The sequence below is a fragment of the Gossypium hirsutum genome, chromosome A11, assembly GCF_007990345.1.
Source record: "Gossypium hirsutum isolate 1008001.06 chromosome A11, Gossypium_hirsutum_v2.1, whole genome shotgun sequence".
Lineage (NCBI taxonomy): Eukaryota > Viridiplantae > Streptophyta > Magnoliopsida > Malvales > Malvaceae > Gossypium > Gossypium hirsutum.
Window position 1 is genome coordinate 2,464,030 of NC_053434.1, and position 141,437 is coordinate 2,605,466.

The 141,437-nt window shown below is 31.4% G+C and overlaps 15 protein-coding genes, 2 non-coding genes and 1 pseudogene across 35 annotated transcripts; 12 read left to right on the forward strand and 6 right to left on the reverse strand.

Moving 5' to 3' along the window:
• Positions 1-7,762: 7,762 nt before the first annotated feature.
• On the forward strand, positions 7,763-12,176 carry LOC107923012 (uncharacterized). 2 transcript variants are annotated; one of them, XM_016853210.2, is made up of 15 exons: positions 7,763-8,201; positions 8,287-8,363; positions 8,580-9,245; positions 9,396-9,462; positions 9,563-9,625; positions 9,744-9,807; positions 9,923-10,016; positions 10,090-10,173; positions 10,249-10,338; positions 10,474-10,501; positions 10,611-11,147; positions 11,220-11,281; positions 11,451-11,560; positions 11,642-11,729; positions 11,811-12,176. In XM_016853210.2, the coding sequence occupies exons 1-15, from the start codon at positions 7,841-7,843 to the stop codon at positions 12,039-12,041; spliced, it is 2,622 nt and encodes an 873-aa protein (XP_016708699.1). In that variant the 5' UTR covers positions 7,763-7,840; the 3' UTR covers positions 12,042-12,176. The 2 variants fall into 2 exon arrangements, with proteins under 2 accessions (XP_016708699.1, XP_016708700.1); XM_016853211.2 differs by having other exon boundaries at positions 7,764-8,201; positions 10,611-11,132.
• A 597-nt stretch (positions 12,177-12,773) lies between these two features.
• Positions 12,774-14,727, forward strand: LOC107924206 (bax inhibitor 1). The gene is made up of 6 exons (XM_016854548.2): positions 12,774-13,210; positions 13,411-13,554; positions 13,641-13,732; positions 14,009-14,195; positions 14,286-14,441; positions 14,549-14,727. Exons 1-6 carry the CDS (start codon positions 13,100-13,102, stop codon positions 14,597-14,599), a joined length of 741 nt encoding a protein of 246 aa, XP_016710037.1. The 5' UTR covers positions 12,774-13,099; the 3' UTR covers positions 14,600-14,727.
• Positions 14,728-14,870: 143 nt separating this feature from the next.
• On the reverse strand, positions 14,871-17,720 carry LOC107924205 (serine/arginine-rich splicing factor 11). 4 transcript variants are annotated; one of them, XM_016854544.2, is made up of 4 exons: positions 17,440-17,696; positions 16,984-17,079; positions 16,364-16,671; positions 14,871-16,026 (listed from the first exon to the last, which is right to left on the reverse strand). In XM_016854544.2, the coding sequence occupies exons 3-4, from the start codon at positions 16,639-16,641 to the stop codon at positions 15,093-15,095; spliced, it is 1,212 nt and encodes a 403-aa protein (XP_016710033.1). In that variant the 5' UTR covers positions 16,642-16,671; positions 16,984-17,079; positions 17,440-17,696; the 3' UTR covers positions 14,871-15,092. The 4 variants fall into 4 exon arrangements, with proteins under 4 accessions (XP_016710033.1, XP_016710035.1, XP_040936469.1 ...); XM_016854546.2 differs by having other exon boundaries at positions 16,364-16,739; positions 17,440-17,679; XM_041080535.1 differs by having other exon boundaries at positions 16,984-17,719.
• Positions 17,721-33,329: 15,609 nt separating this feature from the next.
• LOC107923406 (cationic amino acid transporter 7, chloroplastic) lies at positions 33,330-35,809 on the forward strand. The gene is made up of 5 exons (XM_041080536.1): positions 33,330-33,770; positions 33,855-34,077; positions 34,175-34,505; positions 34,591-34,819; positions 34,902-35,809. Exons 1-5 carry the CDS (start codon positions 33,383-33,385, stop codon positions 35,450-35,452), a joined length of 1,722 nt encoding a protein of 573 aa, XP_040936470.1. The 5' UTR covers positions 33,330-33,382; the 3' UTR covers positions 35,453-35,809.
• A 1,953-nt stretch (positions 35,810-37,762) lies between these two features.
• Positions 37,763-37,834, reverse strand: TRNAW-CCA (transfer RNA tryptophan (anticodon CCA)). Its single transcript has one exon. It is a non-coding gene; the product is annotated as a tRNA-Trp (tRNA).
• A 7,073-nt stretch (positions 37,835-44,907) lies between these two features.
• On the forward strand, positions 44,908-47,679 carry LOC107922853 (calcineurin B-like protein 1). Of its 2 annotated transcripts, none has more exons than XM_016853051.2 (9): positions 44,908-45,224; positions 45,448-45,623; positions 45,887-45,969; positions 46,071-46,130; positions 46,443-46,551; positions 46,640-46,692; positions 46,854-46,934; positions 47,176-47,288; positions 47,377-47,679. In XM_016853051.2, the coding sequence occupies exons 2-9, from the start codon at positions 45,545-45,547 to the stop codon at positions 47,438-47,440; spliced, it is 642 nt and encodes a 213-aa protein (XP_016708540.1). In that variant the 5' UTR covers positions 44,908-45,224; positions 45,448-45,544; the 3' UTR covers positions 47,441-47,679. The 2 variants fall into 2 exon arrangements, with proteins under 2 accessions (XP_016708540.1, XP_016708541.1); XM_016853052.2 differs by having other exon boundaries at positions 44,914-45,220.
• A 945-nt stretch (positions 47,680-48,624) lies between these two features.
• Positions 48,625-51,492, forward strand: LOC107924805 (casein kinase II subunit beta-2). Of its 7 annotated transcripts, none has more exons than XM_041080538.1 (5): positions 48,625-49,310; positions 50,000-50,218; positions 50,485-50,579; positions 50,673-50,835; positions 50,957-51,492. In XM_041080538.1, exons 1-5 carry the CDS (start codon positions 49,079-49,081, stop codon positions 51,085-51,087), a joined length of 840 nt encoding a protein of 279 aa, XP_040936472.1. In that variant the 5' UTR covers positions 48,625-49,078; the 3' UTR covers positions 51,088-51,492. The 7 variants fall into 7 exon arrangements, with proteins under 7 accessions (XP_040936472.1, XP_016710890.1, XP_016710891.1 ...); XM_016855401.2 differs by having other exon boundaries at positions 48,628-49,310; positions 49,994-50,218; positions 50,470-50,579; positions 50,673-50,838; XM_016855402.2 differs by having other exon boundaries at positions 48,630-49,310; positions 49,994-50,218; positions 50,470-50,579.
• Positions 51,493-54,688: 3,196 nt separating this feature from the next.
• Positions 54,689-56,880, forward strand: LOC107922747 (probable serine/threonine-protein kinase PBL19). Of its 2 annotated transcripts, XM_016852903.2 has the most exons (4): positions 54,691-55,268; positions 55,680-55,937; positions 56,046-56,168; positions 56,250-56,880. In XM_016852903.2, exons 1-4 carry the CDS (start codon positions 54,915-54,917, stop codon positions 56,676-56,678), a joined length of 1,164 nt encoding a protein of 387 aa, XP_016708392.2. In that variant the 5' UTR covers positions 54,691-54,914; the 3' UTR covers positions 56,679-56,880. The 2 variants fall into 2 exon arrangements, with proteins under 2 accessions (XP_016708391.2, XP_016708392.2); XM_016852902.2 differs by having other exon boundaries at positions 54,689-55,268; positions 56,046-56,880.
• LOC107922746 (beta-amylase 3, chloroplastic) lies at positions 56,620-58,979 on the reverse strand. Its single transcript, XM_016852901.2, has 4 exons — positions 58,286-58,979; positions 57,992-58,202; positions 57,751-57,861; positions 56,620-57,658 (listed from the first exon to the last, which is right to left on the reverse strand). The coding sequence occupies exons 1-4, from the start codon at positions 58,795-58,797 to the stop codon at positions 56,873-56,875; spliced, it is 1,620 nt and encodes a 539-aa protein (XP_016708390.2). The 5' UTR covers positions 58,798-58,979; the 3' UTR covers positions 56,620-56,872.
• A 6,418-nt stretch (positions 58,980-65,397) lies between these two features.
• On the forward strand, positions 65,398-66,361 carry LOC121209601 (uncharacterized). Its single transcript, XM_041080539.1, has 2 exons — positions 65,398-65,649; positions 65,979-66,361. Exons 1-2 carry the CDS (start codon positions 65,498-65,500, stop codon positions 66,205-66,207), a joined length of 381 nt encoding a protein of 126 aa, XP_040936473.1. The 5' UTR covers positions 65,398-65,497; the 3' UTR covers positions 66,208-66,361.
• Positions 66,362-75,728: 9,367 nt separating this feature from the next.
• LOC107924339 (BOI-related E3 ubiquitin-protein ligase 1-like) lies at positions 75,729-77,627 on the reverse strand (annotated as a pseudogene).
• Positions 77,628-101,967: 24,340 nt separating this feature from the next.
• LOC107924027 (lon protease homolog 2, peroxisomal) lies at positions 101,968-109,107 on the forward strand. Of its 6 annotated transcripts, none has more exons than XM_041080541.1 (18): positions 101,968-102,119; positions 102,239-102,352; positions 102,682-102,794; positions 102,882-102,990; positions 103,165-103,334; positions 103,463-103,596; positions 103,747-103,926; positions 104,007-104,090; positions 104,392-104,519; positions 104,796-104,997; positions 105,089-105,295; positions 105,969-106,099; positions 106,329-106,542; positions 106,971-107,273; positions 107,516-107,710; positions 107,883-108,128; positions 108,307-108,408; positions 108,657-109,107. In XM_041080541.1, the coding sequence occupies exons 2-18, from the start codon at positions 102,246-102,248 to the stop codon at positions 108,744-108,746; spliced, it is 2,715 nt and encodes a 904-aa protein (XP_040936475.1). In that variant the 5' UTR covers positions 101,968-102,119; positions 102,239-102,245; the 3' UTR covers positions 108,747-109,107. The 6 variants fall into 6 exon arrangements, with proteins under 6 accessions (XP_040936475.1, XP_040936476.1, XP_040936474.1 ...); XM_041080542.1 differs by having other exon boundaries at positions 101,969-102,119; positions 103,505-103,596; XM_041080540.1 differs by having other exon boundaries at positions 101,989-102,352.
• A 2,693-nt stretch (positions 109,108-111,800) lies between these two features.
• On the forward strand, positions 111,801-115,434 carry LOC107924635 (pyruvate kinase isozyme G, chloroplastic). Its single transcript, XM_016855163.2, has 12 exons — positions 111,801-112,219; positions 112,298-112,576; positions 112,755-112,920; positions 113,240-113,374; positions 113,478-113,588; positions 113,679-113,767; positions 113,861-113,923; positions 114,169-114,344; positions 114,458-114,560; positions 114,661-114,809; positions 114,923-115,031; positions 115,192-115,434. The coding sequence occupies exons 1-12, from the start codon at positions 112,001-112,003 to the stop codon at positions 115,303-115,305; spliced, it is 1,713 nt and encodes a 570-aa protein (XP_016710652.1). The 5' UTR covers positions 111,801-112,000; the 3' UTR covers positions 115,306-115,434.
• A 397-nt stretch (positions 115,435-115,831) lies between these two features.
• Positions 115,832-116,853, reverse strand: LOC107924637 (glycine cleavage system H protein, mitochondrial). Its single transcript, XM_016855164.2, has 4 exons — positions 116,533-116,853; positions 116,376-116,464; positions 116,126-116,296; positions 115,832-116,045 (listed from the first exon to the last, which is right to left on the reverse strand). The coding sequence occupies exons 1-4, from the start codon at positions 116,633-116,635 to the stop codon at positions 115,917-115,919; spliced, it is 492 nt and encodes a 163-aa protein (XP_016710653.1). The 5' UTR covers positions 116,636-116,853; the 3' UTR covers positions 115,832-115,916.
• A 915-nt stretch (positions 116,854-117,768) lies between these two features.
• Positions 117,769-120,094, reverse strand: LOC107924600 (pentatricopeptide repeat-containing protein At5g46580, chloroplastic). The gene has a single exon (XM_016855124.2). It carries the CDS (start codon positions 120,050-120,052, stop codon positions 117,893-117,895), a length of 2,160 nt encoding a protein of 719 aa, XP_016710613.2. The 5' UTR covers positions 120,053-120,094; the 3' UTR covers positions 117,769-117,892.
• A 10,240-nt stretch (positions 120,095-130,334) lies between these two features.
• LOC107923746 (NAC domain-containing protein 71) lies at positions 130,335-135,705 on the forward strand. 2 transcript variants are annotated; one of them, XM_016853912.2, is made up of 5 exons: positions 130,335-130,498; positions 133,620-133,781; positions 134,310-134,809; positions 134,905-135,119; positions 135,285-135,705. In XM_016853912.2, exons 2-4 carry the CDS (start codon positions 133,625-133,627, stop codon positions 135,076-135,078), a joined length of 831 nt encoding a protein of 276 aa, XP_016709401.1. In that variant the 5' UTR covers positions 130,335-130,498; positions 133,620-133,624; the 3' UTR covers positions 135,079-135,119; positions 135,285-135,705. The 2 variants fall into 2 exon arrangements, with proteins under 2 accessions (XP_016709401.1, XP_016709402.1); XM_016853913.2 differs by having other exon boundaries at positions 130,357-130,498; positions 133,617-133,781.
• Positions 135,284-135,355, forward strand: TRNAC-GCA (transfer RNA cysteine (anticodon GCA)). Its single transcript has one exon. It is a non-coding gene; the product is annotated as a tRNA-Cys (tRNA).
• Positions 135,706-136,600: 895 nt separating the features above from the next.
• LOC107924474 (AP-2 complex subunit mu) lies at positions 136,601-140,688 on the forward strand. Its single transcript, XM_016854934.2, has 13 exons — positions 136,601-136,919; positions 137,101-137,278; positions 137,404-137,494; positions 137,800-137,894; positions 138,054-138,143; positions 138,226-138,274; positions 138,347-138,485; positions 138,755-138,871; positions 139,074-139,164; positions 139,246-139,388; positions 139,618-139,732; positions 140,126-140,170; positions 140,248-140,688. Exons 1-13 carry the CDS (start codon positions 136,837-136,839, stop codon positions 140,326-140,328), a joined length of 1,317 nt encoding a protein of 438 aa, XP_016710423.1. The 5' UTR covers positions 136,601-136,836; the 3' UTR covers positions 140,329-140,688.
• Positions 140,689-141,437: the final 749 nt, after the last annotated feature.

Consider the following 141,437-nt stretch of genomic DNA (forward strand, 5'->3'; position numbering starts at 1 on the left):
TAAAGGTTTTCAATCAGTTACTCCGATGAGGATAACCGAATCTGTCACGGGACCTTGTTGGTACGGAGATGTTCCAGAGGTGTTTCAACATGGTCCAATGCTACATGAAGGGAGAAGATTCAGGTTGGGTAGTTGTAGGGTGGATTAAAGAGTCACTTGGGAGAGCTTTGTTGGAACAACCGACGATCTCCGGACGTCTTCAGAAAAGGGACCGAAACGATAGTGAGTTGGAGATCGTGTCCAATGATTCAGGCATTCGAATAATCGAGGCATAGATTCAGACTACTCTTTCGGAGTTTCTCGATTTGAAGCAAATGGAAGAGGCTGAAGCTCAGCTTATTTTTTGGAACGATATCGGTGAACATAATCTACAGTTCTCCCCACTATTCTATGTTCAGGTAATCTAACAGTCTGTCATTTAACAATCACTTTCAAATGGAGCTAACAATGTTTTAACAGATGACCAATTTCCAATGCGGAAGATACTCGATCGGAATCAGCTGCAGCATTCTTCTGGTAGACTTTTTCTTAAGAACTGAGTTCCTCAATACATGGGCGAGCATTCACAGTAACAGTGTCGACCACAACAATGAACGAAAGCTACCCTTATTTTACTTGCCGGGTGTCAATGGTACCACCGACTCCTCCCCTAATTTAATCAGCTCAAGTACTCTAAACAAAAACGAAAGCAAAACCATGGTGTTCAAGATCAATGCTGAAAGTGAGAATATGGAGATTGAATGGTGCCGAAAAATTGCATTAGCTGTTGAAAAGTCAATTAAGGGGGTGTTGAAAAGTCAAAAATGGGATGTGCAATTGGCACCGAAAGAAAAAGTGATAGGCAAGTTGTTTAAAGTTGAAAGGGATAATTGTAATTTTGGTCCCTAATTTTTTAGGCCATTTGCAAGTTGGTCCCTGAACCTCAACTATAAATAGGCCTAATCATTTTTCATTTCAACTATCCCAACCAATCTTTCTCTCTTAGTTTTCTCTCTTCTCCCATTTGAGAATTCTTAAGGAATTCTATTTGTTTGTAATATTTTGGAGATAGTAAAGTTATCATCTAGTGTTAGTGCCCCAGGACGTAGGTATAATTTACCGAACCTCGTTAAAACTCTTGTGTTCTTTCTTGTCCTACTTTTCTTTCAATATTTGAGGGTATAATAGTAGTATTTAATTGTGCTATTGAATTACTATAGAAGGGATATTCTGACTAAGGAAAGACTTGGTATTTAAGAGATCCTTGTGATCCACCTCTCTTCCCTGAGAATTGAACTTTGTGTGATTTTTTAGTATAATAATTTACACGCTTCCGACCCTATTGGAACAACAAGTGGTATCAGAGCCGAAGGTTAATCATAGTATGCTCTGTGGTTGCAGTTTAAACTGATCTTCCATATCAGAAAAGATTTCCTTAGGTATATTGAAAGATTATGGAGAAAACGGTCGGTGTAGGAGCTTCAACATCGTCCATGTGGACAAGACCGACAATTGTAAATGCAAGATTGGTCGTGGAGATCTTTGATGGCACGAGCCATCTTGGTATGTGGTAAAGTAAGGTTCTAGATGCCCTTTTTCAGCAGGGTCTAGACATTGCCATTGATGAAGAGAAACCAGATGATGTACAGGAGAAAGATTGGAAGGCGATCAATCGGTTGGCATGTGGCACAATTCGATCATGCCTTTCTTAAGAGCAGAGGTATGCTTTTTCAAAGGAGACTTCTGCAAATAAGTTGTGGGTGGCACTTGAAGAAAAACAGTCAAAATAAGCTCCACTTGAAGAAAAGACTGTTTCACTTCACTTACGTCCCAAGTACCACAATGAATGATCACATCACCAAATTTAATCAGTTAGTCACTGATTTGCTAAATATGGATGAGACATTCAAATATGAAGATTTGGCTTTGATGCTGTTGGGGTCACTTCCTGAGGAGTTTGAGTTCCTAGAAACTACTCTACTTCATGGCAGGAGTGATATATCTCTGAGCAAAGTCTGTGCGGCCTTATACAGTTATGAACAGAGAAAGAATGACAAACAGAAAAACTCAATCAGAGATACAGAAGCTTTAGTAGTCCGAGGTCGTTCATACACTCGGAAGAAAAACTCAGAAGAGGAGATCAAAGTCAAAGTCCAGACTTGGGAAAGATGAATGTGCCTTTTGTCATGAGAAAGGCCATTGGAAGAAAAATTGTCCAAAGCTGAAGAATAAGGGAAAAGCTGCTGTAGATGCTTGTGTTGTAAAGCCTGATACCAGTGACTCTGAACTATCACTGGTTGCATCATCATCGTCGTTCCATTCAGATGAGTGGATATTGGATTCGGGTTGTACCTATCATATGTCCCCTAACCGGGAGTGGTTCTCTGATTTAGTTGAGCTAAATGGAGGAGTTGTTTATATTGGCAATGACAATGCCTGTAAAACTGTTGGGATAGGTTCAATCCAATTAAAGAATCAAGATGGATCAACTAGAGTTCTGACTGATGTTCGGTACGTGCCCAGTTTGAAGAAAAATCTCATCTCATTGGGAGCCTTGGAATCCAATGGTTCAGTTGTTACTATGAGATATGGGGTTTTGAAAGTGACATCTGGCGCACTTGTGATATTGAATGGCATCAGGAAAAATAACTTGTATTACTACCAAGGTAGTACAGGTATTGGAGCAGTCGCTGCAGCTTCCGGTAACAAAGAATTGGACTCAATGCAGTTATGGCATATGAAGTTGAGACATGCTAGTGAAAAATCCTTACAAATTCTGGCAAAATAAGGATTGTTGAAAGGTGCAAAGGCTTGCAAATTAAAATTTTGCGAGCATTGTGTTCTGAGAAAGCAAAAGAGAGTGAAATTCAGCACTGCTATCCATAATACAAAAGGTATTTTGGAATATGTTCACTCAGATGTGTAGGGGCCTTCCAAAACACCTTCATTGGGAGGAAAACACTACTTTGTTACTTTTGTTGATGATTTTTCCAGAAGAGTTTGGGTGTATACCATGAGAACTAAGGATGAAGTGCTTAGAGTTTTTCTTAAATAGAAAACTATGATCGAAAACCAGACTGGCAAGAAAATCAAGCGGCTTAGGACGGACAATGGAGGGGAATATAAAAGTGATCCGTTCTTCGATGTGTGCCCAGAGTATGGTATTGTTCGACACTTCACAGTTAGAGATACACCACAGCAGAATGGAGTGGCAGAGCGTATGAATCGAACATTACTGGAGAAAGTTCGATGTATGTTGTCCAATGCTGGGTTAGGCAAGCAATTTTGAGCTGAGGCTGTGACATACGTTGGCCATCTTGTTAATCGTTTGCCATCATCTACATTAAAAAGAAAAACTCCTATGGAGGTATGGTCTGGAAAACTGGCTATAGATTATGATTCCTTACATGTGTTTGGATCCACTGCATATTACCATGTGAATGAGTCAAAGTTAGATTCAAGGGCAAATAAAGCTCTCTTTATGGGAATCACTTCTGGAGTGAAGGGATTTCGTTTTTGGTGCTTAGACACAAAGAAAATGATCCGTAGCAGAGATGTTACCTTTGATGAATCTACCACATTGAAAAAGGTGGCAGATGAAGATATTCAGACAAGCGATACTCCACAGCAGGTGGAGTGTACTCCAAAACAGGTGGAGTTTGAGCAAATGGGGATTTGCCCAGTTAATAAGTCTAATCTTCAGCCACAATGGAGGAATTAGAGGTTGAAGAGGCTCTCACCCAAGAACCGTTAAGTACACCAGAACCAGTTGCAGTTGCAATGCCACAGAGAGAAATTCGTAAACATGCTCTATTTACTGATATGGTGGCCTACGCCATTCCCGTTATTGATGATATTCCTATCACTTATCAAGAAACAATGCAAAGCTTAGAAAGTGATAAATGGAAAAGCGCTATGGATGAAGAAATGCAGTCTCTCCGGATGAATAATACTTGGGAGTTGGCGCAATTACCGAAAGGTAAAAGGGCAATCGGATGCAAGTGGGTATTCGCAAAGAAAGATGGATCTCCTAGCAAGAAAAATGTTCGCTACAAGGCAAGATTGGTAGCTAAAGGCTACACTCAGAATGAGGGAATTGACTACAATGATGTATTTTCCCCTGTTGTGAAGCATTCCTCCATCAGAATTTTGTTGGCCTTGGTAGCACAGTTAAATTTGGAGCTAGCTCAACTTGATGTTAAGACAGCTTTCTTGCATGGTGAGTTAGAAGAGGAGATCTATATGACTCAGCCCGAAGGATACACAGATGTTGGTGGTAGAAATTGGGTTTGTAAGCTGAACAAATCGCTATATGGATTGAAGCAATCCCTGAGGCAGTGGTACAAGCGATTTGATAACTTTATGAGAAGGCAGAAGTACACAAGAAGCAAATATGACAATTGTGTGTATTTGCAGAAGCTGCATGACGGATCTTTCATTTATCTACTCTTGTATGTTGATGATATGTTAATCGCTTCGAAGAGCCAAAAAGAGATAGATAAGTTGAAGGCTCAGTTGAATCAAGAGTTCGAGATGAAAGATCTAGGTGAGGCCAAGAAGATTCTCGGCATGGAGATAAGTAGAGATAGACAGAGAGGCAAGCTTTGTTTGAATCAGAAGCAATATCTGAAAAAGGTATTACAATGTTTTGGTGTAAATGAAAACACAAAACATGTAAGTACCCCACTTGCTTCTCATTTGAAACTTAGTGCTCAATTATCTCCGAAAACTGAAGAAGAAAGAGAATATATGGCAAAAGTTCCATATACTAATGCAGTTGGGAGTTTGATGTATGCAATGGTGTGTACGCGGCGTGACATTTTACAAGCTGTTGGATTTGTGAGCAGGTATATGCATGATCCTGGAAAAGGACATTGGCAAGCTGTGAAATGGATTCTACGGTATCTTCGAAAAATCGTAGACATTGGTTTAGTTTTTGAGAAGGATGAAACATTTGGTCAGTTTGTAGTTGGATATGTTGATTCCGACTTTGCTAGTGATTTAGATAAACGTCGTTCAACTACGGGGTATCTATTTACTCTTGCTAAAGCCCCAGTGAGTTGGAAGTCTACCTTACAGTCTACAGTAGCTGTGTCTACTACAGAGGCAGAATATATGGCAGTTACAGAAGCTGTTAAGGAGGCTATTTGGCTTAATGGATTGTTGAAAGACTTGAGAGTTGTTCAAAGTCATATTAGTTTTTTTTGTGACAGTCAGAGCGCTATTCATTTAGCGAAAAATCAAGTCTATCATTCAAGAACCAAGCATATCGACGTAAGATATCACTTTGTGCGGGAAGTCTTTGAAAAAGGAAAAATTCTACTTCAGAAGATTCCGACAGCAGATAATCCCGCAAATATGATGACCAAGGTGGTAACAACAATCAAGTTTAATCATTGTTTGAACTTGATTAACATCCTAAGAATTTGAGAACCTTCAGGTGTATGGCGCTCGAGAGCGCATTTGGAGGCACTACAAAAGATAGCTTTATCGAATATGGGGAGTTGAAGGAAGTGTGTGAAGATGTGATTATCCTAATCAAATCTTCAAGGTGGAGATTATTGAAAAGTCAATTAAGGGGGTGTTGAAAAGTCAAAAAATGGGAGGTGCAATTGGCACCGAAAGAAAAAGTGATAGGCAAGTTGTTTAAAGTTGAAAGGGATAATTGCAATTTTGGTCCCTAATTTTTTAGGCCATTTGCAAGTTGGTCCCTGAACCTCAACTATAAATAGGCCTAATCATTTTTCATTTCAACTATCCCAACCAATCTTTCTCTCTTAGTTTTCTCTCTTCTCCCATTTGAGAATTCTTAAGGAATTCTATTTGTTTGTAATATTTTGGAGATAGTAAAGTTATCATCTAGTGTTAGTGCCCAAAGACGTAGGTATAATTTACCGAACCTCGTTAAAACTCTTGTGTTCTTTCTTGTCCTATTTTTCTTTCAATATTTGAGGGTATAATAATAGTATTTAATTGTGCTATTAAATTACTATAGAAGGGATATTCTGACTAAGGAAAGATTTGGTATTTAAGAGATCCTTGTGATCCACCTCTCTTCCCTGGGAATTGAACTTTGTGTGATTTTTTAGTACAATAATTTACACGCTTCCGACCCTATTGGAACAACATTAGCTTGTGTTGAGGATGCGGAGAACGGCCTTGGAAGTGAAATGGGTGCTGAGTTTTGTTTGTTTGTGAATGAATCGTTTGAGTCATCAAGGTAGAAAGCTGCTGAAAACATGAGATGTTGAAGCCGAAGCTGAAGGCTAAAATGGAGTACAAATTGGGATGATTTAGGGACAAACGATGTTAGTTTTCGACTAGGAAATAAACCCGTTCACTTTTCCCATTGGTTTCGATCGATTTTGGGTGGTGTTGTCGTCGTAATTCCTTTACTAGAGGAGGAGCAGGGTGCATACACAGTGAATATCTTTGTCACGGTTCCTAATGAAAAGTTCTGAGAGAGATATCATGGGGATATGTGTGTATTCATGTCATAATTGTATTAAAAGTATTTTATATTTCGAATGCGAGTCTTGGGATATAATTTCTAGCTTTAATTTTAGAGAAACCTAAAAATTGTAGTATCCAGTGGTCATCTTCTTGTATGATTGTTGCAATAAAATTGGTATCAGATTACCTTCAAGAGAAGTGCTGCGAATAAGAGCTCAGGCCATTAGCATTATGAAAACCGCATCCCAGTCTTTCACGGAGGGCTAAGAGCAATGCCAACTGATCCAGTGCCGTGGATTTATGGAGTCACTGTTGCCAAAGCACGAGAATCCCCTCTAAGAGAACTTTGCGACTGCGGTCGTTATAAATGAATATAGGCCGTTTACGACCATAGGTCCATAAGTGAAATGTTGATGGGAAGTATCACCTAATTGACCTGCAACACGCATTACCAATGAGCAACAAGCCAGAAAAGCAACATCAATGGATACCCAATTTTGGCTGTCCCACTCCCATCCGTTCCAGTAAGAGGATAGTCGATCCTTGTTTCGGCCCGGGGCCTTTATTTTCCCACAGGCAAAAGGTTTCACATATAAAACAATCAATGATGCTATTGTATTAGAAGTTTCATATTTAAATTTATTCCATATACTCAAGAAATGAGTAAACTAGAATACATTAGATTAAAAAGTAAATAGTTATTTTGTGAAAAAAATTCATCCACTTTTACCCTTAAAAACTGGCCCCTATACCTCAGCATGAGGTGCACATAACATGCCACGTGTAGCTTTTAACAAAAATAACCGATTTGCTCTTTAATCTAACATAAAATATCTAATTTATCCATTTTTGAATAAATGGTGAAAACGTAATTTGGCTACTAATATTGGGGTTTTTATAGTACTTTTAACTCACCCTTAACTATGCTACTAGTTTTCCCAGAGGCATGATAACTATGAAAGTCATGGACAAAACCATGTATTTAGTTGAGTTTTGGCTCTAATCTTTACTTTTAATACTTATGATAAGTTGACATGTTATTACACATATAATAATATGCTTGTAGCATTAGATTTTGAAAATAGCGGAATTTAACCTAATAAACTTAACAGTTATTATTCGGTTGAAGGCTGAAATTTTAAAAATTGAAAAGTAAAAGGACTAAAAATGACCAAATTAAAGTATAAGGATTAAATTCATAACTTTTATAAAGTACAGGGACTAATATCAAAGTTTAACCATTACTAAAACAATAGCAGGAAAACTCGCACAAGTTAAATCTTAAAAATCCAGATCACGTGCCTGACTCCCGCCCTTTTCACTATCGTCTCAAAATTCCAGCAAATTAGTAAATTACCTCCATTTTTCAAACCTCAACATTACTCCTCTCCCCACATCCATAATCGAAATGAAAAGTAACTTGGATCAACTCACTGAGTCACTAAAACTCTCAGCCACCGAGTCTCAAAAGGCCTGGCATGTTTTTTCTCTTATAATCTTCATCGGCAAGCCCGCCCCTATCTCGGACCTCGCTTCCCAATGCACACTGTTTCCGGCTAGCCCCGATATCATATTCTCGCTCTGTTCCATCCCGAATTCTCCCATCACTCTCTCAGACGACAAGCATCGCGTCGCTATCTCTTCAATTGGCCTTTCTTTTTTCGCCGCTTATATAGCTCGAAATTTCACTGTCGCCGATGCTTTCACTTCGCTGCCGGTTCCGTTCCGCAATTTCCCGAAGATATGGCTTTGCAAGAGGGATCGATATGGTAATTTCCAAAACGAGCCATTTTTTCACTTTTTTTTGTTTAATTTCATGTTTTTTTTTGGTTGACCTTTAAGTTAAATTTTCAGCTTCTGATTTTTCTGAGGATGAGAACGAAAGGGAGTTGATTCCTTCGTTGAAGAGAATTCGAAATTATTGTACGAAGGTATTTTTTGAGCTTATTTTACACAATAGATCTGCCAATTAACTCCTTGACATTGCGAATTTGTAGTAGTTTTTAGATTGATTTGACTATACTTTTAGTTTTTGATGATAATTTTAGATCTTCGAGTTGGAAATGCCATCAAGCAAATCTATCTTTAGTAATTTATTCATTTCAGTGTTATAGTCTCCAAACGCTAATTGATGAAAAAAAATTCAGGTGCAGTACCATTTAACTGATGATATGAGCAGAATGAGTAGTGCTAGAGAAGAGGGCATTGAAAATGTAGAAAGCAAGGTAAATGTGGAAGACTATATGTTGGGAAATGTCAGCAAAGAATTGGTTGGTAGTAAACCTGAAGTAGAAACCAAAGCTGTTATCCTCAATGGTATAAACTTTCCCGAGTGTGCTGAGACGAGCAATATAGGAGTGGCGTTGGGTGGAAAATTTTATGTGGATTTTACCAAAAGAAGTTTTAGAACAGTAGACAATGAAGTGGATGTGGAGGACAATAAGAAAGAGGAGAAACTTGATTTAGTAAGAAGACAAGGAGTGAAAGATCTGTCTCCTCCATTTAACATTAGTCTTTCTGATAAACCACCTGAACGGGATTTGAAAAGCCTTGATGAGGGTAACTTCAATCATAAGATGCCATCTCCAGGTGAAGAACTCGAAATCGTACCAGCAGCATCTAGTGTTATGCCTCCAGTATTGCAAACCCCCAACAAGTCTTTAGGGGATACCAATGTTGTCAGTACTTACAAAAGAAAGAGGTATCGTGTAAAAGATAATTTGTCAGCTCGCACTGCGCAGAAATCAACTCAGAACCATAAGGATATATATGTTAATGAAAGAAGGGCAAACTCTACCTCTATTTCTCTTCAGGTAAGCTCACCTCAGCATTTGTAGCTTGCTATCTCTTGTATAATGTTCTATTACTTCCATTTTTGTAAGTGGAGTCTATTTAATAAGCCTGAGTTGGCTGCTGTGCTTTATTTTAATTGTAATATAAATATCGATGTATGCTTGCTTTAGGACCAGGCAAAGCCGAAAGTATTACCTGACTTTGAATCTTATAATGTAGAAGAGGAAGAAGGTTCAGGTACCATAGCTTCAATTTTTCTTGCTTGCATTTCACATCATAGTTCTGCTTATAACTAAGATGATTTATTAATTTGCTAAGGTGAAACTTTAATTGGCAGGTGGTTATGGCACTGTGTACAGGGCTCGAAGGAAGAATGACGGGGCTTTAGTTGCCATTAAATGTAAGAGGAAAATTGATATAACATGCAGTTGCATTGCTGTGCTGCAATGAGGACTCTTATTGGGTTACATGTATGGGTCATTCCCCTGTTGTTATATTATTTGTTTATCTCATCGCAGGTCCTCATGCCAATGCTCATAAGAACTACGTTAACAATGAGCAGAAAATGCTGGAGCGTTTTGGGTAAGAAGTTTGTTTCACTTTAAAGAAAACCTGTTTGTTTACAAAAGCAAAGCAGTTTATATTAAGCTCTTCTTCCCTCCACCAATCTTTCATATTTTCTTTTTGTCAATGCCAGGGGAAAGAACTTTATAATTCGATATGAAGGATGCATTAAGAGTGAGAATTCTGATTGCTTTGTTCTGCAGTATGTTGAGCATGATAGGCCTGAGGTAATTATTAGAATTTTGGAAGCCATATTTTGTTTGTTCTTCTGCTTGATGGTGTGTTTGTTTCATTGAGCAGGTGTTGAAAAGAGAAATAGATGTTTTTCAGTTAAAGTGGTATGCTTTTTGCTTGTTCAAAGCTCTTGCAAATCTTCATAAGCAGGTATGTGATTTTCTGGATGCGATGCATCTATTCTACAAAATTACAAGTTCTTAATAACTCTTTATACGCATGCAGGGAATAGTTCATAGAGATGTTAAACCAGGAAACTTTCTTTTCTCTCGTAAGACCAACAAAGGTTATCTTATTGATTTCAATCTTGGCATGGTAAGTAGCTAAGTGCCAACCTTACATGATCCTGTGGTTGGCCGTTTATATATCCCCCCCCCCCGCCCCCGGTGGCAATATTTTTGTGCTCTAATTTGAGGACTATTAGTTTTGTTTCTTCTCTTGTTTTGACAGGAAATGCATCAAAAGTACAGGAGTATGGGTTAGTTCCTTTTTTCTGGAGCTTGAAATTAAGAATCCTAGTACTTTTTACTGTAGGCAATGAAGAGGACCATCTATTTATGATTGATGTGGCATTATGCATTTCACAGACAAATCCAAGTCGGGATATGATGTAACGTTTCATCATAATATCGTTCCTGCCAAAGCCATTCATCTGACAAATAGCAGCAAGTTTTTAAATATCAAATCAAGAGAGGGAATCAATATAGAGGCAACCAAAGGCTCCATGTTAACTTTAGAGACTAAGAACATGAGGAAGACAACAATTCAAAGGAAGGCTCCTCATAATGACTTGAGTAGTTGGAATAAAATAAATAGTCAGGGTGTAGATGGTTCAGGCATTACCTCAACAAAGGATTTAAGTGCAAGGACTCCCTCAGCAGAAAGGCTCAGAGAGCCTTTGCCATGCCAAGGCAGGAAAGAGCTCATCAGTCTGGCACAGGAAGCAATACAGAGTCCAAAACCTGGAGTGTCACATGTTTCTGCTCACATGAGAAAGCGAGTTGCTGCTTCTCCAGGAAAATGGGATAGACAGGTTCTTCATCCTACTCCAATGCCTTTGAGCTCAACTAGCTTAGCTTTATCGGGGGTTGACTTTGCCAAGAACAAAGGCAAGCATCTTTTGGGTAAATTTTGGAACTTTGGTTTGAAAGAATCATTTTCCTTAGTAAAACTCATCAAATTTTATTCACTTGCAGGGGATGGGAAGCATAAGACAAAAGGTCCTTGTGCTGGAACAAAAGGCTTCCGAGCTCCAGAGGTAATGACCGATAAACTTCAATTCATATTTTGATTTTCAATAAAAAAAGAAAATACCTGGTGCTCTTATGCGTTGAATTCATTAGATAACCAAAACAACATGTCCAAAAGAAAAATATTAACAGTCTATGCCAGATTTCCTTGATAATTGGTATTGTTATTTTCTTCAGGTCTTATTCAGATCTCAACATCAAGGTCCAAAAATTGATATTTGGTCTGCTGGGGTCACTCTACTCTACCTAATGATAGGGAAATCACCCTTTATTAGTGATCCCGAACAGTAAGATTTCTTTAACCGAAACCGCTCGATCCAGTTTCTTGTTTGATGGCTTATGTTCCCGACATCTTTTGGCACTTTCAGGAATATAAATGATATTGCAAAGCTGAGAGGCAGTGAAGACCTTTGGGAAGTTGCCAAGTTACATAATCGTGAATCCTCATTTCCTGAGGTATAATAAATGCAAGTATAATAATGCATGATCTGCAACTATAACTTATTTAAAAGTAAATTGCTAATACTTTTGTTATAGGAGCTCTATGGTAAGCAGTCTTTAACATCTATGAACCTACGGCAGTGGTGCCGAATTAATACGAAGAGACGAGACTTCCTTACGGAGATACCGAGCTCGCTTTACGATCTTGTGGACAAGTGCTTAACAGTGAACCCAAGATTAAGGATTACAGCAGAGGATGCTCTTAAGCATGAATTTTTGGCTTCAATACATGAAAATCTGGAAAAGCAAAGGACACTAACTCTGTAACTCCATTTTTGAAGGTTTGAAATCTTTTCTGCACTTCTTAAATGCTCTAAATGCATGGACTTTCCTCTTACATGTTCAAGTTGTATAAAAAAATGCTCCTAATCTAATAGCTAAATGTAAGATTTATTATTACCATTTTGGTGATGCAAGGGTCTATGGTTTATCAGGGACTAAGAGGAAAACATCTTATATGCTTTAAAACCTATTCTTTTGAGTTAAAATTAAACTTGAGAATTTAAATTCTCAAGAAATTTACTTTCAAGTTAAACCCTCTAAGTTTCTGGAATGATATTTTGAGTTCTAGAAGGCTGTTAGCAATATATCCTTTATATTCCCTGAGAGAATAAAAAATTATGATGTTGGCAATGGAAGTAGTGTGTTGACATGGCGATATTCTATTGGTCTACGTGACGCATCGGCAGCCGAAACGAAGATTGATGCTTTTGGTTTTCAACCCATGACACCTCGAATTTTCCAGAGCACTTGCGCTTTTTCCTTTCGTCGGTTTCTCAAATATTGGATAAGTGCAAATTTCCAATATTTGCCGTATTTAATCATTCTTTTTAATGTTGAGAAATTATCTGGTACCTGGTCTTAAAATATTTAGGTTAATATAAATTTAAATTATTGAATTCAATATTCAATTGGGAATTAGACTTATTTTAATGCTTAAATTTAGATTTTAGCAAAATTTAATAATTTTAATATGTTCAAGTTGTCATGAAAATACATGTGATATATTTTTATAATTTTATATTTTAAATTCAAGACTAAAATGAGTTTATTTGTCAAATTTATATATAAAAATGAAAAAAATACAAGCATTCAGATGAACTTAATTATTAAATTCAGGATAAAAAATTACAATAACTCAATATTTTAAAATTGCTTTAAGCAACTTAATCCCTGTAAAAATAAAAATTCGTGAAATCAAGGCATCCTTCTCTATCGATAAATACCATTCCACCTCGTAACTAAAATAACCAAAACAAGAAAGAACTCCGACAGTTTTTCATTGGTTTTCTCTGTGAATTTTCTTGCTATTTCTCAGCAAACAAATGGATGCCTTCACTTCCTTCTTCGATTCCCAATCGAGGAACAACTGGAGTTACGATACTCTCAAGAATTTCCGTCAGATCTCTCCCATCGTTCAAGCTCATCTCAAGCAGGTAAATCTAATTTGCTACTTAAGATTTTGAACGTTGGATTGAATCTTTCTTGGCTTCTTCTGAGAGTTAAAACGTATTGCAGTTCTCATCTTTTATGTGATTATAAATGCTTGTTATGATTTTATCCATCTATTTAATTATTTTTCTGCTTATAAGAAAAATGATCTCGATTATCTGAGCATAGCGTTTCTAATTTGCAGGTTTATTTGACCTTATGTTATGCACTGATTGCCTCTGCTGTTGGAGCTTATCTCCATATTCTTTGGAACATTGGGGGTTACCTCACCACATTTGCATGCTTAGGAACCATTATTTGGCTCCTTTCCACCCCTCCTTGTGAAAAGGTAATAATCTTTCTTCATTTGTATAAGATGATGATATTTCTTTTTGCATGTACTCATCTTTTGCTTTGGTTTTATTAATTTTGCAGCAAAAGAGAGTTTCTCTTCTAATGGCATCGGCAGTGTTTGAAGGAGCTTCAATCGGTCCTCTAATTGACTTGGCTATTCAAATCGACCCCAGGTATATTTCCTATAAAAGCTAAATTGGTAATTTTGTGATATTAATGATACACCCATGCGGTGAAAATCCTTGGATTTTGTTTCAAGAATCATATTAATTTGTGTTACATTTGGAAGATAATACTATGCTTAATTTCTATTTTACTATTACTATTATCTGGACCTGTGAATCTCATTTGGGTGGGTGACTTTGTTTGTCTTTTCTTCCTTTGCAAATGATTAATAATAATACTAAAAAAATGGCTTGTACTAATGGTGTATTTATCCACAATGACAGTGTATTGGTAGCTTCATTTGTGGGAACAGCATTGGCCTTTGCATGTTTTTCAGGAGCTGCTATGTTAGCAAGGCGACGAGAGTACCTTTACCTTGGTGGCTTGCTCTCATCTGGTGTGTCCGTGCTTCTCTGGTTGCATTTTGCTTCCTCCATCTTTGGTGGTTCCACAGCCCTCTTTATGACTGAGGCAAGCAAATATTAGCCAGAAACTTTCTGTCTCGTTGTACTTGAAAAGCTGCTATTGACCTTCCCTCTTTGCCTTTGATTGTCCTCACAGATCTACTTGGGGCTTTTGGTGTTTGTGGGATATATGATAGTTGACACGCAGGACATAATCGAGAAAGCACACTTGGGTGACCTGGACTACGTGAAGCATGCCCTGACTCTTTTCACTGATTTTGTTGCTGTATTTGTCCGCATTCTGATAATTATGGTGAGTCAAGCTGGAATACCTGATAAAGCTATCTTTAATGGCTGACTTTATATTAATTTTTCATTTTGGTATACGCGAACTAACACTGAACATTCTTGTGTTTTCAGTTGAAAAATTCAGCTGAGAAGAGCGAGAAAAAGAAGAAAAGGAGAGACTAAATCACAAAGCATTAGCTGAGGAACTTTTTCCCATCTAACCTTGCCTTGGAGACATGAAAGTTTGTTGCTTTTTGTACTAAAGCATCATGTTAATATAATAAGTTAATAACCATGTTATTTTATTTCAACTTTTGCCATATGTTAACGTCGTTCGCCGTTTGCATATATGATGGGTTTTGCCCACCACACACATCTACCAACATTCAGTTCCATTCTATGAGGCACAGTTGCACCAATTTCTTCAATAGAACTCGTTGCTGGGAACCCATGGTGGCTCAAAAGGGTTTGTTTTTCTATTGCTCCAATGTTAATCCATTGACCGAATAGTACATAAAACCAAAATAAGAAAATGTTTTTAGTAAGTACCACATTACTGAGTACTACCAAAGAAACATAACCCAACAGGAAGACTAAACAATGTTCTACTAGGGACGAAAAGTTGCTTTAAAACGACATAAGCTAGCACATATATGCCTCTTGATCTTCCTCGTACCTAATATAGTGTTTTCTCCCAAGTTTCACCCACGGTTGGCTTACTCTGACATCCACTCCTGCCACCTGTAGGCTCACTAATCTTCTCATCACCGTTGTCTCTGTAACCATCTTTTCGGTCTTCCGCTGAAAGATGTCTACTCTTGTGACTCCTACCAATCTCCAAGGGTGATGCACCTCTCTTTTCTCTATGCTTTTTGCTATCAATAGACCTTCCATGGTGAGGGTTACTGTCATAACTTTTGGTTCTACTGTCACCCGGCTGGCATCTGAAACTATGGGAGTCCTTGTCGAAATAACTCTGATGCTTAGGTTTAGATGGAGATCTCCTTTTCATTTTCCAGTTTCTTTCCATATGCGATGAACCACTCCTTTCTCTATGTTTTCTGCTATCAATAAACCTACTATCGTGGGGGATATCGACATCAGTGGGTCTTTGGTACACTGTATGATAGTTTCTGCCAGTATCATCACCCGACTGGTATCTGAAACTCCCCGACCTTCCGAAACTAGAATCCTCATGGCAATATCTCTGAGACGTTGATTTTGATGGAGATCTTTCCCTTTTCCAGCTTCTTTCCAAGGGTGATGCACCTCTTCTTTCTCTATGCTTTCTGCTATCAATAGACCTTCCATAGTGAGGGTTAGTGTCAGCCTCAGGACTTCTCGATGCCCTACGATAAGCTCTGCCTCTACTATCACCTGGTTGGTATTTGAAACTCTGGGAATTTGGTCTCTGTTGGTCCTTGTAACGATTATATCGGATGTCAGAGTTGAAATAGCCAAGATCCCTCTTGCTGACATGATCTCTTGGGGAATACTTTCTATTTTCCTCGTAAACATCTGGTTCTGGATACCGGACGAGAGAGGTAGATCGGGATCTCGATGTTGAAAATTGCCCACATGGAGGCTGTGATTGACGCTCCCCTTCCTCACTGCCCGTAGACAAGATAAAAACACTCGATGAACCAAAAAAGGTGCACATATTGATGAATAAGAAACAGAAACACATCTCTAAACATTGTTAGCATGTATGAAATAGACAGCAGCAAGTTTGTTGAGTGAAATTCAACATCAGAATCATCAGTTTCACCATAGAGCTAAAGATACCGAAAACAGAGACATCAATACATTCCAGCTTGTATGTTAAAAAGACAGAAAATCTATGCACAGAAAGACACTCTAATCACCATAACATGCACTGATGATGAAGCAAATCTTTCCTATATGATGAGGAAAAAGGCTTAATACATTAAAGCCATCGGATCATACCTTTTGGAGTTAAACCCTTCTGGTTTCACATCTGATGTAAGAATGTTTTTCCCTTTAAGAATTTCATCAACTTCAGCAGCATCCACTGTGATTTTCTGAACAGTTGCTTTTATCTTTGCCTCCTGTTCATTAGCAAGCTGTTTGGCCCAAAGCTGTTGACTAGCTAGCGACTGTTCAAAACATTGTTCTTGCAATGCGATAGCATCGATCAAAGCCGAGAACGAAGGTTTGTGACCGGGTTGGTTAGTCGTATTCATTTCCTGAGAGGTAGACTCCATTGCATAGCCTTCTATCTTTGTGCTAAAGAGCTGATTTCTCCAAGTTTCAGACGAGTTAGTCCTACTATTGCAAGTAACTGATGATTACCATAGTTCTACTGCAGTAGGTTTCAATGGTTCATTAAGTCTTCCACTATGTTACCCAGACTTCAAATTTTTCTCAACGTATCCGACACATAGTCAAGAATTAATACAAGATATGATTTTTTTTAAAAAGGCATACACATTCCATTATCTCCACAATCGTGAATCACCCAAGTAAAATAAATATTAAAAGGCTTTAACAAATGTACTACAATTCTTCAAGTTATACACTTAAACTCTTGGAGGGAGCAAACTTACCTAAATATGAGCTGATCAATAAGGCAGTAACAAATGGTTAATCTATATAAGTTCTCCTTTCTTTAACAGTTGGGTAAACGCAGGCACTCTCTCCATCTGGGGAATAAAACATGAAGAACATCAATTAAACTAGATTGAAAATATATTTTTTAATTATTAATTGATATGAGTATGAAAATATGATTTTCTAAACATTTTTCAAATACATAAAATTTTAAAAATATAAAAATACTCAAGTATTCCACCTTAACACTCGAATCCAAGTAACATAGATTAAAACTGGTGTTTATTTTTTCTTTTCTAACAAAATCCTAACCAAATAACTCACATTTATAATCAAACCCTAAAAAAGCTGGGCTTAATAAATCATAAAACAAATAAAATACCAATAAAACATACACCACAGCAATCATTAAATAGGAAGCAAAACAAAAGCCGAAAAAGAAAAAGTGTTACTTTTGGGGGCCCTTCATTTGCTCATAAGAACATAACTGAAAATTTAAAGAAAAAGAAAGGCGAAACAAACAAAATGAAGGGAGAAACACGCTTCGAAGATCTAATAACGGAAGAGGTAGCGACGACGAGAGAAATACGACGAAGAAAGTAGCGTGATTAAGAAGCTAAGATTCGCTGGACTTCTCCACTTTCACGGAGAAAGAATAATTGGATTCATATTTTTTTTCCCGAAAAGTTGGGGGTTGTTTAGCGTATTTATTATAATAAAACTCCTGCTTGACTAGTTGTCGCTTTAATTTTTATTTTTATTTTTATAAACCGGTGAAGATTTATTCATTACCATTTTTAACAAAAGTATTATTTAATATTTTTATTATAAATTTGTAATAAATTCAAATTATTTTATAAAGATATTTAGAAGAAGTTTAAATTTTAATAGAACTAAATCGAAATTTTTAATAAAATTTAGCTTATATTACAACTTAACTAAATTATACTCATTTTCACACTTTAATATTTGTATTTTTTTTTCATTTTAATACTTAAATTACTCTTCTTTGATTTAAAAAATTAATTGTGATTAAAAAATAAACGTCACACTCAATAATGAATCTATTCATTTTGGTTTTTTTCTTTTATATCATAAATGATGTGACTTCACACTCAATAATGAATCTATTCATTTTTGTTTTTTCTTTTATATCATAAATGATATGACTTTTGACCGACAGCGCAATCATTAATTGTTCACCATTGTTGAATGTTGAACAACATTGACTTGACTAAATAAAAGTTTAAGTTCATTTGAATCTAAATAACTATTTACCTAAGTTGATTTTAGTCGCACTTCAAAATATTATAAAAATTTTTAAAATATCCTAAAAATTCAGTCTTCAAGCTTCCCTGCATATAGTGATAGCAAGAGCGCATCAAAATTTTCGGGACATGGAATTGAAAGGGATGAGAACTCTGCTAGACAAGGGATGCATTGACCTGCCAGTTATGAAACTAGCATTGTTCTAGACCATTATCCTCCATGAAACTATTCACATCACAGCAGAAATGTTCATTCTTAGACAACAATGGTGCTCGCTTTAGTCCGAGAAGCCTATTTGCCTTGCCTCCAGATGGTATCTCTCTCGTGCTGGTCTGGATTCTCTCCATTTTGCCAACGGAAGTTGTGACCGAGATTTGCTGCTTGATGTGCCATCAAAAGGTTCATTCATTCCTGCAGGCAGAACTGCTTCATCCTACTTTGAAGTTTTGGGCAACAGGCAAGGGCTTGTTGTAGCTCAGTAAACCACATCTTGTCCACTCTAACACTGGTTTTTATTTACCTGGACTATTCAGTCGACATCTTTTGCATGCTGAACACCAAAGTCTGAATGAGGTTTGATGGTTGCTCCTTTTTTACCCTTGACCAAAGTTTGACCGTGGCTGGACTGGCACTCGGGTGGGGCTGTGGTGTTTGGTTTTTAGCTTTGGAGGAGCTAAGAAGCTACTAGAGTGCTGCTTCTTTAGATTTTGCTTTTTTTTTTTTTCTAATCTTATGTAATCCTGTATATACTTAAATACATAGCTAAAAAGGATGCACAAGAGTTGGTAATAATAGAGATGCTAATAACCTGATTTTAGAGACCTACCAATCTTGTTAACAATATGTGGAAATATTATCCCTCAAGAACATGCACGATCTTTCTTTCTTTCAGAATTCAAAACATAATCAAACCCGATTCCAAATCACCATTCTGTGCCCTCTGAAAGGTGGAAATGGCAATTGACAGAAGTCGGGTTCGGAAACTTCTCAAAGTATGGGACAGTAGATTTGGAGAATCAATAAAGTAGGCTATGGAAGGCAAAAGACAAAAATCAGACAGGGTAACTAATCCACCTCCGCTCACACCAAAACTGCACTACTGCATGAGCAATGTAGCGGACAATGACCTACAAAGGTGGGTACCTACGGTTTTCATATGACTTATGAGCTAAACAAAAATGAAAAAATGGAGCGTACTAGACTATGCTTTGATGCAAATGCAAGCACTTTAGCTTTATGTATCCCTTCTTTACTGGGGAGACAAAGCACCTTTCACTTGTTTCCTACTTTGACAAATATCATCATAACTCAGCTCTACTTATCAGGTCCTGAATATCAATCCACAAGTTAAAGCTTCAATCCAAACCACCAATAATTTCTAGATATTGCTAAAACTTAATGGTCCATTTCCATAACCCAACCAACCTATTAAGACATAAACACATATGTGCCCAAGCATGCCTATGAAGAATGGGGAATTAATGCACAGACCCGCGCGTGTCCAAGCACATACGAGCTACACATGCAGAACAATCATAGCCGAAACTTGCAATCAAAGTCGGAAACCGGAGGTTCTTTATAATACATACCAAAAGGTTTTTCCATTCATTAACATTTACAACTATGCATTAATACCAAGGCATGGACTTGAACAACAAAATACTAGCCTAGAGCTTTACAGGTTCATATATATTCCAGCATACCTGCAATCTAAAGTACAAAAAACACTTCTTGATCTTTGAGGCTTTTCCTTCCATTCATTTCCGAGAAGAAAATATCAGAAACCCAAAATGTTCATCATCTAGCATACTAAAATGCACCCCCAAAAGAACTCGTTGGCCTTTACTCTTTCAGTTTATCACTTCCTAGAATTTACCCCATTTTCTCTCTGCAACCTCCAAAAGACTAAGACATACTAAACTCTCATCCTCCTCACAATCCTTTGCCAATTTCAACAGCACATCCAGAAGCTTAATTTTCCTAAAATCATCATTCAATCTGCTTGCATTTGTATCCGAATGGACCGTCCCGGTTTCATTAACATCCGCGCGTGTCCAAGCACATACGAGCTACACATGCAGAACAATCATAGCCGAAACTTGCAATCAAAGTCGGAAACCGGAGGTTCTTTATAATACATACCAAAAGGTTTTTCCATTCATTAACATTTACAACTATGCATTAATACCAAGGCATGGACTTGAACAACAAAATACTAGCCTAGAGCTTTACAGGTTCATATATATTCCAGCATACCTGCAATCTAAAGTACAAAAAACACTTCTTGATCTTTGAGGCTTTTCCTTCCATTCATTTCCGAGAAGAAAATATCAGAAACCCAAAATGTTCATCATCTAGCATACTAAAATGCACCCCCAAAAGAACTCGTTGGCCTTTACTCTTTCAGTTTATCACTTCCTAGAATTTACCCCATTTTCTCTCTGCAACCTCCAAAAGACTAAGACATACTAAACTCTCATCCTCCTCACAATCCTTTGCCAATTTCAACAGCACATCCAGAAGCTTAATTTTCCTAAAATCATCATTCAATCTGCTTGCATTTGTATCCGAATGGACCGTCCCGGTTTCATTAACATCCGCGCGTGTCCAAGCACATACGAGCTACACATGCAGAACAATCATAGCCGAAACTTGCAATCAAAGTCGGAAACCGGAGGTTCTTTATAATACATACCAAAAGGTTTTTCCATTCATTAACATTTACAACTATGCATTAATACCAAGGCATGGACTTGAACAACAAAATACTAGCCTAGAGCTTTACAGGTTCATATATATTCCAGCATACCTGCAATCTAAAGTACAAAAAACACTTCTTGATCTTTGAGGCTTTTCCTTCCATTCATTTCCGAGAAGAAAATATCAGAAACCCAAAATGTTCATCATCTAGCATACTAAAATGCACCCCCAAAAGAACTCGTTGGCCTTTACTCTTTCAGTTTATCACTTCCTAGAATTTACCCCATTTTCTCTCTGCAACCTCCAAAAGACTAAGACATACTAAACTCTCATCCTCCTCACAATCCTTTGCCAATTTCAACAGCACATCCAGAAGCTTAATTTTCCTAAAATCATCATTCAATCTGCTTGCATTTGTATCCGAATGGACCGTCCCGGTTTCATTAACATCCGCGCGTGTCCAAGCACATACGAGCTACACATGCAGAACAATCATAGCCGAAACTTGCAATCAAAGTCGGAAACCGGAGGTTCTTTATAATACATACCAAAAGGTTTTTCCATTCATTAACATTTACAACTATGCATTAATACCAAGGCATGGACTTGAACAACAAAATACTAGCCTAGAGCTTTACAGGTTCATATATATTCCAGCATACCTGCAATCTAAAGTACAAAAAACACTTCTTGATCTTTGAGGCTTTTCCTTCCATTCATTTCCGAGAAGAAAATATCAGAAACCCAAAATGTTCATCATCTAGCATACTAAAATGCACCCCCAAAAGAACTCGTTGGCCTTTACTCTTTCAGTTTATCACTTCCTAGAATTTACCCCATTTTCTCTCTGCAACCTCCAAAAGACTAAGACATACTAAACTCTCATCCTCCTCACAATCCTTTGCCAATTTCAACAGCACATCCAGAAGCTTAATTTTCCTAAAATCATCATTCAATCTGCTTGCATTTGTATCCGAATGGACCGTCCCGGTTTCATTAACATCCGGTTCTTCATCAGCTTTCTCACCATCCTCCGCTTTGCCGTAAGACAATGAAGGCAACTCTGTTTCAAAATCCAACGGCTGTGAAGGCAATACCCGTTTCTTCTTAGTGCAATCTGAATTCGAAGTGCTTTTAATCTTCCTCGCCGAATCAACTTCCTCCTCGGAAAACCCTAAATCTGCATCCTTTCCCAAATAAACTGCCCTCCTAGTGTCAGCACTAGCAGTTTTTCCGCCGTGATTGTCGATCATTTCATCATCATTGCAATCATAGAAAGCGGCAGAGGTGGAGGTGGATTTGTATCTAGGAGAGTGGAATATTTCCCGGCCGTCATGAAGCGCGGCACAAAGATCATCTGGCAGCTTGTCCAGGGGTGATTCCGGCGGAGACACCATTGTGATGCCGGTGGAAGCGTCGGGGATACCGAAGGGGAATTTCCAGTCCCCGCCGGAATCGTTGACATCAGAATCCGACTGCCCAAAAGAGTCATGTGATTCCATCAACGATCTTGATTTTGAATCTCGAAGTTCTAAAAGACCTTGGAAGTTGAAAACGCTTGATGTGCTGTCTGCTTTAATTACATTCGTTAAGCCATGTTTATTTTTAAAAAAATAAGTTTAATTATTTTATATTTTTTCAACCTTTTATATATTAATTTTTTTTTCCTTCCATGTATTCATCGGAACAAGTTTGATAATTAATTCTCCGCTTTCTATAAACCGATTAAAGGGTAGACTTAGTTATGAAATTTAAATTTACAAGGAGGATGAAACCTACCATTGATAAAATCTTTTTTTTTTAGATAAATATATACTAAATATAATGGGTTGGTATTATACAATAAGATAAACTTTTATTTTATATATTTAGTATGAGATTTTGTAAAGATAATGTTGTGGCTAATTTTATTGTTTAATGTGTGAGATTTTTTTCTCTTATTTATTTTAGATTTATTAAAAGATAAAATTTTATCTGTGAAGTTTATCGATGAGTATTTTATATAACTAATGAATAATTTTATATTTAAAATTATTTAATCTAATTCATTTGATATATTTAATATTTTACATATTAAATATCTTTTAAAATTTTGGTAAATTCGAAACAGAACAGTGCCATTATGTACTAGTTCTGATAGAAAAATGGTGTATCCACCAGTGCGGTACTGATTGTATTGGTTTTTAAACTTCACAAATAAGGTCAGAGGGGTATCAAGTGTCCTATAAGGGTATAGTAAGATATTAAAAAATAAATAATTTTAAAAAATAAGCACATGACAATTTTTTAATGCTGTTTGTGGAATAAAAAATATATTATAAATGTATCAAATATTAATCCTTTTACTAAGGGAAAATACTGATACACTGCAAGTGGAGTTTTTAAACTTCATAAACAGGGTCAAGGGTTGACAATTGTCCAAATACTAATATTTTATTATATCTTTATAAGACACTTGTCAACCTCTTAACACAATTTGGAGTTTAAAAACTCTACTAATAATGTGTCAAATATTATTCCATATCTAATATATTTTTTATCCAAGGCCTCGACTTTTGTTAATAGTGTTAAGACATCATTCGTTTTTACGCAATAACTACTAAATCAAGGCTAAAAGTAAAATTTTCATATTCAATTAAAATCAAATTAACCAATTAAGTTGAATAAATTTGGATAATCTATTCGCTACCAACATTAATTTGACCAGGGATGAATAAAGATTTTTTGAAATTTTTGTTATTGATTTAATTTAGTTCAAAAGCAAATAATTAAACAAATTAGTTGATTAACTGAAATTAATAATATATATTAAAATATTATATATAACTCCAATATATATTATTTACCTATAAGCCCTATATATATATATATAAAAGCTAAATGTACTTATGACTATTGATATAATGAGTCCAAGAAAAATTAGGAAATTCAAATTCTGTAATAAAAAAATTTTTGATTCAATCAATTGGTTAAGTTTGTGAGTCAATTAATTTGATGTTTCTTTTTAAATCGATATTTTAATTTATTTTCAGTCCAATTGGTTCGACTAATCAATCCAATCTAATTCTAACAATTATGAAAAAAAATAACACCTAGAAAAGCAAGATATGAGTGTTTTGTAAGTTGGATATGAATATATTGGGATGAATTACTTTTGGGTATGAACTAGAGTTGCCTATGGGCCAGGTTGAGTCTGGCTTGAAAATTAGGCCTAAATTTTTGTTTAAGTTCAGTTTAGATAAAAATATTAAAACTTGGGTCTAATCTGTATTAATTTTTTATAATTTTATTTTTATATAAAAATTAAAATATATAATGTCGAAACCATTTTTTTATTTTGAAAAACGGGAGTCGACATTTTAAAACTAAAGTTTGGAGTCGCCACCAATCTTTTTCGAGGTGTGATTGGATCACCTTGAGATTGATCATTTTAATAAAACATTTTAATTTATTAAAACAATAATTTTGGGTCTACGAAATTCGAGAAAAAGGGTTCGGGAGCCGGTTACGCACGAGGAAGGGTTAGCACCCTCGTAACGCCCAAAATTGGCACCAATTGACGAATTAATGTCTTAACATTGAAAATTTGAAGAAAAAAATGTTAAAACATGATCCCTTTAAAAATGTGCGAACAACTCGAGTTAGATTTTAAGATTCACTCGTTCCAAAGGAATAAAATACCACATCCAGTACGTTAGGATACGATATTCTAGGCCTCCAAAAAACTAAGATCACCTCATAATTTCCAAAACATGCAACGAAGTTTAAAAGGGTGTTCAGTTATTTGGTCAAACGGTAAATCGAAATCCAGCACGTTAGGGCACAATTTTCCACATTTCCAAACACGAAATATTACCTTGTTAAAAAAACTCTTGAATAAAATGCAATAATTAAATGAAATGCATTTATTTAAGACTATGATTCATTAATAAAACCATTACACCAATGAAATATAAATACAAATGCTAAATGATAATTTGCATTGCACGACATGCTAACCTCCAATGCAAATATAAATGCTTAAGGAAAAATGTAATAATAACATAATTAATATCTCACATAGTACTAAAATAATGTCAAAGATTACATAAAAGAATGATAAAATATGGAAATTTCAATCTAAAAAAGAAGAAGTAAATAACGGTTCAAAAAAACAAAAATATATATACGTAAAATAAAAGCTAAGAAACAAAACAAGACTTTATATAAAGGAAATCAAATATATAATAAAGTATATAAAATTAATGACATATATAAAAAAAAATTTTAAAAAATGATGAAATTACAATGGATAATATATATGTATATATAAATAAAATAAAACATCAAAAAACCTGAGTAAATAGTGAAGCAATTTAAAAATAAATTATGTGATAAATTTTACAAAGGAATAATATATACACATACATGATAATATAAGGTAAATATTTAAAATGAGCAAAAAACCATAAATAAATAATAAAACAATAACAAAAAACAAATTTTGAATTACAATTTAAAAAAAAAACTATGTAACATACATAAAAGATAATAGTTAATAAGTCGAATAATATATATATATAAAAAATGTGTAACAATTCAAAAATAAAATTCAAGACTTTAAAAGTAAATAATCATAAAAGAATGATACATACAAAAAAAAATATGAAAACAGTTGTAACTAACTTAATTTTTACAAGTATCTAAAGTTGATAATATATAAGCTTAACATAAATAATATGCATGAAAGAAAATTAATTGAAATAAATAATATATGGGGAAATTCAAAATAAATAATAATAAAACAAAAAAAGTAATAAATAAATAAATCAATACAGGTTAAGGACCAAAATAAGATGTGCACAAAAGAACAAGGATTAAAAATGCAAATGTTCCAAATCACAAACCGCACTGCAGAAACGCTGACTAAGTTGAAATATCGCGCAAACTTCAGGGAGAAATTGAAAGGAACATAACAGGTTAAGTTGAAGGTGACGCAAAATAAGAAGGACTGGCGCCGCAAATTACCTATTTAAGGGGAAAATATGCGTGGACTGGGTCAAACACTCGGATTGCCCTTCCTCCCCCCCAGAACCACCACCGCACAGTGGCCGAATGTGCACCGATGATGGTTGATTTTGCCAACAGAGGAAAGCCCCGACTATGCCGACGGAGGTTTGGTAAGTGCTCTCACTTCTTCTTCTTTTTATTACTCTTTGCACACCAAAATAAATAGAAACTCAATAAACATAATTAATCAAAAATCACCTTTCAAATTTTCTTTGCATTTGTTTCTTTGCAATTGATTTTTGTGTATATTTTTGTATTTCCCGTAACCCCAAAAAAATTTACATTCTTTGTGGCTTTATATAGCCATTTTACAACTGTTTTGTACATGTTTACAGGTATGGCGAACGTGGTACGTGTTTGGGTAGTGAACAGTGGTGGAGGACGTGGGCGGTGGAGTGGCGCACGACATGGGCGGCGGCTGAAGCACTTAGAGGGCTAGGGTTATCCCTCATTGCTTATTTTCTGATTTGTTGTGGGCTAAATTTTGGGCATGTTTAATTTGGGTTTGTTTAGTGTAATTGGTTTGTATTTTGGGCCGGGCAAAATTTGGACCCTACATATAATGCACCAAACACACTAAAAATATTAAAATAATTTAAAAAGTGTTTATACTTAAAAAAAATTAACATTAAGTGTAACTTAACAGACAAATGCCTCTAAAATAGTAGCAAAATTAACAATAAAACAAATTTTATAAGATATCTAAATATTAACAACAAAATAATGGGAAAATAACAACAAAAACAACAATATTTTTTTATTGAAAAATCAGGCGGAGCTTGAGGCAAAAAAATCTTAATCGAGGCCCGATCTATTTTCCAAACGGGTCTTATTTTTTTACCGAAATCTATTTTTTGAGCTTATATTTTTTACCCAATTCATTTTTGTTCTAAACTATGATAAATAAATGTCAATTCTTGACAGCTGCATTCACTTAAAACAATTGCTCCCCGGATTTGAATGGTTGGTTCCATAATTATCTTCAACCCTTTTTTCCTTGACATTAGTGGAAATTGAACCCTAATCCCCGTATGTATATATCCATTTGGTGGTGCTTGTTTTTTCTCAGTATAACTTAGATATTTCTTTAATGCATATTTCTAATCTACAATGATTTAGATATAAAAAAAAAAGAAATATCTATGAAACCATATAGTCTACTCTGGAGTTTTCTAAAAACAGAAAACCCTAAGCCCTATACAAGTTTGTTGGTTAAAATCATAGGTAGACTATGTCTGAAATTAGATTGCCTTAGATTGTGTGTTGGAAACCTGGAATGGTGCCCATGGAAAGGACGCATGCGATGCACGCACGTCAAAGGAGACTTGGGCCCACATCGGTGGAATTAGTTAAAGTGCCACTTCCGTGAGCCTATTAAGGAGAGTCCAGGTCCCTATATTAAATAAAGTTGACCTCTCCAAAAAAAATTAGTTTTATGTGTTATAAAACTAAAAAAAATTAAAACTTTGCTGTTCTTTATTTTTCATTTTTCTTTACTAATCATTAATTTTAAGTTTCTTCAAATTAATTTGATTTTTAATAAATATCAAATCATAATAATGTGAGTTTAAACTGATTTTTAAAGTATTAAATTTATTTATAAGAGTTCAACTAAGAGTATTGAAAACTCAATTCTTTTTACACCTTGTTATATAATTATAATTCGATTCAGGGATTCAACCCAAAATTCGATCAGAGGTTTGATTGAAATTTGACCCAGTAATAAGAGGCAACAGACATCCTAAAAGAGGGGGGCTTCATCTTTTGCTTCTCAATTTTTCTTTGGACCAAAGCAACATTTACCTCCATCTTGACCTCCGACTTTAACCTCCGTTGATACTATATATCAACACATCTTTTCCATCCTTTTATTCTCATTTTTTTTAATACAATATCTTATATTTGCCCAGCTTTTAATCTCGAATTTTTTCTTTCTACTTTTTATGGCTTAATATATAAACTATATTATTTTTAAATAAATTCAATATATTATAGAAAAGGTAATAAAAAATGGTTGAAAAGTAATATTAGGTGAAAAAAATATATGTGAAAAATAATTTAAATATTGAAACTTATATATAGTGTTTTGAGTTTGAATCCCATTAATTGTTTTTTTTTTAAGATTTCGTACAATTTGAAATGACAAAATATCTTCATAATAATATTAATTATTTTATAAAAAGAAGAATTTGAACCCAGTTGACGTGTGACACCAAATAAAAAAATCCTTTAAATATAATATAGATGTAAAGGAATAATAACAAAATTAGATTAGTTATAACTAAAATTTTAAATTAATATATATAAAGATTAAACATAACCATAAAAAAAATAACGCAAAGTATAAGCACTAATAACATATGATTTAATATTTTGAAGTCATATATTTATTGTTTTTTTTAACAATTTCATTATAGGTTCTGATTATATTTGCTCTTTTTAATGTAATGCTTAAAACTATCTATAGCCCCCTCATTAACCCATAAATGAGAGGATAATGTACTTCAGCGCACTCAAATTTAATACTCCTATATTAAAAACAATACATATATATCAATCGAGTTAAGACTCTATCAGTATTTATTGTTATACATAATATAAAGCAAAAATGACTGCAATTTATTAGGGGAATAAATAAAATTCAAGAGTGGGAATGGAAAGTTGAAAAACCAAAGGTTCTCACAGTCAAAGAACTAATTCCAGAATCCATAAAAAAGAATAAAATATTTGCCCATGATTATGAAGAATGAAGTCCACATACCTACATTAACGGATTTTTCTCCTTTTGCGACAACAAGGATTTTTATCCTTGTTAACCAAAAAGCCATTTTTCTTGCAATGCTATAGTATATAAAATATGACTTTTTTTATATATATATAAATAACTTAAAAATATTAATTAATTACGAAAATAATCTAAAGGAAAAATTATATAGAAAAAGAATTTATTTATTACAATACTGATTGGTGTCGTCTGATCAACCGGCGACACAAAATGTTTAATTTTTTTTTGTGCCACCTGATTATATAAAACGTTCAAGGACTTAATGTAACAATTATCCTTTTTAGATTGGCAGGAAAAATGGGTGCTAGTACGAGCGCATCAAATTAAATGGTTTTCAACTTTTAGTCTATTTGTATGTTAGGTCTATTCTATTTTGAAATTAAATTTAAATAATCCTTAAAAATATAAGAATAACAAAAATAGACCATTTTTATTTTTTTATTTTCTTAAAAACAATAAAATTAAAAAACTATATAAAATTCTTATTTAAATTTAAATATTGAATTTAGATAAACTTTAAATAAGAATTTTATATAAACTTTTTTTCTACGCAATTTTTGTAATTAATTAGTATTTTTAGATTTTTTTATAAAAAAAACCTATAAAATATTAATTGTTTTAATAATAGAGCAATCTCGTTTTAGACCAAGCTTTTAAATCCCAAACGAAAAGTTAAAAAAAAAAAAGCACCATCAAATTTTAAAATTAACTATGCCAATTAGAAAAAAAATGTGTTTAAATTTAAATTCTTTTAATTATTACAATAATAATGATACAAATTAAATTAAAACTTAAAAAGAAAAGCACACTTTTGATTTGTTTGTAAAATGGGTTTATCCAGGTTGATTTATGCTATCCCCATTATTGAAAAATTATCCATTAATTAAATTTGGATATCCCCATTATTGAAAAATTATTCATTAATTAAATTTGGATATAATTCTTTATAATTATGTATGTTGTAACTATTATAATTAGTGATTCTATTGATATAATCGGAACACTCCTAATTAATTTCTTATTAAGAAGTTGAGAATTGATAAAGTTACGTTAATTGAAATAATTAACGAGGATTTTATATCATCAATCAAACATGTTTAGAATTTTTTTTATATAATTACTGTACCCTAAAAATTACATATATATATATATTTACAATTACATCCAAATCTGAATGATAAAAGTGAATAAAAGACTTAAATAGACATAATCCAATACGTTTCCTACTAGCATCGTTTGTTCAACTTTAAACTTAATATAATTTATGAGTGCACTTTGAATAAATTCCACTCCCCCTAATGCTCTACTTATTTTAGTTGTCTGAATATGCTTAATTACTGTTTTAAAGGGGCTTCTTTTAAAAAAAATCCACTATGTCCATATCTTAAGTATTTCATTACTTTGTGTGGTATATATTTTATATACAAAAGAAGAAGAAGAAGCAGCTAAATGCTTAAGTTTAAAGCTAATTCTAAATGTTTCACTGTAATTGGTCTTCAAGAAGGATAGAGATGATTTTGTTTAAGGATAAGACTTTATTTTATGTCGTCATTAAATGTATATATTTGTCATAAAATCAAGATTAATCAAGCAAGTTGCAGAGACATGATCTTGTTATGTCTGAAATTGAAGTCAACCAATGTGTTCATTATGTTCTCAATTCAGATCAAAATAAAGGATACAGTTGCAAAAAAAAAAAAAAAAATCTTATCTTTCTTCAAATCTTAACCACGAACTCTTAGATATATATACATAGTGAAGTCAACTTTTCTTTTCACTTTTTTTTTTGGAGCAAAGTGTTCATTAATGGAACCGGAATAAAATTATTAAGGGCAAATATAAAGTAGAGAAAATTGGGAGATGGGGCTCAGTTTATCAAATTTTGACATTTATAAGGACTTAAAAAAATGAGAGGGTTAGAGCTCAATTTATCCCAAATTGGGTGGAGGGGACATCTTTGGTTTTTTTTTTTATATAACTCTAACCCTGCTCAGTTTTATAGTTAGAGATTAATTTTATTTGGATCGTGATGCTATTCAAATAAAATCGGAAATGGACAGCCATTGAAGCCTGGGGCTTGGCCCTAGAGTTTTTAAAAATTTAATTAGGTCCTTAAAATTTTTAAAAATTCTCATTAGACCTTTAAAAATTAAAAAAAAATTTAATTAGGACTCCCAAAATTTAATGTCAATATCCACTCCAAAATGATGACTTCAAAACCAAATTCTCCTTGCACTTTCGACTAAGAATAATCAAGAAAATAAATTCCTCCACTAGGGTTTCTGATATTGGAGATTGAGGTATGAAAAGTTTCAATTTTAATTACATGTCTTTTGGTGAAGCAAATAGGGTTTAATTTGTGATTTGTGAAGCAAATTCATGACATGAAGGTCAAATAGGGTTTAATTGGTTCCTAAATGCATATTTCAATGAAAACCCATATACCCACCTTACTAATAATTTCACTTTTGAATCCTAATTAGTATTTACACATAAACCACTAAATATCCTACCTAAACTGTGGACACTCTGGACACTTCCAAACGGGGTTCTCCCATGGCCTTTTTCGTTTTGCTTCCACAAGTATCCAAAATCCATGTAGCTATTGACATATAAATAGTCCAACAATATTACAAGCAAATATATGTGTGTGTGTGTCTCATCGTGACACGTCGAGGAACATGAAGTTTCTTCACCAATGTGTGATCTAATGATGTTTTTATGCAATTGAGTCTTATCTAAAGGCCCTATTTAATTTGTATAGGAAGGATAAAATGGGGTATATGCTGATTTAGCCTCCAAGCTATGAATTTTACCAAAAGGGAAGATTGGATAAATGATATATTCTGAGATGATTAAAGTAATTATAATTAAGTACTTAATTAATTATTGGATTTGTACCATTGATTTGATTCTGTAGCCAATATGTCAAAACCATGCACTTTACCAAAAGGAGATAGCTATAGAGAATCATCAAAACTTACAATTTTTTTTATGAAAAAGAATGGTAAATTAGATCCAAAGTCACTAAATTAATAATAAACTTACGTTTTAGTCACTCAATTTTAAAAAGTTATAAAATGGTCACTAGACTATTCGAAAGTTTTTATTTATTAAGTTACTAAGTTATTACGTTTTTTTTTCCAAAGTTTGGCTAGTAAGTTTCAAGTGATAATTTGACGATCGGTATGATGGACTAGTATCCATCAATGAGTAAAAGATCCAAGTTGATCTAATAATTAGTGTCAAGATTGGAGAAGAAAGTTTTTAGATTTTGACTTATAAATTTACGATGTTTAAAGCTATTTGATGAAAAAAACTAAACCGTAGAAGAGAAAGGTTAGGAGAACTTTCAATTGGTGCAGGCGATGCGAACAAACAATATCATACAATAATTATTTTAATAGCCCAGAGACTTAAATGAAAACTTTCGAATAGTTCAGTGACTATTTTATAACTTTTTGAAATTGAATGACTGAAATATAAACTTACTAATAGATTAATGACCTAGGGTGTGATTTACCCCTAAAACTTCTTTCGCATGCAGTTAACTGATAGCTCCTTTGGGTACTTTTTTTTTCCTTTTCCCTCTTTATGTTTTATGGCTAATAAAAATGAGGTTTCATGCATGTCCATGTGATTGAATCAGTTGCTAAATACGCTAATGATTGAAATTGTTAAAATGTGCTCTCTGGGGGTTATATTGTGAGGTAAAGGTTTAAAGATAATCTGTAAAGACAAATTAAAGATATCAAACGTGACCAGATCTTAGAAGCAAAAGGAAAAGGATTTGCATTTTTAGCATAAACGTGAAGCGCCGAAAGCTTTTTCATTTCTGAAAAAGAAAACTGGTGGCGCATCTTCAGAGCGGCGGAGGAAGCTTTTTACAAACTGTATTGCATGCATTCCAGGCCACATATGTGATCCAATTATACTCAACACACCTGCCATATTATATATATATAAATATACTGTTCTTTTTTCATGACAGTTATGGTAAAATGATTAGAGGGAAAAAAAAGAAAGTAAAAACTTTACATTTTTTGTTGAGGAATCGAGTCTATTTATTCTCAGAGACCATATATTGATGGTGAAGCAATCTTTGGTTGCTTTTAACAAAGTGTTCTGATAGCCACGTCTTTTTCTGGATTTTTTGATAACGAAATTCCAAAAGATTAGGTCAAAGTCTCTTCTTACTACTGTTTTTTTCCTTGGGCAAATAATGGGTTGTCTTTTTTATTTACTTTTAATTATTTCCATTTTATGAGTCTATGATGCAAGTATATCATATGTATTTGAGCCTCATTTAATGTTAAAATATTATTTGATACAAGATTTAACTTATATTCAATGTGAATCCCGGATGTAAAAAAAAATGGGTAAAATTGTCGGCATGATCATATAACCCAAGGTCAACTGGTTATTTTCAATTAGGGTTGGAAACAGGGTAGATAGTTTATCTAGCAAGTAGCCAACATGTACTCTTTCTCTCTCCTCCCCTAAGTGCATATTTAAAACGCTCACCTCAAGCTTTTTCTCATGGGAATTAAAGCTACAAAGAGATACCAACACCCCCATTTTCCTTCACAAACATGGCAACAAATCAATCCACACACAACAAACCTTTCTTCTTCAACTACTTCCAATCACTTTCCCAAATCCCTCATAGGCTCAGAAAGAGAATGCTAGCGACGTGGACCCCGGACCAAGAGCTTAATCGAATCAGGCTAAGGTCTGGTGCTGATATGAAAAGGAAACTCAAGTGGTTCGATTTAGTAGCTCTCGGTGTTGGTGGAATGCTCGGTGTCGGCGTCTTCGTCACCACTGGCAATGTTGCTCGCAACACCACCGGCCCATCTGTTTTCATTTCGTATATCGTTGCTGGAATTTCAGCACTCCTCTCTTCTTTGTGTTACACTGAATTTTCAGTCCAGGTCCCAGTTGCTGGTGGTGCCTTCAGTTACCTGAGAGTGACTTTCGGTACATACACACACACATATATATACACACACCAATAACACCATTACGTTTTATAGCACTTCTCCATTTTCCCGTTCTTTGTAGGTGAATTTGTGGGGTATTTTGCTGGAGCAAACATATTAATGGAGTATGTATTATCAAATGCTGCTGTGGCAAGAAGTTTTACAGAGTATTTATGCTCAGCTTTTGGAGTAAGTGATCCAAATTCATGGAGAGTTGAAGTTCATGGACTGCTACAAGGCTATAACAAGCTGGATTTCATTGCTGTTGCTGTTGTTCTTCTTTTAACTCTTTGCCTAAGCCATAGGTCTTAAACTGCCCTTAGTGGCTTTTGGATAATTGGAGTTTTTTGTTTTATTTGGATTTTGAAAGTGATGGATGTTCCTTTCTTGGGGGATTTGCAGTACAAAGGAAAGCTCCATGTTGAACCTTATTATGACAATCTTTCATATTGTTTTCTTTGGGTTCATCATAATCGCCGGTTTCTACAATGGGAATGTTAATAACTTGGTGAAGCCAAAAGGGTTAGCTCCATATGGTGTTAGAGGCGTACTTGATGGTGCAGCCATAGTTTACTTCAGTTACATAGGCTATGACTCAGTCTCAACCTTGGCTGAAGAGATTCAAAACCCTCGTCAAAGCCTTCCAGTTGGTATCGTTGGTTCAGTCCTCATTGTCTCGGGACTTTACTGTCTTATGGCCTTGGCACTATGCATGATGGTCCCTTACCAACAGGTCAAACAAAACCCTGAAATAAACTTTGATATATATATACATATATATGGTTATATGACATTGTTTTGTTATACGATACGTATAGATAGCTGAAACAGCATCATATTCAATGGCTTTCCAAAGAATTGGCTGGAAATGGGCAGGGAATGTTGTTGGGGCAGGAGCAAGCTTAGGGATCATAGCGTCTCTTTTGGTTGCCATGTTAGGCCAAGCTAGGTACCTTTGTGTTATAGGAAGGGCAAGGCTAGTTCCATTATGGCTATCTAAGGTTCATCCTTCAACAGGCACCCCATTGAATGCCACACTCTTTTTGGGTACGGTTCATTTTATTTTTTTAAAAACCCTTGCATGTATTGAAAAAGAGAAATTGATCCATTAACATCCATGATATTGTAGGGCTTTGTACGGCATCAATATCACTCTTCACCGACCTTGAAATAGTGATCGAAATGATCTCCATCGGCACCTTGTTAGTGTTCTACCTAGTAGCCAACGCTCTCATTTATAGAAAATATGTGATCCAAGCTAAAAACCCACTATTCCCTACACTGTCTTTCCTTTGTTTCTTGACCTTAACTGCAATAGGTTTCTCCATTTCATGGAAAATGGAACATCAATGGTGGGGTTTGCCTCTATTCGGTGGGATCATGGTTATTATTACAGCTTTGTTTCATTACATGGTCCCAAGGTTTGGTCAATCTAGTGAATGGTCAGTACCGTTGATGCCATGGCCGGCTGCTATATCCATTTTCCTTAATGTCTTTCTTATGACAACATTGAAAACGATGTCGTTCAAAAGGTTTGCAATATGGGGATGTTTAATAACTGTGTTCTATGTGTTGTATGGGGTACACTCAACATTTGAAGCAGAAGAGATGGAGAAAGAAACCATGGATGTTAATGAAGTTCCAAACCCATCTCTCCAATTAACAAAACTAGATGTTTAATAACAATCTATTAATCTCAATCAAAGCTGCAAAAATCAAGTCTTTTTTTTCCAATTCAGTCCTTTATCAATAATCATCAAATTATGCAAGAAGGAGGAGGAGGAGGAGAAGAAAAGAACAATTGAGAGAGAAGAGTACATTTTACTATTTCCTTTTCCTTTGAGAGAGAGGTCAATGGCACACACTTTTTTGGAGTGCAAAGAATGATTAATTGGACCATATGTACCCTACAATGATAAGAACGCTATCTATTAAAGGTTAAATGCTATTAGTCTCTATACTTTATAAAAATTATAGGTTTAATCTCTGTATTTTAAGTTGATCAATTTTAGTCCATGTACTTTTTAATTTGTTCAACTTCGGTCCTTGTATTATTTTGAATTTTTAATCTTGACCAAACTAGTAGCAATTAAATCCGTTTGACTAAGTTCAACTAGTAGTATTGTACTATGCATGCAATTATAGATTTAATCCATATTTTCAATTGCATCGTTATAAATCCTTATATTTTTTGAATTTTAAAATTCCAATATTGGCGTAAATGACAACCGTTAATTTATTAACTAAATTTTTAGTGAGTAATATGTAGAAATAACAAGCTGACATGATATTATACATATGATAATATATCTACTACATCAAATTTTAGAAATAGCATAACTAAACTTAATGAATTTAACAATTATCGTTTGGTAATGGCTGAACTTTTAAATTTTAAAAAGCATAGGGATTAAATCTATAACTTTCGTAAAGTACAAGTGCTAATAACAAAATTTAACCTACGTTCAACCTCTTGTTGGTATTGGAGGGCATGTTTTCGGCTAGTATAAGCAATTTTTTTCCCCTTTTTATTATAAAGGTATCATTATCTCGAAGAATAGAACCAAAAAATGGTTGAAAAAAGGAAATGACAAGATCGATTTATACAACCTATCTACCCACCCACACCAAATACTAAGGTAAAATGTTCACACTTCTAATACAACCCTTGACTATTTAAAAAAACCCAAGCTTAATTTATGAGTTATTATCTATTTTTACATGATAATTTTCGTTTTTATTCTTCAAGTATACATAATAGAGAATCATTAAAAAAAATAATGTGAAATTGAAATATTACAATACTCGTATTTAACACTTATAAAATAATAATCGTGAATTTATATCTTTCGTACAAAATTAAACAACTTTCAATGATGATAAAAAAACTTATATTCATATAAAGTCGGAATATCTTCAAATTGTACTCAATATATAGACTGATAATTTGAGTAATAGCGAGGAGTTTATACCATTTGAGTGGGGTGTGATGTAAAATGAACATCATTTTCATGAAATTGGGTCTTCCCCTAGCCTTTTGGTGGCCTGTTCGTATAGGTGTTTATTCACACAACTTTTTGACCCTTTGTTGTTTTTCTTTTCGCCTTAGCTCTCATTTAAAATGAAGAACACAAAGTTGATTCTACTCTAACGTCTTCGTGGGCATCCTTGCATTACCTCTATGAAACTTAAAACATCATCCCGATCTCTTTTCTTTACTTCTTTTATCATCCCAATGTTATTCATATCATCCAAGATTTGTTACGTCGAGATTAAAATATTGGTATTAGACATATATATCGAGAATACAATAGGATGGTTTGTTGCTTAGCAAAAGTCGCAGAAGTAATGGTTATTGACTTTTACTATTGGTCTTAACCTCCTGATTGCTATGTAATAGGTTTTATGCTCCTTAATTAAATAATAATAATTGCATACATATACATATATATTATAGGGTTAATCCAATTTTTAACCTTTAGACTTAGCAATTAGGCTTACTTTGGTATTTGTAATTTTTTCTAGTCCACTTTGGTACCACAACATGGCAACTATGTTCATTTTTATCCTTGAAATAGAAAAAATGTAAAAATTTAGTGATATAACATTATGAGGTTATGCCACGTCAATAAATTCATTTTTTCAAGTGATGGCATGACACAATCTTATAGTGGCACAACGTTAAATGTTTATATTTTTTCTAAATCAGAGACCAAAAATAACTTAATTACTAAATTCAAGCAACAAAAAAATACAAATACCAAAGTGAATATAATTATTAAGTTGAGGAGGTAAAAAATTATATTAACCCTATTTCATATGATGTCGGCATAAATATAATAGGCTTTTTAGTATAGGAAATGGAAATGAACTGAAATTGGGCCTACGAGCTTATTTTAAGATCCATATTTTGTCCGGATCCGAGGTTTATGGACCCGAACGTGAAAGAAAAAACCCTAAATAGTTTAGATCTGATTAAAATCGGGAATTTGAACCCGACGTGAATCGAACACGCAACCTTCTGATCTGGAGTCAGACGCGCTACCATTGCGCCACGGATCCACTGGTATCTATTCCATTGAATGTATTATATATATTAGAAAATAGCCTTCTTGAAAGCTAATTTAATGTCTAAAATAAATTGATAAAAATAATTTTAGAAAATAAAATTTGATTGGTGGAGAAAAGTTGCGCATGCAAGGGACTATATATTATATAAAAAGGAAAAACATTATAGCAAGCTAAGACATTTTCAAAGGTTTAAAATTTACTAGAAATTCCATATGACACGTGTATGCGTGGGAAAATTACAGATTTGAAATATAAATTTTGTTTAAAAGTAATACATAATAAATAATAAAACGTATGATTTGAAACTAACTATTTTACTGATGAACATAATAAATTGTGTATATTAAAATAAATATATATAAGATACATTAAAATGAAGCTTTGATTGAATGATAAATTTAAGATTTTAGTAATCTAATTGTCGCAGGTTCAAATATCATTATATAGGAGGACATGATTTCGAGTGCGCTTGTAATATCCCGAATTAGGGCCTAATCGAAATAGTGGTTTCGTGACCACAAATTCGAGATAGAAATAATTATTTTATGATTATTTTGAGGTCTATGATATGATTGCATGATTGTGTGAAAATTTCGTGAAGAAATTTTATGCATAAAGTGCTTAATTTAAAGTTAGGGACTAAATTGAATAAGTTGCAAAACTTGCATTTTAGAAGTTTCTAGTATGAAATTGCTTTGAAATATTAATTAGGAGGTCTTCAATAGCAATTTGACCAATTTCAAAGTTTATGGACAAATATTGGACATGAATGGAATTTTTGGAAAGTTTAGTGGTAAGGGTATTTTGGTCATTTAGGGGTAAAATGAATTAAAATACAAAATTAAAAGCCAATTTTGCTCATCTTCTTCACCATGGACGTGTATACCAAGGGAGACTCCATGGCTAGGGTTTCCAAGCTTCCAAGCTCGATTGTAAGTCCGTTCTAGCCTCTTTTTTAATGATTTTTACGTTTTTTGAGTCCCGGTAACTTAATTTAGCTTATGCTAGCAATAATTCAACCTAGGGTTCATATTTTAAAAAATACCCATAGGTGAAATTTTTGTATTTTGGTGTTTTATGATAGAATATGAGGTTTTAAATTATGTTAGACAACTTGTGCTACTCGGTTTTAAGTGAAAACGAGCAAAAGGGCTTAATCGATAAAAATACCTAATAGTCATAAGTACATGTTAGAGTGAGAATTTGATGTTGCCATAGAAGGGAAAAATGATCAGCATGTCATAAAACATAAGAAAATAGGATGAAGTTTAATTTCCGAACCTTGGGGCAAAAGTGAAAATATGCAAAAGTTTAGGGGTCAAAATGAAAATTTTTATAAATATGATTTTTTGACCCGTATAAATATTGTGACTAATTATTAGGCTAAATTTGATATTATAGATGAAGGAAATAGAGATTCGGGCTTAAATCGAGAAAATACAAGGTTATGGACTAAAATGGTAAATTGTTGTTTCTGGATCGAGGTAAGTTCGTATGATAATAATAATGCAATGTTATGTTTGAATTATATTTCTTACTATTATTTCATATATTGTATGATTTAATATATTGGAAAAGTTGATGGAATGGTGTTTATGATGTGGAAATATGACATGAAAGAATGTTACATGAAATGCAAGAAAATGATGATACATGACAAATGATATATGAAATATGTGATATATGTTATGTAAATTCTTAAAAGCTGATTTAATATTTGAGTTGTGTCTTATTATACTATGAATAGACAATTGGTACTATGGATAGTGAGATCGACACTTCGAGTAAGTTCGTACATAAATAATCTATCGATTCTTTTTATGTTATTATATTTTGATAACATATGAAATGTGTCTGCCTATCAAATAGTTATTTGATGTAAGTTATGAATTTAAATTGATTACGAACAATTTAGTAAAATGTTGAAAAGTGAGGAATTTCCCGGTTGAACCTTCAGAATAGAAACGATACAAATGAACTATTGTGAGGTCACGTGTGTAGTACTAAGTGCAGGCTACTACGTGTACCAGATAATTGGTCGCATGTGTAGTACTAAGTGCAGGCTACTATGCGTACCTGAAAACTGTGATCACGTGTGTAGTACTAAGTGCAGGCTACTACGTGTATTAGATGGTGAGGTCACGTGTGTAGTACTAAGTGCAGGCTACTACGTGTACCAGACTATTGGTCGCATATGTAGTACTAAGTGCAGGCTACTATGCGTACCAGATAGCTTTGGCTACAAGTGTGGAAATGGGAAAATGTGCAGGCAATTGTGTATCTGTTATTATTCCGATGAGTTCAACAGGAAATCGATTAAATGAAAATACATGTGAAAGTGATTATGTGATGAACAAGTGCAAGTATATGTTTATTTGAATTTATGAGCAATATGCTCAATATTTGAGCGAACCTCGGTAAAATGGAATGGATTAAGTGAAATTGTGTAAAAGTAAACTTTAGTCGTAAAACAGTATTAGATAGCAGCAGTGCATGAATTTGAAAATTCACCAAAAATTGTCTAAGTTGAACTAAATTTAAAAAAAAATTATGGAAATAAAGCTCAATGAGTCTATTTGCACATGAAAGAAACAGGGGAAGCAAAAGAATTCTATATTGCGTGATATTTGAATTCTTGTGAAACAGGGTCTGAATGAATTCGAGATCCCCTATTCTGACTTTAGAAATTCACCATAAATTGTACAAAAATTATTGAGAGTTATACCTTACATGCATGGAAACGGCATGGTCGTTGGAATTTTGTACAGGGAGAAATTCGGGTCGTAGTGCACAGGGGTCAGAGTAGTCATACCCTGAAACAGGGGAGGCTTTAACTAATAAACTGTACTAAATGGTCCAACCAAAAATTCTAGAAAAAAATTAGTAAGTAGACATATGAGTCTAGTTTCATAGAAAATTTGCGGAATTGAATTTAGAGTTTTGTAACTTGAGATATGATTTTTTTTACATCGGGACTCCAGAAAACAGCCTGTCCTGAATATGTGTAATTGTACAATTATAGTGTTTTATCTTGAAAAGCATGGTAGTAATTGCTTATTATTTTCATATGAACTTACTAAGCGTAAAGCTTACCCATCCTTTCCATTTCTTTAGTATTGGCAGGTCGGCTCGGGGTTGGAGATCGTCGGAGGCAAAATCACACTATCAAACTATCATTTTTGGGAAAATTAATTCAAATATTAGAAATATCAAGTGAGTGGCATGTATAGGAAGTTGGTTTGTGATATGTATTTTTATTATGATTTTGACCATACGTATCAGTCTGCATTGAGTTATCGTATAAAATCATGAGATGTGGTCCTTATCCATTATTGTTTATAAGTTTAATTAATCGTGCCATGTCCTATGTTTTGATGTGATGATATAGTTAGCTTTGTTTGTTATGCATGTGTTTGAAAAGTTTTGAATTAAATGAAATTTTATGGCCCGGTTTTCGTATATGTGTATTGTTAAGTCTGGTAATGCCTCGTACTCTATTCTGGCCTTGGATACGGGTAAGGGGTGTTACAGCGCTAAAGTGCATTATCATCCTATTTATGGGTTGGAGATAGGCTATGGTTAGTTCTAGGTATTGTCTAAAAAAAAATTCCACTATATTCATATTTTAATTAGTTTTTGTTAAAATTAAAAGACAAATACTTTTGAATAATATAATTTTGGTTTAAAGGTGCAAAAAGCCCTCAAACTATTTCAAAAAAAAAGCAATTAAGTCCTTTTCTTTTTTTGCCTTCATTTAGGGTACTTGAACTTTTAAAATACATCAAAAAGGCCCTCAAACCTTTTCACAAAAAAAAAAGCAATTAAGCCCCTACTTTTTTTCACTCAATTGAGTACTTGAACTTTCAAAATGCATCAAAAAGACCCTCAAGCTTTCAAAAAAAGCAATTAAGCCCAAACTAATTGAGGGTCTTTTTGATGCATTTTGAAAGTTCAAGTACCCAATTGAGTGAAAAAAAAAGAAGGGCCTTAATTGCTTTTTTTGAAGAAATTTGAGGGTTTTTTGATATATTTTAATTTTTTTTAGTGCTCAATTGAGTGCAAAAAATTGATGGGCTTAATTACTTCTTTTTTTTAATTTAAAGAGGTTTTTTACACACTTAAACTTGTAATTTTCTTTAATTGCGAAAAATATTTCTGTAAATTTTTAACTAAATTAACAGTCGGATTAAATGTGACAGTAAAGAAATTAATAAATAGTATAGGTTATAAATTTTTTTAAATGTGTGGACAATATACTTGACATATGTCTTCAAGTTTGAAACTTTTATATAATAAATAATATAATATATTATAATATTCTTAAGTTCCAAAATAGACTATTTTCGCTTATTTGGATAAAGATTTGTTGGCTAAATTTAATGACAACAACTTCTTTTTTAAAAGAAAAAAAAAATTCATTACTAGGCCGTTGACAAATGGGACAAAAAGGAAATGTCTCTCTCTTTTTTCTTTTTTATAGAAAATAAGTCTTAAAAACAATCTCATTGTCACATGCAATATTTATTTATTTTATAATATTTTCATTTTTGGTCCTTTTAATATATTTAAAATTAACATTTAATCCTTATACTTTAAATTTTAACATAATTTGATCTTTATATTTTCATAATGTTGTTGATTAATTCAAATAGTTAACATAATTAAATTTTCAATTAAAATGTTATGTGGTTATATATAATTTGAAAGCGAATTTTTAAATCTAAAAAGTAGAGGGATTAAATTCTTGAATATAAAAGTAGGACTAAATTTCAATTGTATAAGGTGTAGAGATTTAGAGCTATGGTCGTTTGAACCAGCCTGGATTGGTTGGGGTATCGATTTGGAGAGAGGAATCAGATTAGTTGAGCTGTACGAACTGATTGAAACAATATAAAAATGGATTGAGCTGGGTTTTTTAATGATTTGTTTAATTGAATTGTACAAACCAGTGGCATGACTATTTCGACCATCAATTCAATTCTAAAAACCTTGCTTAAAGCATATTTTAATCTTCAAATTTTAACTCTACAAAATAACATATATAAATAATCAACCCTGATAATTTAACACAAATAGATAATCAATCCAGCACGAAATATGTGCTTTTCTTTATCCAACACGATATTTGTTTTTGGTAAATGTTATACATTTTTTAATGTTTAATTCACATTTTATGATTAGTTTGATGAAAATTTATAATAAAAAACCTTAAAAGTTTTCACACATTTTTAAAAAATTAAACACAGAATTGAATAAAATTTATAATTTTATTCATTAATTTTACTAATATTATTAATTAATTATAAATTTTCACCAAATAAATCGTAAAATATAAAATAAAAATAGGTGTTTATCTATATAACTCTTATAAATATTAAGAAAAATATCAAACATAAATACTAATGTATTAAACTTGTAATAAATTTATTTGAAAATAAAAGTACGTTTGATAAAAAGAAAGGATGATTATTGTTTTTAGGTTCACCTTTTTTTCCATTAAATATGAGATTATTTTTCCTTTTCGACATTAATCCTTTAATTAAGAGTATGTTAAAAGAGTTTAAGATCAACTCCAAAATGAAATTTGAAATTGGATTGAGCTATGATTTTTTAAATATCGATTTTGATTTGAGATATTGACTAAATTAATTGAGTTGACTTAATTGTATTTAATTATTTAATAAAAAAATTTGATTCTAACAATAATTTTAAATTTAATTTATCAATTTAAATTAGGTATATCGGTTATTTAAATTAAATATTAAAAGAAATTCAATTTTAATTCCTTTGATAATTTAAGTTACTTAAACTTAATTCGAAAAATATCTAAATCAAAATAATTTTTGCATTTAAAGGAATGAAATAGCATGAAAAGGAGAGAACAAAATCCTCAAATATAGTATTGTACTAAATTAAACAATAGTGTAAAACAAAGATAGTAATTAATGTGATAATTGGCTTCTTTTTTTCCTACTATATTTCATAAGATAACAGATAACACGTGAATCATACGTACCAAAACCGAACACTTCATGTGATTTATTGTTGTAACTCAAATGGGAATTATGAAAACCATGTTCTAATTCCCAAACACGTGCACCCAAATTAAAAGGTAAATAGAATTTTCGTTGAGGTGTTGATGGTCCAGGGTTTGACTTTTAACAAAATCTAAATTGAATTTTGAGAGACTATGGAATTACAATTTTGGAAATATTTCTTGATATTTGAAAACATAATTTTTTAAACGCTTAATTTATGATTTAGTCCCTGAAGTATATTATTTTTCTTACATTAGTATCTATTTTTTTTGTCTCAAATTGATACTTAAAATATCAATCACTTTCTAAATTGGTACTTAAAGTATGCTTTCGTTATATTTTTTAGTCCATTTTCTACCGGCGTTAAAAAGAATCTTATAACCAATCACAAAGTACCATGTGGCATCTTTATATAAAAAAAACAAACATATTCTTTTATTAAATGTATATACACATAAAAATATAAATCATAAAATATAGAAAAATACTTTACTTTTTTAAATTATATATTTTTTATAATTTATATGTTTTTAAACTTTTATGAATTTTTATATATTTATTTTATTTTTTATATTTTTAATATACATTTAATGAAATGAAATAATTATTTTTCACATAAAGACGTCATGTGACGCTTTGCGATTGATTATGAAAAAATTTAACATAAAATGGACTAAAAAATATAACTGAAACATACTTTAAGTGTCAAATTGAAAAGTAATTGATATTTTAAGTATCAAATTGGGAGAAAATAAGTTTAAGTATTAAAGTGAGAAAATAGGTATTCTTTAACGGTCAAATCAGTGAATTATGCCTAAAGAAATAATAAAAAAAAGAAAACAACGGTGGAGATTTGTTTCTGAAAACCGAAAGGAATCATGGGCTGTTCTTACTTGATACACACGGAGGAAAGAATATTCCAAATTCCATCACGACGCGTTAAATAGAATTCAACCACTCGCGTCAAAGTCACGTGCAGTCACTCGCATCTTTTTAGTCCTAATAGTTGGCCTCTCCAGCTCTTTTTCTTTTCAGTGTTATTCACTTTTTCTCTATCGTCGAAAGTCTGGTCGTTTCTGGCGTTTCACTGTTTTTCCTTTTAGACAAACGAAAATTAAAAAAAAAAAATAAAGCTGCAAAATTATTAGGGGGAAAATGGGCTTTTCTCTTCTGATCAGATCAAATCAGTCTCAACCGTCTGATTAATCAGTCAAAAAAAGAAAAAAACCTTGTCTTCCTTTATAATCCGCTCTCGGCTTTTCCCTCATTTTCTTCACTGATTATTTTCATTACGGATTTTTTCTTTTCATTTTTTAGCGGCGGATTTTGAATTTTTCCGGTAGGTAAGTCTCCAAAATCGTTTTTTTTTGTAGGAGGATAGACATGAATTTTCTTTTAGCCTCGCTTTAAATTGATTCGCATTGTTGAAAGATCTATGATTCGATTGTAATGACGTAAATTAAATTTGTATTTTTTCAAGTATAATTTCGATTTTTTGGTGAAATTTTAGTATATTTTTCGTTCCCTTTTTTGATTTCTAATTTCATGCTGTGAATGAATATGCAGGGTTTAAAAATGGTTTTGCTGAGAGAACATAGTAAAGCCTTGGCGCTTTAGTCTAGCAACTGCCTTTTTTTTTGTTTCTTTTTTCTTTTTCCAGTAAATGGGCTGCTTTCAATCTAAAGTAACAAGACAATACCCTGGACACGAAGATCCTATTATTCTAGCTTCTCAAACTGCTTGTGAGTTTACAAATCATCACATCTTTTTTTTGGTTCATTGCATTGACCCAATTCTCTGGTTGATTTTATGAGGTGAAACATCAGTTTTTAGAGACTATTTTAGTCAAGAACATGGCTTTGCATTCCATTAAGAAGGAAAATTTCCAAACTCATTATTGGTTTTAGTTTCCTGAAAGATTTGGATTATTTGGGTCAGCTTGGAATAGATTATAAAGTTTGCTAACTTTGCTAAAATTTGACTACTTGATTGGTTTTTTTTGCAGTTAGTGTTAGTGAAGTTGAAGCACTCTTTGAGCTATTCAAGAGCATAAGCAGTTCTGTGATTGATGATGGGCTGATCAACAAGGTACAGTACTGTCTATATGGTTTTCATGTGGTCATGGTTCTCTTTGTTCTTTTTTAAATGCAAAGTTTGATGCCCTTCTATCTCTTCTGCTGTATTTGCAGGAAGAGTTTCAATTAGCACTGTTTCAGAATAGGAAGAAGGAGAACATTTTCGCAAATCGGGTAATACATTTTGTCACTTGATATTGTTGTGGGAACTTCTATTTTACTTCGAGTTTCGACTTGCTTTTGTCTAAATTATGTTGGATGGGCATGTGATGTGCTAGCAATGGGTGACTAGGTTGCATGTTTATCACATTTACATCGGTTTTGAGGGCATGATCATCTATAGGCTGCAGATTTCTTTGCTCATCTCAGTTTCCTTCTGTAAACGTGAATTTTTAATAATCAATATGAAAGTTAGGAATTGGGTATTCTGGCTAACAGTTTAAAGATATGAATTGGTTAATTTATGCAACTTACTAATATATGCAGATTTTTGATTTATTTGACGCAAAGAAGAAGGGAGTCATTGATTTTGGTGACTTTGTTCGAGCACTCAATGTCTTCCATCCAAATGTCTCACAAGAGGACAAGATGAATTGTAAGTAAACAGTTGATATAATGATCTTGAATGCCGGAATCGTGTTAATTTTCCATCTCATTTTTAAGTTGATTGATTTACATTGCAGTTGCGTTTAGACTCTATGACATGGATGGAACGGGTTTTATTGAGCGTAACGAGGTATGTGTGCACTTGCATGTTTGCTATTTATATATAATGCCTAGCAGAACTGGTCTTAAAGAGTACAAATTGCTGCATACCCCCCCATATTCATATTTTGATTCAGTTACATTTGTACATAAACCTCTTGCAGGCAATTTTATTTTCTATGATTTTGGCAGGTCAAGCAAATGGTGATTGCACTGTTATGTGAATCTGAAATGAAGTTAGCTGATGAAACCATTGAGGCAATTCTTGATAAGGTGAGTGCTTGTTGTGGTTTAGTTGCATAAAGTTACCTAGGTTCCTAATTACTTGGAACCGTAGACTATTTCTCGAAATGGATACCTCTAAAGTTAGTGGATTTCATGTGGCTGTTCATTTGAGGTATCTGGTTTACAATAAGAATAAATGAAAGATTCCTCCTACTCTTAATACACCATGTTGTCTTTGGTGGGATTTTACTATGCAACTTTTTACTGACCCATGGCAATTTGCGAGCAGACATTCTTGGATGCGGACATTAATCAGGACGGGAAGATCGATATATCTGAATGGAAAAACTTCGTTTCCCGTAACCCATCACTGTTGAAAATCATGACCCTTCCATACCTCAGGTATGCTTTACCAACAATTTACTCAGTTTATGTAGAAACCCTCAACTCCTCTTGGGAACTCATCCATTATATAATACGAATCATGCAGGGATATAACAACAACATTTCCTAGCTTTGTTTTCCATTCTGAGGTTGATGAGTTTGCCACATGATTGGGGGAAGTATGTGATGGACTTTAGCATGTTGATGTATGCATTAGGTTGAGATACATTGGTTATAAGATTTATGTGAATAAAAATAGGGTAAGATTTTGTTGAGGTTCAAGCTATCAAAGAATGCGAAAGGGATAGCACTGCTAAATATGGATTAGCATTGTTAGTTGATTGTATAGGAGCTGAAACCTTTTTCAGGTTTTCTTTCATTTTTAATTGATTGATTTGTAGGGAGTTAATATCTGTACTGGTTTAAATTTGTGTTAATTAGGGTTGATTGCTCCTATAATGGGTTTAAGACATTAGGTATTACAATTTACATGGCTAGAGGAAACAACTTGGTAATAAATTTTGATAAAATTTATCAATAACAATGAAAATTTGATAAAAATTGATTTAAAATTTGTAGAATATATCTTTTTATAATGTATATATTTTTTGGTTATATATATAAAGACAATTATAGAAGTAATTAAAAATATAATTAAACTCAGTTTTAAAGTACTTATGAAATTTTAACTATTATTCGAATTATCAATTGGGTCTTAACTCGACGAATAAATAGTTTTAATGGATTTTGACTTCTTTATTAAGATTTGTCTCAAACCTACGGAAAGTACACGGCTTCAACTAGCCACTGTCCCCACTTCACACTTCATTAGATTCTCTTGTATCTACCTTAAGATTTCCATCTCTTTCAACTTTCAAAGTTATTATTTTTTAAATCCTAAATCCTAACTTTGGCTCATTCATGACAGCATTTGGTTGAAATGGTTAGGGTGGGTTAGTCTAAATGACAGCATTCTCACACAATATGCTCTGCCGCCTCGGTGGGAAACTAAATTCTTCATCGTAAATAATATTGACTCTCAACAAATGCACTTCACACTTCACAGCTTTTTTTCCGACAATATTGGCCTCTCCTCGACAAGTTACATATATATAATTTGAAATTATAATCACAATTATAATGCACATAAGTTAAAAATTAAAACTTCAACGTTATCGTCATTAGCACTAATTTTATAAAAAAAATTGAGTAAAGTTTTTTGTAAACCAATAATAAAAATATTGTACCTCTCAATAATTTTTTTACTACAGTAACCAACATGTGACAAGCTGATCAGATCACATGCCACGTTTAAAGAATATATAAGTAAATCACACATCCAATGCATGCCCCCCAACCTCTTTATAGGCCAAAAGCTGTCCTCGCCGATTTGTCGTACATATCGCCGGAACCTAAAATATTCTTTTCCCATTTTAACCTTGTCTCTCTCTAAAAATTTCCCTCCATCATCCTTGCTCATTCTCTCTCTTTCTTTTTTTTTTCATTTCGCTAAATAATTAAAAAAAAAGCAATAAAATCCAGAGAGATAAAAAGGAAAAATTATAAAAATAAAAAATAAAAAATGGTTAGCTAGCTATAGCGCTTAGCTCCATTTCTGAAATAGAAAGATTAAAATTTATAACCGAAAAAAAAAAAAAAACCAAGCGAAAACCCTAGATTTTTGGGGGACATAGGGGCCATTTACGTCATTTCACGCTATGAATCGGCGATAACGGTGGCGATTAATATCACCAGCAAATAAGAAGAAGAAGAAGAAGAAGAAGAAGAGGAGAAGAGATATTAATAAGATGTACAGAGGAGAGAGAGCGGCCGGTGGCTCCAAGGGGGAGTTGGGGTCTGTAGATCGGAAACGAATCAACGAGGCGCTTGATAAGCAGTTGGAACGATCGTCACCGTCGACTTCGAGGGCGACCAACGGCAAGGATAAGTCCGCACATTCCCTTCTCGTGGGGAAACATCCACCTGATCATCATCGCGACTCTCGCTCCACTTCTCTATCCAAAGCAAACGCCTCACATGGTATAGTTATTAATCACATCTCCCTCTTTCAATTATTAAATTAGAGCATATTTTTAGAATATTTTTTCGTTTCAATATGAAGAATTGTGTTTTCTGTTATCTTTATTTAAATTCATATCTAGGCTCAGGTCTGAATATTTTGAAGTTGTATTTTTTTTCATGTTTTTACGTTTATTTGATTCTAATGAAATTAAGTTTGCCCAAAGGTTTGAAATGTATGTAATTTGAGCTATTATAAATCAAATTTTGAATTTTATTGTTATTAATATTATTAATGTTTTGAATGAAAAAAATATGAGAAAGCTCAAAGATTGTTCTTGGCATGCTTTTTTTTACGCTAACATTCTTAATTTAGGTTGTCAAAGTGTTTGCTTTGATGAGATTATATGAATATTTGCCAAACCTTATATTTATATGAATAAGATTTCCTCAACATCTGTGTTTATAGCTCTAAAGAGGTGTCTGCATTGAAGGTAGGTTGGTTTTAGCCATATAAACCTCCATGTTTAAGTTTTTAAGATTGTACTTTTTATTGTTTCGTGATTATCCATGCGGTAGATCCTTTGTTTTTGTGAACCATGTTTTCAAAGTGAGGGTCATTTCCTTTTACTTTTTTTGGTGGCATCACTTTCCTATTTCACTTCTTGTTTGACATATGCTGGTGCAAATTTTGATGGTGTTAGTCGCAGATGAATCCGAAACCGACACTGAAGAGTCAGATGTTAGTGGTTCTGATGGGGATGACACTTCCTGGATCTCATGGTTCTGCAACCTACGAGGAAACGAATTCTTTTGTGAAGTTGATGATGACTATATACAAGATGATTTTAACCTTTGTGGTCTAAGCAGCCAAGTTCCTTATTACGATTATGCGCTTGATTTGATTTTGGATATTGAATCTTCTCATGGTAAGCTTACGGTTTGATTTCGGATATTTGAGTGCCGTTCTGTTATAAGTTTCTCAGAATGTTAAACATTAGTGTTGTATGTGTTCTTCGATGCATGATGGATCTAGTTCCATGATCGGCATTTTTCTAATTTGACTGCATTTAAATATTGAAGATGACAAGTTTTTCAAAATTTGTCATCTACCAACATGGTAAGTGTCTATTTCATGTATTTTTGTAATGAGTAATTTCTGTTGGGCTGACATTGGTAGGAGATATGTTTACAGAGGAGCAAAATGAATTAGTTGAATCTGCAGCTGAAATGCTTTACGGTCTGATCCACGCTCGGTTCATATTGACAAGCAAAGGAATGGCTGCTATGGTGAGCAGCTCGCTGTAGTATTCAATGTGATGATTTCATTTTTCACATATTAATATACAAAATATTACAACGATATTTTTGAAACTTTTACAGCTAGACAAGTACAAGAACTATGATTTTGGTAGATGCCCAAGAGTTTACTGCTGTGGCCAACCGTGCCTTCCAGTTGGTCAATCAGATTTCCCTCGGTCAAGCACCGTAAAAATATTCTGCCCTAGATGTGAAGATATCTACTACCCTCGGTCTAAGTATCAAGGCAGTATCCTTTTAGCCTCTGAAATTATTTACTACTTATTGTTGCATGCATGCATGTCAATGTTTATATTTCCAACATTTCTGCCTCGAGCATGTAATAAGTTTACCTTAATTCTATCTAGACATTGACGGAGCCTACTTTGGGACCACATTCCCTCACCTGTTCCTCATGACATACTCGCACCTGAAGCCACTAAAGGCATCACAAATCTATGTTCCAAGAGTATTCGGGTTCAAGCTCCACAACCCATAATACTGGGATTAAAAAAGCTTCCTCATGAGTTTGTATTCCCTAGCTTCTATTTTGGAAGTACCACTCTCAAAAAATCAGGTGTAGTTCGATAGCCTTTCAAGTAATCATGTTTTAGGTCCTTTTTCATATGTTGTAAATGGAATTACCATAAAGCATATGTGCAACCAGCAGGTATTAATTTTCAATTTTATCAGCCTTCCCACTCGGCTTCTTCATCCGAAAATTTTCTTGTTAGAGTAACTATTGAATTGCCTTTTTTAGCTTTTACCTTCCATTGTACTTTTATTGATTCAGTGTCTGCTCTGTGTATTGCCTCGAACACGCGGTATATTGTACCTTTAAGCATTCACTAGTTGATCAATTGTCCCATATATATATTTCACAGATTGTTGCTTTTTGTATCAATTTGCTTGCCTTGGTTTTTTTTTTAAAGATTTCCCCCTGTAAATTGATGATAAACGTTTCTTTTTTGGTTATTGTCTTTGTTCTGCTTTTTCTTTGATATGGTCTCAATGGTCCCCAAATCAATGTGTTGTAATGTGTTCTTTGCGACTATTCCATGGACCATGGTGCAAGCAGTGAATGTATCTGGCAAGTTCTTGATCTGATCAAATGAATCAATTCAATAAATTGATAAGGATTAACTTAATTTAGTACGGACTTGATAAATACTTTATCCAAAAGGAAAATAAGGCTCAAACAATGTAATGAAAATTAGGACCTATCGTTTTCATAAGTAAAGAGGCTGTCATCAACGTTATGTCCCTTTTGTCAAAATGGTGATTAGGTAGCCAATTAAACAATGTCTCCTACTTTATTAGGGTTTAGTCAAATTTAACTTGACTGAATCCTTTGATTGGTTTTTTACACAATAAAGAAGGAAGGGTATTAAACGAGCATTTGATAAAAATTTTAATCATATGAATTATGATAACCAATCGGTTTACTCAAATTAAGGTGTAATGTGTTAAATAAAAGGGGCATTGGCAAATTCAAGATCCTTTTGCTACTAAATCAACACCATTAATTGGTAGACCCGGCGGTATAATCAATTCGATTTTGCTTTTTGTTGACTTTGATTTTTGTTGCTTTTACTATTCGCTTCATATTTATAGATTAAATTGACAAGGAAAGGGAAAATAAAAAGTCAAGCAAATGTGTTAGAATGGAACTCTTTCTTGACTTTTTTCTAACATATAATAACTCAACCCGTATGTTGGCTTGATAATTGGGATATTTATGATTTGGGTTCGAGTCACGTTATTGTTAGTATTTTATTCTCTTATAATTCATAAAAGAAAAATACATATATATATATATATTTTAATTTCATTAAATCCTCCATCTTTATGAACTATGCTGACAAAACTATTTCTTTACTTTAATTAGGCCTTTCAGATGCTAAATTAGTAATTCACTGAGGAAGGTACTTGCTTGGTTCCTTTTACCATTTACCTAACAATCCCATTAATGAAAGGTCAAATTTCTTTTACTGTTCGTAAATTGTGTATTCAGTTCATCTATTTTGGCATTTTATTTCTATCCAAACCAGTAATTATTCCAAATAAAAAGTTAGTGGAAATTTTTCTTAAACAAACAAAAAAATTCACATCCAAAATAAATGAAAAAGTTAACATTCCTTCACCTTCACTTTCATTATGTGGCATGCACATGTTAAAAATTTAAAATATATTTTTATGTTTTTAATAATTTTAAATTTATTTTTATTATTTTTTTAATTTTAAAAAATTGACACAATGCTATATCCACGTGGCAACTCACAAGTATATCATATTAGCAAAGTTAAATAACCTTCAATTTTTTCATCCATTTTTTGAGTTATTTGATAAACAATGCAAATTTAAGAGGTAAATGAGGTGAAAATTTAATTGAAGTGTTAAAATGGAGAAATTATTTTATGGATCCTTCCCATCACATCATCTATGGTCCCTTTCAAATTATTTAAAGACATTTCAACAAATTTTTCTATATTATTGATACATAATTTTAGTTTTTTTTTTAATCCATAACTCTAAATTTTGAATCTTAGATCTTAAACCTCAACCCCAAATCTCAAACCTGAACCCAAACTCCGAACCTCAAACCGAAATTTGAGTTTGAGATTTGGAGTTCAAGATTTAAGATTTAAAATTCAAGGTCAGAGTTCGAGATTTTGAGTTCAAGATAAAAGATTATCAAAATTATGTGTCAATAATATGAAAAATTTTACTAAAATATCATTAAATAATTAGAAAATAAAAGATCTATATAATAATTTATAATTAAAATGAATAATTAAAAAAAAGTGGATTGCTTTCCTGATTAGGAAACCAAGTCGCATATCTTTTAAATTATAGAAGATCTGTTTTTTTAATGATGGACCGACATATCATAGGCACTATTACTTGTATTTGTCCTTGTTGTGGGGGATCAAACATCAAACATCAAATTATGTACTCTTCATAGCAGTGAGACCAGGTCCATGACCATGATTACATTTTATTATACACAAATGACAAAATTACAACACATAAAGCCAATGACTTGAAGAAATTAACTCAACTCCCAAATCCCAAAAGGATTTATTTATTCTTTTTGGGGCTGGAACACACTTTTAATAATGAAATATAAAATTCATACATTAAAAACTGTAACTTTCACATAAAATGGGGTTTTTTAATTTTAATATTGTAAGAATAATTTGATTTTATAATTATAACATCAACCACTTAAAGCGCTTATAAAAAGAAAAGCCAAATTAATTTGACTGAATCAAATAAAATCAGTTGAATTAATTGATTCAATCCAAATTCTTGATTCTCCCACACAGTTGAGTCAGTCGAGTTGAAACGACGTGTTGCTGAAAACATTGCTTATCCTTCTCTTCTGTTCTGTTCGGTTCCTAGGAAGAAAGTCAAACGAGAACTTTCCATCAAACTGCTGTTCTGTTTTTCCAGTTCCATTCAATTCAAACCATTTCCCTCTTTGAAAGGGTTATATTGTCGTTGTCTAATGCTACCTGCTAACGACCAATACTATATTGGTAAAAAAGCTATCCACTCCCTTTCAGTTTTGACATTGAGTAAATTAGTCCTTTTCAAAAAGAAATAGAGCAATTTAATCCTTATTAATTTTAATTATATATAATTTTGATTGATATAATAACAAATTTAGCCATCAAAGTTTACAAATTCTATTAAATTGGCTTGATTTAAAAAATTCAACCCGTAACATTTGTGTAAATGTGTAGAAGTTAAGGCAAATTTTGTTGATTTTTTTTAGAATTGAGGCCAATTTGATAAAATATGTGAACATTGAGAGCTAAATTTATTATTAAACTAATAAAAATTATATACAATTAATGTAAGGCATTAGCACTATGATTAATTGTCCTTAGTTGTTTACTCTTGGATTTTTTTAATAAAAAGGACCAATTTGCTCAATTATGAAATTGAAAGGGACTGAAAAAGTCTTTCTACCTATCAATATTTCATATATTTATTCCAATATATCAAAAGGTCTAGAAGTATAGCAACCCGTTTGAAAAATTGGTATTGATCTACAATCGAATCAAATTAAATTGGATCAGATTTTGGAATCATTGAATTGGGGTTATTTTGTTTTTAATTATTAATATATCCTGAGTCTATTTTAATTTGAAGGGAGAGAAGTAGTAATTAGCAATGCCTTGGAAAATTTTCTCCCTCTTTTTCTATAGTCAAAATTCAGTCTCTGTTTTTTCATTATCTTAATTTCATCCTTTATTATATAAGCAAACGGTTTTGAAGGCAACTTCAAGAGTTTTTTTTCTTTTTGGGTCTTAGAAAATGAAGTGTTTTCCCATCTTCATCAAAGACAAGCCAAAGAACAAAAACAGAGGAACAGGCTCTGTTTTTGAAACAAAGAACCTAGCCAAATCACAAGACTATTCAGATTCCAGTCAAACATCGAAATCATTCCAATCTTCGAAGAGTATCCCAGAATTGTACAAAGAGAAACAGCAAAATTTAAGGGTTTTCTCGTTGGAAGAATTGAGCGATGCGACCAATGGTTTCAATAGGACGTTAAAGATCGGTGAAGGTGGATTTGGGAGTGTTTATAAAGGCACGATTAAACCACTCGGTGGTCGAGGACATCCTTTAGTTGTGGCTATCAAGAAACTCAACACGCACGGTTTACAGGTATTTTTGCTGCTATTTTTTTTATTTATTATTTTCTGGTCTTTCTGAAATCATGCTCTGTTTCTAAGATTGAAACTTGAAAAAGGGTTTGTTTATTGTTTCAATAGGTAAAATTACTGTGGAGCCCCTTTTCTACGCATCAGATTGCATTTTGCCCCTTTAATTAAAAATGAGCAATTTAGTTTAAAGTTTTGTCAATTTGTCAGTTTTTAATTGTATTAATGAATAACATATCTGTGTCGGATAAACACCTAAATCTGAATAACATAGCTGCCATTTAATATTCTCTGCTGAATGGCCTTGTTTTTAGTAGACATACATGAGTTTTTGGCTTTTATGACACATTTTCATGGTACATAGCTGCATTACATTTTCAGATTCTTATGATATTTTTGCTATAATCTGATACAGGGTCATAAGGAATGGCTAGCGGAGGTTCAATTTCTGGGAGTCGTCAACCATGCAAACCTGGTGAAACTTTTAGGGTACTGTTGTGCAGATGGTGAAAGAGGGATTCAAAGGCTGCTGGTCTACGAATTCATGTCGAACCGTAGCTTAGAAGATCATCTTTTCAATAAAACATCCACATTGCTATGGAAAACAAGGTTGGAGATTATGCTTGGAGCAGCTCAAGGACTGGCTTATTTGCATGAAGGATTGGAAGTTAAGGTACTCACAATCTTTTCTTTTATTTGCAATGTGTGTGTGTGCGTGTGTGTGTGTGGAAATAGAGAAAAAAATGCTTCATTGAATGCGTCCTCTGGGTTAATTGTATAGGTTATATATCGAGATTTCAAATCTTCGAACGTGCTCTTGGACGAGAGTTTTAAACCGAAGCTATCGGATTTTGGACTTGCGAGGGAAGGACCTACCGGGGATCGTACTCATGTATCTACAGCTGTAAGAAGATTTATCAGCCATTCAAGAACAGTAAGAACTTTGATGTGTTTTGTTTTGATTTATGGCTGGTTGTTGTTCAAGGTGGTTGGAACGTATGGATATGCAGCCCCAGAATATATCCATACAGGTCATCTCACAATCCAAAGTGATATATGGACTTTCGGGGTCGTACTTTACGAGATCATCACAGGGAGACGAACGGTGGAACGTAACCGACCGACATCCGAGCAAAAGCTTCTTGAATGGGTGAAAAATTTCCCTCCTGATAGTAAACGGTTCAGCATGATCATCGATCCTCGACTTCAGAACGATTATTCTTTCAGTGCAGCTCAAAAGGTTGGACAGTTAGCCAAAAGCTGCCTAAACAAAAATGCCAAGGAAAGACCAACAATGAGTCAAGTTGCGGAACGCTTGAAACAAGCAATACAAGAATCACAAGAGGGAAGCAATGGAGTAAAAAAATCTCATGTTACATCGTCGTCTAGATCAAGTAGGCGAAGATCGAAATAAGATTCGATATAAGCATTATGCTTATATAACTCCACTGTTTAATGAAATCTCCATGTATTTGTGGAGATTCTATCATTTTGGCATATGAGTGTATAACATACGGACTGTATAGTCTTTGCTCTGTTTACATATACATTCTCCTTTCTGGTTTTCTAGCTTATATATTATACATGAAAATTATATATACAAATTTTCTATGCAAGAGCAGCCTCCTTTGTTTTCTCCACATTCTTGTTTCTGATAAACCCAATGTAAAGATTTGTTCCTCGGGAGTCGCTGTCCGGAATTTTCCGACCTCCTTCGGACATGTTTTTCACAAACTCCACTAAGTTCCTCCAATTGTCCCCTTCAAACAACCTTTTGTTCATTCTTAAATAAGTGAAAGCACTCAATCCGCTACCCGAATCTGATCTACTCGTTGCCAAAACTTGTGCATACGCACCACTATCGTACCTCTCTAATGCATTTTCTCCCGCGAGTTCGACTCGTGCAGTCTTTGTCACCATCTTCACTTGCCGAACCAATCCTTCCGGCGAACAATTTGCGTGTTCGGGTTGTTGCGAGTCTCTCATCTCCATGCAGGTGAAATTGAAAACAACTCCGTGCTTGCTAAACATTCGAGCTATCGGGAGGTACCCGTCTCGGTGTCGAGTATTGTAGTACCCTGCTGTTAGTTCAGCAGCATGGGACCTTGTGTTGTAATGCCAGTGAATTCCAGCAACCTTTCCTGATAGTTTGGCTCCAGTTCCTTGAAATGTTCCTTCTGCTGCTGAAAGTAGTCTATCTCCATGATCCAATAGCATACCAGAGTACCACTCTAGGAAGAACTGTCCGTACTCGGTGTTCCATGTGCCGTCCTTTCGGAAAAACCCGGTTTCTTCAGGGAATTGCTTGTAATGACCTGAATCATGTGGTCCACTTTTTCCCCAGTCTTTCTTCCCCGTTGCTGCTGCTGCTGCTTCAAGTGAAGCTCTCATGAACTGTTTCAACATTTAACAACAGTCCAAGTTTGATCATTTGAATTATAGACCATATTTCTAAGTATTTCAATGAAATTCTAAAGTTTAATTACCTTGTCATAACACTGAAACTCCCCAATTCCAGGAAATTTCCATGTTCCATTGCTTTCCGGATAAGATGGGTATCTCAGTTCCCCACAAGGTCCCATCCCCACTTGAATTTCCTGTAAGAAAAGTGCATAAAACATGAGACGCCTGTGGTCCACCATTGAGTGGTATCCTTCTATTCTTATCCCATTTCAATATTTATCGTGATTAAAGATGTAACAAATACCGCGAGAGTAAATGACTTACCACAATAACTCGTCCCAAGTAATCTCTGAACCTCTCACGGAAGCTCCTCATGTAATCGGTGTAAGCCTGAATAGGTGTTCGTCCTCTAAGAACCGGCATGGAATCACATCCCAATGAAATGTACTCAGGGTTCCTCCGCCCTGACCAATCAGTGTACACAAGGTCCGGGTTCTTACTTATTTCTTCAAGCACCCATGGCGGTAATGGGATACTAAACATATTCAAAACATTAAGAAACGTTAGTTTAATGTTTTCCAAAAGCATAACAGAATCATATTTGTATATAAACAGTACCTGCAAGAGTCACCGACATTGCCACCACACTGGTGAAAAGACATGACAACTTGAAGTTTCAAACCATGTTTTTCAACCATTTGTACAAGCTCAAAATACCCATCCCAATTATACTTCAAAGGTCCATCTTTTTCCACCAAGCCCCACCAAGCATCCACCATAACTCCTTCCACGCCGGCACTCTTTAACGCCATTAAACTAGCATTCATCGCTTTCGGCTTGTTTAAGTTACCACCGTGCGTCACCGTGTCGAGCGGTAACATCACGTAAACAGGCACCTTGCTGTTGTTTTCAGTGTGGGAAATCGTTAAACTGTGTAGTTTCTCTTGTTTCTCGGAGATTTTCTCATGCGAAACTTGTTGCATCCACATTGAATATTTTGGTCGCAAACGGCACGAGGGCTTTATTTGAGCAAAGGAAACGGTGGCTAAGAAATGATCATCGGAGGTTTTAAAGCTTTTGGTTTCTTTTGGATTGATGAAGGAAGTAGAAGACCGTAATGTTAAGGCCATGTTTTTTTTATTTTTATTTTATTTTTGTGTGTGTTTGCAGAGGAATGGAGGAGAAGATGTGAGAATAAATGAAGATGGGTTAGGTTTCATTTATAGAAAATAAATGAAACCTTAGGTTTAGATTTTGAAGGAGGCAAAAAAGGTGGGCTCAGATTTAAAAGGGCAAAAAGAACTCAAAAAAAAGTGCAATAGTTGAAAACTAGTCAGCTCAACATTTCAAGGTCATATTATAATATTTTATCTATTTACTGGTTTTTTTTTAAGCTCTCGATTTTATTACTTATTTGGGTATTTCAGTCACCATTGAAGCTCAAGCTCTCGGTCAGAGTTGTGAAATATCTTCCAGTAGGGATATTTATTTTCAACTCACATGGTAATTGGACAAAGTCATAGTCACCCGTTGTTTAAATAAATATTTATGTTAATTCTTTATAATTTTTTAACTTTTAAATACCATACGTAAACTTTAGTTTTTATTTTTAATTTTGTAATTAAATAAAAACTAAATCAATAAATATATATATAACATAAACATATAATAAGAATTATATATGGAGAGTGTCGAAATAAAGTAAAGTGAGATAGCTTTTTATGTAGTGTGCTGCATATTCGATTTCTGTGGCTGACAAGTTATTAGGATTTTCCAATATTTATTGGCTTTGCTAGGTTTTGGATAAGAATTTTTTTATTATTTATAAAATGGCAATGGCATTAAAATAATTTTACAACAAAGTAATTACAAAACTAGATTAACACCACCATAATTTTACTTATTACCTATTAGGGCATAGCTGCGTGCAACCATGCACTTGCATACCCTAATAATCGAAAACTTACACCAAAAGATTACCATGACAACGGTTGAGAACTAAGTGAAAAAAGAACCCAAAACAGAAGAAAATTGGGAGAGAAGGAGACGAGAGAGAGAGAGAGAACAAAATTGGAGCCTATTTTGAATTGCCCCAAAACATGTGGATACGATTAATTCTATGCTTATTGGTTGGATTTATGTTTTTTGCATTGATTTATTCAAAGTTTGACACTGATTTATTATGAAATGTTTAATCAAATTGGTTGGCTCCATCACAAATGTTAACCTCTTATTTTCTTGCAAAAGGATAGGATCAACAATTTGTCCATGTCATTCATGCGTTGGATTTGCTCCCTTATTTTTCTCAAAACAAGTTGTTTCAGACGCCAATCTTTTCAGTGAATTTTACATTATTTATGGTGTACCATAATTTTATTTATCAACAATTTCTATACCTATATCTCACATTTTTAGATTTTGGATTGATTTCACTCAAACTAATGGTTAATATTGTTAAATTCAATTTTTTCGTGATTTTATTAATATAATAAATATAGTATTAATTGTAAATTTGTTTAATTTTACATTTAATGTGATTTAATTTAAGTTTTAGGGTTGATTTAATAAAAATTAATTGCTAATATTATTAGTGTTATACTCCTATTCTAGCTTCGACACGTGGTAATACAAAGAGTGGCTTATCAAACACTTGCGGATGGCCCTCCACCATGTATCCTTGTTGGTGACCATTCAACTGGGTTTTTTGTGACCAACTACCTACTTATTGTACACCACCCGCTTTTATCCTCTTATGAGAGATCACTGAAGGACCACTAAAGCAAAATAACCTCGTTCAATCTCAATAAGGAGAATCTCAGAGCAAGACCATACGTTACTATGCTTGACGACAACTGACATGTAACGGACTTGCCACTTAGTCGACCACACAAGCAGCCTACCATCTGTATCATCAATGGCATGGCATTATTAGATAAGGGGATCTCCCTTATATATATCCCGACATGCGGGATAACAGGGATCATTCTTTTCCTCAAGCATTCTGCTTGATAATCGAGCATTCTCTAGTTTTCTCTTCTTCTTTCTATTCCTCTTTCCCCTTCTTCCTTATTTCTTGCCTTCAGCTCTCAGCCTGTCATAGGTGAACCGACTCAATAGTCATCATCAATTTCTCCTTCTTGTTAATTCCTTGTATCAACAATTAATTAGTTATAATTTTAAAAAAAAACTCAAAAACCCGAATTAAGAACAAAAAAAATACCATTACTTTCAAGTACCAAACGTATAATTTTTAGCAAATACAAGTATCATATTGAATCAAAAATTAATACAAGCAATATGTTTAAGAAAAATGTGAAAATACCTAATGTATTAAGTTTTTTTTAATCTCAATAAAAACTGGACTTGGAACTTGATCATATGCTGTAATTGCATCAGATTTAGAAACAGATGTTAATTGATTTGGGTTAGAAATTAGGAGGGGAAAAGCAATGCAGGCAATTAGTTGGTGGTAAAGAAGAAATAATGAAATTGGATACAGGAAATTGAGGTGACAAAGGTGTCATTATCTAAATGGGAATAATACATTCAGACTATGATGTACCCCATGACATGGATCGCCTGGTGCTTATATTCAGGTGAGGATTGCAGAGCTTAGCCATTCACTTTTTCTCATTTTTCCTTTTCACCTCTACATATACTATATTTTTTTGTGGACTAAATTAGATCTTTCTCTTACCAACAAACAATTATCAAGTGGGGAATGGAAAATACTTTCTGTAAATTTAAGGAAAATATTTCAGGGTACATCGAGCTGGTATTAATCCATATGCATATAATTTTTGAGTTTACACAGTGACCATCTCTCCCCTACAAAACATTTTTTAAGTAATGACATTGATTTTTTCTAATTCAAAATATGTGGGTTTCAATGGAGAGATCAAAGACAGCATTCACGAATAGAAATTAGACATTTTTTTTTGTTGAGAGGAGGTTGACTTTGTTTAAAGTGTTCAAAGTACCATTCAATTGGAGCCGACAGATCTTTTAATAAATTAATATTGTTTTTAGTTTAAATTTTATTTTTTTATTTTACAAATAGCTTTAATGTCTAAGTTAATTTAGAGGGGCGGTAAATTTAACAGAACGAAAACTCCTCATTAGAAAAAAAAATGCATGGTTATCATTGTGAACTTGATAGAGTCTAGGCTCATGCCTTGGCACTTGATGGGTTCAACTATGTTACCATTTAAGAGTATATGTTCAAACCCTATCAAGCATGGATGTTCACATCTCCTAGATAGATAGTTGTGCACCATACATGATTGAATTTGACAAGTTACTATCATTTTGTCAAACCTACAGCCAGAAGACACTTGAGCTCTCAACAAAATTGGAAGTTAAAATCTTAATTGAAGATAATATTCGATCTATTGAGAAATTTATTAATTTTAAACAAATAATACTTTAAAAAATTCTCTAAAAATAATCCAACTCCCTAGAGAAGAAAAATTATCCAAGTTCTATTGGTGGATGATACTAGTCTTCAATCTCTCCCCGTTAAAACCCACACATTTATTAGTTGAAAGGGATTAATTTTCATTGGTAGATATATAACTCAATCTAGTTTTCAATTTCCTATACCTGCGGTGTTTCGCAACAAGACGACCCCAATCTGCCTAATGTTTTCATTTTTCAACAGTTCCAAATTTCAAGCAGCCCCATTTGTCACAATCAATACAAACAAGGTCCCCTCTCACATATTTCCCATTACCATTTGCTTGTGGTTCTCCATTGCTAAGACGTTTCCATTTCCAATCCCCACAAAAATAAATAAATAAATAAGAAAAGTAAAACCCCTCACCGCCCTTTCATTTCCATGGCCAATCTAGTAATATTGAATGCAAAAAAAGAAGTGCAAATGATTAAATTAAATAAACAAGTTTATCCATGGTGGATATTGGATAAGTTTGCTGTGAAAATATGGTAAGCAGACAATATTATCATAATAGAAAAGTAGAAACATATTATATTATTTCTGATAAGAACAGAGTTGCTGTCATAAACAATTTTCCAAAACAAAAACAAAAAGTTTTGGGTTTTAAAAATTTATAATAATGTAAATACGTAAAACGTCGGTTGAGTGTTAATTCAATTAATATAGGCATTACTTTGAATATAGGAGAATATAGGGTTGAATGCACTGAAGCGTATTTTTCTCCTATTTTTGAATTAAAAAGGGATTATGAATCATTTTTAAATATTATTTTAAAAAGAACAAATATAATAAAAAACAGTGGAGAAATTATTTAAAAAAGTACATAAAATATTTGGGTTTTAATATTTTTTTACCTTCGATTAAAGGAATTGGATTAGAGTGAAGAAGCATTTTCTTTTAAAAATATTTGATTCAACCCTTGATAAGATATCTTCCACTAACATTGATAATGGCTGCTTGGGGGACACTTTTCCTTCACAATAGAGGGCCCTGAATTAGTTTTTTTTTTAAATATGATACAGAATCTTAATTCAAAGTTTTCTGTCCCTGTTATTTTCACAGGTCAATTTCCAAACCAGTTATTATAAAATTTGTTAATTTAAAGATATTTGTATTTTGAAGTTTGCTTGGATTTTCGAAAAATATGCGTGTCGAAACCATTTTTTTAAAAGGGGAATCGACTTTGGTTTTGAAAATAAAAATTAAAATGAGAGTCGCCACCGATCTTTATTAGGTGAGATCGGATCACCTTGCTTTAATAAAACGTTTTAGTTTATTAAAACGGTGTTTTGGTCTACGAAATTTGAGAAAACGGGTTCGGGAGTCGGTTACGTACGAGGAAGGATTAGCACCCTCGTAACGCCCAAAATTGGTACCTAATTGATTAATTAATGTCTTAAATATCGAAAATTAAAAATCGAGAATTTTTTTTTTAAAAAAAATACGATCCTTTTCATTGATGTGGATTAAAACACTTGAATTAGCTCAAAACGATTGTTAAAGATTTCCTTATCTCGAGATATTGGAGTATCACATCCCGTAAGTTAAGACACAATACTATGAACTCCCGAGCACAAGGTCGTCTTTACTTTTAATTGGAATTCCATGTATTTTAAAAAAATCAAAAGGATATTTAGCTATCTAGAATCAACGAGAAAATCGAAACCCCGTAAGTTAGGGCACAATTCCTCGATGTTTCAAAACGCGAAACATTGCCTTATTTTGAAACTTTTGCTTTGGAATAATACCGAATCTGATATTTAAACAACGTTGATTATTTGTTTGGATTAAAAAAAAACGATTTATTGGATAAATGCATCGAGGCTTGATTCGTGAGGCGATGATATGAAATAAGATAACAATGAGCATGAAACAAATATACATGGATACAACATTACACGAATGAATAACAGTAATATCAAGTAAACAAATTAAAATAAACATCACAGCAATACATCATTTAAATAATAACATCGACAAATAACCAATGAATTTAATAATATATAACAATCTTTAAAAATAAGGAAGATATAAAGTAAATTAAAACAAATAAAAATGTAAACAAACTTTAGAATGATAATAAATGAATTTAAAATAAATAATGTAGAAAGGAATTTTAAAATCCGTAATATACGAGGCAAATTAAAAAGATGATATATATGAATAATTTCTGTCATTCAGAAAAAAAATATATACATATATATATGCAAAAGTGTTAAAAAAAACATATGCAAACAAACCTAAAATAAATAATAATAGAATCATTTAAATAAATAAAAAGGATTTAAAAAGGATGATAAATAACACGATTTAAGGTAGCTACGGTAAAAATAATTTCAAATGAATGATGTATAAAAGAAAAAAGAATATATATACATATACATATATACATATATACATATATATATATAAATAAACGGCTTAAAATAGGTAATACAAAAAAATAAAAGAAAATTTAAAATAATAACCTACAGAATAGGTTGAATTAAAAGTTATATATGAATATAAAATATGTAATAGTTTAATATAAATAATTTATATAAAAACATATAAAGTAAACAACGTGTAGAAAGTCAACAAACAACACATGAAAGCATTAAAATAGAAATGAGACAAGTTCCTTAAAAAAGGGCTAAGTTTAAGGTAAAACGAATTTGTAAAGCAATCTTAAATGCATAATACATAAGTCAGCTTAAAGAATTAATAAAAATCTAAAATAAATAACATGTGAAACTGTTTAAGATAAATGAATAAATAAAAGTATACGTATATGAAAAATCAATAAAATATAAAAAGATTAATGTTATAAGGTTAAGTATCGAATTAAAAAAGATTAAAATCAAGGGTCCTATCTAAAAAATAAATAAAAAAGGGACGCAGGGCCTAAAATAAGGCACGCGTGAAAGAACAGAGGTTAAACATGCAATTATTCCCCAACTCTGAAGATGTATGTCGAATTTCGAAGCACCAGAGAATCGAGGGCTTAATCAAAAAACAAAAGAAAATTAAAGAGTTAAATCTATGAAAAGATAAAATAATAAAAGGGGCCCGAGGTAAACAAGCCCAAAATCGAAGAGACCATGGGAGCGAATAGCCCATAGGTTCAAAACACACAGGTTCCCCCTAAACTGCACCGTTTTGGGGCGCGGGGGTGTGTGTGTGAGGGTGCAAAACGGCAGTGTTTTGCATGGCCATTAAAGCCCAAAAAAATTATTTTTTTTCATTTTTAACTTCATTTTCTTTCAAAAAAAAAGATAGTCTTCCTGCTCTCTCTCTCCCTTCTCCATTTTTCCTCCCTTGCAGATAGGGTTTCGAGACCCATCCTCGCTGCCATCGTCTGACCGCCGCACCACCACCATACTCGGTGGCCGGCAATGCACAAGAATAGGCCGTTCGGCCTTGTTCCAAAAGAGTTTGAAGGCCTAGCCTTCTTGAGTCGAAAAGAACCGAAAGAAAGGGCCTTCACCCCTCTTTTAGCCCCGACGATGGAGGAGAGACCTCCGGCAAAGCAACCACGGCGGTTCCGGTAAGGTTCCTCTCTTCCTTTTCTTTTTATTTTATGGCTACTCTTATTTAATAGATTCGTGTTAAAATAAAAAGGAAATATTAGAGAGATGAAAAACGAAATGGAAATAAAGAAAGTAGAATAAGAGATCAACCTTTTGTGTTTTTTTTTTATTTCCAGTGTTCGTTTGATACGATTTTTGTATATTCAAAGGTTCCCCAAAATACAATCTACCCCCTATTTTTACAATCAGATCCCCCTCTTATAGCCATTTCAAAACGATATTTTAAGCCTTTTGCTACTGCTCTTGTGTTGTCTGCTTTTGTCTTGGTGTTTATTTCATTTTGCAGGGTATGGAGGAGTTGGTGGGAGTGTGTGATGCCTGGGAATGGTGCTGCAGAGGCGTGGGGTGGCAAACATCATGGGGTGGCCAGGGTTCTTTTTTTCTTTGCTATTTTTTATTATTGGTCTGGGCTAGGGTTAGTAGTTTGGGCTGTTTTGTATTGGGTTTTAAGGGGTTTGAGTAATTGGATTGTATTTGGGCCAAAATTGGCCTGCAACAATGCGAGCAGAAAGTGAATTATGGAGGTATTGGAGTTGGCATTGTGAGAGTGTTTTCGATGCTTAAGTGGATTAGAAATTTAAAGAAAATAAAATATATTTAAAGAGAATTGAGCAAAGTAAGAGAAAATAAAGAGGATAGGATAAATACTTAAGATTATACCAACTTTTGGGGGCCGACTTAGGGTCCAAGGAAGCATAGAGAAGATTATACCTTGCGTAACATCGGTGATGCGAGTCTTGTGAACTTGCGAAATGGTGAGGCGGGACACTAGTGATGTGTGGCTCTCGAGGTCGCAAGCATACCATCTCGCGAAATGGGTTAGGGCATAAGAATGGATCCGGTTGTGAAATATTCTATAACAAATTTACATCATTTCAAAATTATAATAACATGTATGAAAGGAAATAAAATGTTTTCCTTTAAACTAAAGCCTGATATATATAAAAATTATCTTCAATCGTAATAGGACATTAACTTTCTTTTATTGATAAAGAAAAATATTAATGGTGATTTGGTGGGTGATAACTATAATGAAAACTTTTAAAATGAAAATAACGAGGATTAAAATGATTTTAGCGATTAGATTAAAATAAAAGATTTTAAGTTTTATATTTTTTTATTTATCTTATTTTATTAAAATAAAACCAACAACTCTTAATTTTTCTCTTTTTTTTTCTTTTCACCCTGTAATTGAAGTTTTAGAGTAAAAAAAAAAGTTTGGATAATCTTTACTTTTAGATATAAATTTTTTTTTAAGAAAAAAATTAGAATGAAAAGCAAGAGATCAGAGTTATTAAGATTAATCGATTTAGGTATTAGGTATTTTTTTTAGAATGAAATGGTCAATCAATTGTTTTAATAAAATAAATAAATACCTAATACACAAATTGATTGATCTTAATAACCTTAATATCTTGCTTTCCATTTTAATTTTTCTCAAAAAAAAATTAAATCTAAAATTAAAGATTACCCAATTTTTTTCACCAAATACTTTAATTACACTGTGAAAAGAGAAAGATTGAGTGTTGTTGATTTTATTTTAATAGCGTAAGAGAGGTAAGATAAATACAAAATCTAAAGCTTAGAACCATTTATTTATATTTAATGGCTAAGATCATTTTAGATCTCATGGTTCTCATTTTAAAAATTCTTACTATAATTATCACTGATTAGGTGATAAAAAAATATTTATATAATTAGAAAAGTAAAAATAATAATAATAAATGGAAACGTAAATCCGAAAAATATTTTATGAACTTTCTTATCATATCATTCATGGTCCTTATCAATTAAAAACAATATAACCAAACACTACTGTTTAGTTAAACTGGAGTTGATTGAAGATCAACATCCTTTATAGCTCAATTTGAAGTTTGTTCTATAATCTTTCTAGTTCTGCCCTTTAATTAAAACAAGTATAAATGGCAGGAAAATGTTCCAACAATAAAATGTAAACCAAACAGAAGAGAACAACTTTTTTATGTAAAATTCAATTATGTCATTTTCTCATTTAACATTACTGATACTGATAATAGAACAAAAGAATCCAATGCAGAAATAAACAAAGAACAGTATAAAAATAAACAAGAATGGTCAAGAAAATAAAATAATAATAATAATCTAATCTAAGATCCACTTCAAATTGCATGATAAAATAGATACAGGCTATGTCACATTCTCATATATGCTATATACAACACATTTACAGTTAAAAAAATCTATAACACATATGTTTCTTAAACCAAAAATGGACATCATCTTCTTCTTCTTCCTCCCTTTGACATTTAGGCAGCTGCAGTAGTGCTTTTATGCAAAGGGTAACCATGAGATTTGGCCTTATTAGATTTAGATTCCATTTGGTCCTTGTTTCTCAAAGCTTTTACAGTGACTGGAAGTTTCAACTTTCCATTAAGTTCATCTATCACTATTTGTTTATATCTGCGCACTTCACTACAGAATGGGGTGTCCCTTCTGCACATACATATATCGTACAATCAACAACCAAATGCAGGTTTCCTTGTCGATATAAACATTTAAAAAAAAAACATCGTACGAACCTTTAGATGAAGATGGTCTGTGTTACTCGTAAGAGGTTTCTTGCAAAGAAAGCAAGCATCCAAGAAATGGGATTGACGTTCTTCGATTCTAGTATCATAAAACCTGATACTGCGACACCTTGAAGAAGAAGAAACATTACTAGAACTATTGTTGCTGCCATTACTACCACTATTCCTTGTGTAACAAAGAAACCTAGAGAAAAACCCATTTTGTTTATTGCTCTGGAAATGGTTTCTTAAATCTCCAGCTTCCATATCTGGTGAGATAGACAACACTGAAGAGAAGAAGATGGGGATTTAATGAAATCAGGGGTAGATTTCATAGAGAAAAATAAAAGAGTGAAGTAACAGCAGGTTTTCGTGACACCAAATCCATGGGTTTAAGGTTTTGACACCATGTAATATTTGTGCAATTAACAAGGGTTAGATTCGTGATTAACATAATTGGATTTACTATACTTATTGGGATTTTTTTTTGGATTATATTATTTATTATCCAAATCTAAAATTGGTAATAATTTATTATCCAAAATTTGAAAGATACTCAAGGAAAATGACAGATAGTTGAGCAAAGTAACGATTAAATGGAGAAGATAATAACAACAGAAGAAAAAGTTAGAGAGAGGGAAAAGGGATACTTTTGGGGGTTAACTTGGGGCCCAAGGAAGCATGGGGAAAAATAATGAGAGCTATTGCTTGGGGCTCGACTTGCTACCAGTTATTATTTGTCAATATATTGAGCTTATGTCGTGTGTTGGCATAACAATAAGTCATTTGCATAGACTAAAAAATGCAAGGTATTAATAGTTATTTGAGTTTTACAGATAAAATTAGCATGTCTTATCTTTGATTTGAGTTTTATGAATAAAATTAACATCAATATTGTTTTATGTATGTATTCTTGGTGGAGAGGCACAAAGTAATTTCTCTTTTTTTTGGCCCGTTTTTAACATAAAAATGAGAAAATTAAAGATTTAAACAGTGAACTTAGTATCAAAATTTGAACTTGAATTCAATACAAATCATTTCAAGATTATAATAAACATGCATGAAAGGAAATAAAATATATATATATTATTATACGTGAATATTTTTGTCACAGTGTTAGTCCCACCAAAGATACCTAGGATCTTTTTGGGATTCTTTCTCTTAGCCCCTTCTCTCACCATAGAAGTTCTCTATTACTTTTTTTCCCTCATCTCCTCCATTTTTGTCTCTCTATCCCGCAAGAATGAACTGTTCTAAACTCTTACTATTATCTCTTTATTGTCTCCTCAAAGTTTCTATTCTGAACTTATATATAACCTTGACTTTAAGCTTTATCAAATTTGATAAATAAAATTATTAATGTTTTGTTGATTTGGTGAAGAAAGAAACATTTTAATAGTTTGAGTTTACAGTGGAAGTAAACTAGAAAACAAAAGGTAACGTAGATGGTGTGAGAATTGTGAAGTTTGTAGGCATCCACACCATATGTTCCAAAAGGTCAGGCCCAATAACTTGCTAAAAATAAGACTCTGCCTATCTAGCTCTTACACACACTGGACCTCACAAATGGTAAGCCCAACCCTAATAGGTTTCAGGGTTAAACATATGTTCTTTCATTAAGAACAATGGCACCAAACACCGTTTAGTTAAACTGGAGTTAATAGAAAATTAGCATCATTTTGCTCCCTTTGATGTTTGTTCTATAATCTTTCTAGTTCTACCCTTTAATTCTTCTTTAACAATTAATGTCCGATGTCCACAAGTCCCACTTTATTGGAATGTTAATGAACTTTGGACAAGAATAAGTTTCAATCGGTGGTGTTTATGGGTTGGGTCTAAGTATAATATTAACATAATTTATGTTTTTTCCAAGTCCAGCCTAGCTTAAAATATGAATGGGTTTAGGTAAAATTTTAAGTCCATATTTATAAAAGATTAATCCAAACTTATTTTAGACTCACTCATATTATTTTTTTAAAAAATATTTATTTTATTTGGATTGTATTTGGATTTTTACAGGTGACAAGATATGGTTAAACCTAATCATAGTCTGGATCAAGTCGATGTAGAATTTTAAGCATGCTTTTTAGATTCAGGTTTAGCTCGAAAAACTAGCTTTAATTTTTTTTTAAACTCAGGTTATATTAAAAATGATAAATCGATCCAATCAAATCATAATAAATTTTTTGATTACTATTTTTTATATAAAAATAAATTTAAAAAAATAGCACATTAAATGGACTAAAAATATTAAAATATATATTTTCCAAGAAATTAAAATTACAAAAAAAAAAGTACAGGCATGTGTTTCAAGCCGGGCTCGAGCCAAAAAATTCTACCCGATGTTGGGCCTATTTAGAAAACGGGCCTTATTTTTATGTCCAAATCTATTTTTCGGCATATATTTTTTATCCAAATCCTCTCATATTTTAAGCGTGCTTTCAGACCTGATCAAATATAAATCTAATATAATGATAGTAATATTAATAATCAATTTATTCTCAAACAAATCATTTAAAATTTGTGCATCACTCATCTAATAGAAAAATGATCCAAAGATACATAGTGATTAAAAGAATACATATCAACATTATCAATTATGATTTAATATATTAGATTTTATCAGATTAATTATTAACTATAATAAGATCACATTGTTATCAAACAATAAGATTGATGAGCAAACCTAACACATGGAATGAATTAAAAATAGTGCAAGATGGAAACTGTTAAAATTAAACCTTGTTTTGAGAGCATTTAAAGTGGAATTTGATTCTGATGACACAACTTTGATTTGGACTGACAAGCTTCATTTTTATTTAAAAGAAGAAGAAGAAGTGGAATCATTTCTGTTGATTAACTTTAATGCATGCTTCAACCTTTTGCAACATTAATTAGGCCCTCCCATACCATATCATATGGTATAATGGCATTCACTTTAATGATACACTTTTATTGTTATGAAATATTAAATAAAATTAAAGTTCAAAAAAAATTAAACATAGTATAATTTTAATTTTGATATTTACCCAATTCCACAAATTATTGTAATTGAGTTGTTCAAAGGAACCCAATAAATTCCATAGGTGGCTTTAAAGATTGGGCTTTAAAATCTAAACCTTAGAATCATTGATCATGCCAACACTTGTATGGTCTTTACCGAAGCACAAGGCTGATTTGATGCCTTCAACCTGCAATCAAGGAAAAGAAAGGTAAACGATTTTGTCTAACTCATTAGATTGTTAATTTTTTTTAAAAGTTTAGCTAGCAAGTTTTAAGTAATAATTCGATAATCAGTATAGTAAATTAATACCTATCAACAAGTAGAATAATGTATATCCAAGTTAATTTGGTAGTCAATGTTAGATATTGAAGAATAAAGTTGTTTTAAATTTTAGTTCACAAATTCGTGACGTCTAAAATTGGTTCATGAAAAAAACTTAAATAAATAAGAGAAGGGGAAGAAGAATTTTTAATTAGTGCAGGTGATGCAAACATAACAAGCCATACAACAACGATTTTAGTAATTTTTGAATAAGTCAATGACTATTTTATAATTTTTTAAAATTAAGTGATCAAAATATAAATTTACTAATAATTTAGTGACATTATATATAGTTTACCCAAAAAGAATGAGGCGGACTCTACTAGAAAAAAGCTATGACTGAGGCACCCAATGCAACCATAAACTAGGCCATACACCATCACCCCATACATCCAAATACATCCAAACACGAAGAAGCAATGACCCACTAACCCCCCCTCCCCCCCCCCCCAATGGTCTTTTACTTATTTGTGAGATACCAGAGAAAGTTCATGCACTTGAACCCATGAATCTTACTCAAAAACTCATCGAAAAATGAAAGAAAAGGCCAAAGTCTGTACTCAAAGCAATGCATGCATCTTACCCATAAAATGTGGACAAAAAAAAGATATATGGATCGGATTGATCTTTCATGTCCCTCTATTAGCTGTGGCAACTTGGCTTCGTATAACATTGGATTTTAATGGGCAAGAATCAAGATAGACTGTTCCATTTCCCTCTCTCGATATGTTTCAAGTCAATTTCTAGGGTTATGGCTGTTCCAATCCATCATAACCATGAATCTCACACTGTTTTTTTTATGGTATTTTAATTTTTTGGTCCTTGTGAAAATTTGTAAGAAGACCATCTGTCGGTACATTGTCCGGGTACTTCGAGGTCTTTTAATGGGAGGCAATGGAGAGCAATTCATGGGATGGGAACATGGGGCACTGTTCTTATAAATATATGTACTTTCTTGTCCTCTTCCGTTGCTCCCCATTTTGACAGCCTTGGCTTCTCAGATGTTGTCTGTTTGATCTCATTACACTTAAAAACAGTCTACTGGTTATAAAAAGGGTAAATTCCACCTAAGGTCACTAAAATATTAGTAAATTTACATTTTGATCACTTAATTTCAAAAAGTTACAAAATGGTCACTAAATTATTCAAAAAAAATCATTAATGGTTTTCTCTGTTCACACTGCCTATACCAATCGAAAGCTTTTCTTCCCTTTCTTTTCTACAGTTTAGTTTTTTCATAAAACAACTTTGAATTTCATGAATCTACGAATCAAAATCCAAACATCTTTTTTCTCCAATCTCGACAGTGACCGTCAGATTGACTTGGATCTAAGATATATTCTTCTACTTGTTGATGGGCACTGATTCACTGCACCAATTGTTGAATTGTCTGTTGGAGCTCGCTAATCGGACCTTAAAAAAAGAAAAGAAAAACTTAATAGCCCAATGACTTAAATAAAAACTTTTGAATAGTTCGATGACTTAATGAAAACTTTTTAAATAATTCCGTGATCATTTTATAACTTTGTGAAGTTGAGTGACCAAAATATAAAGTTACTAATAGTTTAATGACCCTAGGTTTAATTTACCCATATTTGTTTTAGTTTGCCATTTACAAGCTTGACCTATATGAGAGCTAATTATAGCTTTAATCGATACAAAATCTCACTAAAATAAGGGTAACAAATATAATTTTTATTCGCATCATTTTTATGGTGATAAACATGTGTGATGAAAAGTAAAATATGAACCAGTTTCATGAACCAAAGTAGAAACAATCCATGATAATCGAGGGAAGTGGGAAGGACAATGCAACGTGATGGGCATGTGATGATTATTAGATTCCAGCTTAAAGTATAAGCTTAAGGAACTGTTAAAAGGTTGCAGAATAATTTGAAGTGTGAATTGTGATCTAATCTATAACAAAGCACCCTTATTATATTCAAACCAACAAAGTGGTGCCCCAAAGAAGTGGTGCCCAAGTTGCCAATTCAACTCTTATATGCTATAATGAACATAAAGGCTTACCAAAAGTGAATGTCGAGATTTTCTTAGTGTTAAAGATACTCCCATTTTGTAAACTCGGCATAAACAGGAAATAAAACTCGAAGATAAAAGTTTGGGGTATTTATTTCTTCTTTCACTAACTCTTTCAACAGATTATGTATCATACATATGGTATACCAATCCATGAAGTTTTCAATACCATGTTTCCCTTTTCTCCAACTCTAAACAAACTATATGAGTAAAAATCTAAACTCCATAAATTGTTATTTTTATGTACTCTAATATTTACTTATTTTTATTTTAGTCCTACTTCTTTATTTTTTAGATCACTTTAGTCCTCGATCTTCAAAAATTAGTCAAATTGTTTTGTTTTAGGCTAAAAAGTTTACTCAATTGTTTAAATTTTAATAGCACTAATACGGTATCCTACATGACAGTTTATGTGTATTTCATTGTTGATATATATAGTATTTTTTTAAAATGAACTTTTTATAAATTTGTTAATTTTTTTAATATTTTCATTTTTAAAATTTTTATAAAATATAAAGAGGTTGCAATGCAAGTTGTAACGTCAATTCCTTTAAAAATCTCACCATTCAATTAACTTATCCATCTAAAAAAATAATTCCACTAAATGTTAAATGTTGAAAGCTAAATTAATCCGAAAATTAATATTAAAGTGACCAAATAAATAAACTTTAGAGACTAAATTTATCATTTTCCATATATATATATATATATTACATATCACTCTATGTAATGAGCTTTAGATATCTTCTTTTAGGCTTATATGTTTAAAAACCCTTAAAAGAAAATGCAAAAAAAAAAAATAAATCAATTAAGTGTCTTTATTAGAATTGCATCAATTAAGTCATTGTCGTTAATGAAAATAATTAATTAAGCTCCTCCGTTAACGGTTTTCGGCATTGACCACATTGACCGTTAAAATAAATTGATAGACCAATCAAATTGTGACACATGACAATTCTAGTTTAATCTAATATTCTTACCATAAAAATGATTAAAATCAGAAAAAATTATAAATATATAAAAAATGTTAAATATTAAAAAATATGAAAATTCATATAAACTTAATAAAAATTATCAAAAATATAATAAATCTAATAAATTATAAAAAAATATAAAATTGAAAAAAGGTATTAGTATTCTTAAAAAACAATAAAATTTATTAATATTTTATTCAAATTGATATAAACTTGTAAAAGTTAGAAAAAAACATAAAAAATTTGAACTGGATCTGTTAGCTCGAAACCAGCGAAGGTATCGATCTAGGAAAAATCATTAGACCGGTTAACCTGGGAACCAGGCAGTTGAACCGATTTTTTATTTTTTAATATTTTTTATCAAACCAAAATTTCATTATGCAACTATTAGCATATGTAATGAAATATATTGACCAAAGTTTTTAGAATCAGATCGATGGTTGAATTAGTCAAGCCATTGATTTGTTAGCCCGATTGATCCGTCCAGTTCAATTAAATAAAAGATCAAAATAAAAAATTCGGTTCAATCATCTAGTTCCCAAGTCAACCGGTCTAATAACTTTCTTCGAACTGGTACCCTTGTCAATTTCAATCTAATTAGCCCAATTGACTGATCTAATCCGGTTCAGTTCAAAGTTTTTATGATTTTTTTTATATTTTTTATAAGTTTATATAAATTTTAATGATTTTAATAAATTTTATTAACTTTTTATTGTTTATTATTTTTATAGAATTTTAGTATTTTTTATAAAATTTTAAATATGCATTATTTCTTTTATAGAAAAAACTATAATTTTACTAGATTTTTATAATTTATAATTTTTATAAGTTGATATCAATTTTTATGTTTTTTTAATATGTATTTAATATTTGATAATTTTCTTATTTTTATAATTTTTTTACAATTTTTAATTATTTTTATAAAAAAATTATATTTGAATTAGAAATTATCATGTGTGAATATTTAATTGGTCAATTAATTTATTTTAATAGTCAAGATCAATGAAAATGATGAAAAATATTAATAAAAAATTTAATTGATTATTTTAATTAATCACGAAAACTTAATTTTTAATATACCTATCGCATTTTTTGCAATTTATCTCACATTGGAGAGGGGCAATTGAATAATTATTTACCATGCAAATGTAAAATAAATAAAAGAATTTTATTTATTAATTAAAACCTAAATATAAAATAAAGGGCAAGGAAAAAAAAACTATGCCACTGCCAAAGTGGCCATGTACATTACCTCCAAGAGGGGGAACCGAGTAAAAAATAAAAAATAAAAAATAAAAAGGTAAAATCTTCGGCCCTTAAGTGAACAACCATAATATTAGACCAAAAATAAAAAGAGTGAAACGTAAATTTTATTATTTTACTTAAAAGGTTAATTTTTTTAATTTTTTCAACCTTTTTTAAGATTTTCTTTTTCTTTCTTTTTTTTTTGTTTAATTTTCAAGAAAGAAAAACCTCGACGCTAGAATTCCTGAAGGTGAGGCAAAGCGGGCAAGCTTGAGCCACTCGGTCACACTCCGTACACAAGCAAAGATGCCGACAAGGCAGCAGCACCACCGCCGCGGCACGTGTCCTACACGCTTTGCAACATGGGCCAGAAGCAGCTGATACGACACGTCCCGGATCCACGTAAGCTGACTCGGCGTCCTCCGCCTGCGCCTCTGATTCCCCGCCGGCGCGCTTCCGCCATTCTTCCCCACCTCTCCTGCTATCTTGCTGCGTCAAACCAGCTCCTCCGTTCATTATGGCCTGTTGGAGCTGCGCTTGTAACGAAGCCGCCGTCACCTCTTGTGCCTTGGCTTTCGCCTGCCAAACCTGTACCTCCGCGCCAAGTTGCACCGCACGTGCCTCTAACTCCACGTTCCGGCGCTTTGCTTTCTCCACTTCCGCTTCTTTTCTCTAAACCTCCTCGCTACCGATTCCTCCGCTGCCTCTAGTAGCGCACGGTAATGCCTATGCCTTTTCTCCGCTAAAGTACGTCGTAATTCCTCGCCCTTCAGTAAATAACAAAAAACAACCCAAATAAACATCAACATTTTCCCCAAAACTAAAAAAATTTACCAAACCCGATTTAGAAAAAGAGAAAACCCAGTACCTGGGCTTGAAGAAAATGGTCTAATTCGTCTCTCTGGCGTTTGATTTGAGTGACCAGATCATCGGATGCAAAAACAGAGGAATTTGAAACAAGATTTTGTTGCTGCTGTTGTTGTTGCCGATAGCTTTGATTTTGGTTCTGATTTTGATGTTGCTGTAACTTTTGTTGTTGATCGCCAAAAGATAAGCGGAGGCCGGTGGAGACTACATTTGGATGGTGGAGTTGAGAAAGCTCGATCAGCTGAGGCGGTTGAGTCTGCATGGAATATGAATTGATCGGCGCTGTTATTGCCGCCCCTGCAACTTCTCTTCCTCTTTTGCGTGGATTATTATTATTGTTGAACAACATATGAGAATGGGATTGATCGAGAAAAACTCCTCCTGCTTGTTGCTGCAATGGAAACTCATTCCCCTCTTGTCCATTTCTGCAAATACATAACCCCCCAAAACAAAATTAGACCGGAAATAATAAGCAAGCAAAGAAAGAAACAGAGAACTAGGGAGAGGCCAAGACGAACCTGTTTAAAAGAAGAACATTAGAAGGGTATTGAGCTTGAACGGCCATTGTAGCAGATACCAAACTTAGGAGAAGATTAGGATTCAATCAAAAGAAGGAAGGGATAAATAAACTGAAAGAACAAGTAGGTGAAAGATAACCCAAAATTCTCTCATGGCTTCATTTTTGTTGGTGGAGATGGTTTTTGACCTACTTTTTTTGCCCCATGGCATGGGCATGTTAGGACGTTGATTTCCATATATAGGTAGCAGAAGGGGAAAAGAGAGAAAAAGAGATGCGATGGGAAAGAATCAGTCCAAGAGAGAGACGCCTTATTCTGCTCTTTCTTTCTTTTGTTTGTTTGTTTTATTGAGGGGGGTGCCTTAACCTTTGCTTCCTCTTTGTTCTTCGCGTGGGTGGCTTGGCTTTTCTTCACGAGGACTCTCTCTCTTTTTAAATTTTCAATTATTTACTATTAAATAGAATTTATTTTCTAATTTCACCATTTCTTTTTTTTTAAGTTTATTATTATTTTTCGCAACTTAATCCCTGTATTTTTTATATGTCAAAATTTAGGTCCAACTATTAATACTATTAAAATTATTTTATTAAATTCAAGTTTATTACAACCTAAAATTTTTAGTTGCATTGCTACTAAGTGAGTTTTTTTTTTCAAAATGTCTCGCCAGCCAATTTAGTAAAAAAATTAACAAGGTTAACAATTTAACCTAAATTTTAAATTTTGAAAAATAAAGGGACTAAATTATTAAAAATAAAAATATAAGAATTAAATTTTAAATTTGTGAAGAGTATGGAGATATATTTCAGCCTTTTTATAATTATGCCCCATTCTTACCCATTTTAGCATTTTGCACACTTTTTGAAACTATATCAAGAATCCATCGTAAGTCCAAAGTAAAAGAGAGAACTAATGACCTGTGAATTGATGTAAATCAATTAAGTTAAATTGTGTTTTATGTTTTTAAAAAAATATATTTTTATATATTTTCTAATAATTTATTTAATTAAAATTAGTCAAATCGAAAAATGATGGCCTAATAGGTATGACCATTGGTCTGGTTTCCAAAACCACGACATTTTGTATTTTTAATTATAAAACAAAATTTAGCCTTTGAACTTAACAAATTTTTTAATTTAGTCCCTGAAATTTTTTTTGCTCCACATTAATCTTGAAGCTTGTCAATTTTTTTCAATTTTGGTTACTGTGATAACATGACACTACGATATTGTGTCGCAATCTCAAAGTGTCATGTTATCATAAAGACCAAAATAAAAAAATTATCAAGATAAAAAAAAAAGAGACTAAATTAGATAATTACCAAATTCAAAGACTAAATATTGCATTATTCCTTTTATTTAATCATAAATATAAAGAGTAATTACAAAGCTGCACGGCAGTTGCTTCTTCCATTCACTCACTTTCATCACTCTCATTGTTTTCTTCTCCTTCTCTCGAACACGGCATTTCCTTTTCCCTTCCATTTTTTTTTTAAAATTTATTCATACTTGGAAATGAATGAAAACGGCATCAATTCTGTCGTTTTTACTTGTTAATTTGCTTTTACATTATATGAAAAACTTTTATGTTTGCTTTACAATTTACATGCAACCAATAGAATTACGTATGTGAATTTTGGTTTAATATATATTTGAGGAGAAAATTGAAGTTGATTTCTACCGAACCAAACCAATGTTTTGCATGAAAATCAAATTAAAAATATAACAATTAATAAATTTGATATTTGAATTTTTAACATTTGCAATATCTTCCCATCTTAAATTGCTTTATTTATTATTAAAAGAAAATTCAATTTGTAGTAGGTAGAAAATTTTAAAAGTTTTTATGTAGAACCATCGATAATTACTACCAATAATTGAGGTTATCATAATGTGGACAGCAATTAATTAAGTTAATCAAAGCATTTGAAATTGGAGTTAATCATAATGTTCTAGATTAATGTATAATTTGACTGATAAAAACAATGTTAAAAATGCTGTCGACTCATTTTACAAACAACTAAAACAATGGTGAGTCAACACGTTTTGGGATCAAAATCAATTCTACTGTTTTTCTTTCTTTCTTTTTTAATGTTCGTTCTTCAAGAAGAATCTGCTAATAGTATTTTTTTTTTTTTGCATGCGAATCAAGATAAAAAAGTAGTTAATTACAAATAACAAAGTGACCAACGTGGAAACTTCATTAATCGATTTCTTCAATTTCTTTTTTTTTAATTAAAAAACCATCATGATTAAGACTATTATTATCGATTAAATCTTAATTCAATTGGTATGAGCGTTGTCCTTAATACAGGAGGATGCACCCTCTCTTTCAAATGATATTTTTAAAGTGCAACTTATTCAGAGTTATGTGTGGGTTGTATTTTTCGATTCTGTCAAGAATTAGAGAAATAGTGACGATTTTTTATTGATAAATTATTTGAACCCAATTTTTAAATCGCATCTAATAGTATGTATATTAATATTATAATATTATTTCTTAAAGTAAATGATATTATGAATTATTCGAGTTTGAAAAAGAGAAAGTTCCTTTAAAGTCTTGAAATAATGTTTATTTCGCATTTTTTTAAAATTTATCTCAACTATCAAAGCATCAATTATAGCTTTGATCAAGTGATCAATCTTACAATGACATGAAATAATATCTAAATTATTAATTATATTTAAGATTTTTTATGTAATATCTAAATTATATTGCTTGTTTATTTAAAATCACTTCTTTTAAATTATTGTAACAATAATAATGTCAATAAAATTAAAATTTATATTAAATTTTTAAAACATATATTCATATAATGATACATATTCATATAATACAATTAAATATTTAAAACATAATTTTAAAAATGTGAAAATATAGTCAATTGAGTCTTAACTCAATTAACATGAGTATTAGCTCAAATATAAGAAAACGTGAATTCGAGTGTGCTGAAATGCATAATCCTCCTATTTATGAGTTGAGAAGGAATTGTGAGTAGTTATAAGTATTCTCTACCCACTACTCATGGCTTTATTCACACCAAAATCATTGCCAACCATCCCCAATTCCAACCCACATTCTTTTTTAAGGAAACTATTTTATTTTTATTTTTCATTTAATTAATTAATTTATTATTTATCACTTTCCGTGTATATATATGTAATGAACAACTCCTCTAAGCTTGCTTTCATAAGTGTTAAAAACCTAATGGCATCACCAAAAGCAAAAGGCATTTTTCTCATACTATCAATTTAACACAAAATAATTGCACTTTTTTCAATTTTTTTGTTTTGTTGGAAGATGAAAAGAAAGGAATAATATAAGTGCCATTAATCTATAGTCAATAACAATAATTACAATATAATATATTATCTTATTGTTCATGGGTTTTTTTTTTTATTTTTTTGTAGAAATTGTTCATGGGTATTTTATGATCTAACAAATGAGAGGAAATGGAGGATAATTAGTGATGTACATTTGTTAGTTGTTGCCAATCTAGTCATGAATTGGCACCTAATTCAAGCTTAATTGGATCACTCAACTATTACCTCATAGATTTTGCCATTCTTTAATTGGTTGATGAACTTTCTTTCAAACAAAATAAAGGATGGAGAGAGGTTAGTGATTGATGATCAACATGATCATTCGAATATAAATAATCAATAAATTTAATTTCTAAGCAAAACCCAGTTTTTAAAACCCACCAAAAAGGGATGAGGCATGTTAGATGATGGGGTTATCTGTCCAACTTCTAACAATAGTTTAAGATTCGAGAATGTTTCGATAAAAATATTAGGTTAGAAAAATGAATTTAAATAAAAAAATTAGGTATGTTTAAAATATAGATCGGATTTAGGCTTAAACATTTAAGGCCCAAGCTTAGCTTAACCCATTTTTAAGTTAATAATGTTTTATGTTATATAATTTTTTTATATATTATGTAATTTATAACACATAAAAAATTAATATATAGTAGTATATAATACTACTACTATGATGTAAATATTAAAAATTGTTAAAGTGACTATATATAAAATTTTAATATATAAAATTATTAAATATTAAATTAAAAATAATATAAATATTTATTTTTAAATCTTTTAAAAAAAATATGGGCGAGCTTAAAATGAAATTGGATAAAATTATAAGTCCATATTTCTAGTTGGGTTGGGATTAGCCAAGCATGAAGTGTGTTAATATCATGCATAGATCCGACCAACCTAACCCATTGACACCTCTAGTTGAGATACCTAATTCTATTCTTTAAAATTTGACATAATAACTTATTTGGCTGTCAAACTTTACAAAAAGAAAAAATCATTTTAGCTCTTCATTTAATTTTTCGTCTTTTTTATCCCTTCAACTTGCATTTTTTTATCAAATCACTCCAAAATGGATCTAAAAGTTAACATTTGTAAACTTCACTAACGTAGCATACACATGGGTTGCCGAGTAGATGGCATGTCAGCATTTAATTAACTTTAATTATTTTTAATTTTAAAAAATAATTTATATATATTAAAATTTTTTAAATTTTTTAAAAATAATCAAATGTTGTCATGTCATTCAAGTGACAATCCACGTGAATGTCACGTCAACAAAATTAAAAATTGTTAACTTTTTCATCCATTTTGAAGTGATTTAAGAAAAACCTTATACTTTTTAGATTTTAAAATTCAAGTTTAATTATTAACCCCTTAAATATTTTCGATCGAATTCGCTAGTGTGACATTTTAAAATTTAAAAATATCACTCGATAACCATATAACAAAAGAAATGACATAGTACTAAACCTAAATCAAACAGAATAATTTTAACAGTATTAACAAAATGATTTATATTTTCAAATTTAAAAAATAAAACTTAATTTCTTAAAATAAAATAAAAAGATTACATTTTAAATATAGAAAAACCTTCCACAAGACCTAGGAGGTCAATAATTTTTGGTAATAATTTGAGTAGGAGGGAGGGTGGTGGTATAATTTATGAGGGTCTTGAAAGTAGTTTAAGCATCTGTTTGGTTGCTGGTAGTGATAATGGCAGTCACAAGAGAAGGGACAACCACTGCAGCATATAAGGTAGGGAAAAACAAAAGGTATTGGGAATGAAGCAAAGGAGTCTGAAAGGGGTAATTGGGAAGCAATTTTGTGGGAGCGTGGGGACTTTGCGTTTACTGCGAGGAATCAAAAGCATTTTACTGCAAAAACCAACCTTCCATCTCTCTCTCTTCATTCCGGGCACACTTTCATATAGTCACTTATGTATGGGTCCCATTTTTATGGGATCGTGCTTATATTTGTTTGGGCAAATTTCATCTAAGATCATTAAATTATTAGTAAGTTTATATTTTAATTATTTAATTTTAAAAAATTATAAAATAATCATTGAACTATTTGAATGTTTTTATTCAAGTCACCTGGCTATTAAGTTTTTTTCTAAAATTCGTTTAGCGAGCTCCAAGCGACGGGTCGATGATACCTTAGATCAAAGTCAATCTAATAGTTAATGTCGAAGAAAGAAATCTGTTTGGATTTAAGTTCGCAGATCCACGATGTTCAAAGTTATTTTATGAAAAAAAATTGAACTGTAAAAGAGAAGATGGGGAGCTTTCAAATTGGTGCAGGTATCGCAAACATAGAAGGCTATACAACAACAATTTTAACAATCCAATAACTTAAATGAAAACTTTTGAATTGTTTAGTGACCATTTTGTAATTTTTTAAAATTAAATGATCGAAATGTAAACTTACTAATAATTTAGTGACTTTAAGTGTAGTTTACTCTATGCATATATATATATGGTTAGTATTTGATACATTGGCAATGCACATTTTTTATTATTACTTTAAACTTAAAAAATTGTAATGTGTCTTTTTTTTTAATATTTTACTATATCCCTATCGGACACTTGTCAACCTCTTGATCTTACTTATGAAGTCTAAAAATTCTATTAGCAATGTACCAAATATTTTCCCATATATATTGCATGGTACTCATTGGTTATTATTGTTGTTATTACAATAGGCCTCTCTATAATAGTGATCTTTATAATCGCATTTTATTATAATAATTAAATCTGTTGTAAAATCATTTTAGATATTTTTTTTTCTTATATAACAACATTTCAATTACAACAACAACAAATATTCGAAACACACTTTTTTTACTAAGTTAGTTATTTATATAACATCATTTTATCTCAAATTTTAGTAATTTTTTTATTTTCAAATTAAAATAAAAATTACAAAATTTAATTAAGATATTCTTTCAAGATTTAAATTTTACCTAAAAATTTATTAATCATATTTCATTAAATCTAAATAATGTTTAGTAAATAGAATTATAATTGTTACTTTCATTGATATAGATCTCGCTAATTAATATTATTAAGATATTATAGTTTAATTTTAAAATTTAAAAAAAAAGTTAAATATAACCAAAATCTCAAATGTTGTTATAAGTGTATAACATACACTTTTCTGTAACATCCAAAATTGTGATAGAGAAACGAGATTATTATAGAAAGGGTTAATGGTAGTATTATTATTAGCTTGAACATAAACTAGGTGTGAATTTAGAGGGGGCAAGCAAGGGTCTTGGCCCCCTTAAATGAAAAAAAAATTTAATTTTTAATTCCCTAATAAATGATAGAAATAAAAGTTATTACGTGATAAAATTATATTTTGACCCTAAAAAAATGAAAAGATTTTTATCTAGTCCTTTAAGATGTGATGAAATCATAAGTGAATACAAGATAAAATTACACTTTAGCCTTGTAAAAAAATTATAATTCAATCCCGAATAAACTTGATCATGGGTTGGGCCATCCAACTCTGCTTAAAGGCTCGCTTGAAAAGTGAGAGGATTTGAGCAAAAACATAGGCCTGAAAATGAGACCTATTTTCTAAACAATCTGGGCCTTAAGTAAGTTTTTTTTTTTGCCTCGACATGGCTTGAATTTGCAGAAAGGAAGTTGCTTTTTGCTGCTATTTTGGTGTCATTTCGCTATTATATTGCTACTATTTTGTTGTTACTATTTGAATATTGTATAGCTATTATTTTATTATCAATTTTGGTATTATTTTAAAGCTATTTGCTTGCTAAGTTGCATATATCTCAGTGTTATTTAAGTATAAATAATTTTTAAATTTGTTGGGAAACATTTATTTTTAACGCATACTTTTAGTATATTTGATGTATTATATTTTTTAATATATATATATAAATAATAATTCAACTGAGCCGAACTAGATTTGGCCAGAATTTTAGACTCATTTCTCGAGTGGAACCCGAACCTAAAAAACAAACCTAAAATTCTATTAATCCAAACCGACCTATAATCACCTCTAATCCCAAACTCCTTTAAAAAAAATGGATTCCCCCTGCATAAAATATATACATGTGTGTAAGGTGTTGAAAACTCATTTTTGTCTTAATCTTTTTAATATATATGGGTATATAAAATTAAAAGTTAAAAGTTGTTTGATATATTTCGAAATTAAAAGAGAAAACAAAAAGTAAAGGTTTATGATTACAAAATCTTATCTAAAAAACAAGGTGAAGGTGTTGTTAATATCCCATACATTTTGTTTTTTCCTCTCCAATTTTTGCTATCCTGTTGATTAAATTAGTGGTTTTAAATTTTCAATCAAACCCTACATTATCTCTTCCAATCAGTTAGGTTTTGGTGTAGCATACTATTTTTAATTTATAATCTCATAAAAACATTTCTGTTAAAATGATTGATTTTCTCTCTTTTTTATTTACAAAAAAAAAAATGGTTGAAAATATTTTATTCTTCTAGATTTTCTTAAGCATGTTATTGATAAATAGTACAAAAAAAAAAGAAAAAAGACAAGCATTTAGGTTGAATAAGAATATATGTTTTCCCAAGTTGTTCCTACACAAAATATTAAATTTAAGCATAGGGAAAACATGAAGGCGGTCGAAAAAATTAATCTAACAGAAAATTAATATTTTAATATATTTTATAAAAAAAAAGTGCGAAAAATAATAAGTTGTGACTTTTTCCCGTAAATTATTAAATGAAACATAATGAAGAAAAGAATGGGTGATCTACCATTGTAATTAGCTTTTGTGTGCATTGAGATAGCATAAACCAAAAACAAAATTCATTGTCATGGGACCAAAGGATTCATATGGTGAGAAGGGATCAAACCCCTTTTTAAGTTGGCATTTTTCCCTTTGGAAATGATGGTGAATTGGAATCATTTCATATTTTAAATTATTGACTTTGATGCAAACTAAGATAATTAATTATCTTGCATAATCTTTTATTTTTATTATTATTATTTTTTTAGATTTAATTATTTCACTTATTATTAGCATCTTTTTATTTAATTCTAAAATTTGCATTTTTTTTAGAAAGATATCAAAAGAAAGAAAAAAAAACATATAATTTAAATAATTTGTTAATTTTTAGTATATTGGTAGTTCCAATTACGGATTTAAAAAATAATCATATGTCTTATTTTTATATATTTAATTATTCTTTTTGTTTTTTAATATACCCTCTCAATTCTACTTGTATAATATATACCATAGTGAGATTGGATCCCTACAATCTTGATGTATGAGAGATTCTACTTTATGAAAGAGGATTGATATAATTTTCACTGGTTGTTGATTCTATGCATTAAAATTGATGAAAAATAATAACTATAATTCAAATATTCTAAAATTGACAATAGAGGGTTAAAAGGCCAAAATTTTCAAATTTTCAAAGCATCAATTGGTAATGCTTTCCAATTATGCACATCTAGAGAGAGAAGAAACAACACACCTTGGTTTTTTTAGGTAGTTGCAAGCATGCATTTCAAAATGTAAAGAGTGGGGAAAAACAACTTTTGAAGATACCATTCTAGAATTTTTTTTATTTTTATTTTTTGAAATCTTGAAGTTTAATATCTTTATTTTATATTTTATAGATTTAGTCAATTTATTTGTATGAATTAAAGATTAAAAATTAGTAGATTGGGTAACATTTTTTGATTAATTTCTGTTAAATTTGAATATATGTTATCAATTGAATTTTAATTTTGTAATAATGATGGATTTAGCTCTTAATGTTTATATCTTTTGTCAATTTACCTTTAACCTTTTAAAAAGAGTTGAATTTGATCATCAAACCTTTTAAAAGAATCGAATTATTGTTTTTAACAGTAATACTGGCTAAAACGTTGAATTTTTAAATATGGTAATCCGTGTGTAATTTAGGCTATTGTTCTCAGATTTTTATGAACTTTTTATATATTTTTTAAAATTTTAATTTTTTTAAACATTTTTAAAAATTTTAAATTATTTGTTGTATGACATATAAGACAAATAATGGAATATCAACATAAATAGATGTGTCCATGGATCTTGTTTGATTAGGTCAGGTTGGACCAAGGCCTAATTCCAAAATGTTTTTCCAAGTCCAGGCCTGTTTTTGTATCAGCCCAGCCCACCTAAAAATATCATTTTACTATAAAATTAATAAAATATTAATAACATACTTTGTAGTTCCTCTTTTATATATCTTATAATCAAATTTTAAATTAAAAGTACTTTTATATTATTTAAATTGAACCCCAAAATGTAAAAATTATTGTTCAAACCCAATTCTTGGACAAGTCTAATATGAAATATACATAGATTATCACGTCGACATCACTAAAATATAATATTTTAGTCAACATCTCTATTTAAAAAAAAAAGAGATTCTAACTTTTTTTATAGAAATTAATAATTAAATTAAATTAAAAAAAACCATGAATAATATTATCAAACACTTTAATTCATAGATATCCCATTCTTTTTAGCAACTACACTTTAAAATTAAAAGTGAGTTTTGTCTTAAATTTAATTTCTTAAACGAAAAAATAGGATATTAAAATGCCACGACCATCAATAATGTTATCAACATGACTTTAATTATTAGGATTAAAATTTAAAAATTGCAAAAGTGGAAGGATTAAATAAAATTTGGTTAGATATCCCATTGAGTTTGGGTGGAATAAGTGAAAGCATATCTTCTTTTTTCATTGCTTTGATTCTTCTTTCATGTAGAGTTTGGTCTTGAAAGTGGAGATAGGGTTTTGTTCGGTTGTTCCCAAGAATTTTGGCTTGATTTGAAAAGGTTTTATTTTCATGTCGTTCATGTCATTTTCAATATGGGGTAACTCTATAATAGTGAAATGTTTGGTTTAGGTCATTTTCTTTTTTTAAAAAAAGGGTATACCTATGTGTTTTTGAGAGATTAAACATGAAATCCTCAAGTTGTAAGAACTAAACAAATAGAAGCAATGCCAAGTGGGCGGGGGGGGGGGGCAATTTCCTCTTTAAATTTCTTTCAAAGTTGGCATGCAAAAGCAAAAAAGCTATTGACCCAACTTTTATTTTATTGTTTTGTTTTTGAGATGGAGATTAGTTCAACTAAAGGTATGTGTAATTATGGTTTTTCTTACCCATATTTCATTTTCACCTGTGTGAGGTGTTCCTAATTTTTGATCAATCAAATTAATTCCCTTAAGCTAAGGCAACTTGGACGGTGAAACTATATTTTTCTTTCTTTCAAATATCTAGATTTATTTACGGATTTAATTGGTCGGAGTTATGTTTAGATTAAACCATTTATTTCAACATCACGATTCCTAGTCTTTGTCTTTTGGATACAATGCTCAGAACTACCTATAGTCCTTCCCTCATCATTAAATAAGAGGATAATATACTTAAATGCAAATGTCGATGCCAACTAAGCTAAGACTCAATCGGTGAATTAAACTCTTTTTGAAAATTGATTTTATTGTTTAAAATATGAGATAATTGCACAGAATATTCCTAAACTATTACTTTCATTCTAAATTTGCCCCCAAATTTCTAAGTGTTCTAATTACATCCTTAATTAATTGATGTTATGTTAATCAAGTCTTTTAATTATTAAATTTGTTAAATAACATGTCAAATCGAACATTGTATAATTTAAATGAATTTTTTAAAGAAAAGTACAATACTATCAAATAAATTTTAAATAAAAAATTAAAAACAAAGTAAAATCGAAAAAAAAGAGAGAGCGATAAAGCTTTTGTAAAGGCTTCGAAAATTTGAAAACCTATATAACATCCATTTTTACAAAAAAAAAAATTTAAAATTTTTATTTTAAACTATGCCAGATAAGATTTAATATCTCATTTAATGATTTTAGTTATAGAAAGACATTATATAAATTTGAGAAGAAAATACATAACAAACCAATGAAGGCAAACATAGTAAGTAAAAGAGTTACTATGAAACATTTGAGAGTTTTGGATAAATTAATTTTGGTGCGTTTTTATTATTTTAAATCTGTACACGAATAATGATAATGTATTAGTAAGAAATATACCCAATTTTCTAAGGGCTTGTTCGGAAGATTATTGAAAAAGTTAAATCAATTGAAAATTAATATTTTTAATAATTTAAAAAATAAAACAAGCTGTTAGAATTTTTTCTATAAAAAAGTATGAAATATAATAAATAAATAATAAATAATAAATAATAAATAAATAAGAACTACTTATCAATATTTCAATTAATTCAATTTTATTTTATTTATTTTAATATTATATTATTCTATAAAATTTTATGTTTAAAATCTGATTTTTGTTTATAATAAGATAAAATATTTAAAAATTAAGGATAAATTGTAGAATATATATTTAAAAATTAAGGATAAATTGTAGAATATATATTTCTTATAATTTAAAATCTATACTTATCAAACAATATTTTATGTAATATAACAAACAATTTTATAACTTAAATTTTTAATACTTACTCTTTTTTTTCAGTCTATCTAACACCACCTAAATTCAAGTAGTAATCTCAAATTAAATAATAATAAATATTTTTATCTTGAAAAAATAAAAAAAATGTTGAATTTATTTTAAAAATGTTGAATTGAAGAGTTGGAAGATTTTTAATTTCTCACGTTAAAAACTATAAGGGTATGAAATTAATCAACATTTGGAGGCATTTTTTTTGTTTTATTTTCTTTTATTATTATTATTATTTCTTTGCTTATACCTCTTTTAGCTCATATATTATATTATCACTTTGGTACCTTATACAATATTTTTAATAATTTGGTACATGTACTATAGTGTTGTATACCCTATTACCCTAATCTAAATTTTCATTGCAAAATTTTTTTATTAATATAATTTTTATAATAAAAAACATGCAGACATGGTTAAAAAAAATTAAAGTAATAATTTAAGTATAGTATAAAAATATTAAATTATTTGAGGAGGGCGTTGGTCAAAATTGCTCATCTCCATAAAAAAATATTATTAAGTCCCTCACTTCAACACCATACTTTCCATGCCACCTCTCATGGGACCAGGGGCACAATTAAGGGTGCTGGCCGGGGCTTGACTTCCCTTAAAATGAATTTTTTTTTATTTAAATTCTTTAAAATTTTTAAAATTGTAAATAAATAAAAATAAAACTACATCTTGGTCCCTTATAAACTGGTGATAAAAATGATAAAAAATTAATTTAATCTTTAAAAATTATAAATATATAAACAATTAAAATAGTAAAATTATATTTTTACTATCGTAAAAATTACAATTTAATTTCTGATTTCATCCTCCATGGGACGAGCATACATACATGAATGCACATTGTTAGTGTTTCTTTTGTTTACCTCCATGATCATCATGTTGCCTTGCATCTTTGCCTCATCTGTCATTGACCAATCCTTTTCCCCTTTGTTTTTTCTTTCAATTATTCAGGTTTTACTTCTCATCTATCACACTTTAGTCATTTTTGGGGGGCACATATCCCCATTTCAAATCACTCTTAGCTAGCTAGCTACATGTGCTCTTGTTTCTTATCTTCTTCATCTACCTAATTACTTTACTAGAATCTTTTTTTCTTTTTTCCTCCTAAATCTTGTAGTTCATGGCTCATGGTGGGTTATTAATTAAATGGGGCTTCTCATATTTGGCAATTTTTATAGTTTTTTTTTGGTCCCCAAGGTAGTTCCAACTCCATTTCACATGCACCAATATGGATTCCTTCTTTGCTCATCTTTCTAATTTGATTGATCAACACATAAATGGATATTTATTAATTATAAAGAAGATTGCCTATGTCCCACTCCCACACACAAAATAAGAAGAATAAGAATACTATGCTTCAACTGCCAATGCTAAGCAATTAAGCAAGTGTAAGATTTAAAACATGAAAAAACTTGGGGTTTTTTTTTATGATTAATTGAATTTGCTTTCATGGCCCTCAAAACCTTTTCTTGCTTTATTGTATAGCAAAGGTGGGCAGTGGCAGACATTGAAAACTTGGGTTTCAATATTAAGAAACTGTTTAGTTGTGAGAGAAAAAAATGGACAATTTGACATGTAATACTCTCTTTGGTGGTTAAATATTGATAATTAATCTTGGGTCCAATCTTAATTTTTTAAATAAATTATAAATATTATTTTGGACCCAAAATATAAATATATGTTTGGCAAAACTAATAGTATGAAAGGCAAGTACACCAGTACTCTACCCATTGTAGTCCCCTTGTTGATCATTAATTAGGGCTAAATTGTCCTCATCCTCTATGCCCCTATCTATTTCCAAATGTGAATTAACACGTACCATATCTTGTGCAGTTGAAATCAAGAATATCATGTGCTCCGCATGTGGCTTTAAAATTCTAAAGTTTTTTGGTACAAAATTTTTTAGAGAACTTTTTAAAATGTCGTTTGTATGAAGTTGAATGATTAATTAATGGACTGTTATTGTCTTTGGGTTGAGTTGGGATTTTGTTTACTAACCTTATTGAGAGTTCGAGCTGAGGGTAAAGTTCACAGAACAAAAACATCTCGTCTGATCAGATCATATGTAACACATTGATCAAGTGGAAATAATCTATTGAATCCATTGAGGACTTGGGCATCGTTTCCTTAATAAGTGGTGCACAATTCACTTCGACAATAAACTTTCATTCTAAGAATCTTATCTTCTAACTCGAGCTCTCAACAAAATTGAGAGATGAAACTTCAACTCAACCTTAAAGACAATTACATTCACCCGCCTCAATTGATTACATATATTATCTACAAAATCCAAATTGGGCTATCTCTACATTGAAATATCTCCTTGGGTTCATACATAATGATATGGGGCTGGCAATTTGAAACCATAGGGGGACCATGGGGAGGCACCAATCTTGAATATTATTATTATTGGTTTTCTTTTGGCTTATCTCATCATGTTTTCCTAACTAACCAAACCTTCCAATTTTCATTCCTATAGGAAAAAAAAAGGAAGTTTGAAGGTTAGGATTAGCCATAAAATTCCAACTATTTTTTATTTTTTTTAAAGTAATCATATTAGACTAGACCAAGGAATTCGATACATTTAGTTGGCTTAATACACACGTTTTTAGCACAAAGGTTCAAGCAATGCATGATTGTTTGACTGGAATTATATTTTATAATAGATATGCAATATCAATTGCAAGGCAGATAGGGCTTAGTGACCTAAAATTTGGGTGACTATTCTATATATATATATAGATGTCTCAACCATGAAAGCCACAGGCATTGAAATGGCATCAATCACAGCTCTTAATAGTACCCCCTCCAACACACAATTATAGAGAAGCCATGATTCTTGGCTGCACATACACATGTGAAGACTTTTTGAAAAGGTGAATATATATAAAAAAGTATAATCCAACCAAACATCACCAGACAGTGATGCTTTCTCTCAAATATCAGCTTCCTTTGTTTTGTCCTAATTCTCATTTTAAATCCTTATCACCAACATAATTATGGTTAGCCATTGGTTAAACCAAAAAGCATGTGCAATTAATGGAAAGCCTTCGACTTTGAGAGGGAAATAACCCGTTAAAAGGGAAATTTGGGTTTCTTTTAGGTGGCTAATAATTTATTATGTAAAAAAAGAATGGAAAAAAATTAGGGTAAACTATATCATTAGTCACTAAACTATTGATAAGTTTTTGTTTTGGTCACTTATCTAAAAATGTTATAATTTGGTCACTAAACTATTTAAAAGTTTTCATTTAAGTCATTGAACTATTTAAAAAATTTTATTTAAGTCGTTGAGTTGTTAAGGTTTTATTTATTTATTTTTTAAGTTTTGCCAACGAGCTCCAAGCGATGATTTGACGATCGATACTATGGATCAATACCCATTAACGAGTAGAAAAATATCATTAAATCCAAGTCGATCTAACAGTCGGTGTCAGAGATTGGAGAAAAAAATAGTTTGAATTTGGTTCATAAATTCGTGACGTCCAAAATTGTTTAATTAAAAAAAACAAATTGTAGAAAAGAAGGGGAAAGAAAGCTTTTGATTAATGTAGGCAGTGCGAACAAAAAAATAATAATATAGCATCGATTTTAATGGCCTAGTAACTTAAATGAAAACTTTTAAATGATTTAATAACCAAATTGTAATTTTTTTTAATTAAGTGACCAAAACGAAAACTTAACTATAATTTAATAATTAATAATGTAGTTTATCAGAAAATCAATTAGGAAGAGGAAACATGATTAAGATGAAGTGGATGGTGGAGAGTACACTTGAGGCACAATGACCATGATAATGAAGCCCCCATTGATAAATCATACAAAAGGGCTTTTGAGAGAAAAAAGAAAAGAAAAAAGAAAAGTTGATGTTGAGATGATGAGAGTATGTATAGCCATTGAAATTGAAAGCATGTGACAGCCTTGTTTTATGGAAAAATGGCCTATAAAAAAGATTGATATATATATATCCACCAACAAAGTTTGGTTTTGTGGGTTGAGAAGTGTGTGTACATATATATATGAAAGAGAATAAAGCAAAGAAAAAAAAAGCAGAAACAAACACACACACACACAAAAAAAAAGATGGAATTTCTTTGTCATAATGGAATAAGGATGTGGCTTTGAAACCTCATTTAGAATTTTCTAACTTTGAAGGTTCTCTCACAGGCAGCTGACTGTCTAACCAACCAATCTGACTTTGGTTCAAAGATAAATAAAGAATAAGGGCATGTTTGATTGTTTGTCTCGTGATTGTTTTTTTATTTATTTATAATTATAGATATTTTTATTTGTTTTTATTTTTTTAATATTAATCTCTTTTATAATATTTGTTCTTTTTTATACAATGTTTAAAATTACTCAGTCTCTCTCCAACCTTAAATAAGAGAATATGATTCAGCACACTCGAACCCATGTCTTTTTACACTGATAACAATACAATGTCAATCGAGATAAGATTCAATTGACAATTTTATTTATTTATTTTAAGCTAAATTTTATTTTATTGAGATTGGATAGTATTTAGATAACATTTTCTTTCTCTTTACTCGACCGCATTTTATTGAATACCGATGGTCCCTTATCTTTTGCTTTTTTGGATTTATGGTTAAGGCATGGAATTTCAAGTGATTCAGATTGATTTAAAACACTTTATATAACTTAAAATTTATAAATTTCAATATGGGACTTTTAAGTTTGAGAATGTACAATTTTATCTTAATTTTTGTTATACCAGTCCTCGAGATTTGGCGAATTAATAAATAACACGAAATAATTGGACAGCATGAAGTTATCAAGCTCATACAATTGTTTTTGACAAATATCAAATAATAAGAGAAGTGCAGTTAAGGATGGTAACGGAGCGAAGTGGGATAAATATTACCAAATCCATCACTGTTTCACAAGTGGCATGTTTTGCTCTATTGCTCATCTCATTCTACTATAAAATATATGATCTTGAAAATTATTATTACTTTTGTAGATATTGGGTACATACATTCACACCCTAGTCAAATTTTAATATTTTTTATTATAAAAAATGTAGAATACACAATTTTATTATACAATAAATACATTATATATGGGTAAAATAGTAATTTTATTCTTTTGAATAGTTATATATAAAATTAGAAGAATTTAAGGTTTATTTTATGGTGTAGTTTTATGCTTTTATCATTTTAATAATTATATATAAAGTTAAAAGGGTAATTTTATTTATTGGAATGAGGCAGGACAAGTGATTACTAATTCAAAAAAGAAAACACATACATTAGTTGGAATAGCACGGTTCAAAATTCATTGATATTCACCTCTTAAAAATGGTGAATTTATTATTTAATCCTTTAAATTTTTATGAAATTACATGTTAATATAATGATAAAATTGTACATAATTTATGATTCATCTCTAATTCCTTCTAAAGTAATTTTTTAACTTCGTCTCTGATCAACTTAAAATATAAAGAAAAAAAAAGATTCAATCTCAAATATGAATTCACGTAATACCTAAATTCTATCCAAATACCCTATTGAGTTTATAATTTCTCCTCACTGAGTCTTAAAACACAAACTCTAATACTTGGAGATTAAGGGTGGGTTTAGATGGATGGCGATATGCGATGTGATGCGTTTAGCTTGTTTTTTATCTAACAGTACAGTATTTAATCTCACCGTTGTCACTATTTTTACACTAATCATAAATAAACCCATCACCCATCAAAATCCACCAATCATGCTTCCAACACATTATCATCTATTGAAACAACGTTCATGCCTTTTTACTTAAATTATATGCTGCCAACATGTAAGAGTTAACCCATTGATCCACAAATATAAGATTAGATGTAAAGAATAGGCAGCTTTGGACTTGGAAATTGTGATCATCCAATAATTTGGCCGTAGCCCATGGTCCTGGAAAAATTAAGTTTTGGTTTCACCATGGCCACTTATAAGTGGGCTTAACCAAGTCTTATTTTTATAGTTAAAAAGTGAATGCAATATTTTAAAATTGAAATCAATGGGTAAATTTATGAACTAAATTTATTATTATAATAATAATAATTAATTATAATTAATTATTATTTATCGTTCATGGAGACAATATATTAACTAACTTTGGTTAATAAATTTATCTATGTTTAGAAAAATTAATTTTGATATTACTTTGAATGTTACTTTTTATCTTTACTAAATAATCATCTGCATTGAGAAAAAAGTTTATATTAAAGAAGAGTGATTAATTTTAAATTATTATATTATAAAAATAAAAATAAAAATACAGAAAATAATTTTTCTTTAATAAATCCATTGATACTTTCACTCTAGTAACAACTAAAAGTGCATGAAAATATTGTTTAACAAAAGTATAAATGTTATTTATTTATTATTTTTCTTTTTTCAAAAAAAAATTCTTATTTTTTAACATTAATTTCATTATAAATTTTTATCATATATGTTTTTTTTATACAATGTCTAGAACTATCCATAATTACCCCTCTCTAATTATTAAATAGTAGGATAATGTATTTCAGCATACTCAAACTCATATCTTTCTGCACTAACAATAACGTTAAATACTAATTAAGCTAAAACTTAATCTATCTGTTTTAAAAAATAATAAAAGAGTTATTTTACAATTAACACATATAAAACAAGAATGAATTCCGGCAAAGTAGCTAATTGGTCAAAGCAGCCTAATTTTTTTTCGATATTTAACTTTAAGCTACCCACTATAGTAAGAGACTAATAATTGAAGTAGAGAATAATAATGCCCATGTGTACGAACTACTAGAAGAGTACATATATATATATAATATTAAGGTGGGTTTATTTCCAAGTTGCAAATTTGCAATTGTGAACCAACCAAAAATGTTGTCCCACTCCATTGACTCCCGAACTGTTTCCATTGACTTGCTATTAAATCTTGGTTTTTTTTTATGTTTTTATTATATTTGAGATATTTATTATAGTTAACAAATTTTATTAAATTAGGTGTAATTAAATTATCTAAGAAGGTTATTATATGTCTTCAAATTTAATTTTATTTCGACGAATTCAACAAGTGTTACAAAGTAGAGATCATTGGGTGATAAAACATGTGCCTAAAAAGAGGAATCAAGTTGTTAATCTTATAGCTAAAATGTCTTCTGATTGAAAGGAGGGTATGGAGGTAGCTGAAGATAAGCCTTTTAATGCTTTTGTTCATTTTAATTTAATATAGTTATCTCATGTTATTATTCAAAAAAAAATTAGAGAATGATAAAAATTGGAATATTTATAGATAAATACGTATAAATTAAATTATCCTATGATTTTTCAAATGCAACCGTATATGATTTAAGTTCAAGATTATTGTTATACAATAATAATAATATTTTAATTTGAAGACCTATATTTTTTTTAAATACAATAAAATGTTATTTTATTAATCTTGTTTAAATAATTTCAAAATTTTATTGACGAATGATAAATTTTCATAAATTTTATTGACGAAAGATAAATTTTCATACATTTTGACTTACTAAATAATTAAATAAACTACTTAGTATTTATTGTTAATTATCATAATCTCGAATGACCAAACCAATATGACAAGGAATACTATATGTAGAACCTAACGAATATAGAATACTAAAGTAATTAGATCAAATTGTATTGGATGTTTATTTGTTTGTTTCGTTAGTAATCGTAATGTCGAGTTTTTTTATTTATTAATATCTTACATACAATGATTTGATTTTAAGTTTTGTTACTTATTTAGAAAAAAAATTTCTTAAGTATTATTGATAAAATTGTATAATAATTAATATTCTTTTTTAAAATTTAAATTTATACCATCAAATATTATATAATAAATTATTATGTAATTACACTCTTATCGAGTAAATAAATTTACAAATAACAATGATTCCCAATTGTATGTATTTGGTTTTTAGATTTTATTAAAATATATAAATAATATTTGTGGTTTTATAAAAAAAAATAAAATATTTGGTACACTACTAATGAAATTTTTTAAATTCCATAAGTGGATTAAGGGATTAATAAGTGTATTATAGGTTGAAGTAAAAAATAAAAAAATAATAATTATATAAATAAACGTGACAGTTGTCATGCTCTTAATATGCTTGTGGAGTCTGCAAAACTCTAATGACAATGTACTAAATAATTTTCCTAAAAGAAATGAGCTTTTGATAAATTTATTAATTGAGTTGGACCGAGTTGATGAGTGGCACCAACTCAATCAACTATTTAATATATATTAAAATTTCTATCACACGTGTATGTGTGTAGAAACCATAAATTTAGAACACAAATGTTTGTTTAAAAATAACATAAAATAAATAATTAAACGTATGATTTAAAACAAATTAATAATAACATATAAAACATTTACGTTATTAAAATGAAAAGAAGAATAGATTAAATTGTTTATCATGGTGTTGTCATCAATCTTGAATCAGCGTCGAGTTAACTTGTGACATCAACTCAATCAAATACATTATTAATATATACAACTGATGGAGGTAATACAATATGCATAATAAAATTAAAATGTATAAAAAAATCAAAGTAAAACTATACTAATGCAATTGGCGTGGGTTCAAAAGCTACTATCTGCAATTTTTTTTTAAGTGAAAAGATTAAAATATTGTCGAATAATATTACTTATTTTAATCACAGGAGGGCATTCTTGTTATTTCATAACCGAGTTGTGACACAATTGAGGGTGACATCAACTTAGTTAGGGGTTTTATTAATAGCATAGATATACAACCGGATGAGGTAATAAAGTGCGGATAATAAAATTAAAATATATAAAAATATATTTTATTTTAAAAGAAGCTTTAGCTTAGTAGTAATTTGAAGGCTTTACTAATGTAATTTGTGTGGGTTCAATTCTTACCATATGTATATATATTTTTTAGTTTTTTACTAACGAAGTGATTAAGCTTCCCTATGTTGGGCTAAGCAGTATGTTTCGGCGTCTGATTCGCAGGGCATTAGAACTTCAAGATCGGAGTTTGTCCCTCCTTATTTGGATGGATGAGTTTATTTGAACACGGATGGTTCTGTTAAAAATGTTGATAGGTTTGTTGCAGTTGGAGGACTATTGCGAGACCAGGACGAGAATTGAATCGTTGGTTACACAAGGTATTTGGGTAACTATAAGGTCATTGATTCTGAATTATGGGGCATCCTTGATGGGGTGCAAATTGTTCTTGATCGTGGCTTTCGGAATGTCAGTATTCGAACAGACAACCTTGAAGCTGTGAACCTCATTCATGAAGGTGTTTGCGGTGGTTTCAATTCTGCCCTAGTTAGGAGAATTGTTTTGTTTTTGAAGTCTTTGAGTCATTGGAATCTTTAGCATACACCCAGAGAAAAGAATAGTACTGCAGACAGAATTGTCAAGCTTCGAAGAGACAGGGAAACAGGGGTACAATTGATTGATAAGAATTATGGAATGAGCTTTCCTCTTGTTTGATTATTGAGTTGTATTTTCTTTTTTTACCAAAAAATTTAAAAAAAAAAAGAAAAAACATTCCGATAACTTTATAATCGAGTTGATGACTTGATTGAAGATGACATCAATTCAATGATTTTATTAATACCATATATAATATAGATATAGATAAATGCTGGAAAAATTATAATTAAAAAATATCCAAACATAAGTTTATACAACCCATATATAAAATATATTGGTAGGATTCCAATTTTCTACAATATTAAACTTCGTATCAGCTTCTCTTTTTCTTAATTTATTAATAATAAACTTTATAATAATATCCCTTTTAAAGGACACTTTATTATAATATCAACTACTATTTGTAGTAATATTTACTTTTAATTAATAAATAATTAATGGACCGTTTATATCGAGTCAGTTCCTTCTTTTATTTTCTGTTTGGTTTAAAAAAGAAAAATATATTTTCTCGTGTTACTTGTTTTCCAGGAAAAAAAAATCGTATTACAATGAAAGCGATACATATTTCAATAAAATAATTATATTAAAACGTTATGAAGCACAATTAAATTAATAATCAGAATAAATTTAGAGTAAAACTAAAATAGTTTAGATTTATAATCAAAATATATACAAAGTTAAACCATAATAGTTTTAGAAAGTACCACACATAATTTAAACGTGGTTAGAGTTGAAATTATAAATCAAGATTCGAAAATTTTAACTTTTGTCAACATTAATAAAACTTCATTGACAATGTGATACTATATAAATAGGTGAATTAAAAATTCAAGTTACTCCGATACCTTTATTAACTTAAAATATATGATTAAGTTAGCGTCATGAATTAGTTGAATAATAGTTCAATTAGAAAATGACAACAAAACTCATTCTATTGAAAAATAAGGGTTAAATCATTAGTTGGGATCTGAACTAGACTTCTGTTCTTACATTGAGGCTTAAACTTTTTTTTTTGTCTAAGTTAGTTCCTATACTTAGTAAATTTTTCCATAGCGGGACTTGAATCAAACAATTATTTTTATATTGGGGCTTGAACTTGATAATTGTTCCCATTAGAGCCTAAATTTGAAGGTTTTCAAGGAAATATTAGAGACTAACTTGGATTAAAAATTTAAATCCCAATGTGAGAACAATGGCCAAGCTTAATGACAGAATTGGATAATAAAAAGGTTAAATCACATTTTAGAGCCTAAACTTGGCAATTATTCTCACATTGTGATTAGAATTTTTTATCAAAATTAAACTCTAATTATTTTTACTATTATTTAAATTAGACCATAAACTTAAAAATAAAATTTTGTCTAAATTAATTCGTGATATTTGTTTGTATCATAATTTCTTAATCATTAGATACTCGAACGTTTCACGAGCCTTTTTTGTTTTTCCAAGATCATTGTCTTATTATTTTCGCAATAAATTATGGTATCGAAGAAGAAATTTCTGAAATCACTAAAAACTTGAAAAATAACCAAACAGATATTGAATCCTGATGTGTGGCCAATCGAGATTTAGCCATCCTTGAAACGTGGAACATTAATTAATCATTATCTAACAATCCAATAACATCCAGACACGAGTCCTGTTTATCCTATCACAGCATGCCGCGTGCCCCGCCATTACTTCATCATCCTATCCATCAGCATGCTGACGCGTAACCTCCACTTCTTATCATAAACATCGAACGGTTCAGAACTCCCCTAGAGAGCAACGTCCCTCATCGGAGGGTGGAAAATGCTTCACGTTTTAGTTGGAAAAATACGAAGAGAATAATAAATTTGAAAAATTTACTACAATAAAATAATGATAAATTTGTCAATTCATTTTTTTTTGTATTTTTCGTTGCTTACAAAGGACTTCTAATTTTATTTGATTTTTTTTTTGTGTTGTTCACCAAAAATGTGTTGACTAAAATGATAAATAAATAATTTTTTCAGTCCACTCAAATAATTCACTCTTTTAATTCAACAAGTAATGTTAAGTCATTACAACCCTTCTTATAATTGTATTTATTTTATTAATTTATTCATAATATAAAATGTAAATATCTTAAATAAGATAACAAACACAATAAAATTAAGTCCATACTCAATAATCAATTATTGGTTGTTTGCTTCAATAAATTTTATAGAATCTCTTAAAGGCTATTTTAATTGGACCTTTTTAATTTAATTTAATTTAATTTATTATTTAGCTGATCTCTCATTATCATTCGCTGTAATATATGAAATAAAATTGATAAATATAAATTTGGATAATGAATAGTTTTATATTTAATGTAATTATTTTTATCAAATTAAAATATTAAAACAAACCACGTGGGGTAATGGTCGGAAGAAAGAGAAATATAAGAGACCATATCTCACTTTATTATTATTATTTGAATTTACGACATTTTATTAAAATTAAAAATTTTATTATGCGTGAAAATTATAAATTTAAAATATTAAATGTATGTTTAGAAATAATATATAATAAATAATGAAATGTATTGTTTAAAATTATTTAATAATAATATATGAAATATGTATATTATTTAAATAAAAACAATAGATTTAATTATTTATTACGGTCTCGTAATCAATCTTGAATTAGTGTCGAGTTAACTTGTAACATCTACTCAAACAAATACATTATTAATAAATACAATTGATGGAGGTAATGAAGTGCGCGTAATAAAATTAAAATGTATAAAAATATAAAAATAAAGTTTTAATTGAGTGATAAATTAAATATTTTACTAATGTAATTGGTGTGGATTTAAAGCCCACGCTATGCATTTTTTTGTTGTTTTTTAAAATGAAAAGATTAAAATACACTCAAATAATATTAATTATTTTAATTATAGAAAAATATTCTTATAATTTCCCATCTGAATTAGTGACTCGATTGATAATGACACCAACTCAATCATTAATTTATTAATAGTATAGATAAATGTCTATATAAAAATAAATAAAAATAAAATAAAATTCTATTTAAAGAAATTCTTCAAATAGTAAGCAAAGAAACAACAGTACAAAACATTACTATTTGGTTAAAACATGATATAAATTGTTGTATTCTTCGTACATTTACGATTCAACCTTGATCTAGATTCATTTTTAGGAATTTAGAATTCTACTTTTAGATTTTAAATTTAAGATACAATTAGTAGTATCATTAAAAATTTTCTATTAAATCTAATGATACATGAGTTTTTGAGATAAAAAAAATTTTACTCGGTAACCTTGCAACAAAAAAAAATTAATATTATAATGCATCTAAATTTAACAGTAACAAAAAAAATTTGACATTATAATAAATTTAAATTTAAAAAAATTAATATTCAAAATTGAACCTAAATTTAAATTTTGAAAAAAAAGAGAAATTAAAAATACATTGACTTAAAGCATATTTTAAGGTTCCTGAGTTATAACTAACAAGAATTTAAAAATATATATAAAAAAAAAGAAAGAAACTCAATAATGGCAAAATAAAATATAATATAAGTGCCAGAGAAAAAAAAGAGCGTCGGCGTGGGTTCAGTTAAAATACCAAAAACAAAGCCCCACCCACATCCCCCACCCGAGCAGAGCAGAGCAGGCACTGGCAGTGGGCACTGGTAGGCTCCCCACGCGCTTTTTCATCTCTTGATTTTTCGTTTCTTTTTTTAAACCTCAGCTAAACAAAGTAGTAATCTCCCTTTCTGGTTCTGGTTTCTATTTTATTTTCTCTGAGAAGCTGAAAAATGGCGGAATCGGTGGAGTTGCCAGGTCGTTTAGCAATTCTTCCATTCAGAAACAAAGTTTTATTGCCTGGCGCCTTTATTCGAATTCGCTGCACTTCACAGAGCAGGTCTCCTTTTTTTTTTATTCAAATTTTCTTTTGACTGAACTTTATTAACGAGTTATAAATTCTTCTCTCTCGTTTGTTTCCTCAGAAAATCACAGTTCAAGAAAGCTTAAAAATTTTGAATTAGGATCGTTTATATGATTCTCTCTTTTCGAAACATCAAAGAATTGAGCTCTTCTTACGTGTTCGTTGAGTTTTCTAAGTTTATTTAATTTTCTGTTTGTTTTAGCTGGATAATAAACAGAAAAAGCTAGTAGAATCAGGAATTGGTTCGTTATTTGTTCTGCGTGGAAGCTTTGAATATTACAGAATAACGTGGTTTGACTATGCAGTGTAAAACTGGTGGAGCAAGAGTTATGGCAGCGAGAGGAGAAAGGATTAATAGGAATTCTTCCGGTTCAAGATGCTGCTGAGACGACCTCCATGGATTCCATGTTATCTCAAGGTGTTTTGCCTATTAAAAGTCCAGTTTTAATTGTTTAAAAAGAACGTCTATAATTAGTACGTGAGTGTTCTTTTAACGGTTTTTCAGGTGTAGGAAGTGAATCATGTGAGCGAAGCTCGAATGCTCAGGTTAGCACATCTGATGCTCACAAGGTTGATGGGAAAAACCCTTCAGAAGTCATTCACTGGCATAACAGGTACTTTTCAATTCATCTTCTGCTATTATTTCGTGCTTTCAGATTATTGCTGCATCAAGCTTGCATCATTTTGGAGAGTATCAAGATTCAAAATCTTGTAATTTACTGATTTAGCTCTTTTTATGACGTACTTCTCTACTTATGGTGCTGAATTCTGCTTTTATATTGTTTCAGGGGAGTGGCAGCACGCGCTTTGCATCTATCAAGAGGAGTGGAGAAACCAAGTGGGAGGGTCACATACATTGTCGTCCTTGAGGGTTTATGCAGATTCAATATAGAGGAACTTAACACACGAGGACCTTACTGCACTGCAAAGATATCTCCACTTGAGATGACTAAGTCCGGTAAGTTGGTATCACAGTCTTTCTTGCATATGCATAGTTCTGTTTTTTATTTTATTTTAGTTGCGAGTGTTCTTTTCAAAAACATTGGAAGGAACGTTGTTTATGGTTCTAACATGCATTGTTTTTAGGCTATTTCCTGATCAGTATCTTCTACCTTTTAACTTGTTCAGAGATGGAACAAGTGGAACAAGATCCAGATTTTGTAACACTGTCTCGCCAGTTCAAAGCAATAGCCATGGAGCTAATTTCTATTCTTGAACAGGTAAAATAGTTAACTTATTTGTTTTACTTATTAGTAACTATGACATATGCATTAAGCCAATTAAGATTGTTAGTTCTCCCGTTGCTTGTAAATTTCGGCTAGGTTTTATGTTGTCATTCTTGATACTTAATGTTCCTTTGCTGCTTGTAGAAACAAAAAACTGGTGGAAGGATAAAAGTTCTTTTGGAGACTCTTCCGTTTCACAAATTGGCGGATATATTTGTTGCTAGCTTTGAGATCAGTTTTGAAGAGCAGCTCTGTATGTTGGACTCTGTTGATCCTAAAGTAAGGCTTTCGAAAGCTACTGAGTTAGTTGACAGGCATTTGCAGGTGCATTATTTACTTATGGTTAATATCGTTAATTTAATTCTTCTTCTGGAATCCAGTCTTTTAACGTATTACTTGTGCAGTCAATACGTGTAGCAGAGAAGATTACACAAAAGGTTGAAGGGCAATTGTCAAAATCACAGAAGGAATATCTTTTGCGACAGCAGGTTAGGAGTTAGCTTTCTTACTTCTGCTGCAGGCATTGCTAGAGGGGGTGGAAAGTAGAGGGCACTACAGATTTTGGTGGTTATTGAACTAATTAATACTGTATGATTTGTTGTTGTCCAGCTGTTTGTATAGCACCAGTCAAGGTGGATATAGTCCACATATGTAATAATCTTTCTTGGTGGCTTCTCATGTCTAATTTCCAGTGTTGAGTTGGCTTCTGGAAAAACTATTATTTGATTATTATTTTTGTAAGTTTTATTGCCTAATTAATCGTCATTTGGATATTCAAATGCATTCCAGATGAGAGCAATAAAAGAGGAGCTAGGAGACAATGATGATGATGAGGATGATTTGGCTTCCCTGGAAAGAAAGATGCAGAATGCAGGGATGCCTTCAAATATCTGGAAGCATGCACAGAGGGAGTTGAGGTATTATTTGAGATAGCAGTAAAAATGGCACAATTTTGTTATCTGCGGCCAAAATGTAGTTGTTGATAGCAATCTAAGTCCTGGGGATATTAATGGAAGCTATAAGCAAATTATCTTACAGCATTTAATTTTTGTTGATGGTGTCACTTGCCACTCTTGTTTCAGTTGCATTTTCGAAAACATTATGTGATCCTAACTTGTTACTATTCTATATTTTAATTGGATACGATGTCTAGCAAAGTTCATTTGTTTGTTATTTTTATTCTTTTATTTCAGGAGGCTTAAGAAAATGCAACCACAGCAACCTGGATATAATAGTTCACGTGTTTACTTGGACCTTCTTGCTGATCTGCCTTGGCAGAAGGCCAGTGAAGAACAGGAAATGGACCTAAAGGCTGCAAAAGATCATCTTGATTGTGACCACTATGGTTTAGTGAAGATCAAACAACGGATTTTCGAATATCTGGCTGTTCGCAAGGTTGACCAAACTGTCTATATCTTGTTGCCTTGAAAGCTAAATCTTGTACTTTTGGTTTGAAGTTAATTTGATTTGAATTGTTTGCACTCAGCTTAAGCCAGATGCAAGAGGTCCAGTGCTGTGCTTTGTTGGCCCACCAGGTGTGGGGAAAACATCATTAGCGTCATCAATTGCTGCTGCTTTGGGTAGAAAATTTATACGCATATCCCTCGGAGGTGTCAAGGATGAGGCTGATATCCGAGGACATAGGAGAACATACATTGGAAGTATGCCAGGACGTCTTATTGATGGGTTAAAGGTATAAATAGTTTCATGAATTAGATGTTATTCTGTACTTCTTTTTTCATCTTATGGCATACTGTTTTCCAAATGATGCTTGGCCTAACTGGTTAACAATATTTATAATCGTTACAGGTCTAGATTGTTTTAACAGACTTTGATTTAGCTACCTGTTTGTTCTCATTCTTTGTGATTTTCTCTCGGTCTACTTTCTCAGTAACTGGTTTATTAGTCTTTAGGGACATTATTAGCATCTGCAAATTCATGAGCAGTCTTAATTTTGATCTGTGTAGTCAATTTCCGGTCTTAAATAGGCTCGAGTTCGATCTATTCAGCTGTTAACTTACATACCATTTCATTTTGCGGTTGTACTGCATAGTGTCTTTCTGTGCTTGCTATTTATATGTGAGACTGTGTGTTACTGCACAAATATATGTTATCCTGAGAAGTGATGGTGCATTTTGCCCCATCAATTTGTTCGAGCTTAGAACTGAATGAAAATTTTGTTTGTAGATTGTAAATACCAAATTTATCATAAGTTGAATTATCTTCTGTTGAGAGCACCTAGAATCTGAAGTTTGGAGAACTGAATCCCCATAAATTAAGATTATCCATATCCTCATGGGAGAATTCATATTACGTCAATGATTATTGGTCTTACTGTAATTGTCATTTTAACTTTTGGCTTCTAGAGAGTAGGTGTTTGCAACCCAGTCATGCTATTGGATGAGATTGACAAGACAGGTTCTGATGTGCGTGGTGATCCAGCTTCAGCTCTACTGGAGGTTCTTGATCCTGAGCAGAATAAATCTTTTAATGATCAGTATCCTACTTTCTTCTGAGTCTAGATTAACATACTGAGCCTTGGTTTTTGATAAACTTCATTTACTTTATTGATCTGTTATTAGTAAATCCTTAAGAAAATTGCATTATAGTTTTACTATATGGCTTTTATTTTAGATTACATGTTGATTTGCATTTATCTCCTTTATCATTAACAATGTGATGAATGTGCGTAGATTCCTTGTGGTTCTTTAACTGAGGTTGTATAGCTATTTGAATGTTCCATTTGACCTATCAAAGGTGATTTTTGTGGCTACTGCAAATAGGATGCAGCCTATTCCTCCCCCACTCTTGGACAGGATGGAAGTCATTGAGCTGCCTGGATATACAGCTGAAGAAAAGCTCAGAATAGCCATGCAACATTTGATCCCAAGAGTCTTGGATCAGCATGGATTGAGCTCTGCGTTCCTTCAAATTCCAGAGGTATTTGTCATGTGTTCATCTTTTCTGCATTTTGAAGCTTACTTTTCCATACATGATGATATTGGGGTATTGTCACTTTAAGTTCATTAACATCTGTTGCTTCCTGATACCTGAGATGTTTTGAGAAATTTGTCAACTGGTGTTTTTGCTCCCTCATCACCTCCATGGTTGAATAAGCAATTATAGGACTAATTTATTGAAGTCTACACAGTGTTGCCTTTATTGATTATCCTCATGGAAGATCTCTACTGTTTCACTTTCAACATATAACAAAATGAAGCTACTTTCATTACTTGAACTCTTCTGTTTAGAATTTTGCTTGAGATTTCAGAGTAAGATGCAAGATGAAAGAAGCTACTTTGATCAGAATACAAGAATTGTATTTTATTGTGTAATCTTCTCTTAGTGCTTTTGTTTTTTGGTGGTAGGACATGGTTAAACTTGTCATTCAGAGGTACACCAGGGAAGCTGGTGTCCGTAATCTGGAAAGGAACTTGGCTGCCTTAGCTCGTGCTGCTGCAGTAAGAGTTGCTGAGCGAGAACAGGCTGTCTCAGTTAGCAAAGATGTTCATAAGATAACTTCACCACTGCTGGATAACAGGCTTGCTGAGGGAGCAGAAATGGAAATGGAAGTCATTCCAATTGGTGTAAATAATCATGAGATATCAAATGCATTCAGAATTGCCTCACCTTTGGTTGTTGATGAGGCTATGCTGGAAAAAATATTGGGGGTAATAATTCCTCATTTTACTCCTTTTATCAGGATAATCACCTTTATTTCTTTTTATTTTTTTGGAGCGGCCTTATGATTCACTTTTGTAAATCTTCACAACCGGTGTCCCTCATTTGGTTTCATATTAAAAAACTTAAATTCTGGGGAGGGGGCATACTTGAATATCTTTATGCTTACTGTAGGTTGAGTTCATATTCTTTCTGAACATGCCCTAGGACACTTATTTACTCTCTAATGCAGCCTCCTAGATTTGATGATCGAGAAGCTGCAGATCGTGTTGCCACTCCTGGAGTATCTGTTGGGCTTGTTTGGACAGCTTTTGGAGGAGAGGTTCAGTTTGTGGAGGCTACATCAGTGGTTGGAAATGGTGAATTGCATCTTACAGGACAACTTGGTGATGTTATTAAAGAATCAGCACAAATAGCACTGACATGGGTATCCTCTCTTAAATCACATAAATCTATCAACTTTACCAATCGACAATCTGAATTATTCAAAAGTTGTATAGATTACTTCCTCTCAACTTTATTTTGATGACTTCATATGGTAGTGATTCAAAATGTATATTCCTTTATGGTTTGATATGAAAGAGTTCCCTATATTTCAGGTAAGAGCCAGGGTGGCGGATCTTAAGTTAGCAGCTGCTGAGGAAACTGATCTGCTGCAGGGCAAAGATATTCATATACATTTTCCTGCTGGGGCTGTACCCAAAGATGGACCTTCAGCTGGTGTGACCCTTGTAACAGCATTGGTTTCACTGTTTAGTCAGAAAAATGTAAGAGCAGATACAGCAATGACTGGAGAAATGACACTGAGGGGTCTCGTGTTACCTGTTGGTGGTGTCAAGGATAAGGTGTGTTTTGTGAGCTATTCCTACTACTATTCTTTGTTGCTAGCGAAAAATATGTATTTTGATACATTTTGGTTACATACTTGCATCAGATAGTATTCAGCAACAAACAGAGAGACTGTAAATGCTTTTGGTTCTCATCATTTTTGATACATCTTGCTTTTGTAAATGAAATATGCAGGTACTAGCAGCACACTGTTACGGTATCAAGAGGGTTATTTTGCCAGAGAGAAATCTGAAGGATTTAGTTGAAGTACCTGCAGCTGTGCTTTCCAGTCTAGAGGTAACTTTTCCCCTTTATTTGAAGCAAAAATGTTTCTCGAGCTGAGACACTGAAACTATAAACTGTTATAAGCTCCTATTTATCTTATCTTCAATCAGCATGCAACAAAAAGTTGGTTCTGTTTCCCGCACATAAGGTTTTGCCACTACAATGAGTTCTTTAGGCATTTTGTTAAGGGAACAAGAATCGAATCTTTGATCAGAATACGCCTCTTTTTGCTTATCGTGTATAATTAATTGTATTGCCAGATTCTGGTGGCAAAGCGAATGGAAGACGTGTTGGAGCATGCATTTGATGGGGGATGTCCCTGGAGACAACACCAACACTCAAAATTATGACAAAGCTCTTGAACTCAAAGGCATTGATCTATCTGTCTTCCGCGACAGGTGACACTAATCTAACATGTTGCCTTTGGGAACATGTAAATGAGGTTAGCTGTTCTGGTCCAGCAAAGAGAATTTAACCCTTTTGCAAATGGGGCCTTCTTATATAGGTGTGTGTTTACAAGTTTCCCAGCAGCGGAAAATCACTGATTGCCGTATGCATTTACTTCTGAGGCAGGGTATCCTATTCCTTTTAATTCTTCTTCTTCTTCTTCTTCTTCTTCTTTTGTATTTTCTTTCTAATATATGTACAATTTGTAGCCACGCAAAGTATATTTAACTCTCAATTAAGAATTCAATTACGAAATTCTGATGATCAAATGTGTACAATGGATTTGACTTATCTTTAGATGAATGATCAAATGTTTCTTGTATAAACTCACTCGTAAAGATAATTGAATCTAAAACAAAACCAATGCATGTCTTTGTGACTAAGAACATAATTTTATGTTTTCCGTCTGCACACTGCTTTCACTCACCAGCAGTGTCAATCATATCATCCGCCTTGACTGCAAGTTTTCCTTTTACGTTACCGATTAGGTTCATCACCTGAACAATAAAAATTAGGCATGGAATTGGAGACATTAATGTAATAATTACAGAACTGAAGAATACAACACAAACTAAGGTAAAAGTATTATAGAGGTTTATGTACTAAGAATCGAATTGTATTCTGCCCTTTCTATTAAAAAAATGAGTAAATTAGTCTTTATATGTTAGATTAAATAGCAAATTGGTCTATGACAGATCTTGGCATTAAGTTTTGGGGGGCCTAACTAAAATTTTTAAAACTTTGAAGGTTTTAATGAGAATTTTTAAAAGTTTTGGAAGGTCTAATTGAAACTTTTAAAAAATTTACAGGTTTTATGAAAATTTACAAAAAAAAAAAAAAGGAAAAACAAATGAAAAGTCCCTTAGGATCCATATTTGAAATTGACCATTTTGTTAAAAATTTTATCCATTTGTACTATTAAAATTTTGTCCTTATACATCAACATACATGTCATTGTTTGGTTATTCCACCATCTACATAAAATCTTTTTAACAAATAGATGAAATTTTTAACAAAAATATCAATTTAATCTTTAATCTAAAGTACAATAATTAATTTACCTATTTTTAATAGAATAGAAAAAATAAAATCTAACTTTTAATATTTACATCCCATAAAACTTCTATCCCAAAACTGAGCATTACTGAGACAAATGAATACCCCAAACTGAGCGTTACTAAGACAAATGAATATCAGTTACGTACTTCAGCTATTATCGAAAAAAGTGCAACCATTTTCCTAACTGATTGTACTTATCATAGCTGCCAAATGTACTACCAGGGCAATAATATATACTGCTCTATGAGATTCTCACTTGCAGGAAGACATGTTGGTTGCACTAAAAATGAACTATTAATAACTTCACCATATCCTCCGGTTTAAAGTTTAAACTGCAAAGAATCATGAGAGATGATGTGCATAACTTTATCCAATTCAGCAATATTTTCATATTTCCAATAAATATTTTGTTTAGATTCAAATGATATGTTTTATGATTTTTTTATTACTTACTTAGTATTTAAAAATCAGTTTTTATCTGTTTTATGTATTAATTTTGTATTTAGTTTATTAATGAAATCTTAAATTAATTAATGCAAAAATTGAACAAATTTATTTAATATAATTAAATTATTATATACATTTAAACCCGTGCATTATACAATCATAATAATAATTATTATTATCAGTAAGTTTATTAAAATTTTAAGCATAGAAGCAGGTGAGGCAGGGGGTGTGAGAGGGGCTCCGCCTCTAAAATAGAATACTTAAATTTCAATATTTAAAAATTTATAAAATTTTAAATTAATACATAATAAAATTATATTTTAATATTTTAAAATAATAAAATTTTAATTTAATCTTTTAAAAATTATAAAGATATAAGTTATTAAGATAATAAAATTATATTTTAACTCTCATAAATTTATACAATTTAATTCCATCCCAAAAAAATTGACTTCACCCCTAATCATAAGTATAATACTATTACAAATAGATGGAAATCAAATACTTATTAACTCAACTTTTACCCATAATACCAAGTTTTCATTACCAATGCAATGGAGTTGAATTTTCTTTTTAAAGTTTTACTAATATAAAAATAGGACAATTATAATTACATGACACGTACAAATTACAAGTATAAGATAAATATAAATATACGATCGACTAATTACAATTGAAAATCCGACTAATACAATACACAACAAACAAAAAATTAAACAACAACCCGATTAATTCGAAAGGAATCCAAAGCCCACATAAGATATATGTACACAGGAATGGATTATGAGAAATTTTTTTTTTAAAGCCACTCCAAGTAATATTTTTATAACATGATGATTTATTTGGCCCTTCAACTTTATCAAAAAAATTATTTTAGTTCTCTATTTAATTTTTTTTGTCTCTTTTAGATTTTAAACATTTGATAACTCAACAAAGTTAACATTTAATTATATTTTTTAAAAAATTTAAAAAATTTTAAAAATATTTTTTAAAAGTGGTTTTTAATTTTTAAAAATAAATTTTATGTGTTTTTTGAAATTTTAAATTAAAAAATTAATTAAATGTTGGTACATGATCTATGTATGTACAATATCAGTAAAATTAAAAAAATATTAATTTTTTTATTTATGTTGGAGCGATCTAATAAAAAATCTAAATTTAAAGATTGAAAAAAAGTAGAATTAAATGAAAATTAAAATGATTTTTTATAAAGATAGGAAGGAAAATAAATGAGTATGACTATCCCCTTGGAACAGCCTTGAACAAATAAGAAAAATACAGTCTGTTTGGTTTTATTGAAAATCAATGCTTGGAAGCAGAAAATGGAAACAAAATTATTTTTTGTTTTAATGGCAGCTCAATTCTCAAAAGACTGAAAATGGGGTAACTTTTGATAATAAAAAAAAGCATGAATTGCCAAGTGTAAGACTGTATGATATTTTGCATGACGCGCTGCGACTGGATCTAACTTTAACTGGCTGTGTGCTTCCATTTATTGTACCCTACACCCTTCACTAACAGGGACCAGCAACAGCGACGGCGCACAGAAACTCCTAACTGTCCTAATACTATCTAAGGAGACCCCATCTCTGTTTTCCTCTAAACACACACAAAAAAAAATCTACCTCTGTTCCGTTCAGGAGTGTTGGAAATGGCGGCGATTACTACCATCTTAACCGACGCTTCCGCCGTCGCCACCGCTGATTTGTCGTCTTTCCGCACCATCTCCGACCATTCACTGTTCGATTCCGTAACCAATTGGACTAAACGACGTCTCTTTACCTCTAAAGGAGATTCATCTTTTCCAATCAGATCCATGCACAACACTCAAACCGGCGTCGCTTCTTCCACCAACGGCCATTTCAACGCTGTCGGTTTCAATATTCTCGTCCCAATTTCATTTCCCTTTCTTTTCCATGTTATTTATTTTGATTGTTCCCTTTTCTAGGACAAGCTGAAATCCACTGTCGAGCTTTTAAACGGTGGGGCATTAGGACAAGTGAAAATGAACTCGAGTCACCGGAGAAAAACCAAGATAGTTTGCACCATCGGTCCTTCGACGAGCTCCCGTGAGATGATATGGAAACTGGCTGAAGCTGGAATGAATGTGGCTCGCCTGAATATGTCCCATGGTGACCATGCTTCTCATCAAAAAACCATTGATCTTGTTAAGGAATACAATGCCCAATTTGAAGACAAAGTTATTGCTATAATGTTGGACACTAAGGTATATCCAGTTTCATATATATATGTGTGTGTTCATCATAAGTGCAAAATTTTTAACTGATTAGGCACTACATAGCAAAACCCAGATTTTAATAGCATGCATAGATTAGGAATTAAACTTCTTTTAGCCTTTGTTGTGATGTGATGTGGTTGTCTGGTTAATATGTTCTTTTGTTTAGGGTCCCGAGGTTCGAAGCGGTGATGTTCCTCGACCAATACAGCTTAAAGAGGGCCAAGAATTTAAATTCACTATCAGGAGAGGAGTTAGCACTGAAGATACCGTTAGCGTAAACTATGACGACTTTGTGAATGATGTCGAAGTTGGAGACATACTATTAGTTGATGGTGAGAACAGATTTCATTTTGACGTCTTTGATAGCCGTGTTGTCTTTTGTTTTAGAATTTATGATGCTATAATTAGAAGTAGAACTGATCAAATAAGTTTTAACGAATCGTTCCTATGTCGTTTCCTCTCGGAATAGAACAAAATCCTTTTGTCTTTAATCCTCATCTTGTTTTCTGGTTCTGCATTTAATGTATTTGATCTGTAATTTTGAAAAACATGACAAATTCCGGGAACTATTCGCTAATCAAAAACACGTTTTTGTTGAGTTTTTACTTGTATATGTAACTTAACGAGTTGTTCCATGTCTCTGTATGGCAGGTGGAATGATGTCGCTAGCTGTGAAGTCAAAGACAAAGGAATTGGTTACGTGTGTAGTAGTTGATGGCGGAGAGCTTAAATCGAGGCGCCATTTAAACGTGCGTGGAAAAAGTGCAACTCTGCCATCGATAACAGGTTATTCATGCAGTTGTTTTGACGTTTTACTTAAAACACGGTCTAATTTGTTCAACTTTGATTGCTGATAGAAAATTTTGAATGGTACACGTTGTGTTTACAGACAAAGATTGGGAAGATATCAAATTTGGGGTGGACAACCAAGTTGATTTTTATGCTGTTTCTTTCGTGAAGGATGCTAAGGTAGTCCACGAGTTGAAAGATTATCTTAAAGGTAAAATTTAATTCTAGTTTAGTCATGGTGTGTATTATATTATATGGTTTTCCACACTTGTGATTGTTTCGTTACCAAATTCTTTTGCAGGTTGCAATGCAGACATTCACGTGATTGTGAAAATTGAAAGTGCTGATTCTATTCCGAACCTTCACTCTATAATTTCCGCTTCTGATGGGGTTTGTTTTTATATTCTCAAATAATTTGTTTATAATCTCGAAAAGCTTTAAAAGAAAATGTAGATTTAATTGCTGTCATGGACATTATTATAGGCAATGGTTGCTCGAGGAGACCTTGGAGCTGAACTTCCAATCGAGGAAGTCCCTTTATTGCAGGTAACTTTTAAATCTCAACATGTCTCGATTTAATATAGATCTATTAAAGAAAGAATCAAGGATCGCACAATGAGGTAAATTTATAAGCCGTGAAATGGTTTTAAAACCGTATGCATTTTTTGTATTTGAGAACTTATAGACATACGCAATTGCTGTGTCCTACTTGAACCAATGAAGTTTTGATTGTAGGATTAAATATCATTTTCCAATTCCAAATATAACAACTTGTTATCATGTTCTAATAGGAAGACATCATCAGAAGGTGTCGTGATATGCATAAACCGGTAATCGTGGCAACAAACATGCTCGAAAGTATGATTAATCATCCTACACCAACAAGAGCTGAAGTTTCTGATATTGCAATTGCTGTTCGAGAAGGTGCTGATGCAATTATGCTTTCTGGAGAAACTGCACACGGGAAGTGAGTAATTATTGTTAGATGCTATCAGAAGTACTTGCTTTCCGGAATAATCGTGGATGCTTGTTCGTTTTAAATATTAGTGGTTAATTTTCCGTTGATGACAATAACCACAGGTATCCGATTAAAGCCGCTAAAGTCATGCACACTGTAGCATTGAGGACTGAGTCAAGTCTTCCACTCAATGTTATGCCTCCTGTTCGTTTTAACGCTTACAAGGTAATTGGTTTTCGGAATTTGCTATATTATCATTCAAGGTTGTGTCCTCTTTGTAGTTTTGCAATTGATAATCTGACCGTGTTATGGCATTGTTTCCCAGAGTCATATGGGTGAAATGTTTGCTTTCCATTCCACAACCATGGCTAATACTCTCAATACACCAATCGTGGTCTTTACAAGAACTGGGTCCATGGCTATACTATTGAGTCATTACCGTCCTTCCTCTTCGATCTTTGCCTTCACGAACAAGTGAGTTTTAGTAGCCATACTACATAAACAATTTTTTTCGCCCTTATTTTGAATTAAAACATATTTCTGTTCCTTATTCTCACTTTTGTGCTGTAATTATCATTTCTTGACAGGGAAAGAATTAAGCAGAGGCTGGCACTTTATCAGGGCGTGATACCGATATATATGCAGTTTTCAGATGATGCGGAGGAGACTTTTTCCCGAGCACTAAAGCTGTTAACGGTAAAATACACTATCTAGTTTCTTTAATTTGAGATGTTAACAGTAAAACAACGCATGACATCAGTGAGCTCGCCTTCCTTCAGGATATTGATGTTTTTTTATTAGATCAACTACTTGATATGTCTGAACAATTATCTGATACAAATTTTTGATGATTTAGGGCAAGAACTTGGTGGAGGAGGGAGAATTCATTACTCTTGTCCAAAGCGGAGCGCAACCGATCTGGCGTCGAGAATCCACCCATCACATTCAAGTTCGAAAAGTTGAACTATGATAGCCTATGATGTAAGAGAAAAGACACTTTTTTTTTTCTTTCTTGTTATAGAAGTTACTAAATGGTAGGCAAATGATAGACATGTTTTCAGGTTTTTAACTTTTTTATTACAATGTTTGTAATTTCCTCTCTTTTTTTTCTTCAGTAAAGAAAATTGAAAAACAAAGATAAAATACTAGTCTTGTAAACATAGACAAAGAGTGGCAATCTCAGCAGCTTCATGCATGAGAGAGAGCAAAACCCGAATTGTCTTATGAATTTCGAATTGGTTCTTTTGAAAAGTGGATCCAAGGTGAGGGGTGGATTTTTGTTGAATAATAAGTATAGAACGAGTATAGTAACTGCATAAACATATACTAAAAATATGTTAAAACCCTAAAAGATTTTACATTTTTCCTCTTCTCAAAACTGAACTTCAAACTACTGTGATGCTATGGTGGATTTGACAACTTTTTTGTCTCGCGTCATTGCCATGTAAGAATCTAGTAAACTAAAAACCTACTTAAATAAGTTCAAGATATAAGGATTAAAGAAAGTGAAGAATGTGGATTATTATTAAAAACATAGAACATGTGTAAAAAAACAAAGCTTAATTGGGCGATACAAAGTTATTAGTGGGAAGCATCTTCTTCCTCACAGAATTTGGTGTATTCCTTTGGACCCATCAAGGATTCTAATTCTGAAGGACTGCCAGGTTTCACCTTTATCATCCATCCTCCTTCATATGGGCTTGAATTGATCTTCAAATACCCAAAATTTTTAACATAAGTTGCTAAGCAGAAGAATAAAAAGAAAATAAAAATGATAAGTTTTGATTTACCAGGCCAGGAGTTTCAGTAAGCTTGGAGTTAACCTCAACGATTTCACCAGAGATAGGGGAATTGACATCACTGGTTGCTTTAACACTTTCAACAGCTCCAAACCCTTTTCCTTTGCTCACTGAACCACCTGGTTCTGGCAGCTCTACAAACACTACTTCTCCTAAATGGTCCTGCAATTTATGTAAATTGTAAATCTCTATGCCCCGTAAAACAGACATGAAAAATGCTTTGATTTTCATAGAAACAAACCTGAGCATGGTCAGTGATGCCAATGGTAGCTACTGGACCTTCGTGCTTCACCCATTCATGTGATTCAGCATATTTCAACCCATCCAAAACTGTAAAAAAATAATAATAAATTCAACACATTTAAAAGAAACAAACATGAAATAGAAAGGAGAGGTACCAGTGGAAAAGCATCTGGAGAGGGAGAAAACAGGGGCTTTGGTGGTAGCACAAGAAATTTTGAGGGCATTGGCAGTAGTAGAAGCCCACATTCTCAGTGCCATGATTTTTGGCTTTTTGATTGCCTGCAAATGAAGAAGATGGGTTTATTTTGATTGGTGTGAGCCTGGTTCTTTTTTATCTTGTATGAATGGTAGGCAACGAAAGCCTCATCCTTATTAAGAAGACCAGATTTACAATGACACACACCATCCTGTTTTTACTTTTCATGTGAGCATTTTCTTGTCCTCTACGCCCAACAAAAGGTTAATTCTACCGGTTTAATCGATTTTTTTTATCGATGGACTTATTTAAAATATATTTAAAATTTAAATATTAATTTAAGTCTATTGATCTAGTTATGAAATTTAATAATAAATAATTTATATATATATAATAAATAATAAATAATCGAATTGATTGGACAAATAAATTTTAACCCACTAAAAAATCTTTAATATATCTGTAACAACCTCATTTGTTTGTTTGTTATAGAAAGGGTACTATCATATATCTGTAATATACTGTTATACAGAGATAATTATTGTAAACTTACCTTAGAATTCATATTGTGCAAATAAATCAAGTGAGAATTTTGTTCAAAAAAGAAAGAAAATAGGAATCAAATTAACAAAACTAAAAGACATATAACAAATGAATGTATTATTGCTTTTATGCATCTTTTATCTTACATTCTTTCACATCATTAATTATAAAGTTTATAAATCTAACAAGTTCAATTAATTAATATGAATTATCAAATTAAATTAATTAATTAATAATACTAAATTCAAGTAATCGATTTATACACTTATGCACTTATGTTCCAAATTCATAACTACCAAACTTAATTCTTTCTTAAATTAATTCCACTTATTAAAGATTATTTTCAGTTAATAAAATATGATTAATATATTTTTTCAAGTGAAATTCAATCATTTTATTAACATGATATTCTAAAATTACTTTGATCTAATAAATGGTAATTAATAGGTTTGTCCATATGAAATAACTGTAATTTTACTTACTTAAAATTTTTATAGACAACTGAACAAATTTGACTAATTTTACCTGCAAAAGAAAAATAATTATACTGTTAAAATATATTTAACTAATTAATTTATTAAACAAATAAATGTTTCTAGCTTTCAACTCTCATGATCTGCTCCAATGTTTGGGAAAGTTTCAAGCTTTCAGCTGAATTCAAAGTTTCAAATTCTTCAATATGAATTCGAACTATGTACCATAACTCCACAAAGATCAGTGTTTTTTTTTTAAAAAGAAAAATTAACGGTGTGGAATTCCCATTATTTGAAAGCTATTTAAGATATAACAGTGCATGATGATGGAATCTTTGATTGTAACCACAACAGTAAATCCTCCCTTGTTGCTACAAAGCAACCAACTTTATCTTCACTGTTCTTGAATGGTGCTCCAAGTTCCTTCAAATGAGAACCAAAAGAATTCGACAGTCCCTGAGCAAATTTATGAGTTCCAGTCCCGGTTTGAGCTGAGAACAGCTCCGGTAATGCTTCTCCGCGCTTAACAATTTTGGCCAAAGTCCCCATCCACTCTTCAAGAGCGGTCTTGGCTGCACCAACAGATAATGTTCGAACGTTCAGACTCCACTCGTCTACTGTTCGGTTGTGTAAGCGCGGGTACAGCCCATATAGAGTTCCTAGATAAAGCAAATCGTGTGCTCTCTCGTGGAGATTCTTGCTTCGACATATATCAATCAAGCAATTACAGAACGGTCTTCTAGCGTCGTCTTTACTGTCACTGAGGACACGTCTGAACTCTTCTTTAACGGTGTTGAGACTACTTTTCTCGTCTTTGATCAATTCCACGAATTCAACTAATCGAGGATTAGCTTGGTGCAAGCAAGCGAGAACTTTATCAATATCCTCCCTGTTATCACATAGGGACACAACAGACAACAAGCACCCACAAAGTCTATCATCCGGTTCGATCTCTTGTTGAATCGAGACAGTAAAGACCCTCACCAACTCCTCGATTCTTTGGGTCTTCCCCAAGCATTGAATCAAACAAGTGGTTCCCATTACATTAAGCTCAACACCTACTTCAAACATCTCTTCAAACAACTCCATCGCCTTATCGACATTTCCTCCACTTGCATATATGTTTAGCATTGCCGTGTAACTCCAACTATCCGGCTTAAAATTCTCTGATCGCTTCATGTCAATAAAAAGCTGCTCTGCCTCCTCAACTAAACCGATATCTGCAAACATAGTTAACAAAGTATTATACAAAATAAAATCAACAGGCCAGTTTTTCGACTTCATTTCCTCCCATAATTTCAGTGCATCTTTCTCCCACCTCGCCTTGCCGTATATCTTTGCAATGGCAGTTAAAGTCTTCTCGTTCGGAGTTAAACCAGACTCAATCAAGTCCTCGAAAAGGTTCCTTGCAAACCCCGGTTTCCCTGCCCTCCCCATTGCCTCTATCAAAGTATTGTAAACAACCAAGTTAGGCCTAACCTTAACAGATTTCATTTCTTGCAAAACATACTTAATCCCTTCATAATCTCCTGCAACACCGAACATCTTTGCTAACACAGAGAATGTAACCATGTCTGGTTTCCAACCACTAGCTACCCCTCTTTCATACAAGCTAATCACTTCCTCAACTTTACCCAATTTCGCATAAACATCAAGAATTGCAGAATAAGTAACTTCATCAGGCATTAAACCAGTTCTATACATTCTTTCAAACCACTCAACAGCCTTATCAAAATGATAGCATCTTCTAGCACAACTAATAATAGTTGAATATGTAATGTTATCAAGTGGAATCTCATTACTTACCATTTCATTAGCAAGTTCTTCTATGACCTCAAATTGTCCCCCAAACCTCAAACACTTCATCATGACATTGTAGAATATAGTTTCCATGGGGAAAAAATGATTGGTCTTTAACCAATTGAAGAATAAATAAGCCTTTTGCCATGGTTTCAAGCTGTTGAGTATCAAAAGTGAATTTTCTCTGTTGGGTTGATGTGGGAATTGTTCCAAAACACTTAGCAAAGCACCTTCATTGTTTTCACAATCGTTAAGCTTCTTTGCAAAGAGTTTTAGCTCTCTGAGTTGTGGATTGTATGCATGAGGTGACCGCTTTTGTCTTTGTAGTGAAAGCACGGATCTTCTAGGCTTGGAAGGATTGACCCAAGTGGACTTTGGGTTCGAAGAGAGACGATCAGCTTGGTCTTTTTTGGGCAGAGTGGTGATGGAAAGTGGCTGAAGCTGCTCCGATAAAGACTGGGTTTTTTTGGGTAATTGTTCTTCTAGTGGGTTTTGCTGAGGTTTTGAAGAAGAAGAAGAAGACTCGGAGGTCTTACAAGAAATGCGAAATCTTTGACTAGGTTTTTGATGTTTCAGTCTCTTGGTGAAGAAAAAGGGTCTTTTTGGATCAGATTGAGAGACAGCAAAATGAACATCTAGAGCAGTGGAGAAAGTAGCAGCCATTACAACAGGTTTCCTCCTGTCTGTGCCTCACAGTGGATGGTTTTGATTGCCTTATCTGAATTGTAAATTCTTAAACGGCATTGAAGCGCATAAAGGGCCCTAAATCTTGGCCCAGTCCCAAAAAAATTTCAAGCCTATTCCCGTTTTTGGGCCAGACTACCCAAAAAGCCCATTTACTCTTTAAAATTAATAAAATATTATAAATATATTTTATATTAATATTTAAAAATACTTATAATTTAATTTACTTTTGAAAATATTTTTTAGTTAAGTAAATTGAATTTTGGCAAAAAAGATCGTGTCCAAGCTCGACCTAAGTTGAATTGGGCTTATTAAGCCAGGCGAGTTGCCCAATTCTAAAGAAATTTTAGGTTTGTATCTAAGCTTGGTGCATTCAAGTCTTTCCAATTACTCTATTTCACTATTTGAAAAATAATATTTTTTGTCTAAATTTAATTATAAAATATATTTTAATATAAAATTAAATATTATTAATAAATAATAAAATGAGTCGATCCAAAATTAAAAATACAAACCTAAACTTGATTCAAAATAGATCAGGGTAAACAAATTGCCTAACCTATGAACACCTCTAATAATTTCTCAATACGCTCAAGTTGAGAAAAAGAATATTATTTAAGCTCAAGTTCTAAAAGTTGGTTTGAAGTTTTTACTTAGAATAGGATTATTTGTTCAAGTTCAAAGTTTTTTTTAAAATATTAGTTGGATTTCAACATCAATATCTAATGTATAAATCTAACTTATTTACATATTATACAATTTATATCACATATAAATTAAATAAGAGTAAATTATAATGATAATCATTCAATTATAAAAAAATCATTTTACGCACCTAAAATAAAATAAAAATTACAATTTAAGCACTCACATTATATAGTTCGTTCATTTTAGCCACTCCCGTTAAAATCACAAATGGCAAGTTAACATAACAGTTAAAAAATTAGTATAATAACAAATGTAGCCCTCAACTTTTACATATTATATCAATTTAATCATATACTTTTACATATTATATCAATTTAATCATACTTTTAAAAAATTAACCCCAAAGTTTACAGATGTTCTCAATTTGATCCTTATTCTAAAAAATTAAAAGAAATATTTAAAAATAAATAAATATTTTAAATATATATAAAATAATTTTTAAAAACATAAAAATATATATTTTCAAAAATATATATTAATAATTTTAAATATTTACTATTAATATTTATTATATTTGTGTTTATTATTATATTTTTGAATTTATTTGTTTGTTTTAATATATTTTTAAATTTTATTATTATATTTAAAAAAATTTATGTATTTTTATATATTTCTTTGAATTTTTTTAGAATAATGATCAAATTGAGAATATTTATAAATTTTGATGGTTATTTTTTAAAAGTTATGACTAAATCGATATATTATATAGAAGTTGAGGGCTAATTTAATTATTATATCAATTTTTTTAATTGCAACATTAACTTGTCATTTATAATTTTAACGGGAGTGATCAAAATGACCGAACTATATAACGTGAGTGCTTAAATTGCAAACCTTTTATTTTAGATACCTAAAATGAAATTTTTTATAGTTAGATGACTATCTATATAGTTTATCCATTAAACAATGACGTATTATATAATATTAGCAACATTTCATTTCATTTTATTTTAAGAATCTATTCTTTTATTTACAAATTGTTAAAATATTTTAAAAAAACATATTTCAAAAAATACTTTTGTAATTAACTTTATAGTACAATTCAAGTTAGATTAAGCCATTATTAAAAACATATTTTTTGAGAATTATTAAAAATATATCTTAAATCTTATTTAATTATATTAAAATGGTTAGTTGCACCATCAATCGCAACTCACAAAACGTTGTGTAACTTGCAAATATTTTAACTTAAATATTTTGATTATTCACTTTTTTTTTTAGAATTTTGAGCAATAATATATGGGATTATAATTGGTGAAGATATTTAAGAGATATTATTTTTTTTAAAAAAAAATTATTTAAGAAAATGTATCTAAATAAGTGATGTAATCCCACTCAGTGAATCGACTAAAAGAATTTAAGATTGGTCCAAACACGAGCGGTCTAAATACAAAGATGAAAATGAAACAAGTCCATGCAACATTTTACATGTGGACTTTTGAAGTTTAAATCATCCGTTTTACTTTTATTTAAATTCCACGGTTTTTTAAGATTAAAAAATTTTATGTTTATTTTGTGATCGCAACATGTTTAATTTCATTAGTAATATAGCTATGTATTTCCTTTTTTTCAAGTCTTATGAGCTATCTTTGTTTGAGTGTTTTGGTTGTGATCTCGTGAACCCTTTTTATATTGTTTTCAGGTTCATTCGCGTGACCATATTTACTCAAGTGGTTGATCGTTTTCCATGACAAACACATGCACCAAAATATACAATGCATCCATGGATTCATGTACTCAACCAACTCCATACGTCTCTTCATATTCCACCATAGATTCAAGGTTTCTGCACATGAACGCATGGCCGAATTTGATGTATGAACTTGCCATGAATGCATAGCATTACAAGGGGATTAAAGTGACTATTCGGCTGATACATGTTGAACAGTGAATTTGTGGATGCATGAAACATGCAAGGGAGATGCATTTGACAAAGGGAATGAATGTCAACAGGCATGCACGTCCAAAGGTAGGAGAATGTGTGATGTGTCCATTCGCATATACATTGAACCTTGTGATGAATGTATATATGGACGCCATGGAGGAAGAATGTGACTTTATGAATGAGCTTGAATCATTAAATTGGTTCATGGCTAGGTTTATACGTGTAATTCATGGTCGTATTTGTGGCCATTTATTTACCTAGATGCTTTGCTATATATAGTTAGTCATATGTTTTGTAAAAGGCTAGACTATTTTGATAAATATACTTTTTTGAATGAAAACTCTTTGTTGTCTATTATTATTTATTAATCAAAAAATTGTTTTTGTGGAGTTGACACATTTTCGATCTTATTACTTGATGATCAACCCTATACCTTTGGTTCCTATCTTCATATAGATAACAGGTCAAGGTTTTTTTTTTTTCTTATAGAAATCAGATCACGTTGTTTTATAACGTTAGATCGTTTCTAATTTATTTTAAGTTCATAAGTTATATCACAAATTATCCATTTGTTTTATTTTCATTCAGAATTTTCTACCATACTTTGAGAAAGTACCTATTAAGAACTTCTGGAAACTTAAAATCGTGACTCATTATTTCAACATATAACGAGATTAAGGTAAGTTAAACTCTAAAAAATTAAAAAAATTAAAAATTTCAAATTGCGTAACCAATTCTCTTGCGGTTCTTTTCATCTTTCAATTATTATTTTAATTGCTTTACAACTAATAAGTACAATTGCATCTAATCAAACTTTGAAATTTTTGTCAATAAAGCAAGCAATTAGACGACAATGAAGTTTTCCAATTATGTTTTGTTTGATATTTGGAATTGGGTTGAATATAGAATATAGAATATAGAATAAATGTTTGATATTAGTACATTTAAAATCATATATTAAAATAGATTTATTTTATATTTATGGCTAAATATGTATGGAATACAAATATTTAATATATAATAATCGAGCAAGTCAAGTTTAAGCTCAACATGAAATTTGATGCTTAATTTGAGTTCAACCATGTTTCACTTGAAAAGCACAAGTTTAATTAAATTACTTAAGCTTGTTTAATCATTTATTTAGTAAAATACAATCTTAACTCTAAACTTAATTATTCGTGTTTGAATTCAAGTTCAAATCAAAATTGATTAATACTAATTAAAACAGAAAAAACTCGATCAAACTCACAAAGTTCAAGTTCTAAACAAAATTTGCTTTAATAGACGATAAATAGTTAAATAACATAAATTAAAGCTTTGATAAGATTTGTTTATCTAATAAAAGATAAACCCGAGCTTATTTTTAACTCTAAGTTCAAATAAAGTTTAACAATAATTGAGATGAATAGATTCTCTCTATTTTTTTCTGAACTTATAAATATAAATATTTTACTTACGTCACGAATATGTAAAATCTATTTTCTACTTTTCCAAATAAGAACAAAATTTGTTTGAATGGAGGTGAAGTTGACATGAAAATATAAATGAAAGCATCCGTTATGGTTGTTTTTCTGAAGAGTCATTTTATTGTGGATTGAAGCAATTTTCTTTTTATAGGATGGTAGCTGTCGATATAATCTCAGCTTCAAATGAAAAGACGAACCATTTTATTTTCCAGCAGTCCCAACTCTACGTTAATAATCACACGTGCTAGAAAGTAAGAACAGTTGGCTATTTTCCTAGAGCATGAAAAGCAGGCAAATAATTTGGGAGACCTTGGATTTGACATTTCCAATTTGCCATTGCCTACCCACTTTTTCCCATCACAAAAGCTTAATTAGCAGTGCTATGTATGTATGTATGTATATATCATTGTAATAGCTGCTCTGGTGAGGCAAATGAACAATGCTCGACTCTTTATGGACATGCAATATGTGCATGCATGGTCCTTAATTTATGGTTACTTTATCATAATTAAATATATGAACGAGAGTTTAGTGCAGTCCTTGGAATTTTATCTTTTAAAGATAACGTTAATAGATCATGAATTTTAATGAGATTAATCTCTATGAATTATACAACGAATATAAAAATTACCGTTGTTCTATGATTTCAGTCTATATGTACAAGCATTCACATTGTGGAATAGTATCAACAGACAGATGAAATGTCCACATTAAGTCATGAAGATGCATGAGAGGGGCTGCTGCAACTTGTTGAATGTATCATGCACAACTGTCCACTATTAGTTCTTATCTCCACCAAGCTGCCTCATTAGGTTTAATTTATGAGAATAATGTCCCCGAATATAACTTGCAATTTTATTTTGGAAAAAAAATTCATCCAACTGGTTTTTTTTTATCTTTTATATTCGATTATGTTTCGAGGCTTGAGTTATTCCTCTTAACAATATCGTTTTCAAAATTTAAAAACTTTAATAAAAAGTTTCATGAAAAAAGTTTATCCACAACCGGTAGTAGTCACTAATCTTCTCGCGACGGGTGCTCTTCAAAAAGGTAAACAAGTGACCATAAAATAGACTCCATTTTCATAAGTGAGATCAAACTCTCACTTTTGTGATTAATGGATGTGGTGAGCAACCACCACACTATATCTCATAGTTTGTGAAAAGGAGTTTAGCTTATATTAGGATCATCCTAAAAAATCATTTTTTAGGCATCCAATACAAACATGCCACATCATATTTTTTAGAATGCATAGAAAAATCAAATTAAATTGTATTACTATTTTTAACTCTAAAATTAATAAATTTGATTTTTTTATAAAATTCTGAAATCCTAAAATCTCAGACCTTAGATCTTAATCTAACTTTTTCCTTAAAATTCTAATTTCTAACCCACCATCAGGGGGGAAGTAAGAAATTTTGTTTTGAGGGGGCAAAATTAAGTTGCATATTTTTATGAGAGTTAAAATGTAATTTTACAATTTTAATAGCTTATACATTTATAACTTTTAAAGGATTAAATCAAAATTTTATCATTTTTTGGGGGTAAAGTCCAATTTCATCTTTTACTAAATTAAAAATTGTAAACCTTAAGGGGCCAAAAATGAAATTTTATATTTTAAGGGGGTCAAGGCCTTTGCTAGCCCACATGGTTTCGTTCAGGGGTGAAGCCAGAACAATTTTTTAGAGGCGGATGAAATTTTAATTTTTTATAGTTTGTATCCTTATAATTTTCAAATGATTAAATCGAATTTTTATAATTTTAAGAGGTCAAAGTGTAATTTTTTTTTACTAATTTAAAATTTTAAGAACTTAAATAACAATTTTATATTTTAAGGGGGCTAGCGCCCTACCAGCCCCCCTAGATTAGCTTTTAGTTTTGCCCTTGCCCATTGCATTATAAATCATAAATCTAGTTGAAAAAAAAAACCATCAACCTTGTGTTAGTATTATATTTTTTAATTTATTTATATTAATTTTATTTAAACAATCAACACTAAATAGAATTAAAAAATTATTAAAAAGAATTAATCTAGAAAGTGTATGATATTGTAATTAAAAATTCTTAAAAAAAATGAATGACACATTTTATTAGATACCTAAAAAAACTTCACTTGTGTCCATTAGTATTTGCCTAAATTGGGAGTTTTTTTTTTTTAATTTATCAAAATTCCCTTTACTCTTTCAATGTAAAATTTAGAGTACAAGGACTATTAATATATTTAAACCATTACTTTTCCAAGGGGCCAAGTCTATAACTTAACATTAAATTAATAAAAGCAATGTTGCACAAATTATAATTGAAAGTGATTGTTTTAGGGACAACTTAACATTGTGTCGTAGCTATTAATAATTTGGGTAAATAATGGCAATACTTGGAATTTGTGTGGAAATATCTCTTATTTTGATCAAAGTTTATTTTGGTTTTTCTTCTCCTAATTAAATTATGTTTTTATTTTTCCACTTAAATTCAGATAAACTTAGAGTTATTGTAGTAATATATGCTACGAATTTTAATCTATAAATAAGCTTTGGTTATTCTAGGTTTCACACAACAAAAAATTATTTAGATTGAGAGAATTCTATTTTTTGTTTCGAATGATTTTTCTTATGGGATTTCGGGTTTTTTTTTAATTCTCTCAATCTTTTGTACTATCCTTTATTATAAGGAAATCTCCTTTTACCCGTGAGTTTTTATCCTCTCTTGATGAATTTTTTCATGAAAATTTTCGATGTTCGATCTTTTTGCTTCTTATTTTATTTACTTTGTTTGTTGTTTGATCAAGTTTATCTCCTATAGAATTAATGCTATCCATGCATTTATAATTTTGAGGTTAAAAGGTTTTAAATTAAAATAATTATTTTCAGTTAAGATAAATAAATATTATCAACGTATTTTTTTATATATTTCATACTTATTTTAACTAAAACATAAAAATATATATATATTTCAATTAACACAATTAACCAACTGAATTAATCAAAATAAATTACGATTCAATTAATTTTTTTTTGAAATGAAATAATTTATAGTATATATTAACTTATTTCAAACGAAATAAGAAAAAGGCAGCAAGACGCCGTCATTGGATTTAAATATTAAATTTGAAAGGTGCACCTCAAACTGAATCCATTCCACGTCACTTTTTGGTTGGCTGACTCATATTTAATCGCTCCTTATTAGGTTTGGTGTAGTGTTAACATTATCACTTCTTCTCTTTCGGTTTTCCATCCGTGGCTTGTCATTTCTTCCTTTTTTTGGAAGACTAATTTAATCAATTCATATCTCTCTTTTTTTTCTTCATTCAGAAGTTAATTAATTAATTAAATTACGACGATGAAAATATTACGTAAAATTATATTTATAAAATATTTATGTACAGTATGAGTTCCCTTCAAAAAATTCAGTTCATTTTTTATAGATTTTATATAAAAATAAAATAAAACATCTTATTCAGTTATTTTCTTGTATATCTTAATTTGAAGGATTGTTACAAGTTTGATTTATAAATATAAATAATACACAAAATCAAACAATATAAAGCACAACGGATCAATGCTAATGAAACTTTGACATTGTTAATAAAGATTGAGATGTTGGGTCTTGAATATCGATATTTGAGTCTGACAATATACAATTGCATGTGCGAGTGAATCTCTAGTCTCATTATGCAGAATTGTACATGTATAGGTTTTATTTCGGATTATTTTTTGTTCTTTGTCCGTCTGTGCATAGTAATAGCTTGATTTTACTTTATGAATGTTCAAATGTGTACTTGTATTTACATTATAATTGCACTTGTAAAAATTATTTCCTTAAAAAAATGTGTAACAAATTAATAACTATCAAAATAGATCTAGATAAAATCCATATATAACGAGATTCAAGTTAAAATAAATCTACTATAAAATTCCAGCTTTAACCATTAAAATTATAAAAGCTCAACCATATTAATACAATTGAAGCTCCATTAAAATTAAGAGAATGGTAGGCGCTTCTTGGATGGTACCGGAACAAGGGTGCATAAAACGCAACACTGATGGTGTAATTTTAGTTCCTAATGGCTCTACTTCGATTGGAGGGGTGTTCCGAGATCATTGTGCTAGATGGATTAGTGGATTCACTATGCAGACTAGGGAGGAATCGGTGTTTAAGATTGAGACTAGAGCTATTTTTGAAAGTCTAAAGATAACTTGGGATTTTGATTTTAGACAAATAGAGGTGGAGTGTGGTAATGCTTTGATAGTTGAAGCTATTTTAACAGGTGGTGCTGCAAATAGTAAGGTGTCGGAGTTGCATCTGATTCATCGATTCTTGAGTTGTGATTGGAGATATTCCGAGGGATCACAATAAAGTTGTTAATAATATGACTAAATTTCTAAGTTTATATTGCAATGAGGTGCAAATTTTTAAAGAGATTCCGATGTCAGTAAAAGAAATTATTCAAGACAAATATTAACGGTTTGTCTAATATCACTTAATAATATTATTATATTTGTTTTAAAAAAACATTTGACGTGTTAATCGCCTTGTTTGCATAAATTGGAGATGCAGTTTCTTTCATTTATTTTCCTAAATGCCCCCAAATAAGTACAAGACAAGACAACGTGTATTTTTGATTGATTCCAATCGCTTGTCATATTATCAAATTAATCTTTAAATCAAGTATCTCGATTTATCAAATGATGGTCAGAATTTGAGTATTAAGATACTCAATTCTCAATAATTGAAGAAATTCATTAATCTTCAAAATTTTAATGTTATTCTTATTTTTAATAATTAATATTAAAAATAAAATTGAACACAAAATTGAATGAATATCAAGCCAACATGAAAATTCAGTTATTTTAATAGCGAATTAAATTTAATTTTATCTCAAATTTAAATTTAAAAAATTAAATTGGTTAAGTTTTGAGTCAAAATTTAAACCTTTTATTGTGCTTAGCATAACTCCTGGCCCATCAAATAGTCCATTTTACCATTTTAAAATTAATAATAATCACTTATGTTAATACTTCTATATTTTTTATAATTAAATTTAATAAAAATTTAAAATTATTTAATTTAATTTTGATTTAATAGGATATTTTTCAATCCCTAATAAAAACTCCATTCACAATATTCCATATGTTTTTCTTAATTTAAATATATTTGTGCGCAAATATAAAGTTTTTAATTATTAATTAATTTCAATAAATTAAAGATTATATTTTACTTTTAATATAATTATAAAAAAAAACAAAACAAAGAAAAAATCAATATCAGCTTAAAACATCAACATCTCATATTACTCAAATTAAAATAGATTAAAACACATTTAAATAATTAAAACATGTTAAAATTCTAACTGAAACAAAACAAAACAAAAAAAACTTAATAATTTTGATTTATGACTAAAAGGAAATGTACAAATTAATACAATCATAATCGTAACAGAATCAACAACACCAACGTAAACACCATTTCAATTATATAATTTAAAGGGTTAGTATTTGGTGCATTAACATTATTATTTTTTAATTTCACAAGTAATTTTAAAAATTTGTCACAGTTTTTTTTTAATATTTATTTATTTTTAATATTTTATTATGCCCTTCTGTTCGTAGAGTTTAAAAACTCCATTCACTTACCATGTACCAAATATTTTCCCTAATTTAAATATATTTATGTGCAAATATTTTACTTTTAATATAATAATAAAAAAGATAAAAAAATTGGCTTAAAACATCAACATCTCGTATTACTCAATTAAAATAGATTGAAACACATCAAAACAATTAACACATGTTAACATTTTAATTGAAAAAAAAAACTTATAATTTTGATTTATGACTAGAACGAAATGTACAAATTAATGCAATCATAATCGTAACAGAATCAACAACACCAACGTGAACACCACCTCAACATTATACTCAAAAGTTGCAAAGCTTTGATGAGTCACGTATTTTGTTAATATTACCCTAAAATGAAAGTAAGACATAAAAAGGCATAGGTGATTTTGAAAGTTTTTTTTTTCTTTTTTTGAGGTAGAACTTTTTAAAACACTGGCTGGATCACAAATCAAACCTCGATTAGTTGTGCGTCAATGTGCTTAGTCTTTTCATGTTTTAAAATCATTTTGAGTCGTCAAATCATAATCAACTTTATGAATTTTCGACCTCTCTCTCTATATATAGATATTAATGGAAGGCATTATGATAAACTACAACATATTGGGATTATTCATTTTCTTTTAGTCATCATTCAACAATAATATTAGGGTTTCAAGGACGAAGATAATGGCAGCATGCATGAGAGGTTGGTTTTGTACTTTTGAGGTAAATTAAGGGCTAAGCACCAAAGTCGACCAAGTTAGACGAACTGGTAATTTATTATCCGCAAGTTATTTTCTTTTTCATGCTCTTTTTTTTTTCCCGATGTTTTTTTTTAATAAAACTTTAAACGCAACGTTTAGAATACTATATAAAATTTTATGGAACAATACCAATTAATTAATAGGATTATTAACACACACGTGTAACCTTGAAGTTATTTTGGATATAAAATATGAGATAAATGTAATTTAGGCTACTTGCTAATGTATTGCAAATTTACAATATTATATGTTAATAACACTTAACACCATATACTTATATATAACAACAAGTGGTTAGATGCAATGGTAAAGTATATTGCACTCTCAAAGGGAAGATCCAAGTTTGAATCTTGGAGATGATTGTTGGGAGGGACAATCACGAGTCTCGAATATAGATATATATATTAACAAATGTCAATAATAAGATTAAAATTATAAAATAATAAAATTTTAGAAATCATCACTATTAACAAATGTCGAGATATTCAAAATAAAACAAAAACATCATATTAATAAGATTAAAATTATAAAATAATAAATTTTTAGAAATCATGACTTACTATTATCAACAAAATATTTATATTCCATGCTTAATTTTACTAATATATCAAACAAATTTATAATATAAAATTTAATACCAAAAAATTAATTTTTTTTCAGTTTATCAAACACGCCTTCTTCTTTGAGAATATATATATACACACATGCATATATAGATATTGAAACATATAATTTTAAATAAATTAAAAGATAATTTTTTTTGTGAAAATAAAGAACATTACAAAATATTAGAAAGACATCAGAAGTGAGGTTTCATGTAATTGTACATCCTCCTCCCTACTAAAAGCCAACTTGGTAATACTATCAACTTCCATATTTTCATCTCTAGGAACATATTCAATTGACCAAGCTTCCTCATTTTACAAAAGTTGTAAGATACATTTGATTAGCGCAAAACTTTTTCCTTTTATTTTAATGTTATCGACGTTTTTATTCAAAAGGGGAGACGCATTTTAAATTGTACAAATCATGGGAGATCCATTAATATGTAAAGTTACAAGAAATAATTTTCTTCCTTGTTTTGGTACGAAATTTTCGAAATGTGTGTGTACACTTAATGTGAATGATCATGTTGTTTTTAAAGAACTAGTGCAAAAGATTCTATTTTCTACAGCAGATAAATGGGCCATTCTGTCAATGTCTCTCGCCACTATGCGACTAGCGTGACTCAAACTTAGGTCACAACTAAAATGATAAACATTCTTAACTATTAGACTATCACATGAGGTTCAATTATTACAATAACTATAATATGATAAATCTCTTTTTCATAAATCCTTTAGAACTAACAAATATATAAATTTGTAATTCCTAAAAAGATACATAAAATAATACCATAAAAAGTAAATTTTCACTTAACAATTATAGTATAATATTTGGTGGACTTTTAATGCCATGCAATATCAATGAATAACAATACTCTATCATTTCATCTAAAAAAAATTATTAATAAATATTAAAAGTTTATTTAAATATAATTATTAAACATAGAAAAATTTTAAATTTAAGTCTCAAACTTTAAAATCTAAAAATAATTATAATTAATATTTATTTTTTCTTCAATTATGAGATATTATATTATTAATCAATAATGATGCACATATAATATTATTCATACATTATTATCTACATCATCATCTGTTTAGGGTAATTATTTTTCTTGTTTCAACTCACATAATAAGAGAAAATAATAATATATATTGTAAAATTAAATGAATATTTGATAAAGGAATTTAGAGAGATGGTTGGTTACTGTTTAAAATAATTAATACAACGTCTAGACTTATTCATAGCTTCTCTCTAACTCTTATTAGAATTATTTATAACTTTTCTCAAACTCTTAAATAAGAAGATAATATACTTCAACGCACTTAAACTCACGTTCTCCTAAATTAATAATAATACGAATATTAACTAAATTTAAAATTCAATCGATAAAAAATATATATATCGAGCGCCCTAAAATGACGTGACCAAGAAAAAACCTAAATTCGTTAAATCAATCATCGGAAAAACTACACCTTTTTCGATAAAGTGTTGAGATAAAAGGTGGTTTGGAAATTAAATTGGATGTCAACAAAGATTACAATAAAATCTTCCATAATTCCACCGTTTCCATATAAAGTTTACATCATTGTAACGTTTATTATCGTTTATAACAAGCTATTTGCATTTCTTTTCTAGCTATAAAATTAAGAGATTTGTACGTGTTGTTGAATCATGTACCCTACAAATTTTTTTTTGCACAATCAAATCATAAACCCCAAAAATAATAAGAGACATTTCTATTCAATAAATAAATAAATTAATTTTTTTTACATTAGATAAAAAATAATTTAATTATTTATGTTAAAAATTTATTTATTTGTATTATTAAATATTTGTTTATTTAACGAGATAATTAGATAGTGACACGTGACTTATAATATATATGTCATGTTAACAGTAAAAATAAATAAAATATTTAACAAAATAATCAATTTATTTTTTAATCTAACGTACTCAACTTTTTAATAAAATGTACAAAATACTACTATTAGAGAGGATTCTTTTATCATCCCGACGCTTAGTTTATTGGGTAAAATTATTTATTTTCATGTTCACCAGATGAATTCGAATCACAAAAATTATCGATTAGTGTGCGTGCATAATAGTAATTTTTATGAAAACTAAGTCAAGTGAGTGGGGCCAAGCCCGTGAAATTTTCAGACAAGCAAATCTCTCTGCACTCAATGCCTTGTCTAACTAATTTAAGCACTATATTTCAGACACGAACACACCCTCCTCTACTATTAGTCTACTCAAATTCTCTGCTGGCTAGCTTAGTTCATTTTCAAAAACTTTGCTTAATTTCATAGTAAGACATAAATTTGCTTTTTAGGGTACAATTAATTTTCCATCAATGGTTCTTCCATTAAGCTTTTCCTTTTGGGTTTTCCCAGATTTTCATCAACTGATACAGCCATGGCATTTAGCAGCAAAGTCCATAACTTTCTGCTCTAATTGCTAGTTTTTTTTTTTTGAATCAATTAATTTATTTCCTTTAAATTCTAAAACCTCTGGTAGCAGATAAAATGGAAGGAGCATTATTGCCACCAGGTTTTCGGTTCCATCCCACAGATGAAGAGTTGGTAGGGTATTACCTGAAAAGAAAAAATGAAGGGCTTGAAATTGAACTTGAAGTCATCCCCGTCCTCGATTTGTACAAGTTTGATCCTTGGGAGTTGCCAGGTACTTTTTCTTTATGTTTTTTTTTTGTTCTTTTTTAAACCTTCGTAATCGAAATTTGAAGAAATATAGCATTAAAAAAGTTGGTTCTCTTGAAGATTATTAAGTTTCATGTTCATGTTTGTGTTTGTATTGGGTAGTTTTGGCTTTTTTGGTTAATATAACTTTTAGTTGCTGAAATTAAAAATTATGTTCACTTTGGTATATAATCTTGGAAATAAGTCTATTTTGGTCTCTAAACTTGGATTCCATTAAACTTTTATATTTTCCAAGTTTAGCGATCAAAATGGACTTAGTTACTAAATTCAGGTACCAAAGTGAATATAATTGTCAACTTCAGGGACTACAAGTTTTATTAACCTCTTTTTTATCAGAACAGTTCTTTATTTTCCAATGAAACAAATTTTGCAAATAAAGAAAAATAGCACTGAGTCGACCAATTGAATCCTCTGATTTGTCTTCTCGTGTTTCACTTTCATTTTCACAAGTTTGATGGAAAATCTAAAAAAAAAAAATGAATTGCTTTTGCAGAGAAGTCTTTCCTTCCGAAACGAGATATGGAGTGGTTCTTTTTTTGTCCAAGGGATCGAAAGTACCCGAATGGCTCGAGAACGAATCGAGCCACCAAAGCTGGCTATTGGAAAGCAACAGGTAAAGACAGGAAAGTGGTGTGTCAACCTGCCGTGACCGGCTATCGTAAGACCCTCGTTTTCTACCGAGGGCGTGCACCTTTAGGTGATCGAACCGATTGGGCTATGCACGAGTACCGGCTGTCCGATGAGCCTTCTCTTGGATCAAGTGCTTTCGCTTTGTGCCGTGTTGTGAAAAGGAATGATGGAAAGCCAAAGGAAATGAGTATAGGAAGCAGTTCAACAAATGTGGAGCTTACTTCCATCACAAGGAACTGTAACGAGCCTTTAAGCACCATTTCGTGCCAAACAAGTTACCCTAACAACGAGACTCGTTATTCCGTCGATACCGATCCTGCCAGCTTTTGGGCCTCACCTGATGTAGTTTTTGATTCTTCAAAGGTGTACATATAACTTGTCCTGAAGAAAAATGGAACTTGAAAGATTCAAGTTTCTTTATGTTTTGCCTAACCATTTGTACATGGACTTAATTGCAGGATTATCCGCAAATACGTGAAACAGCAGCTCAGTACTTCCCACAGTATGGGTTCCCAAGCTTAAACCAAAGTCCGTACTCGAATTTGGGGGAAAGCGAGCATTTTGATGATCTCGGTCGTATAGGATGCATGTCGCCTTATTCGGGACATGCAAATGACATTCTATGGCAATGAAGGCTATATATTATGGACAGACTGGTTCATTCAACTCACTGGTATATACCATTAATGAATAAAAATACCTAGTTTGTTTAATTTTTATTAGGAGGGATCTCTAAGACGATTCTTTTTCTTAATGGTGGTTTTCGGTTTGTGTTTGAACCAAATAAACTTGAAAATAAATATTTTATATTGATTTATCTTAGCTGCTAAAATGACAGGGTCCATAGCTCAGTGGTAGGGCATTTGACTGCAGATCAAGTTGTCACCGGTTCGAATCCGCTTGGGCCCTGCTTTCATGGATCACGAAGCCCACTGGAATAAAACTATCTACCATTATTTCTATTTTATAAGACATGTAGTATAAAATTTCCAATCAGATTGGAGCTTCTTCTAAGCCAAAGCTCAATTGAGTCACATTTATACCGATAAAATCATTTCACAACAATTTTTGTCAAATTAAAATTGCAAAATAGCCACCAAATAAAACCTAACGCAGTTGGGTAATGAGTTTTGGGTGGGGGTGATATTTTTTATTAGGATAAATATTAAAATATATTTGATAATCTATCGTTCTTGTACACACATGATATTTATTTGTATCTTTTGAATTGGACCCTACTTGTAATGTTGTTTCTGTTTTATTGAAATTAATTGAGATTACTTATGAAATAATTGTTAGGTTATTCGCCCTGCAAGGAAACAATGAATAAAAGGGTGTTATGCTTAAATTAATTAAGATTCTTTAATGAAAGTACGATATTTCCAGGTAAAAAATAATGCAAAAGAATAATTATAGAAATTCCAAGACTTTTTTTTTGAATTACATCATTTCCTCCTAGTTGTGATTAGTATAAAAATAACAGTGTCGATAAAATTAAATATTGTAGCGATATTACAGTGTGTAAGATAATAAAAAAAAAATTAATACACCGTACTAAAGATAAACGCCTATCCAAAAGAACCCTTAAAGTCCAAAACCTGTCATAATTGACTAATGAATTTTTCTTTCTACCAATAACTACAAACCTAACATGACGATAGCTAATCAAATATTAACTACTATTTTGGTATAACAAGTTCCATGAAATAATTTTTAGTTTCCCTTACTAAGTTATGCAAGACAAGTAAAATATTAAAGTGTGTCATAAGTCTTTATACTTTTTGAAAATTTAAAATTTAGTCTCTATATTGTTATTTTTAAAAATTTAATCTCTCTATTTTTAAAATTTTAAAATTTAGATCAAACTGTTAATATTATTAAATTTAAATTTATTACAACACATATTTTTAATTGTATGACTACAAAGTAAAATTTTTTTTATTTTAAAATGTGACATTAATAATTAAACTAAAATAAAAGTATATAAATTAAATTCTAAATTTATAAAGAGTGGAGTGAATTATGCATATTTTAAACCAAAGTAAAATTCATCTTTTACCGGTGACTATTGCAAAATTACTCGTATTATTATTTTTTCCGGTAATCTAGCTACTTTTCTAAATGTTTGAAAAGACACAAATGTCCCTCTGACCTGACCCTTGTTTCCTTCCAAGTCCAACAGCGAACAATACTAAGTTCTTTAAATTTTTTTTCCTTTTTGAAAATTATCTTCTTCACCGAGACTTTGATCACCAAACCAAAAATCGAACACGAAATTCCTCTTTTTCCCCAGATCTGGACCCGTCGCCGGTCTTAGCAACCTCCGATCCAATCATTTCACCTATTGATTTCAATTCATTAAACGTGTGACGCGACCCACTGGATCGAAGATGCCGGTGGCCGCTTCTGCCATCTACTTCTTGAATCTTCGTGGCGATGTCCTCATCAATCGTCTCTACCGAGATGATGTCGGGTAATGATCTACGTTCTTCTTTTCAGTTCAAGGCCAGCTACTATTAATTTTTATAAATGCAATTAGTTTCGCTGAGGGTGAATCCAGGTTTCTCCGAATAGCTAGGTTTTTTTTTATTCCCCCTTCGTGAAATAATGAAGCTTCGCTGAAATTTGTTATTTGTATAATTTTTTTCATTTAGGGGAAATATGGTGGATGCCTTCCGGATGCACATTATGCAAACAAAAGAACTCGGAACTTGTCCCGTGAGACAGATTGGAGGTTGCTCTTTCTTTTACATGAGAATCAGCAACGTATACATCGTAATTGTTGTCAGCAGTAATGCTAATGTAGCTTGTGCTTTCAAGTTCGTCGTTGAGGTAGTCATTTCTAGTTCTTTATGTTTAATTTACTAAGGTTTGCCTCATATTCCACTAGAAAAAAAAATATGTGCAATTCTTTTTCTGTCATAATTGATGCTTGCGTTTCTGCTCCTTTTCTGCAGGCTGTTGCCTTGTTTAAATCATATTTTGGTGGCGCTTTTGATGAAGATGCTATTCGTAATAATTTTGTTCTGATTTATGAATTGTTGGATGGTATGTATTCAGTGACAGTTGAATATTTATCCTTCAATGTGCATTTTCTTACTTGGTTTGTAGCATGTTTAGACACTGTTTCTTTTGGCTTGAATGATGATGTTCTATTGTAGTGCTTTATTTTGCATTTGCTGGTTAGCTATTATTCTTGACTCTTGGTGTCATGGATTGTTATAAGAATATTATTATTAGTTGTAGCTGCAGAAATTATGAATATTGCTTTTAGACTCTTGCCGGTAAAAAAAAAAAAAAAACAACAGAAAATTAAAAAACATAGGCATTTGATTCCTCCATTATCATTGCAGAGATCATGGACTTTGGCTACCCACAAAATCTTTCTCCTGAAATTTTAAAGCTTTACATTACTCAGGAAGGAGTTCGGTCCCCATTTTCATCCAAGGCAAGTTGTATTTTGCGTATTACAAATTATTTTATTTGAGGATTGATGTGTGTAGGCAATGCTCAAACAGCATATGTAGGTTTAATTTGTGCTTTTATTTTTATGTAAAGTTGCATTGTAATTAACCATTTTCAATTACCATTTGGAATAAATCATTAGCCTTCAGATAAGCCTGTTCCAAATGCAACTTTACAAGTCACTGGTGCTGTTGGCTGGCGAAGAGAGGGACTTGTTTATAAAAAGAATGAGGTTATCTTTCTTCTGGGTTCTGTCAAATACCTTTCTGTATTGAATGTTGCTGTTTGATGGTATTAAAATTTGTTTGTTTCAGGTGTTTCTGGACATTGTGGAAAGTGTAAACCTACTAATGTCTTCAAAAGGTTGGTGCTGGTTGTGGAAATTGTTTCTGTTGATGTATGCTTTGTATAACATAAACCATTTGGTGATTGCAGGCAGTGTTTTGCGTTGTGATGTTACGGGAAAGATTCTTATGAAGTGCTTCCTTTCCGGAATGCCTGATCTGAAATTGGGCTTGAATGATAAAATTGGGCTTGAGAAAGAATCACAACTTAAATCCCGTCCTCCTAAAAGGTGGCTTCTAATTTCCTGCACTCTATTATTCTCTGCCTTCTTCATATATCATCCTCTTGGTTACTTTCTTGTCATTGGTGCAGTTTTTATGATTGAATTTTGATTCTTCACGTAACTTTCTAAAGGGTTTCATATTAAACTGCCTGATTTGTAAACTTTTATACACTCTGGTTATATGTACTGCTCTCATTGCCATGAAGTCAACTTTTGACTCTAGCATGCAAGTTGAGCTCTATAATTCCTATCTCTTACAAGGCTACTTATTGCAGTGGCAAGACAATTGAGCTGGACGATGTTACTTTCCATCAGTGTGTAAATCTTACAAGATTCAACTCAGAAAAGACTGTTAGTTTTGTACCACCTGATGGTGAATTTGAACTAATGAAGTAAGCTTAGAAATCTTCTCCCTTATTTGTCGTGTTTCAAGTTCATGGTAGATGCCTTGAACCTAGAAATCTGGATATATATTTTGAAAGTGAATTCCTAATGTTGATAATGGTCTCAGTTTTTTATGTTTCAACAGTACATAATTCTTTTATAAATGCTTGATTAATGTTCTTCTTGACTTGATGTTTGATGATTGCATAGGTACCGAATCACTGAGGGAGTTAATCTTCCTTTCCGGGTATTGCCAACAATCAAGGAGCTTGGTCGAACACGAATGGAAGTAAATGTTAAGGTTTGTAATCATATATACTGGAATTGGCCATATTTGAAAGCTGATGGATCTGAAATTGGCTTATTTATATTAATATCTCAGGTTAAAAGTGTCTTTGGAGCAAAGATGTTTGCTCTTGGAGTTGTCATAAAAATTCCTGTTCCAAAACAGACAGCGAAAACAAGTTTCCAAGTAACATCAGGTCGAGCAAAGTACCAAGCTGCTATTGATTGCTTGGTTTGGAAGTAAGTGTATTTATTTGTTAATATATATGTATCTTCTTTATTCCATTTTTATGTTGAAACTCTGGCTGCCTGCTTTTCTTCTCACATAAAGTGGACCAGCCAAAATGGTTCCTTTGTGGTGCAGCCTTAACTGCATCCATCTGGTTGTCGGTAGTTTTCACTCTACTTATGCTTTATCTCTAGGTTGACTTCTGCAATTGCTCAGTGTTATATTTATCTAATGTTTTAGGATAAGAAAATTCCCTGGACAAACAGAACCAACCTTGAGCGCAGAAGTGGAGTTAATTTCCACGATGGCAGAAAAGAAGTCATGGACAAGGCCTCCAATTCAGATGGAATTTCAGGTGCCCAAATTGATTACCATTTTACTGCTTAAATATGTTGAATTATTTTGCTCTGTTTATCTTTTCTAAGGTATAGAAAACGTATTGCTATTCTTGAATTGTTCTTCAAGTTTCATTATATTACTTTAGATTTCCGTACTTGCCCTCTTAAGGATTGTTGAACTGCCGTGTATGCTAGATGAACAGAAATTTTGAAATTTGATGGGGGTGGGGGGGACTTGGAATATTGGATGATCAATGGATATAAAAGGAATAGTCATGGTCCTATTTTGTTAATTACATTTCATGAAAATGAGAAACAACATCAGTTTTGGGTGACTAAAACAGGGGATATATTTGCATTTTCAGACAAGTGAAATACATATATGTAACTTATTTGCAATTTCCTCTCAGGTTCCAATGTTTACAGCCTCCGGTTTACGTGTCCGGTTTCTTAAGGTAAGCATATTTATATATTCTGACAAGTGATTCCTTCAGGTGAAAGTTGCTGTATTGACTTAATAATTATTTTGCAGGTCTGGGAAAAGAGTGGGTATAACACAGTTGAATGGGTTCGCTATATTACAAAGGCTGGTTCATATGAGATCAGGTGCTAGAAAACATGGGATCGCTACTCCGAGATTGTATGAGAGAATGAGAATATTAACAAGCACGAGTTTGGATTTCCTTCCTTAAGGATGCAGCTACCGTTATACTTTCATGAATTATTAGGCATTTTGTTTTCCCCTTCATAGTGGAGTTTTTGTTAATATGATTACGTGAGTATTTGGTGGGTTATTTTCTATTGTAAAGGCTAGCCCTTTTTTCACAAAGCTGTATTATTTGTTTGCAAATTGCATATTGTCGCACGTTTTGTTGTAACGGTTACATGGTCGGTTTTAAAACAAGTATGAATGGGACAGCTGAAATCTGGAAGTTTGCATTTTGGAATGAATTGGGTTGATCTGATTCTGATATGGAATTGGGTTGGGTGAACTGGTCAGGTTATCAATTTGTCGGTTTGATTAAATAAATCATTAAAAGGTTTATACAAATATCAGAAATCCAGTTTAACTATCTTGTTCAACCTCTTCATACTGATTATCGAGTCATCTCGATAGTATCTCGGCAGGTTGGTTTGGGTATTACAATACTTTCACCATTGAAGAGAACATTATTTCTTTGTCTTATTTAAGGTGATAGAGTAGCGAATTGGATTGCTAAACTTGCTAGAACAAGGTTTAACCTTACCTTGGGTGCTGGTTTCTATCCTTTACAAGCTTGCAATCTGTTAAAAAATAGAACAGGCAGCCAAACAAACGCCGGCACAATCTATTAGAAATTAGGCGGAGGTTCCAAGTGCCTTATTATGGTCCACTAAACAAGAGAGTGCTTGCTTGCATGTCGAGAATGTAACTTGCAGAGTCATAAAATCAATGGAGTGTCCCCCCATTCAATCGCCACATGCAAAACACAACATGGAAACCGCGTCTGAAACACAATCTTATTCCACCAAAATATACTTGGCCGGCTCCTAACACATGTTTCAAGCTTATCTCAATATAATTTTGATTTGCAAGATTCAATATTATGTTTATTAAATATCACGTAATGAAGCAAAGCTGAATCGTATATGATGTAATTTTTAGTTTTCAATCTTAATAATTTATTTCATTTGTGTTTTTATACCAAGATAATCTAACAAATTAAGATTATAGTAAATAGA

Coding starts and splice junctions, on each gene's coding strand:
- LOC107923012 (XM_016853210.2), top strand. CDS start 7,841: ATGAAAAGTAACTTGGATCAACTCACTGAGTCACTAAAACTCTCAGCC. Junction 10,339..10,473: donor TTGATTTCAATCTTGGCATG/GTAAGTAGCTAA, acceptor TTGTTTTGACAG/GAAATGCATCAAAAGTACAG. Junction 11,148..11,219: donor CAAAGGCAAGCATCTTTTGG/GTAAATTTTGGA, acceptor ATTCACTTGCAG/GGGATGGGAAGCATAAGACA.
- LOC107924206 (XM_016854548.2), top strand. CDS start 13,100: ATGGATGCCTTCACTTCCTTCTTCGATTCCCAATCGAGGAACAACTGG. Junction 13,211..13,410: donor TTCAAGCTCATCTCAAGCAG/GTAAATCTAATT, acceptor TCTAATTTGCAG/GTTTATTTGACCTTATGTTA. Junction 14,196..14,285: donor CAGCCCTCTTTATGACTGAG/GCAAGCAAATAT, acceptor TTGTCCTCACAG/ATCTACTTGGGGCTTTTGGT.
- LOC107924205 (XM_016854547.2), bottom strand. CDS start 16,641: ATGGAGTCTACCTCTCAGGAAATGAATACGACTAACCAACCCGGTCAC. Junction 16,027..16,363: donor GAAGGGTTTAACTCCAAAAG/GTATGATCCGAT, acceptor GTCTACGGGCAG/TGAGGAAGGGGAGCGTCAAT.
- LOC107923406 (XM_041080536.1), top strand. CDS start 33,383: ATGGCAACAAATCAATCCACACACAACAAACCTTTCTTCTTCAACTAC. Junction 33,771..33,854: donor TTACCTGAGAGTGACTTTCG/GTACATACACAC, acceptor CGTTCTTTGTAG/GTGAATTTGTGGGGTATTTT. Junction 34,078..34,174: donor ACTCTTTGCCTAAGCCATAG/GTCTTAAACTGC, acceptor GGGGATTTGCAG/TACAAAGGAAAGCTCCATGT.
- LOC107922853 (XM_016853051.2), top strand. CDS start 45,545: ATGGGCTGCTTTCAATCTAAAGTAACAAGACAATACCCTGGACACGAA. Junction 46,552..46,639: donor ACAAGAGGACAAGATGAATT/GTAAGTAAACAG, acceptor TTTACATTGCAG/TTGCGTTTAGACTCTATGAC. Junction 46,935..47,175: donor TTGAGGCAATTCTTGATAAG/GTGAGTGCTTGT, acceptor ATTTGCGAGCAG/ACATTCTTGGATGCGGACAT.
- LOC107924805 (XM_016855401.2), top strand. CDS start 49,079: ATGTACAGAGGAGAGAGAGCGGCCGGTGGCTCCAAGGGGGAGTTGGGG. Junction 49,311..49,993: donor CAAAGCAAACGCCTCACATG/GTATAGTTATTA, acceptor TGATGGTGTTAG/TCGCAGATGAATCCGAAACC. Junction 50,839..50,956: donor TCGGTCTAAGTATCAAGGCA/GTATCCTTTTAG, acceptor AATTCTATCTAG/ACATTGACGGAGCCTACTTT.
- LOC107922747 (XM_016852902.2), top strand. CDS start 54,915: ATGAAGTGTTTTCCCATCTTCATCAAAGACAAGCCAAAGAACAAAAAC. Junction 55,269..55,679: donor TCAACACGCACGGTTTACAG/GTATTTTTGCTG, acceptor AATCTGATACAG/GGTCATAAGGAATGGCTAGC. Junction 55,938..56,045: donor ATGAAGGATTGGAAGTTAAG/GTACTCACAATC, acceptor TTAATTGTATAG/GTTATATATCGAGATTTCAA.
- LOC107922746 (XM_016852901.2), bottom strand. CDS start 58,797: ATGGCCTTAACATTACGGTCTTCTACTTCCTTCATCAATCCAAAAGAA. Junction 57,862..57,991: donor ACTTGGGACGAGTTATTGTG/GTAAGTCATTTA, acceptor CTTTTCTTACAG/GAAATTCAAGTGGGGATGGG. Junction 57,659..57,750: donor AGTTTCAGTGTTATGACAAG/GTAATTAAACTT, acceptor ATGTTGAAACAG/TTCATGAGAGCTTCACTTGA.
- LOC121209601 (XM_041080539.1), top strand. CDS start 65,498: ATGCACAAGAATAGGCCGTTCGGCCTTGTTCCAAAAGAGTTTGAAGGC. Junction 65,650..65,978: donor AAGCAACCACGGCGGTTCCG/GTAAGGTTCCTC, acceptor TTCATTTTGCAG/GGTATGGAGGAGTTGGTGGG.
- LOC107924027 (XM_041080541.1), top strand. CDS start 102,246: ATGGCGGAATCGGTGGAGTTGCCAGGTCGTTTAGCAATTCTTCCATTC. Junction 104,520..104,795: donor CATGCACAGAGGGAGTTGAG/GTATTATTTGAG, acceptor CTTTTATTTCAG/GAGGCTTAAGAAAATGCAAC. Junction 108,409..108,656: donor CTGTGCTTTCCAGTCTAGAG/GTAACTTTTCCC, acceptor TTGTATTGCCAG/ATTCTGGTGGCAAAGCGAAT.
- LOC107924635 (XM_016855163.2), top strand. CDS start 112,001: ATGGCGGCGATTACTACCATCTTAACCGACGCTTCCGCCGTCGCCACC. Junction 112,577..112,754: donor CTATAATGTTGGACACTAAG/GTATATCCAGTT, acceptor TCTTTTGTTTAG/GGTCCCGAGGTTCGAAGCGG. Junction 115,032..115,191: donor GAGCACTAAAGCTGTTAACG/GTAAAATACACT, acceptor TTGATGATTTAG/GGCAAGAACTTGGTGGAGGA.
- LOC107924637 (XM_016855164.2), bottom strand. CDS start 116,635: ATGGCACTGAGAATGTGGGCTTCTACTACTGCCAATGCCCTCAAAATT. Junction 116,465..116,532: donor CTCCAGATGCTTTTCCACTG/GTACCTCTCCTT, acceptor ATTTTTTTACAG/TTTTGGATGGGTTGAAATAT. Junction 116,297..116,375: donor GCATCACTGACCATGCTCAG/GTTTGTTTCTAT, acceptor CATAAATTGCAG/GACCATTTAGGAGAAGTAGT.
- LOC107924600 (XM_016855124.2), bottom strand. CDS start 120,052: ATGGCTGCTACTTTCTCCACTGCTCTAGATGTTCATTTTGCTGTCTCT.
- LOC107923746 (XM_016853912.2), top strand. CDS start 133,625: ATGGAAGGAGCATTATTGCCACCAGGTTTTCGGTTCCATCCCACAGAT. Junction 133,782..134,309: donor TGATCCTTGGGAGTTGCCAG/GTACTTTTTCTT, acceptor TTGCTTTTGCAG/AGAAGTCTTTCCTTCCGAAA. Junction 134,810..134,904: donor TAGTTTTTGATTCTTCAAAG/GTGTACATATAA, acceptor ACTTAATTGCAG/GATTATCCGCAAATACGTGA.
- LOC107924474 (XM_016854934.2), top strand. CDS start 136,837: ATGCCGGTGGCCGCTTCTGCCATCTACTTCTTGAATCTTCGTGGCGAT. Junction 139,165..139,245: donor GAATGGAAGTAAATGTTAAG/GTTTGTAATCAT, acceptor TTAATATCTCAG/GTTAAAAGTGTCTTTGGAGC. Junction 140,171..140,247: donor TACGTGTCCGGTTTCTTAAG/GTAAGCATATTT, acceptor ATTATTTTGCAG/GTCTGGGAAAAGAGTGGGTA.